This window comes from Amphiura filiformis, chromosome 4 (genome assembly GCF_039555335.1).
Source record: "Amphiura filiformis chromosome 4, Afil_fr2py, whole genome shotgun sequence".
Lineage (NCBI taxonomy): Eukaryota > Metazoa > Echinodermata > Ophiuroidea > Amphilepidida > Amphiuridae > Amphiura > Amphiura filiformis.
Window position 1 is genome coordinate 60,812,152 of NC_092631.1, and position 144,179 is coordinate 60,956,330.

The 144,179-nt window shown below is 35.8% G+C and overlaps 7 protein-coding genes across 7 annotated transcripts; 5 read left to right on the forward strand and 2 right to left on the reverse strand.

Annotated features, from left to right (window-relative positions):
• Positions 1 to 78: 78 nt before the first annotated feature.
• On the forward strand, positions 79 to 864 carry LOC140150302 (uncharacterized). The gene has a single exon (XM_072172310.1). The coding sequence runs from the start codon at positions 79 to 81 to the stop codon at positions 862 to 864; it is 786 nt and encodes a 261-aa protein (XP_072028411.1).
• A 22,921-nt stretch (positions 865 to 23,785) lies between these two features.
• LOC140149896 (uncharacterized) lies at positions 23,786 to 26,188 on the forward strand. Its single transcript, XM_072171914.1, has 2 exons — positions 23,786 to 24,099; positions 25,288 to 26,188. Exons 1-2 carry the CDS (start codon positions 23,847 to 23,849, stop codon positions 25,947 to 25,949), a joined length of 915 nt encoding a protein of 304 aa, XP_072028015.1. The 5' UTR covers positions 23,786 to 23,846; the 3' UTR covers positions 25,950 to 26,188.
• A 5,795-nt stretch (positions 26,189 to 31,983) lies between these two features.
• On the forward strand, positions 31,984 to 38,234 carry LOC140151161 (uncharacterized). The gene is made up of 3 exons (XM_072173381.1): positions 31,984 to 32,372; positions 34,563 to 35,700; positions 37,423 to 38,234. The coding sequence occupies exons 1-2, from the start codon at positions 32,120 to 32,122 to the stop codon at positions 35,222 to 35,224; spliced, it is 915 nt and encodes a 304-aa protein (XP_072029482.1). The 5' UTR covers positions 31,984 to 32,119; the 3' UTR covers positions 35,225 to 35,700; positions 37,423 to 38,234.
• Positions 38,235 to 39,372: 1,138 nt separating this feature from the next.
• Positions 39,373 to 44,286, reverse strand: LOC140151162 (uncharacterized). The gene is made up of 2 exons (XM_072173382.1): positions 44,118 to 44,286; positions 39,373 to 40,211 (listed from the first exon to the last, which is right to left on the reverse strand). Exons 1-2 carry the CDS (start codon positions 44,254 to 44,256, stop codon positions 39,412 to 39,414), a joined length of 939 nt encoding a protein of 312 aa, XP_072029483.1. The 5' UTR covers positions 44,257 to 44,286; the 3' UTR covers positions 39,373 to 39,411.
• Positions 44,287 to 48,158: 3,872 nt separating this feature from the next.
• Positions 48,159 to 51,072, forward strand: LOC140150303 (GTPase IMAP family member 4-like). Its single transcript, XM_072172311.1, has 2 exons — positions 48,159 to 48,198; positions 50,066 to 51,072. The coding sequence occupies exons 1-2, from the start codon at positions 48,159 to 48,161 to the stop codon at positions 51,070 to 51,072; spliced, it is 1,047 nt and encodes a 348-aa protein (XP_072028412.1).
• A 9,084-nt stretch (positions 51,073 to 60,156) lies between these two features.
• LOC140149897 (chitinase-3-like protein 1) lies at positions 60,157 to 104,434 on the reverse strand. Its single transcript, XM_072171915.1, has 9 exons — positions 104,347 to 104,434; positions 103,879 to 104,117; positions 103,250 to 103,441; positions 93,677 to 93,801; positions 81,572 to 81,695; positions 79,591 to 79,773; positions 77,846 to 77,965; positions 76,002 to 76,149; positions 60,157 to 61,229 (listed from the first exon to the last, which is right to left on the reverse strand). The coding sequence occupies exons 1-9, from the start codon at positions 104,396 to 104,398 to the stop codon at positions 60,952 to 60,954; spliced, it is 1,461 nt and encodes a 486-aa protein (XP_072028016.1). The 5' UTR covers positions 104,399 to 104,434; the 3' UTR covers positions 60,157 to 60,951.
• Positions 104,435 to 120,442: 16,008 nt separating this feature from the next.
• Positions 120,443 to 120,964, forward strand: LOC140150305 (kappa-type opioid receptor-like). The gene has a single exon (XM_072172312.1). It carries the CDS (start codon positions 120,443 to 120,445, stop codon positions 120,962 to 120,964), a length of 522 nt encoding a protein of 173 aa, XP_072028413.1.
• Positions 120,965 to 144,179: the final 23,215 nt, after the last annotated feature.

A 144,179-nucleotide genomic window follows, 5' to 3' on the forward strand; every position in this document is an offset into this window, starting at 1 on the left:
TCGTACATACACACAAAGGGAATTTGAAAATCGTTTATTTTTTATGTTGCTTTGCAGATACAGAAAAGTAGAGAATAGATGGCATCCAGAAAATGGTATAAGCTTGTATTAATCGGTCGCAAAGGTGATGGCAAAAGCGCTACCGGCAACACTGTTCTAGGCGAACCACTCTTTCAACCAAGTGTAAGTGCAAACTCATTAGTTTGCGTTGACAAAACTAGCGACCATCCTTTAACTAGCAGCAATGCAAAGGCAAAAACAAGCCAGCCTCCTTTAACAAGCAGCAATGCAAAGGTCACTGTGATCGATACACCCGGATTGTTTAACACCGATATTGATAAAAAGGATATCGAGTCAGAATTGTCTAAGATATTTGATTTCGAGTTTATAGCTAAAGATGGCGGTATAGACGCATTTTTGTTCGTTCTCCGCATTGGACGTTTTACGGCAGAGTTGCGTAACACCATAAAGTATTGCCAAGAATTATTCGGTACTGACGTCATGAAATACTCTATCTGCGTGTTTACTGGGCTTGATGATTTGGAATTTGATGGAGACAATTTCCAAGACTATATCGCTCAGCTACCGGAAGACATTGCCGCCATGTTACCCAAAATCAGACTTTCAATCAACAACAGGGCTAAAGATGATCTGGTCATGCAAGCCCAGAGGGCAGCTATATTACAAGCAGTCGATACACATCGTAACAGTACTAAGAAATACACATATCGAAAGCTGCCTCGTGAAAGTTCCATGAAATGTAAACCAGACACAAAAGATGTATTTGGCAAGCATTGTACTGAGATTACTCCGACTATTGCCGGGCCAGTTACGCTGTTGTCATACAAAAAACAAGAACTATAAAGACAGTACGCCATCTTGCAATGCAACCGTTCCTCTTGTTATTTAACAATAAATAATAAATAAATAAATTTTGGATTCATATAGCGCCTTTTTCCAAAGTATTCAAAGCGCTGTAATTTCGCTGCCACGGTGATTCATCATACTCAGATCGCATCAACTAGACCGTTTGCCTGACTCAAACTATCAGTACTTAGATTGCAACATCCACAGATTATCTGTTCAGCTCCCCAATTCCAAATTGGGTGAAGGAAATTTTGATTACCAACAAATAATTTTGAAAGCAGGATGAAACCGGGCTCCCGGAGAAAACCTACTAGAGCGAGCATGGATGGATCGGGATAAAGTCCTATACAGTCATATACTGCGCCAAAAAAGTAGTATCCTTACACTTGGAAGAAAAATCCAAATTTTATAACGAAAGAATAGTTCGTAAATTTATTTGTTCAATAGACGCACCATCCAATCTGGCACATTATGACACCCCACTGAATCCAATGTGACTTCAAGAAGCAAAGTTACAAGCATTTGATCCCGTTTTAGAAGTTTTAGAAGGTCCCATTTTAGAAGTGACAAACTTGCCTATTCAACAAAATAACTGACAAATAAAATGAGAGTTATGAAAAGTACAGAGAAGTAAAAACTGAAATAAAAACTGTTTTAAATAAAGCTTCATTGAAGAAACTGTGTTGTCTTTTGTTGTGCTTGTTTAACCTTTTTGCGTCTTGTATAGGCTTCGTCTATTCAATTGCTTGTAACTTTACTTCTGGAGGTCACATTGGATTCAATGTGGTGTCATAATGTGCAGGATTAGATAGTGCATGTACCCCAATATGGTTTTGTCTTGAAATTGCGAATATTTTTCCAAGTGTAAGGATACTTTATTGGCACAGGATATATTTTTCGGTACGAAAAGAAAGGCGGTACACTGATCGAACTTGGTGCGCAGTTCTTTACTGTCATACAATTCAAGTGCAGTAATTAAGAAAGTGAGTTATTGTTAGTGATTTGGTCTCCAACGGGAATAAACCCAGGATATTCTGCATCAGAATCTATACGCTGCCCTCTCTTTTCGTGTTTAAGGTGGTACTACACCACTTGATAAATTTGTGACTATTTTTTGCATTTTTCTCAGAACCTAATAACACACTGGTAACAAAAGTTAGGGGCAAGGAATCCAGTTACTACAGGCCCATTCCATGTCAACTCCAGGGATGTGCACCGCAGCACCTCTTCAATTTTTTTCTTTTTCTGTGTGGTGGTAGATATTAATGAGAAAGTAAAATCCTGAAAATTTGAGCTTCATACTCCATTTCGTTTTCCCGTGGCATCAAGCAGATTTGAATTCTACACCAAAAAGTACCCCAGGATACATACTTTTCACAGTTTTAAAGGGTTCCCTTTATACATTTATGGACCTCCAAACATCGTCTTTCGCGTTGCGACACATTTTTACGCTGACCCCCTAAATTTCAAATTGATGCCACGGGAAAACGAAATGGAGTATGAAGCTCAAATTTTCAGGATTTTACTTTCTCATCAATATCTACCACCACACAGAAAAAAAAAAAAATTGAAGAGGTGCTGCGGTGCACATCCCTGGAGTTGACATGGAATGGGCCTACACTGGAATTTCAGTGACTCAAGACAGGCGGTACGTTATTTATAAAAGAAAAGAGGTACCGCTAGAATGTACCTCATTTCTTAACATATATAATGAACCACCTGTCTTTGTTACCAGTGTGTAGTTATTTTTTTTTAAAATGCAAAATTAGTCACAATCAGGGGGTGTAGTACCACCTTAACCTGGGTAAATCATTCTGTATCAGAGCACTGCTCTCTCATGCCCAGGGACCACTTGAGGGTGTACGAACAGCAAAGCGTTACTCTGATCATATCGGAACTGACTGAGAGGTATGTGTCACTCACTGCAGCTGGCTGCCTCACAATATTCAAATACAGTAACGAACATATTGACCAAATTGGAATTTTTTTTACATTTTTGTAGCAAAAGCCTCCCGCCTGTACACTTAACACAATAAATAAAAATGGCATCAATATCCAGCTTTTGTTACCGTTATTAGTGTGTTTATTGACGTTATTCCTCGTATAAGTTTCATTGTTAACCTTGTTTTATGGAATTAAATAACAATATTTTGCACATGAAAGTGGCAATTATTTCGGACACAAAGTTAGCATCATCCTTTTCTTATACAAATTTGTGTCCGAAATAATTGCCCCTTTCATGTGCAAATAGTTTGTGATTATTTTGTCAAAAACTGAATATTTTAATTTTAATCTGATGTTCCCATATGATTTCTCGACTCGTTTACATTCCAAAAATATATAGCTGTGTATACTTTGGGCTTAAGCTTAAAAAAAAAGTCGGAAAAGGTCGATGTTCCCTTCCATTACCTGCCACACAGACAACCTATGGATACGGCCACTAAGCAAAACAAAGGTTCGTTGTCTGTGTGGCAGGTCACATGGGAACAAGTGAACACGGAACAAGGGTACACGCCACATGGGAACAGCCTATGGATACAGGGCCTTAGGTCCTGTATCCATAGGCTGTTCCCTTGTGGTGTGTGCCCTTGTGGCGTTGTGGCCTTGTGACCTGGCCTTGTACCAGATATAACACACACAAAAAAACCAGTATTTGCATTTTAACAAAGGTAGGGATTAATTCTGCATACCTAATACTATTATATTAGAAAAGAAGCGTTGATGAGAATGCTTATAGAGCAAACAACGAAAATTTGTAAGTGCAACATTTTTTTATTCAAAGCTAAATGATGAGCCCAACTACTAAAGATTAGCAGGATGCCGCCATGGCATTTCTTTTGCTCGCTGGTGCTCATCTCATGGTAATCTTTATTTTTGGGGTCCCATAACAGCAGATAACCCCTCACCTCCTCAATCAAATTAGATTCAGTCATATCTATCAGCACCAAAATACCATGTGTTCTCTTGTGGCGTCGGCAAAAGAATGAACAAGTTCATTATCTGTGCTGCAGGTCACACGGAACATGTGCCGTACACAAGGACACATGTGCAGTGGGTACAACCTATGTCTACGGCTACTAAGAAAAACAAAGGTTCATTGTCTGCGTGGCGCGTCACAAGGGGACACGGAACAAGGGCTCACGCCACATGGGAACAGCATATGGATACAGGGCCTTAGGCCCCGTATCCATAGGCTGTTCCCTTGTGGCGTGTGTCCTTGTTCCGTGTTCACTTGTTCCCATGTGACCTGCCACACAGACAACACACCTTTGTTTTGCTTGTGGCCGTATCCATAGGTTGTCTGTGTGGCAGGTCACATGGGAACAAGTGAACACGGAACAAGGGCACACGCCACAAGGGAACAGCCTATGGATATGGGGCCTTAGTGGGTAAGGTAGTTGGGTTTCTATCCTTTTACCTCATTAGTTTGGCTTAAAATGACCAGAAAACTTCCCCGACAGTTGTTACTAATAACATTTTATAATATTTGGCAAAGATAAACCAAATTAGAACTTGACCGAAATCGTATATTAAGGCTTTATTTGACTTGCAGAATTCTCATAAATTCATGTGTGCACTAGTGGTATTTCGATTCAGAAAATTAATTTCAATTCAATTCAGATTCAATTCTTATTTTATAAAATCATTTTGATGCAATTTCAATTCAATTTTTCTCAGATTTAAATCATTTTCAGTTGAAATGGCAGAATCAAAATACAATGTTGTATGCATTTTCGATTCAATGAATTGAATTGAAATGAACAAAAACACATTTCGATTCAATGCATTGAATTGAAATGAAAGAATAAAAACATTTCGATTCAATGCATTGAATTGAAATGAAAAAAACCCCACCATTTCGATTCATTTCATTGAATTGAAATGAAAAATAGCCAAAATCATTCCTATTCCAATGCATTGAAATAACACCAGTGTGCACAAGGAGTAGAGACGTCTCACTGCACTGTGTACACAATTAATAATATTGATGAACTATTGAACTAGACTTGTGACCAGGTTATGCGATATCAACTTTGTTGGATAGATAAAACGCGGGCAGTGTGTTCCAGCAAAAAATACCGGCTGATTTAATTTGGACATAAGTTGAGAAATAGGCATCAGGAAAAGGTGCGTGTAGCCCATCTTATTTTACATCTTTATTTGAATCTGGTGACTGGTTGCGACGAAATGAGCGATTACATAACTTATACGTCAATTCACTTCATTCCAAGTTTGAAAGAAAGATCACGGAACACAATAATACGACGTACACTAGTAGTTTTAAAACATTATTACGTAGCGTAAGTGGCGTAGCGTCATAGGGACACATGGCACGTGCCCCCCCCCAAATCGATTTGAAAATTGAGAAAATCCCATAGGAAAATTGCCGAAAAACGGCTTGTGTCCCCCAACCAGGCCCGGTGCACCCAATCATGGTCGGTGCCCCTCAATAGGATGACTCACGCTACGTCATTGCATGCCAATGGGCTTTTTAGTGAAATCATTTTCGTTTAGTTAGGTTTTGTTCAAATGTGAAAATACAGCGCAATATTGAAAATGAAAAATAAATAGTTTTCTTCGTTTAGAAAATGATAATATTTTGAACAACATAAGAATTCGAGCTGGCTAAAACGTCAAAGTTGTCTCACACATTAATGTTTTTGGAATATTTCCAAGAGATGGTAATGCAAAATGTTAAATATTTCAAAACTCCACCATATTAATCCATGATATCCAAAAATCAAACGTAAAGCTATAAGCATTTGATCATTGTCATTCTTGTCATTCTTGGCTCATATTGTTCTGAAATTAAAATATAACATTATGCATTGTATCAAATATTGTCACGAATAATGAATGCAAAACTTTAACAAAAAGTTAAAGCATTAACCATAATATTGCACAATATCAATAATTAGAAGCTACAAGCTCAGTACTTAATCATGACCTTTCTTGGTTGTTTGAAACGTTGACATCATGTTCAATTCCAGGAATCCATGTTATGTTTCTTATCAAAACACCGTCGGAATATAAAATAATTGTTAAGAGGATTAAATTTAATTAGATGCAATTAGGAAGGGATGAGCGAGTATGAAAATTAACCTGTTGATCAAAATTGGAATTAACTGCATTGATCCGAATCAAATAAAATGTTCGTACATGTAATATAAAATTAACTCTCAGAACTCTAGACAACCGATGGCTATTGCTGTACAATAATGTCATTTAATGAGGCAATACAAACGACAATACAAATTTGGTGTCGAAATGAGCAAAATTTTGAGTTACACCTTTCCGATTAAAAATAATAAAGCAATAATTTTTTTTTTCAGTAAATATCATAAGAAAACTATAATGCTTATACTGGATTTTTTTCCAAACCCTGTAATTTAGGCTTCTAGTGTAAGATTTTCGATTTACACAGGCTTCAACTGCGAGCATTTTTTGGGTCAACGTTTTTGCTTTTCAAAGTAACATAATTCGCTAACGAAAGATATTTACCAACTTTCTAAACTGCACCTCATATAAAGCTATATGTCATAGTTTTGTCAGAATTTCGGTTTTGATTGTACCATTTTTCATTTCCGACTACCAATTTTGTCAAAATCAACTCGCGAATGTACCCAAGGATGGATTATTTTGCAAGCTGCAATAGAAATATCGATTATTTCTGCTGGTTATATTAGAAATGAAGTACTGGTTGGACATTTTGGCAGTCCCAAATGAAAAAGGTGAAATTAAAACGGAAATTCTGACAAAACTATAATATATAGACCTACACGATGTGCCTTACAGAGGTGTGAAATATCTTTCTTTAGCAAACTATGTTAGTTTGAAACGCTAAAAAATGAATTCCGAAAAAGCTCGCGGGTGAAGTTAAGGTCTATAAAAATCAAAAATCTTACACTAAAAGACACGATTTCATGCCTAATTTTGAAAATTCAAGGAAAAAAATATTGCTTTATATTTGACCGAGAAAACTAATTTAATAGCAAAAAGGTATATCTCTGAATTGTGATGATTTCAACTTGTATCGATCGACTTTTATCGCCACTATGCATGACAATATAAGCTGGAGACTAAAGTTCTGAGTGTTAAATTGGTTTTGATGCGTATTTCGCGACTTATTATGTCCAAATGAATTCATTCGGTTATTTTTTGAGACACACTGTACACATTGTGGTCAGCTCGTAGCACAGAGCTTAGGGACGTATTACACTAAATCACTGCGCGAAAGGTGCAATGGTGATGAGTTCCGGTTAAACGTATATGGCTACATGAGACAATGTGGTGTCCTTAGGGACCATGTTCTTCGTGAGGTTGGCATGTTCTGATTTAAATGAAAGATGCTAACCTATTAATGACTAAAATAGATATGAAATTATACAAATCGATTTCACAAGAAAAGTAGGCCCTGTCCGAATTACTGCTAACGGAACAAGTTTTAATGCTAGTTTTAGCGTTGAAATAGCGGCGTCGCTTTTCAACATTTTTTAATAAAAAACTGAACCTGTAAAGTTCCCCAAAATTGAAGCTTAAATGAAATTTCAGTCCTTAATTAATACAGGAATGACGTTAAAGAGTGAAAAATATTGTCACGCCTGGTAGAAAACGCCGTTTAAAAAAGGTGATTTTTACGTGCTTTTCAATGGAGAAGTTATTTGGTGGTTTACGCCCTTAGCAGTGCAATGCGATTTCGGCAGCACACCACTCAATCCTTCCGCATTTAATTGGTGTAACCCTTCATAATTCCGGTAAACATAGGTGTGCAGTGCAAACAAGTGGGTGTTCCTTGTGAGCAAGATGATTAGCCATGATTCGTAAGTACAAAGCTGAAAACAACTGAAGGGTGGCGCAGTTCAGGTGCCCTTAGCGTTTGTCTCAACTTAAAAAAAATGATTTCATACTTTATACTTTAATTTCATACTTTATACTTCAGTCGAAACTTTCAAAATATTGTCACATGGGGTAAAAACAAACTTACTTTCTTGTGTTTCTACGCGTATTTCAATAGTAAGGACGTTTATTTAGTGGTATGCGCTCTTACCTGTAGACTTGAACCATGGAAGTACGCTTGAACCAGACCCAATCTCGCTCTGACTTTATTTACCTGTGACCAATGTCCGGTTACCTAATGACAGTACGAAGTCACATGCTCCGACTACTAGAATTGACATCGTATATGAGTGCGAAAATGGCCACTGTACAAGAGAATTCTGACATTCGTGTCATGTTATGGTCTGTTCCACGATCTGTGTCAACAAGTTTTCTTAAATGTATGACAAATGTTCCAAATTCTCAGACGTGGTATGAGCCTTATTGGATGGCATTTTCATTTTCAAATTATGGCAAACATCGCCATATGCTTGTTGGTATGATGCTAGATGCATGGGGAGATAAATTGGATGATCATGATACTGCTAGTTTTGCTTCTAGTACACCAGGTAAAGTAGTACACATTTTCCAAACAATGTGAGTTATCTTTTGGGGTCCGACAGACCGCTAGACCGACAAAAGAAAATTCCTATACTTAGAGGTGTGTCAGTCCGAAAATGAAAAAGATCGCGCCTGTCCGAAAATAGCCTGCGCGCTAGACCGCAAATGCAACAGTCCGGAATTTAATATCTGAAAATTAAATGCCGCTAGTCTGAATTTTATTTTGACTAACGCATCAATTTATTTTATTCTGAAAACCACGTCGCTAGTCCGAATCTGAAGAAGACTTAGGCAAGATCAGACACGCCACTTGTCCGAATATGAAATACACTGTGCTAGACATACTCTAGAAAATACTTCTTCAGTCCGACACTGCGCTAGTCCGATATTCAATATTCGGACTAGCGCTGTGGTTCAAAAATTCGGTCTAGTGCAATGCTTTTTAGACCTGAGCATATCTGATTAAATGTCAGCTTCAGGCGAGTATTTTTGCGGGTATTTTCTCTGGTATTTAGATGCAAATAGAGTGGTAATGTTTTATTTTTGATAAAGCCCTAAAATATTTAATCTACATGGGTGAGGTATTTCGGATCGCTTACTCTTTTCAAACTTCATTGTTCTTCAACCCGTGTCAATCTTTTGAGTTTTGATGATTGTTTAATGTTCTTTAGTGATAACGGAGTCAATAGTGAAACATGGTTCACCAAACCCTGCAAGGTAATATGTATGGCGGCAAATTGACTCTTATTCAATTGCCCTGGCCGAGGCTCGAGGTTATTATACTGATCAAAAACAAAGTGTTATCGTTTGATGTTTAAGACAAATAAATTATCACTGTTAACATTCAATAACATTTCTTTCTTATGTAGGAGGATACTGGGCTGCCAACAAATCTTATTCTTGGATTAAAAACCAACTAGAATGTCCACCATCCGACATGAAGAAATTTGTGTTCGCCAAAGATTTCATTGCGGGATTAGAGGGAATGTACGAATACATCCCAAACGGTTTCCGTCATACGTTTCTGATTCGTCACCCGTATAAAGTCTTCAAATCATGGGAAAGAATGTTAAATCGATCAGTCGAAGATGAATCGAAGCGGATGAAAATTTCTGAACTTCCAGAATTTTTACTGCCACCAGGGATGTTCTTCAAAGAACAGTACGATCTTTACCAATACGTGAAAGAGCATTATGAACCAAATCCCGTAATTATTGACACTGATGACTTATTGGCTGACCCCGGTCGTGTATTGAAAGCTTATTGTCAGGAAGTAGGTATACCTTATAGCGATGAATTACTTCAGTGGAAACCTGGACGAGATTGTATGGATCAACAATGGATGGTGGCAAAAGAAGTGATCGTTGCTCAAAATTTTGGCAATCCTCACGCGGAAACCTTTGCCAGTTCATGTTTTGGAAAACCTACAAAGGTTCCCAATCGAGATGAATTTTCAGATGATATTTGTCACTGCTCTGATGTATGCATGGAATATTATGAAGCAATGTATGCAAACAGGTTGCAAATCTAGAAAGGAAAGAGTAGGAGAATTTAGGAAAAAAGATTTATGATTTCTAATTGCTATTAGCAACAGGTGCATCAAATAGAGAATAGAGGAAGGAGGACATCTTTTTTAAAGAGTATCAAATAAGGAAGTCAACTTTTAATGAATTCTGTGGAGAAGGAAAATTTTATATAAATATATATAAATACACTGTTAACGGTTTCTTACGGGCTGGATTCTGGTGTACGTATTATATACACGAACGTTCGATATAATACGCCTGCCGTAAGGCGTACGTCGTAAAGGATATCGCCGGGGATTTCGGAACGCTCGTATTTATAAAGGAGATGTACATAATGATGTCATCACGTCAGGTTTTATGGTCAATTTGATAAAATGTAAAATATGTAAATATCAAACTTGATCTGCTGTTCAATGAGTTGGCTAATAACGAAATTTGAGATAGGAACTATTGGGTTCAGCTATTAATTTTTTTAATAATTCTGTTACCCCATAGCATTAAAAAACTAGTATTTTGATAATTAAAATAGCTGGATGCGGTATGCAGCTGACTGGGGTGGTTACGGGTCGTTAAAACCACTAGAACCACAAACCGCGAAATATGGATATCCAACTAGTTTGCCCCGCATGGCTACAAAGAACCGCTAACCGCGAAATATGGATATCCAACTAATTTGCCCCGCAGGGCTACAAAGCACCATTAACCGCGAAATATGGATATCCAACTAGTTCACCTCGCATGGCTACAAAGAACCACTTAGCGCGCAATATTTTTTTACCTCAAAAAAAAAGAATTAATATCTACCAAAAAACGTTTCAAAACGTAAAAAGCGGCCAAAGTTTAAAATATCTTTCCTGTGTGGCTTTTCACCCGTTTGTAAACTTGGTCCCCTTTATGAAAGTTTTTAAAGACCCATACGAAGTCATCTATAGGCTACTTGTTGGTTTTCTTAGTTGTCAATGTTTATTTTGTAGAGCAAATGAATTAATGTTCGTGCGTAATTGAAGTTTTTTTCCGTATAGACGTTATAATGTATTTTGTAGCAAATACTCACTTTGTTAAATTCTTCATCGTCATGTGCGATTCTGCGCCTTATGTACAGATGTAGGGCCTATATGTAGCAGGTTGACACACAGTCAATTTGCTAAGTATATATAATACTCTACTACTCTTTATGATCACGCAATATAATAAAACATAAACCTTGAAATGTTTTTGATAATACATACGGTAACCTACGTCATATTGCACCGCTTTCGAACAGTCTTAAACCTATAAGAGTACATTGTTGCATGTAAAAATTAGGACTCATTCTTCATGTTAATACTACTTTACTAAATGGGACCAAGTTTAAAAAAGGGTGAAAAGCCACACAGGAAAGATTTTTTATTCTTTGGCCGCTTTTTACGTTTTGAAACGTTTTTTGGTAGATATACCTTTCTACATCGGATGCTACAGTTTTTACACAAAAGCATTTATTGACATTTTAGAAATAGCCGAGTGGTATTTCTGAAAAGGTAATCAGGTCGGTTTTCCTAGCATGTGCATTAAGTTAGCGTTAATTTATTTTATTCTAGCAACACGGCCAGAAATTTGTCAGCATGTCGTGCTGAAAGTGTATTATGTTCATGGGGTCACAGGCATAATGTCAGAGGCAAGGAGGTTATATATAGAAAGGAGAGAAAATAGATTACGTAACGCCTATTGTTCCTTTGTGCCTATTTGAGTTTCCGAAACGCTGTTCATCGAGAGGTACCTTTTGTTCGAGACAATTAAAGGGCTTCCGCCATTAAATCGGTAACTGACCTGACAGCGTATTAACGTTATAATAGGCAGGCTACTGTCAATAAGTGATGAAATGAAAGTCACGTGAAAGCGCCTACACGAGCGAGAGGTACCCTTTGTTCTAATCCAACCCAAGGGTGTGCTTGAGTTGTCGCATGCACACAAAACAGAGGTTCGCCTACAATACAAACCTATTGGTTTGGGCCCTCATTTGATTATACTCAGTGAACACACTTTGCTCTACCATTTCGCCAAGGACAGTTCAGCAGCATGGGCAAAGTGTGCGCTCTGTGAGGCGGATATAAGATATTGTTTGCCAATAGGCCTACATAAGGATTTGAAGTAATTATGATATCGCTCCTACTGTAGTATTTTTACTAGACATTAGCCGCGGTCCACATCTTGTTTTCCAAAAACGTGGGGACGTGAAAAGAATATATAATTTTTTTAGGGCCTATAATGTACTAGTAGTTAATGTAAAAGATTTGTTTTTGAAGCAGCGCCCCCGGGCGATGCTTCCCTATTAATTTCACCGAAATGGCTTACATACGATTTTGATACACCATTGACAATGCACAGCGGCGAGCTTTTTAGCACGATCGGGTACCTTATGCAGCGTAGTCGCATGCCCACTCTCTATTTGTGATGGGTTTGTTTTACATGTCAGTAACTGACTAAGAAAGAGATTTCATGAGCTTACATGAGAGTGAAACCCCCATAATGCATTGCGAGTCAAGCATACTAGCGACTGAGCAACAGCTGTTACGTCATCATTTTCATGTTGGTCGTCAGTTGATATAAACAGTCTTATCTCTCACAACTCCCGTATTTTGCGTGTGAGTATAGGCCTAGATGTATATAGTGTTTATAGTTCACAGTATTCAGTGGAATAAACGAATTGGAGTCGACAATAATGCATGTTAGCGATTGAGCGCCAAATAAACTTGGTTCTGCATAAAATGTTGTCAAATAGGCCTATAGTACGAAACGAATGCCTTGGTTTAACGATTGGCAAAGCATTCAATCTTCGGATGATTGATGTATATGGTGCTCATGACGGGGCTCATGATTGTAGTTTGATGGAGACGATGGGGTCAAAAACTAGGTTGAAAATTTTATTTTATCGTGCCGTCAGTTCATGTCATGTCATGATTGTACTTTGAACGGGAGTAAAAAACTTTGATTAAAAAGTGTTATAAAATCAAGGAAAAGCAAGGTTATCGGAAATATTCAATTATTCTCATGATCATACACGATACAAAAAGCTACAAAATATACGTGGGGGAGTCCCCGGGGGGAGTCTCCCTGGTTGGAGGTATACGGGAATGTGCCACGGTTTTAAGGTACCTTTTCAGCGATTTTGGTATATGGGTGGGTTTTAAGTGCATTGGACCAATATTTAAATGATAAATCCTTGGCGCTGCTTAACCCTTTTAAAGGTTTTTTAGTTCTTTGCGGTGTGAAAGCACTTTGTCGTAGCTCAAATAATTGTGTTATTTCTGAATTTACCCATGGTTTGTTGTTGCTATGTATTTTAATAGTCTTCATTGGAAAGAATGACTCGACCGCATTGTCTAGATAGCCATAAAGTGCATCAGCCTTGTCCTGTGTGCCTTGGGCATTGGTGACATTATCCCAGGTTTGACTCTGAACCCAACTACCGAACTCTCTAATCTAATTTGAGAGTCTTTCATGGGACGAACCTTTTTAGTGACGGCTTTAGTTTTATCTTGGCGATACATCTTATTAGGCTTCCACACAATGCATGTGTGATCACTCTTACAGATGGGACTCACGTCAAGTGGGTTTTCTAAATAAGAACTGATGTTTGACATAATTAAATCTAAAATTCATAGTATTCATGGTTTATTTGATTACTGTATGATCATGATAGTCGTGTACATTAATATTAAAGAAGATCAACTATAAGATGAATTGTCAAATAAATATGCCGATGCCGGTATATGCTCCATTTCTTTCTTGTAAGTTGTATTTCTTTATTAGTATTTAGTCGTCCCTTTCTAGAATTTCTTATTTCTTTTGAAATCTATAACAGGATTCCGTAATTTCCGTTTATATAATATTGGTCTAGATAACGTCCACTTACAAGGGGTGTTTATTATTTGAGCAAATTAGACGTGAGGAGACGTTCCAGTTTCATATTCTCACCCTGACAAACCCACCGCCAAATGTAATGACTAACTCTTCGAGCGAGTAGGCCTAATAGGCCCTAATGATAAACTTGATTTCTCTGAAAATTAACGTGCCGTGATGAATGGGTGCTCGGATTCTTTTGTAAAAACGAAACATCGCACACTCACGACGTCCGTTTTACGTGTCACGTGTCATGGACTGATTAGCACCTCTCTCAGAAACCACGTTTATATCAAGTTCATATCAAATTATGATAATAAAATTATTGGGTTAAGAAATTAATTATCAATAAATAAAGAAATGAATGGAGAGTTGTCATAAATGGTACTAAATAAAGAAACAAAAATGCTAAATGAATACCTAACTGTAAATATGCATAAATCAATCGATCTATTAACATATCAATCAATCATTCAATCAGCCGCCAGTCAGTAGATCAATCAATAAAGCAAAGCAAATCATACTTGTAAGCCTATAATACTATATTAAATATAATTGCGGACCAAGCCAACCGATGCAGCTCGATACGCCCAATGTATGAATAAAAGCACCTAACAATAAAGTCGCCCAATTGAACAGCTGTAGGTGTCGATCGCACGACTTCATGAATATTGATTGGCAACATTTTCCAATATGTCAGCGCTCAAATCGGACACAATAGAACAATAGACCCTTCAGTGTGTTGGTCAGAGGTATAATTTAATTACTTGCGTATGCGTGCAGTGTACTTTGTAGTATACACATGTATAAAATATAGCACAGGGAAAAAAACAATTCGCCGCCAAACGCGGCGTTTTTTTTTTTTTTTTTTAATTTCATGCATTTATACACAGTTAGGTGGGGGAAGTTTTTTTTTTTTTTTTTAGTGTTGGTGGGGAAAGTTTTTTTTGCTCATGAATCTGAATTCGATTGACAGGATAATTGGTTATACATTTAGGAGTTTCACAGGATAATAATTAGATGTTAGGATAGAAGAGGGTGTGTTCCAATATCTGTGATGTTATGCCCTTAATTAAAAAGTCTGCTATCAAAAGCTATTTGCACACATGATAAACAATTAAATTAATTTGGATCTTTGATTAACTTCATATATTTGGGTATATAATAATATGATATAAATCAGGAAATATCCTATATACAGGGTGGTCCAAAAACAACTTTACCCAATTATAAAGGTTCATAACTGAAAATTGAAAAGTCTGCTTCAAATTATTGTCACATATTCGTAAAGAACATCTTTTTAAGAGTATTTGGTGAAAAAATTATTCAAAAATGTATTAAATTAAAAATGTGACGCTAGTTTTAAGTCAGAGGGTCAAAAATTAACTTTATCCACGCGAAGGACTACTGCCTGTCGCGTCGCATCACTTGCAATAGCGAATTCGATAGGGAATGAGAATCACAATCAACTAATTCAAACATAAACAATTTCTTTGTTAAGCTACGATATTTCGTCATGATAAGCAACTTTCAAAGATATAAAAACAATTCTCTTCAAATATGCGCAAAGCAATAACTGTAACCTGTAAACCATTTTTTGTCATTACGAAATGTTATCTACAACATATACAAGAAAGTTAGAAGTTATTACACTTATTGCGTTCGTGGTGTGTTCGGCAAATTGTTGCGTCAACAACTTCCTCTGGGGTTAGCTGGAAATTCCCTTTGAACCGCTGCATTATTTGCAGCTGAACGGCCAGTTCTTGGACGTCTGCTTCGGGTTTTGCATCTACTCATCACACTTCCGAATTTGTGAAAGTTGTTCGTACATGTATGTAGAGTTATGGTAGGTTTTAGCCGGGAAACAAATCCGAAATTGACGCTGCACTTCCAAAAAGCTTTCTGTTCTTAAGTATACCTCTGTCATAAAAGTTCTCTCTTGTGTTGTAAATTTGTCTTATCATGACACCTTTCAAACCTATTTAGAAATAAGCCACGCAGTCTAAAAATGTACGAAGGCCTATTTAAAAGCTCTTTTAAAATTCAAAAATTGCGCCAGGTGAAACCTTTGTAATTATGTAATTTTTATGCAAATTGTTGGTCACAGTAGTGAAGTTTGAGTACATGACATGTAAATGGGGATTAAAATCGAGTGTATTTCGTTCATGCATGTAAAACAATCATCACTTTTCAAAGCCAAGCCAAAAGACAATTACACGTATGCCTAACACATATGTATGCCTTACTCAGCAATCGGACACATCCAATTGAATTACGTGTGGACAAAGTGATTTTTGACCCTCGGACGTAAAACTAGCACCATTTTGTTAATTTAGCTTCTTTTGCTTTCATTTCTTCATCACATACTTTCAGAAAGATATACATTTAGAATATGTAACAATATCATGAATTGCTCTTCTACAATTCGAGCAACCACCCTCTGAAATTGGGTAAAGTTGTTTTTGGACCACACGTCCTGTATATCACTTAAGGCTGAGTTCACATAGAAGTATACGGTATACGGTATTCGCTATACGAAATACGCTCATTCGATCAGGCTGAGTTCATATAGGAGTATACTATGTGAACTCAGCCTGATCGAATGAGCGTATTTCGTATAACGAATAGCGAGCATGTCAGTTTACCCATTTTCTTCGTCTTATCAAATGCTTGTAACTTTACTTCTTGAGGTCACATTGCATTCAATGAGGTGTCATAATGTGCAGAATTAGATAGTGCATCTATTAAAAAATGAATTTACCCACATATGGTTTAGGTGTTTAAAATTTGGACGGTATACGCTGCAATAAAATCAAACACGCGCGATTCCCACTATACTATACTAAACGCAGGTATACGTCCTTTTCGAATAGCTCTTATGTGACCCGGTACTATGAAATTACCTTGCTCGATTTAAGCTATACGCGTCCACCTGCAAAACGTGCATCGTATACCCGAATAGTATACTTCTATGCGATCGTAGCCTTATGTGAACCGGTACTATGAAATTGCCTTGCTCGATTTAAGCTATACGCGTGAACCTGCAAAACGTGTACCGTATACCCGAATAGTATACTTCTATGTGAACGCAGCCTTAACCATGCTAACAAATACAATAGCTTTGGGTTTCAGTATGTGTAAGCCTATAATATTTTTGTTGTTTATACATAACTATTCTTGACATACTGTTTATTATTTTGTGTGTTTACATTTTCAAAACCAGATTGTTATGAATTATTCTATTGTCTAGATGCGAATGTTGTTTGCTTTTACAAATTTCATTTGTGCAATCACAACTATACTATAGGGCATAGTCAGTTTTGACGTAAGTAGTGTGAGAGAAGAATACAAAACAGGGTGTAACAAACTATATATTGGGTAAAATCACTAATGAATTAGCTTCCAAAATTCTTAAGGATGTAGAAGGGATCACATGTGGTACCAAATGATCACATTTGCTACCAAATGTTTGGAATTTATTTCATCTTATTTCAAATTTATGCAACGTAAAGACCATATGTGGAATCCAAATGACGTAAGAAATCCATTTAAATGATCAGAATTTTGAAACTTGAAAGTTACCGATTTTGAGAGAATAGCAACAAATGGAATTTGGCTCAAAATGTTCAAACAACCATATATTTACATTTTAAAAAGAAGTCCAGGCCCTAGCTAGAACCCGGCCTACACCGGATAGGGCAGAGATTTTGACACTTGATTTGGGTTATTGGACCTTTGAGGTTAAAGAATCACGGAGGTGCTTTTGCGAAAGCGGCTGCGAATTCGAGAGTTCCAAGATGGCCGCCGGCGGCCATTTTGAAAATTTTAAATTTTAGTTTTCACTCAATATTCATGTGTAATACATCATTCTATAGGTTTTTGCATACAAGGAATCAATTTCTGACATTATTTTTATGATTGAAGGTCAGTATAACATGTTTACATTCAAAATGGCCGCCGAATGGTTGCCAAAAGATGGGGTTTTCATTAAAATGCATTTAGAATTCAATATTTTAACTTATTTGATGTTAAAAATAACCATGGGATGCTGATATTATGGTGACAACAAAGCATAAGTCGTCTATGTCATTTCTATCATCTCCTGGATATGTTTAAAAATCAAAATGGCTGCCAAAATGGCCGCCAAAATAGTCTTTTTCATTAAAATGTGTTACAGGAGTATTATAAAGTACCAGATTTACAATGAAATGGTGCCAAACATTGTGTTCTTTTGTATTCAAAGTATCCCTCTGGTAAAGGGGTAACAATATGACATCGGCATCAATTAATATTATCTCATATGGGCATGTAAACATTCAAAATGGCCGCCAAAATGGCTGCAAAACATGATTTTTTCATTAAAATGGTATTTAAAACAGCATTTTAATAGATGTTGTGTTAAATATTTCCATGGAACGCTGATATAATGTTAAAGGGATATTTCTATCCCAATTTCTTCCTGCTCATGTGTTTTTACATTCATAAAAGAATCTTAAATCCTAAATTTCATGCAAATCGGACATTCCGTTGGCGAATTATGGACTATAACATACCGTATATTGCAATGGTCCATAGGATTGTGTGTTATACTTTCGTTGGCGACAGAATAAAATTCAAAATCGAACATGTTGGCCGGTTTCTCTGGAAAGGGAATATATTTGCAAGATTCCTCTTGCACATGATCATTATGCACCTAGTATATAAGGGGTCCCGTTGGTATGAGCATGCCGGCAGAATCATTTTACGACAAAATGTTAACCATATGCCATGAAGCTGAAAAAACGACATCTCCTGTAAAAAACTGGTATCTTGAAAGTTGGTGTAACAGTCATTTAAAAGAATATAATATACTCTTTTAAATGACTGTTACACCAACATCCAAAATATTATTTTGGTGGCCAAGTTGAATTTTAAACATGCCCAATTACCCATAAGTCCATGCTGTTTTCCTATTACTGCTATGCTATAATGATTATGTGGGAAAATACTCTCCTTTTATGGCACCATCCCTTGAAAACCAGATACCTAGTGTCGCTGTAACAGATTTTGATGAAAAATAATATTTTGGTGGCCATTTTGGGAGTCACTTTTATTTCTTTGAACTTACCCATGGGATAATTTTGAATGACATATTTTACGTTACCCTTCTGCCACAGAGATATTTTTGGATCTCGAAGAAAGCACTCATGTGGCACCATTTCCTTAAAAAATCAGATAAATTACATGTTGTTGAGACATAATATTATCAATTTAAAAACTACTTGCATGGTCATTTTGGAGAAAAAAAGAAAGGAAAGAAAGCACTATTGTTGCACATAATACATTATGTAAATTGTAAGTTGCTGGAAGGTATGGGTCTTGCTTAAAATGTCATATGGTTGAAAGCTTTCCATCCTGTTTCTGTTTTGCGGAATTTGATGGAAAACAAAAAATAGACTATGGGGCAGGTTGGCCCACTTGTGCTGGGGCAGGTTGCCCCCATTGTGTTTATGGGCAAGAGTATAATGCATACTTTCTCCATTTTCACCCATTTTGTGTCAAATGAAGCAAAATACAATTTACACACCAACACTAGTCAGTTCCATGGATAAAATTGTTCAAAGGCGGAGTATAGTACAAAAAAATCTATATTGTTGTCCTATTTGAGCACTTTTTGACTGGAAATAGCAATATTTCAATATCATATTTCTTTATAATTGGGAATTTGTACATAAAAAGTAATTCATCACTCAGAATAGTTAATAATGAACAAAAAAGTCAATTACAATTGTTATCCACAGCCTTTCAGTTTTTCGTTATGGGTTTTATAAGATGATTGGTTAACGTTATTTCCTTGATTTTAGCTATTTCCTCAAGAATGACCCATGATGGCGCAAAATGAATTTTATTTTTGATTATCTTGGAACTATGATAGGTGATATCTTACCGCAGTTGTAACTTTAGAATGTTTTATTGGAAAGAAATATGGCAATAACACACGGTTGTGCATAGAGGGCCAACCTGCCCCGTTTGGTGGGCCAACCTGCCCCGGCCTGGTTAATTTTCTTTTCGCCCTCTCCTACAACTACTATAACTTTTGTATAAGTCACAGAGCCATATTAATTTGTTAGCATTTACCTAGAGTAAACAGCTCTCAAGTATCAAATTGAGAGCCTCCTAACCCACAAACTGAGCTCTCCAGATAAGTGGGGAAAAAGGGGGCCAACCTGCCCCGGTCTCCCTTACTAGGTGCATAATTATCATGTGCAAAAGGAATCTTGCAAATTTATCTTATAAATTTATAATTTATATCTAGAGAAACGGGCCGAAATGTTCGATTTTGAATTTCATTCTGTCGACAACGAAAGTATCACACACAATCCTATGGACCATTGAAATATATGTTATAGCCCATAATTCGCCAACTGAATGTCCGATTTGCATGAAAATTTGGGTTTAGGTTTCTTTCATGAATGTAAAAACACATGAGCAGGAAGAAATTTGGATAGAAATACTCCTTTAACATTATATCAGCGTTCAATGAAAATATGTAACACAACATCTATTAAAATGCTGTTTTAAATATCATTTTAATGAAAAAATCATGTTTTTGCAGCCATTTTGGCGGCCATTTTGAATGTTTACATGCCCATGAGATCATATTAATTGATGCTGATGTCATATTGTTACCCCTTTACCAGAGAGATACTTTGAATACAAAAGAACACAATGTTTGGCACCATTTCATTGTAAATCTGGTACTTCGTAATACTCCTGTAACACATTTTAATGAAAAAAGACGATTTTGGCGGCCATTTTGGCAGCCATTTTGATTTTTAAACATATCCAGGAGATGATAGAAATGACATAGACAACTGACCATAATATCAGCAACCCATGGTTATTTTTAACATCAAATAAGTTAAAATATTGAATTCTAAGTGCATTTTAATGAAAACCCCATCTTTTGGCAACCATTTGGCGCCATTTTGAATGTAAACATGTTATACTGACCTTCAATCATAAAAATAATGTCAGAAATTGATTCCTTGTATGCAAAAACCTATAGAATGATGTATTACACATGAATATTGAGTGAAAACTAAAATTTGAAATTTTCAAAATGGCCGCCGGCGGCCATCTTGGATTTCTCGAATTCGCAGCCGCTTTCGCAAAAGCACCTCTGTGATTCGTTAACCTCAAAGGTCCAATAACCCAAATCAAGTGTCAAAATCTCTGCCCTATCCGGTGTAGGCCGGGTTCTAGCTAGGGCCAGGACTATGTTACTCATTGTAATTCATACTTTTGCCGGTACATCCGTTTTAAAGGGATTTTTATTACGCATACAAAAATGCATGGTCATAGATATGTAGATATCGCAATACTTTAGGTCAGCTTAAATCCATGTATATCTTGAACCGTATGTGTAGGGGTGTGTACAAACACGTATGTTACTTCTATGGTACAAGGTAGTAAAGGGTAAGCATGGTAACGGTAACTGTATGAAGGTACAACAACACCATTGAATCAAAATGGCTACGGATAAAGAAAATTCAGATATTATCCGCGTCATGTTATGGTCTGTTCCACGATCTGTCTCAACAAGTTTTCTCAAATGTATGACAAATGTTCCAAATTCTCAGACGTGGTATGAACCATATTGGATGGCATTTTGGTTTTCATATTATGGCAAACATCGCCCAGGAATGGTTAGTAGGCTGCAAGATGCATGGGAAGCTAAGGGAGATCATGGCCATGGTGATACAGCTAGTTTTGCTTCTGAAATATCAGGTGAAGTGCGCAATTCTGTATTGTTACATTAAGTATAGACAGTGTGAAAGAAAATGTAAAAGAAGTAAAGAAAGTGTGAAAGATATATTATAGAAAGAAAGTGTTAAGTAAAGAAAGTGTGAAGAAAGTGTGAAGTAAAGCGTGAAAGAAGTAAAGAAAGAAAGAAAGAAAGAAAGAAAGAAAAAAGGAAGGAAGAAAGAAAGAAAGGGGGAAAGAAACAAAGAAAGAGTGAAAGAAAGAAAGAAAGAAAGAAAGAAAGAAAAAGGAAGGAATAATGAAAGAAAAAGTGAAAAGAAAGAGTGAAAAAAGGAGAGAAAAAAAAAACGAAAGAAAGAAGAGACTTTATGAAGACATGATTTTGTCAAACTAATAAAAAATTTATTTATTTGACCAGTGGTGGCATGACGATTGCTAGGTATTTCATAAACAAGTTTTGACGGTTTGAGGTAGTTCATTTACATTATTGAGAGCACAGTGTGCTGCTGCGTAGACATACAAATGGGTGTTTTCCTGAAAAAATATTTTTTAACATACATCATATCGCCTTTGGCATCTTAACTCTTCATATGTGCAAGAACAAATTTTAGATTAATTTGCAAACATTCGTTCAAAATTCACAAATTATTGGAATATTTTATATGTTTGTTAAGGTCAGTCAGACAAATGGCATACCGTAAAACCTCGTCTACAAGCATATAGAGTGTTTTTGATGAAAGCTAAATTTATCCAGCTGCCCTCCATAAACAACATAAAATAACATTATGGAGTTTGAGCAAATAAAGTACCGATACAAGCGTATACAAACAAGTATTATTGTAAGACAAATCTATTGTATTGATATATTTACAGCTGTATTATATTAATTTAGCTTTCATCAAAATACTCTTTATGCCAGTAGACGAGGGTTTACTGTATATGGGTAAAAAATACCTATTTCAAACTAGCGGGCGAAACTCAAATATATGGTTTAAATGCGCTTAAGGCAAAGGACCGGATGATTATTATTGTCTCATTCTACTTCAGTGCCAATGAGGTTAAGAAAATGGCAGTTGTTCCAAATATACCTTACATAATATATTTACATTCAAAGTTTAGATGTCTCGTAGACAATCATTAAAATTGGGTATCGCTGTAGAATATGTCATAAAAACAGAACGGCAAATGCTAATTACTTCGTTTTTTCACACAAGGCCACTAATGGATATATCATGTGCTTTAAATCCTAAAAGCTCAATCTGGTTACAAAATAAAGATGGATTCCTTGCACTATTGCACTTTTGTACTCACCCTGTATATTGCTTGTAGAAAATAAACACCCTGTTTATGGACTGAACATCTAGTGTTTTAAGTTGAGCACTATAGACATTTAGTTCATGAAGAGTGTGTTTAATCTTTTGTAATGAATTTGTATGCAACTTTTTTTATGCAACTTGCCGACAACCTATGCACCTTTGCATCACTTAAGTTGCAGAAATCTTATCACATTCACATTGTGAGAACTTTACGCTACTGTGCGACAGGTTAAAAGATGGTCAGAGGATGATTTAAGCACTACCCAGCACTCCACTGGGGTCAACTTGCGGTTAGCACAGCTGTGTGAGTGAACATGGCACCACTGCTTGCCCACTGCACAGACGTGCATGGTTACATTTAAATTTGGACTGATATATTTACAATAAAAACACATTCAAAATGTTGGTCGATTTCACATTTTATGTTATCTACAAAAGGTGTGAATTATCCTTTGTGCATACATCAATTTTGTTCTGAAATCGACCAAGTAATAACGACACACACACAATTCTAAAACAACATCTTTTGCACAGAATTCAATGGGATTTGAAAAGTAAAGTGGCAGTTGAAACTCTCATGATAACACTTTTATAGTGCATGATGGGGCTTCCTTAAATCATCCTCTGAAAGATGGTAGGGACACGTGTGCATTTCATTCAACATTTAATAAAGAGGTTCTGTGTACTTTTCAAAAATGACAATTCAATTAAATGGAATGACAATTTAAATGAAACCTATTACCTTTATAAGTAAATCAAAAGGAATTTTATATTATTATTACATTTTACAGATATTAATTTGTGCAATTGTAGGCACCTGTGCGCATTTTATTCATTTTTGCATAGTTTGTATTCGTTTTTGCATATCAATACCATCAATACCATAAACATTTATGATCCTAGTGTGTACTTTCATGGAGCTGTAGGTAATTAAAAATTTAGTGAAATACATTAGTGAACCATTAGTGTACATCTGTGTACAAACACGTGTGATACTTCTATGGTACAAGGTAGTAAAGGGTAAGCATGGTAAATGTATGAACTTGACCAGGTACAACAACACCATTGAATCAAAATGGCCACGGCTCAAGAAAACTCAGATATTATCCGCGTCATGTTATGGTCTGTTCCACGATCTGTCTCAACAAGTTTTCTCAAATGTATGACAAATGTTCCAAATTCTCAGACGTGGTATGAACCATATTGGATGGCATTTTGGTTTTCAAATTATGGCAAACATCGCCCAGGAATGGTTAGTAGGCTGCAAGATGCATGGAAAGCTAAGGGAGATCATGGTGATACAGCTAGTTTTGCTTCTGAAATATCAGGTGAAGTGCGCAATTCTCTATTGTTACATTAAGTATAGACAGTGTGAAAGAAAATATAAAAGAAGTAAAGAAAGTGTGAAAGATATATATAGAAAGAAAGTGTTAAGTAAAGAAAGTGAAGAAAGTGTGAAGTAAAGCGTAAAAGAAGGAAAGAAAAGAAAAAAGAAAGAAAGAAAGAAAGAAAGAAAGAAAGAAAGAAAGAAAGAAAGAAAGAAAGAAAGAAAGAAAGAAAGAAAGAAAAAAAGAAAGAAAAAAAAAAAAGGAATAAAGAAAGAAAGGGGGGAAAGAAACAAAGAAAGAGAAAGAAAGAAAGAAAGAAAAAAGGAAGGAATAAAGAAAGAAAGAGTGGAAAGAAACAAATTAAGAAAGAGTGAAAAAAGGAGAGAAAAAACGAAAGAAAGAAGAGACTTTATGGAGACATTTATTTGACCAGTGGTGGCATGACGATTGAATTGGAGTTTAAATGCTAGGTATTTCGTAAACAAGTTTTGACGGCTTGAGGTAGTTGTATTTCATTTACATTTGAGAGCACCGTGTGGGGGTGCGTAGACATACAAATGGGTGTTTCCCGACAAAATATTTTAACATACATCTTATCGCTTTTTGTATCTTAACTCTTCATATGTGCAAGAATTAATTTTAGATTAATTTGCAAACATTCGTTCAAAATTCACAAATTATTATAATATTTTATAAGTTTGTTAAGGTCAGTCAGACAAATGGCATACCGTAAAACCTCGTCTACAAGCATATAGAGTGTTTTTGATGAAAGCTAAATTTATCCAGCTGCCCTCCATAAACAACATAAAATAACATTATGGAGTTTGAGCAAATAAAGTACCGATACAAGCGTATACAAACAAGCATTATTGTAAGCATTATTAATCTATTGTATTGATATATTTACAGCTGGTGGAAATATATTATCGATTTTACCTAATCAGATATTTGTTAGAAGTTAATTATTATAGGAAATATAATGGAAAATGATTTAAGATTATACAACGAAGACATGTTGAATCGAATATACTGAACATCCACTAAAAAGGAAGTAGCAGGGCTTCCTTCTTATATACATAGGCAGTGTCTTTCAACCCACATCACTGTTTTGATTTTTGAAAGTGGCAGTTTTACACGATACGCTGATCAAATTATCACCGATAATATTATGTTTCATTTTATACCTAGGAGGCTACTTCGCTGGCGACAAATCTTATTCTTGGATTAAAGATCAACTAGAGTGTATACCACCCGACAACAAGAACATTGTGTTCTGCAAAGATATCAGTGCGGGATTAGAAGGAATGCATGAATACATACCAGACAGTTTCCGTCATTCGTTTCTGATTCGTCACCCGTTTAAAGTATTCGAATCATGGGAGAGAGTGACCAATCATGGAATCGAAGATGAATTGAAGCGAATGAAAATTTCTGAGCAGCCAGACTTTATTCTGCCATCAGGGCTCTTCTTCAAAGAACAGTACGAGCTTTACCAACACGTGAAAGAGCATTATGAACCAAATCCCGTAATAATTGACACAGATGACTTATTAGCTGACCCTGGTCGTTTATTGAAAGCTTATTGTCAGGCAGTAGGTATACCTTATAGCGATGAATTACTTCATTGGAAACCTGGCAGAGAATGCCTGGATCAACAATGGATGGTGGCAAAAGAACTGATCCTTACTCAAACTTTGGCCAATCCTCATGCGGAAACCTTTGCCAGTTCATGTTTTGGAAAATCTTCTAAAGTACCTAATCAAGGTGAACTTTCAGATGATGTTCGTCACTGCTCTGATGTGTGCATGGAATATTATGAAGCGATGTATGCAAACAGGTTGCAAATCTAGAATGGAAAAACAGTGGAAGAAAGATTTATGGTTTCTAACTTTTGTTAGCAACAGTTGCATCAAATAGAAAAGCATACTAACGAAGAAGAGGAAAGAGGTTTTTTTTAAAGGCAGAATACATGTGTAGCTAATTTGAGCGTACCACTCAATTATCTTTTGTGGTCTAAAACGGTGAACGAGTAAACTAATCAAAATTTAAAGTATAATTATCACTTCATAAAGCATTAAATACTATTTCGTATACGGTATTAGATTGAATTTTCTTTTTGTTCTTATTACTTTCTTTTTACCCTCTTCTTTTTTGTTCACCTTCGTCGTCTGCGCTATTTAACCGTAAATTTAAAATCTAAACCACACATTTAATAGTTCAAGAAAACCATAAATGGCAAAACAAAACGCGCGTTTTTGCAAAAAAAAAGGTAAGGAACACATTAGTCTCATCCGGCGCCGGTTCGATTCCCCTCCCTCCACAACCGTCTGCCAATCAAAACTTAAAGGCATAATGTCTGATTTGCTCCACAGCAACGCCCTCATTTTGTTTCGAATTTCTACTTTTTGCACCATTGTAATGGGCATTGGTGTACATAAATGCCCTGTGAAAGACTAAGCCTGAAGTGCTTTAATTACAGTAAAATTTAACATTTATAATAAAACCAGAGATCCCCGGTTTTATTCCCAGCTCACTGATCGAGTGCAGGATGAAGACCTCGCGTGTGTGTGTTACGGTGTGTATCATTGAATCATTGTTTCAGTCACTATAAACTGTATGCATATCGCTATTTGACGTCTTCTTTGTACATCTCATCATGCAGCTATGAGTAGCTCCGCCAATTATCATGATAATAGTACGATCGGCGAGATTATACACGCATTGTAGCCGCCGCCCGCCTTGACGTATAAACTGTGTGCATATCGCTATTCGTCTTACGCCTTGTTTGTTCGTCCTGGCTGTGTAAAACTACGCCAATATTCATGATAATATTACGAACGGCGAGTTGCTACACGCATTGCAGGCGCTGTAATGAAGTAACAATTTTCTTCGTTTTACCTCATTTGTTTGGTTCGAATGTAATCAGTAGCTATCAGTGAAAACTAACATTTAAATAGGAATCTATTATTTATGCAAATCACACATTTTTCCTTTAAAACGCCGCACACTGGGCCAGGTCAAAGAACGGAGCGCTTTACAAAAGAATATATACAGGTACATGAACCATAAACTAAAACAAACAATACAAAGCATAATATATGTCACGACAATTGGACAAAACCCTACTTTAGTGACTATCAATGTTCGAATTTATGCGATTTGGAAAGATAATGAACCTAAGAATATTTTCTGAAAATATTTCACCATTGGTTTGTTCTTAAACATGTTAAACATGGTGATATTTTTCATTATTAATCTGATTCTTATTTGGAAAATCATGATCTGGGGGTAAAATTCTATAATTTTATTTTGACAATTCCGATTCATCTCTGCTTTCACAGCTATTTGAGAAACTGTTTGTAGAATATAACAACGGGATTTGAAGAATATGAAAACCTTCAGGGAATTAAATATATTAGCTTAAACGTCCTCGAAACTAAGGAACATTTTTAACAAATTTGATCTCGAAAGATTAGATTCCCGTCGATTCCCGCCTTACAATTTTTACAGGCACCTGCAGAAAAGATTATTCTTTAGCTGCAGCTTTATGCAGTCTTCTGCAGTGGAGTCAGTTTTATGAGGCCCTGTGCCAGTAAAAATGGTCACAAAATCGTAAATTCAGGTGAAAAGATATGTACCGCGCTGCAGCGTGTACAAACATCTGTACCGAGTTCTATTAGGGAACAACCCAAAAGTTCGATGAAGCCCTATAAACGAAAGTCCTTTGGTTAGGGAGGGGGGGGGGGTTCAAAAAGCCCGATTACGAATTTAATATCAAATCTGTGAATTTTGTATTTATAATTTTAAAATTAATTCACATATTTAATATATATTAAATTCGCAGATTTAAAATTTATTTCGCGAATGTTATATTCAATTTGAAATTTAATTTCATATTTAATTCTTAAATTTAATATTTAATTCGCAGATTTAATATCTAATGCACAGATTTAATATTCGTAGATATTAATGTTATATTTGCATTTGAATTCGTAGATTTAATATTTAATTCGCAAATTGAATATTTAATTCGCAAATATTAAATTTGCAGATGTAATTTTTAATTCGCAGATTTAATATCAAATCTGCGAATTGAATATTAAATTCAAGAATTAAAAATAAAATTTGGGAATTAAAAATAAAATTTGGGAATTGAATATCAAATCTGCGAATTGAATATAAAATTCGCGAATTTATGATACATTTCGCGAATTTATGATACATTTCGCGAATTTAAATTCAAATCTGCGAAATCAATGATATCAGTGAATTATATATCATTTTAGATTTTAGATTAGATATTATAAATTCGTGAATTAAATATAAAATTCGCGAATTTAATATTAAATCTACGAATTTAGCATTTAATTCGTTACTTTATTAATATTAACTTTTTAATTTTTTGATAAATCTATAAAAAAATAATTATGTCACATATCAGCCACCGTACAGTATATATGATAGGAAATGAGGTACATCCTAACGGTACCTTATTTCTTATCATAAATAACGAACCGCTTGTCTTGGGTCACCGAAATTCCAGTGTAGTAATTGGATTCCTTGCCCCTATAATATACATAACTTTTGTTACCACTGTGTTATTAGTTTTTGAGAAAATGCAAAAATAGACGCAAATTTATCGAGGGGTGTAGTACCCCCTTAACCTATTTGTTTGAAACAATCATGTTTCAATAATTTACATAAACATATGTCTAAAATGGGCATATCATTGAAAGTTAATTTCGACCAATCAGAAAACCAATTCCTCGGGTCAAACAACCCCTAGGTGTAAAAAGCTGCAATGTTTTGTTGTAATCTTAAGGAATGGGATATTAACGTTTAGCGACCTTTTCACGTATTTTTTGTGGGAGCTGAGAGTACACCAGACATATCGAATTGCATTCTGAATACGAGGAATGTCCTTCTGATATCATCTAATTTTGATTTTTTGAAATTCGCGATATAATACAAATTTATTGATAAATATTAAAATTTGATATTTTTAAAAATTTTGATATTTAACAGTCCTCGAAGTAAACTTTATAAATCTAATGATATGTACTGAAAGTGTATGCAGCTGGGATGAAAAGCCGACGATCAATTGGAAATTTTGACCTTTCATATTGAAGATATACAAATTTTCCCCAAAAAATCTATATTCTTCGTATTCAGAATGCAATTCGATATTCCTGATGTGCTCTAATGTCCCACAAAAATACTGTCCAAACGTGCATACCCCACCCCTTAAATCTTTTAATTTGTTCCATCCTGGCCCACTGTGCGCCGTTTCATGTTGGCTATCATAATTATCTAATATGAAACAGATAGGTCATAGTCCATCTGAAGAGCCATAGTGTTAGGGCGGTTTTCGGACTTGTTTTTTCTTTCTAAACATATGATGATGATTAAGGCAGCCCCGAAAAGTTTAGTGTTAGTGTTAGGGCGGTTTTCGGACTTGTTTTTTTCTTTCTAAACATCCTCGTACGTATCATTCTTCCTTAAATTTTCTCGGTTTGTAATAAGGCGGTTCTCGAAAGCAATGGGACAGCGCTACGGCGATGCCTCAGATTCAGTATGACTCGGATGATGAATTGGATATAATATCATCACACTGCCGACGCAGCTTTTGACTATAATGATGATGCCTAGGATGATGATGACTCCGATATGATGCCTAGGATGATGATGACTCCGATAATGATGAATATGATGATGATGATGATGATGATGATGATTTCATCAAGGCAGCCCCGAAAAGTTTAGTGTTAGTGTTAGGGCGGTTTTCGGACTTGTTTTTTCTTTCTAAACATATGATGATGATTAAGGCAGCCCCGAAAAGTTTAGTGTTAGTGTTAGGGCGGTTTTCGGACTTTTTTTTTCTTTCTAAACATCCTCGTACGTTACATTCTTCCTTAAATTTTCTCGGTTTGTAATAAGGCGGTTCTCGGATGATGACTCCGATAATGATGATGATGATGATGATGATGATGATATGAATGCGGTTCTCGAAAGAAATGGCGCAGCGCGAGCCCGGAAAAGTTGAGTGTAACCGTATAGTTAAGGTGGTTGACGGATTTTTTTGCTTACAAACATCCTCGTACGTATCATTCTTCCTTAAATTTCCTTTCCACCAATTGCACAAAGCGGTTCTCGAAAGAAATGGCGCAGCGCGAGCTCGGAATTTTTGTTGCTTATAAACATCCTCCTACGTATCATTCTTCCTTAAATTTCCTTTCCACCAATTGCACAAATTGCACAAATAGCGCTTACTGGAAGCAATTCAGATATTGTCCTCATTGCTTTTATAAATTGCTGTTACGCTATTTGTACAAATTGCACACTTTCTTGCAACGGTAGGCAATTTGTGCAATTGGCTGACATAAATGGCACAAATTGCAACACCTGTGGCTATTTATGCAATTTGTAAAAATTGCTTACATACGTTGCTATTTGTGCTATTTGTACAAATTGCACACTTTTCTGCAACTGTAGGCTATTCGTGCAATTTACTGACATAAATTCCACAAATTGCAACACCTGTCGCTATTTATGCAATTTGTCCGACATAGATTGCATCAATTGCAACTATCTGTGGCTATTTATGCAATTTGTGAAAATTGCTTAAGCAACTGGCTATTTGTGCAATTTGTGCTATTTATACAAATTACACACTTTCTTGCAATTGAAGGCTATTTGTGCAATGACCAATCCTGCGCCTTTATGACAACAATCCACATCGTCAGATATTGCCTTGATTGAACATGTTGAAGACGCGGTTAACGTCGTGGGAAAGATTTTTGCCAATCAAAAACGGCTCGAAGGACGTTTTGTGAAGTTCCTCTTCAGAATCTAAAAGATTAGATATACCATAAAAACGAAGAAGTAATATCTAGAGGAGTCCTACAGAATTTTTCAGTTTTCATTTTCGATAAATTAAACAAATATGGTGTAGGCTATATAAAATTAAAATAATTACTTTATTTATTCTAAATCAGATCAATTAGGCCCTATGACGCGATATATAATGTACACGTAGTATTCAAATACTTCAAATACCGGGCTCAAATATACTTAGTACCTTTATACATAGGATGTTACAGTTTTTAGACAAAAAATATTTATTGGCATTTTAGAAATAGCCGAGTGTAAAAAGGTAATCAGGCCGGCTTTCCTAGCCTGTGCATTAAAGGGGCATTTCGTGATCCACAGCCTCGTCCCCCCACTTTCCCAAAAAAAGTTGAGATTTTTACACCACTGGCTACCTCTGGCTACATAATGTTTATGTACCAAATATTTCTTGCAGATTAATTCCTTTAGCAAAAATATCGCCAAATTTGAATTTCGTTCTGGTGCACCAGAACGAAATTGCAACCCATTGTCTATGGAGCAGTGTATTACACATTATCATGCATAACTCGCAAACGCAAAATCGGAATCAACTGAAATTTTGGAAATAAGCTTTTTATTGGATATTTAATTATAAATGTCATAAAAAGAGGATTCTAGGATCACGAAATCCTCCTTTAAGTTAGCGTTAATTTATTTTGTTTATTCTAGCAACACTGCTAGAAACTTGTCAGCGTGGTGTGCTGCGTGGAGCATGTGGAGTGCATTATGTTCATTAGGGCACAGGTATATAAATGTCAGAGGTTAATTACGTATGCGTGTAGTCACTAGTGTAGCTTAGTGTGTAGTATATGCTATAGCACATACCAGAGCCTGACAGTATGATTCACTGCCAGTGCCACGCAATTAAAGCGGCTGCTGTTGGTTTTTACGCATACAAAAATTCTGAAAGCGTCATATTATAGATATTATTAGACATCGCGTTTCTTCTATGAGAGCTTTATAGCGACTATGATACCGGAAGTTGACCTGGTAAGCTTATCCATTGTTTATCTGGAACCGTACGTGTACATATTTGTGTACAAGCACGCGTGTTGCTACCATGGTACAAGGTAAAGAGTAAGCATGGTAACTGTATGAACTTGACCGAATACAACAAAACCATTGCATCAAAATGGCCACGGCTCAAGAAAATTCAGATATTATCCGCATCATGTTATGGTCTGTTCCACGATCTGTGTCAACAAGTTTTCTCAAATGTATGACAAATGTTCCAAATTCTCAGACGTGGTATGAACCATATTGGATGGCATTTTTGTTTTCAAATCATGGTAAACATCGCCAAGGAGTAGTTGGTATGCTGCAAGATGCATGGGGAGCTAAGGGAGAGCATGGTGATACAGCTACTTTTGCTACTGAAATATCAGGTGAAGTGCGCAATTCTCTATTCTTACATTCCTAGATAATGTGAAAGAAAGTGCAAGAAAGAACGAAAAAAGAACGAAAGAACGAAAGAAAGAAAGAAAGAAAGAAAGAAAGAAAGAAAGAAAGAAAGAAAGAAAGAAAGAAAGAAAGAAAGAAAGAAAGAAAGAAAGAAAGAAAGAAAGAAAGAAAGAAAGAAAGAAAGAAAGAAAGAAAGAAAGAAAGAAAGAAAGAAAGAAAGAAAGAAAGAAAGAAAGAACTTTATGAAGACATGCTGTTGTCCAACTAATAAAAATTTCATTTATTTGACCAGTGGCGGCACGACGATTGAATTGGAGTTTCATAACTAGATATTTCATAATATAATATAATTTATACCGTATGTATAAACTAGATTTGTTGGGGAGACCAATAACATAACAAGCAAGATGGCGACTTACAGTAATGAGCATGAGCAGCACACTGTCAATCTGCAATCACAGTCTGCGGCTGCGAAGATATGCTGCTGCAAATGCACTGCTGCAGATGCAAATTGCTCAAGTATGCTAAAAATATATTGTCCTGTTTGTTTAAAAACAAACAGGACAATATATTTTTAGCATATCTGAGAGATCTGAAAGTGATTTATCGCTTCTTGCAACTTAACTCCTTTTAATTAATTGTAGATTAATTTACATACATTAGTCCAAAATTCCCAAATAATTGGAATATTCTATAAGTTTGTTTTGGTCAGTCAGACAAATGGCATACATGTGTAAACAATAGCCATTTCAAAATAGCGGGCGAAACTCAAATGATTTTGCGCTTTTTAAGGCAATGGGCCGAATGATTATTATCGCCTGATTAGCCTATATATAAATTGCCATAGGTTGGATCCATTATTAGGGCCATACTAAGTCCGAATATTCTAAGTAGAATATTCGTTCAACCAGTATTCGTAAATTCAACCTGTTTCAATGCATATTTTTCTTCCTACGAATGTGTGTTCACAGAAAATCAATTATATGTTATGTCGAATGTCTGGTGGAAATATATTATCGATTTTACGTCATCAGATATTTGTTAGAAATTTTAAAGCATTATTGGAAATAGAATGAGAAAAGATTTAAGATTCAACAACGAAGACATGTTGCATCGCATATAGATGATATACCATGTCATGCATGTACATCCTCTCAAAATAAGTAGCGGGCGGATAGTCTGTATACCTTTCTCGAGTCAGTAATTTAGATATTGCTTTTTATTCATCTCTAAATGTAATAATGAGAAAGAAATGAAATGATGCAAGGAATCCAGCGAGCATAACAGATTCCTGGACACATTAAGGGATCTGGAATGAGCGTTTCGACAGTATTTTTTGTGGGACATGGGAGCACATCAGACATATCGAATTGCATTCTGAATACGAAGAATGTCTTTCTGATATCAAATAATTTTCATTTTTGAAATTCACGATGTAATACAAATTTTATGACAAATTATTAAAATTTGATATTTTTCACATTTTCGATATATAACAGTCCTCGAAGTAAATTTTATAAATCTAATGACATATTTTAAAGTGTATGTAGCTGGGAGGAAAAGCCGACGATCAATTGAAAATTTTGACCTTTCATATTGAAGATATGGATTTTTTTCCCAAAAGACCTATTTTTTTGGTGTTTTGAGGAAAAAAATCTGTATCTTCAAAACGAAAGGTCAAAATTTTCAATTGATCGTCGGTTTTTCATCCCACCTACATACACTTTAAATATAAATCATCAGATTTATAAAGTTTACTTCGAGTACTGTTAAATATCAAAAATATCAATTTTTAATCATTTGCCATAAAATGTGTATTACATTGCGAATTTCAAAAATCAAAATTATTTGATATCAGAAGGACATTCTTCGTATTCAGAATGCAATTCGATATGTATGATGTGCTCTAATGTCCCAAAAGAAATACTGTCCAAACGTTCATACCCCACCCCTTAACAGTTTTTGAGAAAATCTCAAAATTTGATTTGACTTTACTGACTCGAGGACGGTATACGGACTATAGGTATATTTGTCCCAGCTAAATTGGATTGCCCGTGCTCACCGCCTTCATTATACTAGGCAGTGTTTTTCAACCCACATCACTGCTTTGATATTTTAATGTGGTAGTTTTAATCAAATTTTCACCGATTATATTGTATATACTTTCCTTCTAGGAGGCTACTTCGCTGGTGACAAATCTTATTCTTGGATTAAAAATCAACTAAAGTGTATACCACCCGACAACAAGAAGATTGTGTTCTGCAAAGATATCAGTGCGGGATTAGAAGGAATGTATGAATACATACCAGACAGTTTCCGTCATACGTTTCTGATTCGTCACCCGTTTAAAGTACTCGAATCATGGGAGAAAATGATCAATCGTGGAATCGAAGATGAATTGAAGCGAATGAAAATTTCTGAGCAGCCAGAATTTTTTCTGCCACAAGGGCTCTTCTTCAAAGAACAGTACGAGCTTTACCAACACGTGAAAGAGCATTATGAACCAAATCCCGTAATTATTGACACTGATGACTTATTGGCGGACCCCGGTCGTGTATTGAAAGCTTATTGTCAGGCAGTAGGTATACCTTACACCGATGACTTACTTCAGTGGAGACCTGGCAGAGAATGCATGGATCAACAATGGATGATAGCCAAGGAACAGATCATTGCTCAAAATCTTGGCAATACACACGCGGAAACTTTTAGGAGTACATGTTTTGGAAAACCTACGAAAGTACCTGACCGTGATGAACTTTCAGATGATGTTCGTCACTGCTCTGATGTATGCATTGAATATTATGAAGCAATGTATGCAAACAGGTTGCAAGTTTAGAAGGGATTTCTAAACTTGAGCTTGGCCGATTAACATGAGCTTGGCCGATTAACATAGTTAATGTAAACCAGCCTTGAATCTTAAAATGTTGGCCCATGTGATTTCCTAGACACGTGATATGTCAATCAGTAATCAGACTTACCAATTGGAGTCATTAGTGCATTTACTGCCCCACAGTCGTAGTCAATTGGGATTTCTTAACCTACTTATAAAATCAATTATTCATGCCTGGATCCAAATCATAAGTATTATATCTGATTAGTGCAGATTGATGCTTATTAATTGTCATTTGTATTCTCGATTATTTATCTTTGTTAATTAACATCTGTTTTTTAAGCATTTAAAATGCTGATATTTATCTGTTAGAATTCAATATTATTTGAATATAATTCTACTACGCAGAAGGGCGTCACACAGCCGAATTTCACACCACCCGATTTAGCTAGATTTCGGAGCTCTCTACACTTCAAAGTCACGTAAGTTTATATACCATACATTTATATATCAACTTGACGTAGGGAAACAAGTAAAATACAGAATAGACAATTGGGGGGGACAAAACAGCAAAAGTAGGCATAAGAAGTAGGCAAAGTTCGATAGCCAAAAATTACAAGTTCAAAGGCCCATAGAAGTGCTAAACCGGCAAACATAACTAGGATCAATGGGAATACAAAAGTGCACTAGAACAAGTGATGAAAATCACTGTGCATATAAACAAACACGATAAACCAAAGAATCAGTGTAGGCACAAAAATAGGCAAAGTTCGATGGCCAAAAATGGACAATTCCAGAGCCCACAAAAGTGTCAGAAAAACAGTACAAAGTACACTGGAAGTGAAAAAAAAATCACTGTGGAGATAGCAGACAAACAAAACCAAACAGACGAAAAAACTACGCTACATCGTAACATCCTATGACGTCATTCTGTTAATCTCATGACGTCATCAGTGAGAGATATCGGAAATAGACCAAAATATAAAAAAAATGAGAAAACCGTTTCTTAAGTCGATCATGCTTTTTATGATAAGCATAAATGCTTACCTATAGATGCTGTATTTATTGAGTTATCGTGTACCTAACCGAGAAAATGAACATTGAAATAAAAGCCGTTGAAGTTTAAAGTGGTCACATTTTGCACTTTGATCGAAGGTCACAGGAGAATGCGGCAGTTCTCGTTTTTCTACCTTACATTACGCAAACATCGGGTAAATCCACAGCCCCTTGAGAAGTTTGGGCGAAATCTATTCATATCTTGATGTTTAAATCGGGGGAAAGAACTTGAAAAAAAATCACATTTATCAGCTAAAACGGAGCCATTTGACCGCTAGGTTTTTGTGAAATCAGTGCTTCCGCGGTGCTTCCATAAGATGCGCCGCGCATGCAGATAAGCGTTGCGTATGCGTAGCATATCTGTGCGTTAACAAATTGCGAGACTACAAAACGCGATGCGTTGTTGCGCGCGTGTACCCCGATGGTTCAACAAAGATTTTATTTCCTTTTAAATTGCGGAAACGAGTGAAATAGTGAAATAAAATCCATAAAATAGAGCAGTTGGAGTTAACAAATCTGGATTTTCTTTCCTTGTATTTATAAAAAACATAACAAAGTAAATACATTTCAAAAAAGCTCAATTTCGCGAAAGAAACAATGTCTAGAGTACACAGCCACGTTAAGGGTTAAACTAGTTGTGGTTTAAAGCTTATAATCAGGTTTGACTTAAAGGTTTGAACAGCTATTGCTTAATCCTTTAAACAGTGCCAAGTTTAAAGTTTTTAAGCTTATGTTTAAATATTCTTTAATCAGCGAATTATAGTGTATGAATGGGCTATGAGGGGGAGTATGAATATCAAATGGAATGAACCCCGGGAATGAACATATAAGTCAGTTCCATTTAAATTTCATACACCCTCTAAGATAGATTCAACCTGAATCTTCAACTGAGGGATGGTGAGTTTCAAATGGAGCTGTCAATATGTTCATTCCATTTGAAATTCATACTCCCTTTGAAGATAGTTCCAAAATCTTCCACAGGGGTAGTGTGGATTTTAAATGGAATAGCCCAATTCTTGTACAAACTTCCTGGGTACAACTTAAAGCGTACCAGTAAAAAGGGAACATTTTATATGGCGTTCCTTGCATGTCAGACACGAAATTAACTCATTATTTTAATACCTTATGTTACTCATTTTTATATCCAGATGGTTACTGGGCTGCAGCCAAGTCTTATTCTTGGCTTAAAGATCAACTAGAAAACGTGCCACCGGACAATAAGAATATCACCTTTTGCAAAGATTTCGCTCTGGGATATTAGAGCGAATGTACGAATACATCTCAGGCGGTTTCGTCATACGTTTCTGATCCGTCATCACTATACAGTTTTCGAATCATGGAAGGGATTATAAATCGTGGAATAAAAAACGAACCGAAACTGATGAAAATAACTGAGCTGCCAGAATTTTACTGCCATCAGGGATGTTATTCAAGGAACAGTACGATCTTTTACCAACATGTGAAAGAACATTATGAACCAGACTCGGTGATTATTGACACAGATGACTTATTGGTGGACCCGGTCGTGTATTGAAAGCGTATCGTCATGAAGTAGGTATTCCTTATAGCGATGAATTACTTCAGTGGAAACAAGGCAGAGAATGTATGGACCAACAATGGATGATAGCCAAAGAACAAATTATACTTCAAAACATGGCAAATTTCCACATAGAAACTTTTGCAAGTACATGTTTAGGAAAACCTACACAATTACCTGAGCAAGATGACCTTTCAGATGATGTTCTTCACTGCTCTGATATGCATGGACTATTATGATGCAATGTATGCAAACAAATTGCAAGTTTAGAATGGAAATGGAGGAACAGAAACAGAACAGATGGACAAGAGCACGAAGTATTTTGAACTTTCCTTAAAAGGAATCGGATTGGAACGTTTGCACAGTATTTTAATGAGATCCAAGAGCACATCAGACACACAAAATCACATTCTGCATTTTGAACACGAGTAATGTTCTTCTGATATCAAATAATTTGCTTTTTTTTAACATTCTATATAATAAAATTTGTATGGCAAATTATTAAAAATTGACATTTTTGATATTTAACAGTCCTCGAAGTAAACTTTATCAATCTAATAATATGTACTTAATAGAATTAAATTTCTATTAAATCTGAATTTTGTGAGGATCGGTTTCATCACTTTGCTAAATTTTCTATTTCTTATGCATTATATAAAATGTTCCATTTCTTATGTATTGTATTACAAACCCAATAAACACAAAACGTTTTCGACATCATTCGCAAAAGGTTATAAAAGGTTGTCAGAAAACGTTTAAATGTCGGGTTATACAAAGGGTACATTAAGGGTATAAAAAGTTTTCATAACATTAAAAACATTTTTGATATCTACTGCTCAAAATGTTTTACAGAAAAGGTTTAAATATCGGGTATAAAAGGTTTGAACATTCCAAAAACATTTTTGAAAACTTCTAAACAGAATGTTATTTTGGGGTTGACGTTTTAAAAACGTTTTCATGACCTTTATATAAACCGACATTTAAATGTTACTAAAACGTTTGGAAAAAACATTTGAAGAACATTTCTGTGTTTGCTGGGTGCAAATATTTTAACATAATGTTATTTAAGTGTTGACAAAATATATATATTTTTTTGTTTGCAAAAATAGTTTACAATAACATTTTGAAAACATTAATATATTGTTGTAGTGTGTTATCATACAAAACGTTTTAATACGTTTAAATGACCACCCGACATTTTAATGTTATTAAAGCGTTTTAACCTAAACCAAAAGCCAGAATATAACTTATCAAAAACGTTTTTGTGTTTGCTGGGAAATTATGAAATTAATGAGGATTGTTTTCACCCTTTGTTATTGTTTCAAGTTCTTATGTTTTTTATCTAATTTTCTATTTCGTATGGATTGTATAAAAAAAATAGCAAATTTGTGAGGACCGTTTTTATAAGTTTGTTAAATTTTCAATTTCTTATGTATTCTATTAAATTTAATAATTTGTATTCTATTAAATTTTCCATTCCGTAATAACTGGATTCCTTACCCCTATAATATACATATACTATATATATATAAATATACATAACTTTTATAAATGCGGCATATGCCTTTTACTACCAAACTACGGTATACCACTAATCATGCTAAGCAATGACACAAATGTCTCGGGCACGTCTGAGTGGTTTGGATAGTATTTCGCCAATTGTGCCCTTGTGACTTGTCTCGCCATCACCGCCAATATTATCATTATCATCATCGTCATCATCATCCCCATAATCATCATTGTCACCACCATCATCACCATCTTCATGAAAATAATCTATGTTCGGTATCATGTCTGCTTTGAAGTAACGTTCCTTCTTTGGCCTATTCTTTGCCAGTGTATCAACCATAAATGTCAACTGCTCGATCTCAATTGCAAAAGCTTCTCGAGAATCTTGCTTGTCAAATGCCCATACAGCTTCCTTCCCAATTGGGATTCGCAACAAGCACCTGATGTCATCTGGAAGATTCCTGCTGTAAGTGATAACATCTTTGTTATATCGGCTGAGTAAACTCGAGTCACTAAAAGCAATTAGTGTATATTTCATCACATCTTCACCAAACATGCAGGTGAATCTGTTTATCAACTTTTTCACATTCGCCTCACTTGTCCCTGCACGAATATTCAGAATCACCATGTGAAGACCGCCAGTAACTCTTGAAAGTAGAGACTGAATAACACATTGCCTTGGAATGCTGTTGGATTCTGATTCAAGACCACCGACATCAACAAATAATACCAGCTGTCCGCGAACCTTCCCTAAATATGAAGCACACGGGTCGTCTTCCCGAGATGAGGATTTGTCTTCTGAAGTGAACTTTGGAAACGTCTCGACCAGCTTGTCCATGAAGTAGTCACTATCAGGACCAACAACAGCTACTCTTAGCTGCTGAATTACCTCTGTATTGAAATAATTATAATAATAATAATAATTATTATTATTATAAATAACTGTAACAAAATGTAACAAGGCTTTCGGGACTTTACGCTCTCATTGAAAATTGAGTTAAATTGAAATTCCCCTGGACAAGGAACTGCTAATTGTCTCGTTGTAACCCGTACGAGACTGGGGAGCTGATACTGGCCTCGATGGTCAATTGTGGAATGTCTATGGTTTGCACTCCTAAGCTGAAAAGTCCCCGAGCTTCTCTTAGGTATAGTGTAATAGTTTATGGAATGATATGTGGCCGTAGTGATCAGCGACAACCTGTAAGGTGTGCTGAGGCTTGTGGATTAACGTCTAGGCGTTGTGCCTTTGCGTAGCAAACTACAAATCACTTGCTTTTTGCTTTTTTCCCGCCATGCGGGTATAATACTGAATTGACACTCAATTTAGGTGTAATTTATCTTGGGTCGAATCTCTATCATGGAAAGTTTGCTATATCTTTATAAATATAATGATCAGCTATGTTCGATTGTTCTAGATTTGGGTTTTAGCGTTTTATATTTGAAAGAACTAATGTGTAATTGCAATATTTTGAAACAACAAACCAAAACTGGGTGCTATGACGTACGAGAATGGGCTACAAGTGTGCATTTTACCAAGTTAGCAATAGGGAATTGCTTCATTTTACACATGCATGAGTTTCTTGTGATAACCTTCAAAATGTGGTTATTTTCAGAAAAAAGGATGAGGTTGTTCAAGAGTTTAGGTAGATATGAAATGTGCTGAATAGGTTTTTTGTTTATGGATGAAATTTGCTGTAATCAACGAAATCTGGCGAATGGCTCATTTTCAGTCCAGATTGACACCCAACATATTCAAATTGGTTAAATTTTGACCAAAATAGGATATTTTCTTTTGAATTAATACTTGTCCAATTGTTTTCCACCTATCCCATTATGTTTCAATGAAATTTCTAGTAGGCAAAGTTCTCTAAATATATAGTCAGTATCCATCCAGGGTATCAACGATTTTTCAATGATGGAAATCCGTTCACAAATAAGGTTTTTAGGAACCATTTGACATTAAACATTTTGAACAATCATTGCTCTATGAAAAAGGATACAATTGCACTCCTGCTGATCCAGGCTACTGATAAGCTGTAACAAGTGTGACCACTAATCCAACAATAATAATGAGCATTAATCTGAGTGACCATTCCCTGATCTGACCAAACAAGGAAACAAGCTGGGTATAAACAGTGCAGGTGCCACTACTACCATCAATAATTGATGTTGGGAGTGACACTAGTCGTCAGGGGAGGGTAAATACCAGTAATTGGGGTAGATTGTAACTACCAGTAAACTATACATTGTGAATAAATATATCTTAAATAAAATACCATGTTTTTAATGGATTTTAACTGTAATTGACTAAATATTGGTAAATGGTAAAACACAGAAAAGGTAAAAGGACAGATTGTTATGGGGGTTATGGACATGATGAGTTAGTAAGCGGAAAATGTTGAATGTCAGGTCAAGGTCATCCAAGGTGAATTGAGTATAGATTGTCAGATTGTAGAAACCATCAAGGTTAACGTTACTGATAATAGATAGTTGGATTGTCATGAAACTTGGTTGATATAAAATCCCTTAAGCAGCAAACATTCTTAAAGGTTGTCTGAATATATAACTGTTGTATTGTTGTAAAACTCAGAGGATGTGATTTCAATTAAAGCCATTTGTTCAGGTATGAATTAAAATATGTAGACCTATTTAGCACACATTTTTCAATTCCGCTTTCAGCATGAAAATTTTGAGTATTTCCTAGTATGTCATTGGTGGTATTTACCAATAAATGCCAATATTTCGCACCCGGTTAGTTGTACCAAACATTCAAATTTACTAGCATTCAAAGTACTTGCAATGTAAAATTATGAAACATGATCTGCATCCATGGCGTTGTCTTTTTAAAGACATTTCTTGTTTAAGAGTAAAAGAGCTGAGTAAGTAAGTCTGAGTTAACACATTAAAAGTGCTAGGGGATTACATAAATTGCTTATCTCACACATTATAAATAAATGTGTTAAAGCTAAGGGCAGTTAAAGTATAGTTCGACGTGACGAGCAAATGAAATTATTTGAGTGGCAAGTTGTTTCTGAGAACGGAACACACAGCGCATCTGTTTAAGCTGCTGCCCTAAATCGTCCAACGTTCAGGTTGCCGACTGAGAAATATATCGAGGGCTTAGAGCAAGAACAGAACTAGCTATGTCCACAATTACATGTTACTCATTTCGGCAAAATATGGACGGGTAATTCTGCCATCTATAATATAATGTAAGTGACTTTGGGGGTATGAACATGGTCACTTGCGTCTAACTAACCATGCTAACTGTTTAAGTGACCATGCATATACCCAAAGTCATTTGCATTTTATTATGGAGGGCAGAATTAACCATCCATTTGTTGCCGAAATGAGTAACATGTAATTGTGGACATACCTAGTAAACACAAAAACGTTTTTAAAACGTTTTAAATAAGTTATATTTTGGCTTTTGGTTTAGGTAAAAACGTTTTAATAACTTTAATAACATTAAAATGTCGGGTTATATAAAGGTCATGAAAACGTTTTATAACGTTTTGTATGAAAACACACTACAACAATATTTTTAAAATGTTTTCGAAATGGTATTGTAAACTATTTTTGCAAACATTTTTTGCCAAATATTTTGTCAACACTTAAATAACATTATGTTAAAATATGTGCACCCAGCAAACACAGAAATGTTCTTAAAATGTTTTGTTCAAAATGTTTTAATAACATTTAAATGTCGGGTTATACAAAGGTCATGAAAATGTTTTTAAAACGTTATTGCAAATATTTTGGGCAAACATTTTTCTCAAAATATTTTTTCAACCCCAAAATAACATTCTGTTTAGAATGTTTGGTGTCAAGTTTTCAAAATGTGTTTGGAATGTTATTAAAACGTTTTTATACCCTTTACATAACCCGACATTTAAACATTTTCTGTAAAACATTTTGTGTGTGCTGGGCAGTAGATTATCAAAAAATGTTTTTCAATGTTATGAAAACGTTTTATACCCTTAATATACCCTTTATATAACCCGACATTTAAACGTTTTCTGACAACCTTTTATAACCTTTTGCGAATGATGTCGAAAACGTTTTGTGTTTGCTGGGTAGCTAGTTCTTGCTCTAAGCCCTCGATATGTGTTACAAAAGTCTCAGACTTTTCTCTTGTATCTGGGGAACCAAGCACGAATTTTCATCAGTACTAGAGCGCAACCCTTTCACAACGGCGTGGTAAGACATTGGCCCGACAGGAAGGGTGGACGTAGTCCATGGGCCCCGAGAGTTCAAGGGCCCCGAGCACAAAAGCGAAAATTAAATAAGGGCTGATAATGGAGAGCAGGACCAGATGTCCCATTGGGTCAGATGGGCTCGGGTCAAGGGCCCCCAAATTGTCCTATGCGTCTTTCTTTTAACCCTAATAACAGCATGTTTTTAGCCAATATAGGGCAACATTTTGAAATTTTCCCCGCTTTGCGCGCATTCAAAAGCAAAAATCATGTTGATCTGGGGCTAAAATAGTCTGAAATTTAATTTGTTCGCGTGCTTTGCGCGCAAATGTCCTCAACATCGAACAAAAAATGTTAGTCCCCCTCTATATTATACGTAAACCAAAACTTGACCACTGACTTGAATGCACATGCCTTCCTCGGCACGTGAGTTCGGGCCTCCAAATTTTGGCCTCGCCCATCAGGGCCCCCATAAGGTAAATCACGCCCTGGTTAAAAGGGTCCGTACTGCTCCTTGTCTATCATGTCTATGGTCCCTGATGATCTCGTTACGCCCCTGGACTGAATATTTAAGTGAGGCGTATAAAATGAAAACTATTACCTTCTTTCTTAGCATACCGCCTTGACGGAGTGCTTAGAGTGGGTAAATTGACTCCTTGTGCTGGTGAATGTTCAGGGGTTGTATAACTGTGTTGAGTTTGTTCATTTGACGGATCCTCGTGTACTTCTAAAGCCGACATTTCTTTAGGGGTTTGCTCCTCATCAAAAAGGCGCGGGTTGGCCGGCCGGGGGGGGGGGTGTCGGCTTCACGTGATTCCTTCCTATTATTGTCCTTTAATTGTGATGTTTCTGCAAGAAGACGTAATCTTGCTGCTGTTTTTCTTCGGTACTTGTCAAGACATATCTTTTGCTCTGGCCATAACTTTATCCATTGACAATTGTTGCAAATAATTGTCAAACGTGTCCACATCCAAACCAGCGAATACTATTATATGGTATGCTTTATGACTTTATTCCAAATATCTCTCCAAAATAGTTAACCGTATTATGCAGTTCTTGCGTAAATCATCCAGAATAAATGAATCACACCAGTGCTATTTCGAAGATTGTTGCAAGTTCTGTTTCAACATGATTACTTGGTACTTCTGTGTTGAATAATCCTGGAGTATAAACACTTATTTCTGTATATCCCAGAATGTCGTGAGTATAGTTTGTATTTCGATGCTAGAATGGATTTGTTAGTCGAACATGGCGTAAAACACGATCGAACAAATATCGACCTAATATTATTTACCATCACCGTTTCTTCCAGGCACAATCAATGTCTTTCCAACATCTTCCTGTGGCCTATTCATAATACCTTAAAGGGGGAGAATAAGGAAACAAAAATAAAATCTAGGCCAATATACGTGTCAGGTTTCTATTTTTATCGCTATAATTTAAAGCATATTGCTTTGTAACGCTGAGCTATTACATGTACCGTGGTGAATTTAATTAATTGTTTTTCCGGTTTGTAGAGTAAATAATTATCTAAATAAAGTAAAACACCATGATCTGATTTAAGTTATATTATTTTACCATAACTTCTTTAGTCTTACCTAGTACAGCAATAATGGCGAGAGAAACCATAACTTCTTTAGTCTTACCTAGTACAGCAATAATGGCGAGAGAATGTTGACAATGTAAAGTTTTTGAGCTCTTTTGCACGGCGACAAAGAGAAGGCGTTGATGTAATATTTAATAATACTTTATTTTGATTTGCCCATTTGACCTTTGGTCTATCATGTCTATGTAGTTTCAACGGCATATTTAAAGGTGCACCATAATTATACTCGTAGGTAGTATACTAATACGCTTTCTATATTCATCCAATGAGTTTCTATAACTGGCGTATATACTATAACCTTTCGCATTTACTGATTAGTTTCAGTTGCAGTTTTATCAGAAATCTATTCGTAGCCCGTAGGCATAAAAATAAAGAAAAAATATGGCGCTGTGATTTATAATGCGCTACTCATAGGCACAACACATAGACATGATCCACAAGCCTCAGCATACTTTACAGTGTAAAATACATTATTACAAAATTGCACATTAAAAGAATCATCATATATTACAGGGTGTCCCAATAAAAACAGAACCCTCATCGCGCCCTTTTTCCCTCCTATTTCTGAAAAGTTGATCAGATGTATTTTGGTATGTAAAGAAACCTTAAATTGTTAGCTTTAATAAAGATATAACCTGTTTAAGAAATGTACCAGTTTTTTAACTCTGTCTACGAGTGAGGTTTGGCTACATCAAAGATTAAAACGAAACACACGGTTAATGACATGGATAGATAATAGCATTAGGCTTTGGAACGCATTCACTATGAGCGAAGTTCACTAGCCTCCAACATCTTCGCAACCGTATTACTGCTGAATTCGCAAGTATACGGCGCAAAACGAGGGTACGCAATGCAATCGATGCAATGAGGACCAGGGCTGAAACCTGTATTCGTCAAGGAGGCAACCAGGTAGAGGGCAAAGCAGCACAGTAAATTCACCTCAGAAGAGCCAAGGACATACCAAACAGCCCTTTTCAGGCTACCCTTTATCTCATAAAAGAGAACATGAAATGCTGTAAATAAAAAAGAAAGCAAGAAACAACAAAGTAAGAAAGTAAGAACATAATAAAACAAAAAGGCATAAATAACCAAGAAAAGAATAAGCAAGAGAAGTCCCATCCCACATCCATTTTGCCGAAAAGTTAATGACACTTAACACAAACCATAGCCCATAGGCCCACCGGTAAAGCCCATTCCTTAAATAAAGTTCGTTATTTTATAAAGTTATCATTGAGGAATGCTTGATATTCATATTTGGTACGTGTACTCTTTTTCAATTTTTGAAGTAGCCAACCCTCCTCCGTGGACAGAGTGAAAAACGTTTTTTTTTTAAAAAGAGCATATCTTCAAAAGTTGTGAGCCGATTGAAATATTTCTTTTGGTTTATTAACGTTAACGAATAACGGTTTCTTTACATACCAAAATGTATTTGATTAAAGGAAGTGTCCGGTAATCACAACATTAAGCCTTATATGTTAGAAAAATAATTATCAAGCACGAATCACATGGTTTTATTTCAAACAAACTCATATTAATCATAAAACGAATAAAACAGCCATCTCTCAACACGCGATATTCAAAATTCCCGCGCCGAAATTGTCTAGAGCAGTGACGTCCACATAGTTCAATGAAGCCTGTCGACAAATGAGCACAAATAACCATGACGTCACTGCTCTAGAACATTTCGGCGCGGGAATTTTGAATATCGCGTGTTGAGAGACGGCTGTTTCTATTAGTTTTTATGGTTAATATGAGTTTGATTGAAATAAAACCATGTGATTCGTGCTTGATAATTATTTTTCTAACATATAAGACCTAATGTTGTGATTGCCGGACACTTCCTAAATAGGAAAAATAGAGGGCGCAATAAGGGTTCTGTATTTTTGGGACACCCTGTATTTTATGTGCCATTGCAATATGATCAAATATTTAAATACAGACTGTCCCAATCAAATTTATCATTACAAAGAGTAATGGCAACATGGTTTATTTTATATGTGATTTTTATTAAGGGAACAAACCAAAAGATCGATGACGTCCTATAAACGTAACTGGTTTCGTTTAGGGGGGAGGGGGTAAAAATACTCGATTACGTTTGTACAAAAACATCGGTCTGAAAAAATGTGTCATTATTATTATTATGTCAAAATTTTCAACATTTTATTATTACGTTTCTGGCAGGGAGGGAGGGGGTCGGCTGAGAAGCGAAACCAGTTACGTTTACAGGACGTCATCGATCTTTTGGTTTGTTCCCTAAGGGGGCTCAGACGTGATAGAATATATTGATAGAATTTTCAAATATTTGGTATTTTTATGTGTTTTGATAACAAATCTTAAATAAAACAATGGGGGGGTATCAATCAGATTTTAAACGAAATTAATTACAAATAAATACTTTTCCGAACATTTTACTTCAGACTTCTATGGAAAAAATATGCACAATATTCCTTAAACTCTTCATAGAAATGCAATGTAGTAACATAAAAAAACCGTATTCCTGACTACTTTTTGAAAAACAATATAAAAAAACTATGGTAATTTAACTAATTTAAAAATAGTTTCCCTTCCGCTGAGATGAGAATCGCGTGCATAATGACTTGGGAGGCGTGAAAATTTCGAGCAAAAAATGCGTGCTGCAGGAAAACACAAGACCCAGCAGGCGACATAGGACATCCGATCACATTGACAAAATAACACTAAATTCAGGAAAAGTGGATGTTGGGCCATGTACAGACCCTACACAATATATCCGGTCAAAGTCCGTTTTTAGCCATAACTTTGGTCGAGACCTAATACTACGATGTTAATGCACACTTTGTGCCAGAAGATTCTTTGAACTGTTTTATCGCATCACACAAACGTATTGTTGTCATAGTAATAATTCTTTTATGTGTTGGTTGTACCGATGTGATCAAAGTTTAACCCATATCTGTCTGAAATCAATTTGATAACGTGCACGTTCATGCAAAAATAAGTTGATTAGCTGTAAACATACTGTGAGCACGCTACTCTCTCCCACTCGGAAAGGTTTTTAAAATGGATCGGTCGCATTCGCCTTCTGAAACACTTGTTCCATGTAAGTAGCCTATTTATGTTAAAGTTATCATAATCCTAAATCGTCGACTGTATCCCATAGTGGTGTATAGCGGGGCACCGTGGACAAACGAGAAAATCGGGTTTTAAAAAATGCCAGTTTAAAAAAAATCGAGTTGTGTAAATTCATTATATTTTGTAATTGATGTGAAATTTCTGTAGTAAACTAGGCCTTACTAAATATATTTTATCTTTATATAACTTTCAAAAGAAATAAATACTGGTAAATTGAAAACAATAAGTACACAACTATACGGCACTATGGAAAACACGCAAAACGCAATACCCTTACGCCAACTTTACGCCAACTTGGTCGCCGTGTAATTCCTATGGCGTTAATTTTCATTGGCTTTTTCATGCTGATATTTCTTAGTTTGTTTACTATTAAAAATATGTATAAAAAGTGGCGAATGGTCGTTACGCCACTATGGAAAACGCACAATTTCACTTTGTAACGATACGCCAAATTTAATTAATGAATTATTAATTAATTAGCTAATTTTGACCGTTGAGACTTAACAAAATGAAAGAGAACGTCCTTAAAAACACATGTGCCAATTAAAAAATAAATAAATAAACGACCAAAAATCACTACACGCTCTATGGAATGCAGCCGACGAGATATAGTTATTGTTGTCTATTTGTCGTCACAATCCCTGTATTATACATCCTACAGAAATATGACAATTCAACTGTTTTGTTCTTTATGATAAAAGGAACCGTTTGAGTCATATTACAGCATGATAGAAGCAACTTACACTTTTGACATCATTATGACCTTTGACGTAAGCTGCTGACCATACAAAGGACTTAAGATTTTAGATACATTTGGGTATTTGAGTACATTTACCTAAACTTGTTTCCCGCTTTTAACCACAGTGTTTAGCAATTCTCTATAGGAGCAAGCTATGGAGTATTGCTAAGTTATTGCTCAATAATACCGTATGTTCACTACTACCGCTTCCCGGGTCACCGCCACCGCTACTGCGAACCGTAATAACTACATGTACATGGATTAGGGGTTGTACAACAATGATGGGCCTTGTATAGGAGGGGAAAGACAATTTTTGGCAGCTCGAAGGAAGGCATGTGAATTTTTATACAAATCTATAGGCAGGGGCGTAACCAGACCTGACCTTCCGGGGGGGGGGGCAAGATTGTAAAATTTCCCAATTTCTGAAAAAAATCGTAGTATTTATGTGTGAGCGGCTTGCCGCGAAGCATTAAACTGGTGGGGTCCAGGGGCCGCCTTAGGGCCCCTGGTGGGGTCCAGGGGCAAAGCTCCGGCGGGGGTCAAGGGGCGGAGCCCCCTGAAGCTCCTGGTTTTTGGCATATTAGAAGCTAAAAAATCAGTGTTTCAGAGAACAAATTTCACAATGAAAGTAGTAGAACCCTATAGATCTTCTTCCCTCTTCTCTTCCCCTTCCCCTTATCTCTTCTCCCTTCCTTTTTTTTTCTTCCTTCTTTTCTTCTTTTCCCTTTTTCTTCCCTCTTTTTCTCTTCTTTCCCCCCTTTTCCCCTTCCCACTTTTTTGCTCTTCTTCCCAGTTTTTGTGCCGGGGGCAGCTTGCCCCCCGGTCACCCCACTGGTTACGCCACTGTCTATAGGGCATCTTTTCAAAAGGACACCTACACCTAAAAATGCGTAGAAGTACGAACATTTTCAAATAATGCTAGATTTTCTGCTCGCTACGTTCGGATCATAGGATTTGAAGATTTGAAGATTGGGTCAAAAGATTGGGTCCTTCAATATTTGGCATGGACATGGACATAGACATGTTGTATTTTACTTCTGCACACCAATATGGTACTAATATTGCTTATGTATTTTATTCTCTCTTTAATATACAGTGAAATCAAAAAGAGGAACGAAAGTTGTGAAAAACTATCGGCTAGTTTTAATTGGTAAAACTGGAGAGGGTAAGAGTTCAACAGGCAACACAATTCTTGGGCGAAAAGCATTCGCGACGGCAGCCTATGCAGAAGCACTGACGCAGGAATGTACAACTGAAAAGTGTTTAATCGATGGGCGTCAACTTATGGTTGTAGATACTCCAGGTATCTTTGGCACCGGTGGTTCAGATAAGTCGACCAAAAAGGAAATTTTAAAATTTCTTGGGATCACTTCTCCCGGGCCACATGCTATTATTTACGTTGTATCAATGCAAGAACGATATACAGAAGAACATAAGAAAGCATACGAGCATGTAAAGGATATGTTAGGCAACCACTCCGATACACACACTATTGTAGTGTTTACCAATAGAGATAACCTGGAAGCAGATGGAAATACGATTGAAGATTACATGAATCACGTCCCTGTTCCCCTAGCCCGCCTCATTAGCAGTGTTGGTTGCCGATACGTAGCATTCAACAACAGAGCAAAAGGAAAGCGACGGGAAGAACAAGTTGAAGAGCTTATACAGAAGGTAGATGATCTCATTGAGGCCAACCGTGGCTTATGTTACACATCTCGTGTGTTCGAAACTACCGAGAAAGCCCTGGTCGCAAAAGTAAAATACGAAGTAGACCCTATCCTAATGCAAAGCAGCAAAGATGTTGCTAAGTTGCGAGAAGAAGTTGAAATAAAGCGAGGTCTTATTGAAACATTAAAGAAGAGTGCAAAGCTTGTGAAGCCTCAGATAGATAAAGAAACTTTAGAGTTCTTACAACTCAGAGTGGTAAATGATGGAAAGATCAACCAAATACAGGAAGAGTGTGACAACAAAGTTGAAGAAATAAGAGACAATTTACGCCATAGCATTGAAACGAATAAAGTGTCAGTCCAACAAGAGTGGTTCACTTCCGGGTTAAAGAGCATAGCTGGAGGGCGCCTGCAAGATATTATTGAAACATAGCATTGACATGACATAGGAAAGTTATTTTCTATACTTGCTGACGCGGTCGTCCTTATTATAGTGAGGCATGATATAGGCATAGATCATGCAGATTAGAAAATTAAGTGCAAAAGTATTGTACCGGAATCTGTACAGGCTGTAAAAAATTACAATCGAGTTATAAAAAGGAATTGCGTAAATGTTTTATACATTTAAATATTAAAGTGATGTATATTCTACTATAAGTATTTTAGTTGGTTCTTTTATCACTCGAGTTCAAAAGTTAAGCCCAGTTATTTAAATCGTGTGAAAAATGAGCTGGACCATAAACAGCAAAGACAAAAATCTTTGTATAATTCAAACATTTTGCTAGGCAAATCCAATGAAAAAGTAACTCACTACTTTAGCTTTCGCCCTCTGGGCTGACGGCTTGAACACAAGTGTCTTGGTCCACTGCTTTTCCCAGGAAACGGCTTGTTGACATTTACCGGAAGTATACGAAGTACACTTATACGACAGCCCGTCACCCATACTCATACTTACAGACAAACTTTTAATTTCTATTACTCTTTAACCCCTAATTTCCCTCATTCTTCAGGCTCTGCCCTCTATCGGGGGCTAATTTATAGTTTAAGCTTGTTTGCTATTGTTTTTGGAGCAATATTGTTTCTTTGTTAGCATGCAGCGCAACCTTGAACAATATTTTCTTTGAGCAATATTGTCTCGGAGCCACCCCCAGCCAGACCATACCTCATTTTGATTTTTAACATACCAATATTCTGTTTTTTAGTATATTCTATGTTGTCGCATATTACCTCAAATATTGATTTACTACGTTGAAAATACGTACTAAAGTGAATTTTAACCAACAGAGGGCGCCATTACTGTACTAAATTACATGATATTTTGACGACAACTGGGTACACCATGCCCATACGTATGCTGTAATACAGAGTATCCATCCCAGCACGGCATTTACCGTGCCCATACGACCCGTATGACCCATACGACCCGTGTATCGGGTGATGTACGGGGGCAGAAGGGAGACCATTTGCAATAAGGCCTTTAAAGTGTTCAAACATATTTCTAAGATTGCAGGTATTAACAGTGGCGATCGATTGTTCATTTATTATGTTACCTTGTTTGCTCGAACGGTAAGATTTAAGTAGTTTATGCATTTAGCAGACGATACTACATTTTTGCTAGTTTTGTGCGTGCAAAATGCTATATTAAGGTTACGTAATGTTTTACAACATCTGTCCTCATATTCGATACAGGTAGCAGCATTCAAAATGATTTTTTACTGAAAATAAGTATCGTGGGAAGATAATTCACAGTACATCTTTAAGGGAGTCTCCGGCAATTATAACATTATGCCTTATATGTTAGAAAAATAATTATCAAGCACATTACATATGTAAGTTGATATGTAAAATGGTAATAAGAGGTTCCTGATCGTTCTTGAAGGACAATGAGCAGTATATTTTGGATACTGGAGTCGTTCTTATAGAGCTGTTCGTTCAAGCATGAAATTATAGTGTCTTTCCAAATACCATATCAGAATGGAATAACCTCCCATCATCTGCTCTAGAGTCTTGTAGTATTCAACACTTCAAAACTGCCCTATGTCATGTAACTTAATGTTTAATCTGTATTCTCGTATAAGTATTTGTGTTTTAATCGTAGGCCATTTTTCTTCTCAATTAGATGTCGCTTTTGCGATATTATTGAGTATTTGTTTAGATTTGGATTAGATTTAGTACTTGAATAGTATAAATAATGTTGTAAAAAACACATCTGATTTATATGAAAATCAGGTTGTTATACACATCTGATTTATTGAAAGACAGAAGACTGATGCTTCCTCCATTCCGTCCACAGACGACTGATGATGACGATGATTAATATAAATCGTTAGTAACAGTAAACTAAATTATATAGGGCAAAAATGATATACTAAAATGGTATAAAAGCACTGTAGGCAGGGATAATGTATGAGTCGATGAGGTGATGAACATATTTGTGGTGCGATCAAGCAAAATCAGTCGGAACTCGGAAATATTGATTTTGAGATATAGCCAAACAAAGGATATATTTGCTTTTGTTTCCTCTAGTTTTGGAAACTCTGTAATTGCTCATATCTGTGGAACTGGTTGTTCAATTTCAATGGCGTTTTCTGCAAAATTCAGCTTTGTAAATGCTTTTTACTATCCTTTACGAAACTGAAAATTTATTATTGCCGAGTTCCGACTGATTTTGCTTGATCGCATCACATTATGTACTTCATAAATTTGCAAGAAAAAAGAAGAGAGGCATTGATGAAACTCATGTATTACGTAAACTTTAAGCAGCGACTTGCAACTAAATGTTACAATATTACCGTTTTGTTTGTTTGTTTGTTTGTTTGTTGGGAGTGTTTAACACAATTGATTAATAAGGACGCAGCTTGTGATCTCATCTGTGAATTGTATTATTATTCCATTATCATTGTTTAGTCATTTTAATTCAGTGAAAATGTTCTGAAGGATAATCAACCACAGCAAAGTATGATAGTGTTTTCAAATATTTCATTCGATTAAAAAAAGAAATAGCCACTTAAGTTTAAAATAAGGTTATCCGCATTCGTTGTCTTATTCTGTCTGGTTACTGATATGAACACATCGAAATCATAACATAAAAATTCACTAATAACACATTTCACGTAAAAGTATATGAGACGTTGCTTACGATCAACATTACAACGCATTTACAGGGATATTAGGAAAACAATTAACATACCTATATATTTATACTGCTGTAAAGCCCAATCGCCATTGTAACTTCCGATTTTTGAGAGCAGTTTTGGGACAATTTGACCTCTGAAATATCGGAAAAATTGCTGTAATTATTATCAAGTAATTTATTATTGTCATAACTTTATCATTAAATATATTTAAATAATTAATTTATTCAATAATAATGTTTTTTTGGTTTGTTTTCATTCTTGTAAAACATTTTAGATTATATTTTATTTCATAAAAAACAATTTTTCTGAATTTCCCAATAGGTCAGAGGGCAAAGTGTCCCAAAACTGCAAAAGCTGTCGCACAATGCATATCAAACCTCCAATGCCGATTTGGCGTTTACAAGGGTGTTTTGATAACAACTATTAACACACCAACATGTTCATATTTCATTCTTCTTCTTCTTCTTCTTCTTCTCCCTTTTCCTCTCCCTTTTCCTCCTCTTTTTCCTCTTCTTCTCAACAGTGCTTCTGTTTTTGCTTCTGTACCATTCTAATGTAACCTGTTTGCATACATTGCTTCATAATATTCCATGCACACATCAGAGCAGTGACGAACATCATCTGAAAGTTCACCTCGATTAGGTACTTTAGAAGGTTTTTCAAAACAAGTACTGGCAAAAGTTTCCATGTGATTATTGGCTAAATTTTGAGTCATGATCTGTTCTTTGGCCACCACCCACTGTTGATCCATACATTCTCTGCCTGGTTTCCACTGAAGTAAGTCATCGCTATAAGGTATACCTACTGCCTGGCAATAAGCTTTCAATACACGACCAGGGTCAGCTAATAAGTCATCTGTGTCAATAATCACAGGAGTTGGTTCATAACGCTCTTTCACATGTTGGTAAAGATCGTACTGTTCTTTGAAGAACAACCCTGATGGCACCAAATAGTCTGGAAGCTCAGATATTTTCATCCGCTTTGTTTCGTCTTCGACTGGACGATTGATCATTCTTTCCCATGAGTCGAAGACTTTATAAGGATGACGAATCAGAAACGTATGACGGAAACCCTCTGGGAGGTATTCGTATAGTCCGTCTATTGACCAACTTATTTCTTTGCAAAACACAATTTTCTTGTTGTACGGTTGTACGTTTTCTAGTTGATTTTTTAGCCAAAGATACGATTTGTCGGCAGCCAAGTAACCTCCTGGATAAAAACAAACATACAGACAAAGGTGAATTATAGTGTTTTACAGCACAAGATCCAAGAACACATTGAGATACTGCTGTGTGTCACCCTTATCAGTGCTTATCCCCAGAAGTTTAAATATGTAAGTTTCTCAATCTTAGAACCTGTGTCAGCTTTATACGCCTTCTTCCATATACTTGTATTATGGGACCATTTTAGGAAAGATTACAATTACCACCACTGGTGCCCAATGTATTGTATTGATCAAAATGAAAATACTGCAAGTTGGACAATGCTGATCAAGAGTGAAGGGCGACTGCAAGTAGGTACATGATATGCAGAAACATTGAAATCCACCCAAACAACATGAAATTATTCAATGTGGCTACATGTAATATCGATTAAAGAAATTATCCGAAAATCTAGGCCTAATCAAAATGTATTGTTGCACATTACCCCGGGCACATTCCTTGGGTACATTACACTTATATCAAATAAGAAGAAATGCCTTGAAGAAATTAAGAAATTAATGCTTAAAAACAGTGGAAAGAATTCCACAGATGGCGAATTGTTTTGCGCAATTAGTATTATGGCTTTACCTAAACAAGATATGGCAATTTATATAACACTTTATCAAAGTTATTGAAAATGGCAATTTGAGGTAAACGGTTCTCATTTTGAAACGAGCTCAATCAGTTGCAACGCCTGGTGGAATCTTAGATGTCACCCTATAATCAGTGGCGTATCTAGGGGTTGTGGCGCTCAGGGGTAAGGATACCTAATGGCGCCCCCATTTGTGACGCCCAGGGTGGCGCTCAGGGCACGTGCCTCCCTTGCCCCCCCCCCCCCGTCGCTACGACAATGCCCATGATATTTCTTCTCACCCACTTTACTCCGATACAAAAAATCCTGATGTCGCAACTGTGCTTAATATGTTTAAGAATATCGGGGAAACAAAACATAGAAGGCCTATAATACTGTACCTGCTATTTCAGAACCGAAAGTAGTCGTATCGGCCAACGTAGCTCCCCACGCATCTCGAAACAAACTAACAGTATCTTCGCGATGTTTGCCATAATTCGAAAATGAAAATGTCATCAAATAGGGTTCGTACCACATTTGAGATTTAGGAACATTGGTCATACATTTCAGAAAACTTGTTGAGGCAGATCGCGGAACAGACCATAACATGACACGGACAATATCCGAATTCTCTTGAACCGTGGCCATTTTCATTATTATTACACACGTAGAAGTCCTAGTAGGCAGTTGAGCAAAGGGCTCGACGGTACAGATTACCAGACAAGATAAAAATTACAGGGTCAATACCGATAAAAGGTAAACAGGAAAGGTCGTAAACAAAAATTTCAGCTTAAAGGATGTCTTCGGCAATCACAACATTAGCCCTTATAATAGAAAAATAATTATCAAGCACGAATCACATGGGTTTATTTAAAACAAGCTCATATTGGCCATAAAAACGGATAAAAGCAGCCGGCTTTCAACACGCGAAATTCAAAATTCCCGCGCCGAAAATGTCTAGTGCAATGACGTCATGGTTACTTGTGCTCAATTATTGTCAGCCTTCATTGTTTTACTGGGTCGTCATTACACTGGACATTTTCGGTGGCGGGGAAATTTGCATATCACGTGTTGAGATACGGCTGTATTAGTTCGTTTTTATGGTCAATATTAGTTTGTTTCAAACAAACCCACGTGATTTAATTTTTGATAAAGGCATAATGTTGTGGTTGTCGGAGACATCCTTTAAGTGCTATTGTATCGACAAGGCGCATTTCAGATACCTCGGGAAAATCTGCGTTATTGGAAATGACATATTTGCCGAATTTGACTTTTCACGCGGAATTTTCACCAATACCATGAATACTGAATTGTCGTATTTCTGCGGATAATAAGACATTACGCAGCTGTCATAATGTAATATAACAAGAAGAGTTTTTAATGGATCAGGTGTTTCAATGTTCATGATACCTACGTCTTGACTCAAAATATACACTTTTTAAAGAAGTATCACTATCATATTCAATTATGCCATGCAGATAAGGCCTTGATAACATGCTTACTAATACATGAACACTTAATATTTTAATAGGTCTATATTTTCACAAACCAAGGACTCGTGGAGATTAGAGAGATTTAAATGCACAAACTTGTCATAGGGCTCCAATTACGATAAACATGCAATACTGGGTAAATATGTATTAAAATTCTATGAAACATGGACATGATGGAGGTTACTGGTTTCTTATATCTTATAATTATGTTCAATAACAGGGACTAAGTTTTAGTCGGGAGTAAATCGGTTGTCTGGAAAGATCCAGTGTATTTTTCCTATGATGCTTAGCCTTATCACTCAGTAAACAATAATGTACTGACCTTACTCACCAATGTGCATGAAGGACTAGGTCCAATGTTGATTTTAGATTCCCCTTGATGACTGCTAGAGGTCACGAAAGGTCATAAAGGGATAAAAACATGTTTTTCATCATTTATTTACGCTATTTAGGGTAGGAAGTCATACCGTAAAGATTCGCCTAATGGCGCACTTGGGCTCCTTTGCCTTGAGGTAAATTTCATATGAAATTCCAACAAGAATTAATGTTCTGTGCACTTATTTGCTGGTGGTAATTTTAACACATTTTTACTTTTAGGTTGTGCCTAAAATTCCACTTTAGCGTCATTAAGCAAACCTTTACCGTATATGCTTAACCAAAATATCTCAATTTACTTATAGTCGAGAATAGAGACCATTGACGTCCCAGTATAAGCGTGAAGTTGCGTACTGTCTCTTTTAAGTAACAGACAGTGGTGTGTAGATTCAGAATCCGCCGGGAGCAAAAATGGCACCCTTGAGCAAATTGAGTTATTGAGGTCAAATGTCACACAAAGGGATAACATTTTAAAATGCTTAAATCAAAGTATAAAAGAGCAGAAATTTTTCTTTGGGTTGTAAGGAGTAAAAATAAAGAATATATACTTTGCCATATCTGCGGAGTATAGATTTTATGCTATGACCTCTGCAGTGTCAAGATTATATATGTGACATGTCATGTCAAAAGGAGACACTTTTGGGCAGGATATCAATTTTGAGGTTTTTACATATCTTAAATATAGAGGTATTTTGCTCCACAATGCCGTTTTCCCCAATGAAATCGGACATTCCTAAGCGAAGATATTGAGTTCATAAGTTATGGTATTATAAAATTGGAAATTGAGATATCAGCCTTTAAAAATATTATTGACAATGTTGAGAGTAGGAATTACCTTGAAAAATGTCTCAAAAATACAAGATGACAGTTATATTCCGCTCTGAAACTATCAGACAATATTTTCTATCATTTATAACATCGCAAATTCGCAACACTAACCCAAATTGTGAAAAAATCACCCCGGGCAGATTTTTGGCTATTTCTTCAATTACGATCCTGCCCAAAAGTGTCTCCTTTTGACATGAAGCTACATGACACGTCACATATATTGTGTAGGATATATAGGGCTATTGAACTTGGACCCTGATTCTAGAATAAGATGACTTTTCAGATTTAGCAAACTATAAATTTTGTGTTTTATTTTGTCAAGACGGATAATTTGAGATAATTTTCATTGCGATTGAAGCATTTTGAAAATTTTACTCATATACAATTTTGTTTTTACCCTTTGACCTACAGTAAGCCAAAAAATTAAGGTACCAGTTGTGTTCAGCCCTTTATATCCTATATAAAGAAAAATGTGTTAAAATTAAAACAAGCAGCCAATACCTGTACTCGTTAGCTCTGATTTAAGACCTCATTTGTTGAAATTGATTGAAAATTAAAGAAACGGTTGTCTACACCCAATATAAAGAAACTAAAGAAATTAAAAGTTGCACTTTTGTGTTCAAGTCAATGAAAGCACGACGCTAATTTTAACGTGTTAATCAATGGAAGCACGGCGACAATGCGTTCACGAACAAGAGAACCAGCGCGCTGGTTCTCTTGTTCGTGAACGCATTGTGTGCATATCAATAGGGCACGCAATGGAGCAAACTGCAACTTTTACATTGGCATCTTCCTTGGGTTTTTGGATCGTCATATCTTTATTTCTTGAACAATTTCAACAAATGAGGTCTTACATTCGAGCTAAAAGATCCAGCTATTGGCTGCTGGTTCCAATTATGACATATCTGTCTTTGTTTAGGATATACAAGGGGTGAACATAACTGGTACCTTAATTTTTGGCTTACTGTATTTTGATCTATATCGCATGTAATAATTGAGCATTCTAGAGACATATGACCAACAACTTTAATATTAAAGGGAAGCAACATAATTCAGCAAAATTGTTGAATATGAAAAACCATGACATTAATTATCTCCAAAAAAAATAAAAATATAATGACTGGTCAAGTGTAAGAGCTGGTACTCAGTACGGTGATAATTGATGCTAATTAATCAACAATATGCGCATGCGTAGTTGGGTTGATCGATACAACATGCTGAACAAAATGTATGATAACTGCAAAATATATCACGAAAATTATGTTCGAAATATTACAAAAGGCAATATAAATATAAATTGAATCATTTATATGAGTTTTAATAGATGATCTCAGCCCGAAATGAACAGATTATTTAAAATTTTTTTTTAAATATTATAAATTTCGTATTCAAACGATATCTATTCTCCATACTACTTGTTTTGGTATAAATATCGAGCTTTTTCAGTAGTGAGTTAGCCGGGGGTTGTACCACTAGTCATAAGGATTAAGAAAATCCAAAAAGGTCAAATGTCACGTTTTTGTGTGTATGGGGGTCAAAAACATCAAAATGCTCCGATTTTAACAAAAGAAGTGTCAAAATCCTCGCTTTGATACAACAATTCAAATAAAGATAGGATTGTACAATCTAGGATATTTCGTTACCTAGGTAACAGATCAAAATAGGTCAAGAACCATTGAGGCCTATTTTGACCTTGACCTTTTTTGACGTGTTTTCTCCACATTGGATTTGACCTTTGAATAACAAAAAGACGTTAGCAAAAATGCACAGAAATCTGTAACGAACCGAAGTATTTGCAGAGTTTTTATTATTTCATATTTTTATTTCATATGTTTATTTACTAATTTGTCATAAACGCTATTGGTTCTTAATTTTTTTTATTATGAACAACTATACGCTGGTTACATTTACTAAGAAATGAAATAAAAATTGAATAAAGGCCGTGGGCATTGTGGTTTACAATATCTAATGAAATTTTACCATTCTCGGTTGTTGCAGTGCAACAACCATGCTGCATGCAAAACTGCTACACGTTTTTAAAATTTGGAATAAATAGCACCATAAATTGTGAATATTTCTCCAAAGTGTACAAGGCTCTTTTTTATGTCAATCATATCTAGGCATTAACACACTATGGACCACAATAGCCTCATCCCATTGGCATAGTTCAACAACCTCAATTAAACAACCATAGTGTAAAATTTGACCTCAAGTTGCAGAGTATGAGTTTTTGTACCTAAATTTTCAGAAGTCATTCAATGAATGTACAAATGTATTGGGGTTAAAGAACTGTGCCCCTGATAGATGAGTATGTTGCGCATCCTAGTGACAGCTGAAATCTAGGAGATAGAGTTGACGAAACTTCGGCCAGACACACGAGACCTGGTGAAGTGGGTCGCCAGGACAGGCAAGTATAGCCAGCAATTGGGCTTATTACACTGATCGGAACCGATGTAGTCTCTTATTGTTGGTTATCTGCCCGCCTTTTACCAGATGAGAGGAATTTTAATTGCAGTTTACAAATTGCAAAATCCTTAAAGAGGTACTCAACAGTTTATCTTTTTGCTTGTTATTTTTCTTAATGTCCTTATTCTCTTTCATTAAAACTGAAGATTTAACTATATATTTTCGAAATTTTACTGCTTTATGATTTTATTGTGTTTTGTTGTTTGTTTGTTAAGGATAAAACAATAGTCGTAATAAAATCTACGGGCATTTAACATTATCTGGCCAGTCACACCCGCAGAAGTCGATGTTGAAATATAATCCAGGTGTGCAAGTATTATGATACTTATTTCCGCTCCAGCATTCATACCACATGTTGCAGCTTTTAGGGTCTTCATAGCATCCATTTGGTCTACCAGTACAGGAGAAATCACCTGAGGGCTGAGTGGTGACAGGTGGCGGTTGAGTTGGTTGGGTAGCTGCTGTTGTCTGAGGGGGTGTTGGTGGTGAGCCTCCTGTTGGTGGCGGGCTTCCGTTGTCTGTAGAGAGAAGAAAGATCTTTGTTTATTTATTATAAGTTTATATTATGTTATTATAAGTTTTTATACTTATCCCATGTGAACAGAAAATCCTTGCCCTTTTCAATCTATATAACCGTTCCATCATGGACTGGCAAACAGTTTGTGACAATAAAAGCGGCCTCTTAAATTGTGTGTTAAAGACTGCTTGACCTTCTTTTTGGCCTGTAAAATATTGCTTTCCGCAAACATTGTGACTTGATATCCCTTGCTCACCTGCCAACTAGTACTTGTCCCCCTTGACCTGCTATTAATTGCTTGCCCACAAACAGATTGTAACAAAAAAGGTTATTACAATTTAGAAAATAGTATTGGGCAAACATATCACTTATCGATTGTATTGGTGTGGACTTTATCGTCAAGGTAATTTCTTAACCTACTACAAAAGAGTTGTTTAAATAAATCGGTGAACAACAAGAGAAAATATGGTCAATAAATGGTGTGAAGACACGAAAGTGACCCAAGCTGTTTTACGACTACTTTACACTTAAGTATAGTCGTAAAACAGCTTGGGTCACTTTCGTGTCTTTTTGTAGCAAAAGTGACTGAATTGAGTTGAATCATAAACCATCTGGTCAGTGCTCCTAAGATGGGTAACTTTAAACACTGGGGTATTGGAAGTGGTATTTTATTTTATAAATTTGAAAGAAATATCATTTAAATGATTACTTATGTCAATTATGTGAATTCTTTGACGCGACGATATGAGGGTTTATTTTACGCTGTACAAACTTGATTTGTGCGATTAACATGGCAAAAATAGCTAAAAAAGGGAGATTATTTAAATAGGTCATAGCATTTGAACCTGAAGTAGGAAAGAAGCCGTTTATCTGTAAGCCAACATTACCAATTCCAATGCATATAACATTTACTCCATGACCCCTTTTATTTATTTGTTTTTCTGAAAATCAAAAATGCAATAATTGCATAATCTTGAAAGACAATTTTACGTGCCACATTTGTTCAAAAGGGGCCCAATTTATTTTCTGGACGATTTGGTTACTTGTAATTGGGCATAGCGTGTCAGCCCGAACTAGCAACACATCCGCTGACACATTTGCACCGTTCAATTGTGCTAATTTCCTAAATAAGATCTAGTGGACCCATTCTTTAGACAAATAAGAAGGAGTTAGAAACTGCACATACGATACCGGTGGGAAAACAAAATACTTAGTGAGAAAACAGATGAGCTAAATGTCCAAGGTACTCTCTTTGTCAAAGATTGATCACCATTTTACAAAAAGGGAACTGATGTGGACGATACCGTAATATTTTACAATCCTTAATTGATAAGTAGCGCGAAAAGGAAGGGTGATTCATCTGGTGCCGATCGAACAAAAGGAATCACAAAACATGGCGACCACCATGTTACACAAAAGTGAACTGATGTATAATTGAAGACCGAATTAAAAAGACTAGTTTGCGTATGACGTCCTGTCAACTAGACCAGAAATGCCGTACTGCGCAGGTCAGCAACCAATCACGTCGCGCCTTTGCCCTGACGTCAGACGCAAAGCAGTATTTTTAATTCAGTTTTCAGTTATAGACGATACCATGATATGTTACAATCTGAGACAGAATTAAATAGACCCTGATTAGTAGCGCGTAAAAGGAAGGTTGATTCATCTGGTGCCGATCGGGAAAAAAGGAATCACAAAACATGGCGAAAAAGTCCCCCTTAAAACGTCCACTCCCTCTGGCGTAAATATTGAACGGTTCCTTGTGTCTCGCATTATTTTCTTGTTGAGTTCTTATTTTAAAGATCGCTGCCCGGAGAGCTACGCACGATATGTTAAAGATTCCAGTTAAACGCCCTCATTCCTTAGCAGCCTATATGTTTGCAAACATCAAGTGGCTATGTATGGCGTAATTAAGCAAGACTGATTACGCCAAGTATTATCAAAATCATGTGTATCTGTTTTAATTATTTTTTCACACAGCCAGAATCCTTAAAGAAACCCCAACGTAGTCCCTACGTTGTATGCAATACGTACCACATGGGACGTTTGCCGGATCATCGCAATACCCATTCGGATTGTAATATAACCCTTCGGGACATGTAATATGGTTTGTCTGTCCTTCCCAACAGTTGTAATATTTGGTGCAATCCCACGGATCGGGGTACAGACCGTTCGGCATGTTATCACATTTGAAGGCATTCGGGTCTGGGGTGGTTCGAGGCGGATAGGTTGGTGGTACATATTGCTCTAGTAAATACGAAAAAATAAGTTAATAATACCTTAACCATGGTAATAATAAAGAATACATGTGAATATATTCTTTAAGACTCGTAAATATTGTCATAATGAAACATGGATGTTCTTGGTATGGTGATTCTTTATTGGAAACTTGAATCTATGATATTCTTGCATTTTCCCGCATTTTCCTTTGTGACTCGTTACCACGAAAGGTACTTTATGTCGGCTGCTACATGTGACTCTTTCCCCCCATTGTTGGAATAAAAATTGCACACACTCATGACAATCTGAAGTGGCGGTCATTTCAAATCATCCCCAAGTCAACGAGATCAAAGAATGTCCTCTCATTGTTAGTGGGTGGCTAATGCACACCTACAAAAATACAATACAATGCTTTTACCAGTTCAAACTGGGATTATCCACAGTAAAAAAAGACTGGAGCTGTATGACAAACATTTCTATAGACCATAGGTACAAGCCTATTATCCTCTTCAACAATATGATTAATGATTGGTTTAGAATATGCTTGGCACTAGAAAATGATACATATGTAGCACCCGACTTTTACAAAAAGTGTTGTTGTTTCAGCCCTCTTTACAACATAACTCAAGAACCACAGGATCTACAAAAATATATCTGTGATATTTGAATTCTTCGAAACGCTCGCTATGAAATGATCAATGCATTTTTGCCCAAACTCACTACCATTCGCAAGATGCTGTGAACAACTAAATCGCAACAGTTTAAAATAGTTGCTAACCTTAACTACCTATAATTGGGGATATTGATCGACAGCGTCCTTGAAGCAATCACATCGTTCATTTCCTGCGTAATGATATCTTTAAAACATACTTATTTATATATGAAAATAATAATGTTCACATAATATTATATGCGATATCATTGAATGGAAAATGTTGTTTGTTCCAGCCCCAGGGTGACATTGAACCATATTGGGTGTTCATAAAGAGATAATCACAATTTTTATTACGTAGCCCCAAGTTAAATTGGTTTTCATATGAATTTATTGCAACATTTTCATTGCGATTTTTTTTTATCGTTTGGAATTATATGCAACATTTATTGTCAAAAAACTGAAGCCCCAGTTCCTTTAAAGCAAAAAAAATGAGGTACATGCAGGAAGTTACACAAGTTGATTTCCAAAATTGCATTTCCCCCGTTCGTTATATATGTATTGGACCCTCATTGAGTAAGCCTGGGGTGAAATGCGTCAACATTGTGGGTGCTTCGATAAAAATATTGGAAAATGGTATTGAAACTTTTAATGAAACTACAATACTAAACAAATCCTTATGAAATTGACTAGCTTTAAACGTTTTTGGTTTTGGTAACATTAAATGTCGGGTTATATAAAGGTCATGAAACGTTTTTAAAACGTTTTGTATGAAAACACATTAGAACAATATTTTAAAATGTTGTCAAAATGTTGCTATAAAATGGTTTTTGCAAATATTTTTGCCAAATACTTTGTCAACACTTGAATAACATTATGTTCGAATATTTTTCAGTAAGTTTTTAAATAAAACGTTTTATACCATTTATATAACCCGTTTTCTAGCAACCTTTTCTAACCATTTGCGAATAATATCTAAAACGTTTTTGTGTTTGCTGGGAGGTTGCATTACACAACATTACGAGGGGATATCAGAAAGTTTTAAATCACCCAGAAGTGAAGGCGCTATATCAATGGAATTTTGTCAGCGTAATCACTGGTCTTTATGTAAATTATGGTGTAAAATTTGTCAAGTATATTTACCCGGTTACCACGCATAACCTGCAAGATGGGAAAAATTGAGGCACGCTTTTGAAGGGTTACACTGTTACAGTGCCCAGAAAATGAAATGCAAGCTATATATGGTGGTGATTTTCAAATGGCACTTGTAGGGTTTTGGAAAAAGAATTTCCAAACTGGGCACATGTCCCTCACAGATAAGCCACCGTGGCTCAGCCACGAAGTGCACGATGTGGCCACAGTGAAAAATAGTCTCATCGATTACCGAGGCAGGTATTAACATTAAGCGCCACTGTAAAAAAAAGTAAACATACTTATTAGACCATTTTTGCACCATATTACACAAACATTTATTGACATAACTCCTTCACTTCTTGGTGATTTCTAAAACGTTTTGATACCCCCTCCGCTCGTAGTATAGTATTCGCCGTAGAAGTAGTGATGTAACAGGATAAATGACCAAAACGGTAGGTGAAAACAATTTTTGAATGCATTGCCCCAGTGGCGTAACGACGGGGGGCGGGACAAGATGCCCCGGGCGCTACCACTAGGGGCGCCAAATCGGTTTGACTGAAAAAAATAATGGACCTACCATTTGCCAATAAATAACAATAAATAAAACCCCGACATTAACAAATGATTCAACTTCAAACTCTCTTCTAAACTGTACAGAAAACATAACAAATTGATTTGTTATTTTATGTTATTTCTGTGCGGTGCGCTTGGGCTGTTAACCTTTTTTTTGCTTGTCAGTTTTTCGACACACAAATTTGGTAGGGGCCAACCTTTTGGCAAAAATATGGCGAGAAAAAAAATGTCGGGGGTTTTGAGTTCTTGCCCCGGGCTCTACCAACCCTAGGTACGCCACTGTATCGCCCCATGCCATAGGTAGGCTGCACTCATCACCTGTCATGTCTGTGTATGTGTGCAATCATAAAGATTGAACACAATGCCGCTCTTTTCATAAACACTAATCGTACAGGTGCGAGTGAAACGTACATGGACTCTGAATAATGTGAAATTTCAATAGAATTACGATCCATTCTTTGATAATCAATGCAGAGTTACAGCGTACGTCTAGTGCAGGGCAATACATTCAACAATTATTTTCACCTATCGCTATGGTGAATAATCCTGTTACATCACTAATTCTACAGCGAATTCAGTTTCACGTTATCACTTATTAACAATAGAGAGCTTGCGTTTTCCAAACGTACGCATCATGCGCCCTATCATCTATTAAAAATCCCGTCACATGAGAGTGATTTTGAATAGATGCACGGGCGTATGATACGTACGTTTGGAAATCGCAAGCTCTCTATTATGTTGATTGGCTCATGCTATTTAGGGCTTTTTGGGTCACATCAAGGGTGATTTTTGAAAAGGCAGTTGGTCTTATTCTGCGTGTTTACACTGAGCACTCTGTATTTTTACCCGGTATTACCTGGTTACCACAATCCGATTCAGCACGTTTCTACTGATGCTTAAAATAGGGGTTGAGGTGTGTACCTGAAGTATTGAAAATATTTTCCTGACCCCAAGCTGCTTTTGAGGTCACAATGTGATACATAAAATATACATAAAATAAGTTCAACACCCAGCAACCGTTAACTGGTGCGTTTCCACTGGCAGAACTCTAAACTAAACCGCATTACCCGCCAACCGTTCCCCAGTAGAAACACGCAGATTGATTACAATGGTTATGGTAAGATTGTTGGTGTTGTCGGGGATTTTGGTGGGAAAATGATGAACAAATATACCTGTGAATGTTGCTTTAATATGGCCCAATATTAATTCGAATTAATCAAATTGTAACCCATCAAACACAAAATGTTCTTCAAACGTTTTAAACACGTCATATTTTGGGGTTTGGATTTGGTAAAAATATTTTACCAACATTAAATGCCGGGTTTTAATGTCATGAAAACGTTTTTAAACATTTTATATGAAAACACACTAAAGCAAGATTTTCTAACCTTTTGCGAAAAATGTCGGGAAAAGTTTTTATGTTTGCTGGTTAAACTTCATGCCCTATAAATCACGAATGTCTCATGAGGATATAAATCTGCTGACGATTATAAAGGAGTGAGCTTCTAGAGTGTATTGCATCGTGGCGTCCAAATAAAAAGCCTATTTTTAGAGTAATAAGACGTGTATTTTACATTCTACTTGACATGCTTTATAATCCTATCAAGCTTGTAAATTGAGAGTCTTAAGTGACTTGAAAAAAAAAACCGAACAGGACTTGAGTCATGATTTTTTTTTTTCTCTTAATTTAGTTTGCCGAGCTTCATAGTGTCTTGTTTATTTCCAATCCTCACATATTTTTTAGTGAATTTTGGTCTTAAATTGATCTTTTAAATGCGTATTTGTGCTGGAATGCGAGCGAATACGCCCTATCATCTATTCAAAATCCCGTTACATGAGAGTGATATTGAATAGATGCATGGGCGTATGATACTGTAACGGGATTTCCCCTCTATAAATAGCGTGTTTTTCCATTATTTTGCAAGCCAAATAATCACGTGTTTTGCGGCTACATCAAGGTATTGTTTGTACCACACTTAAGTTGTTTTTGTAAGTTTTCCATTGTATTCAGCGCGTACTGGTAACGTTGTAAGCTGTTGTACAGGAAGCGGCATCGCCTTTGTGAAGATTTAGCAATCGCGGACGCTGATTGGATGAAAGTCAGCTGATCCAAACTTTGGCGTGGATCTTGAGGTGCGCGATTTGAGAAACTTGTCAGACGAGATTAGACCAGGGGACTGATGCAGGACGACCAAGACCGATCCGTTATAAAGAAAGTTGAAACAAGACCGATCCGTGATGTGAGACTGACGACGACGTGGGCAGACCGTGTTACGTGATGGATAGGCGAGTAGAAAGCGACGAGAGAAGGCAATTTCGACAAATGGACAGATAATATTACTTAGGAGTAAGACGAGAGTTTGGAAGAGATAGAGATTACCGTGACTATATTTTCGTGTGGAATTGGAAAAGACCGAGCAAAATTGACAGCAGCGAATGGACGATACAAATTTACCAAGTTGACGAGTTGTAATTGTGACGACATTTTACTTCGTAGTATGCTGAGAAATGGGGAAAGATTCGCATTATTTGAGTGGATATTATCGCCTGGATTGGAGTTATATCTTCAATGGAGTTTTGGCAGCTCATGACGCACGCAATGGACAGGATATTTTCAAGCCGTGATTTAGCGTAGACGTCATTTTCTTGCATCGCAATGGACATTTCGCAATTAAAAAGCTGGCCAGCAAAATGTCGGATTTTAATTACTTCAAAAGTGCACTTTCGCGACAACGACAGACAAGCAAGATCGACAGGCGACGACATGGGACATTGTGTGTATATTTTTAATGTGAGTTTATGATTTTGATGATATGCATATTTAAATGTAAACAAACAATTTGTGCTTCTTGAGGGGATGACTGAAACAAAATGTTTGCCAAATTGGGATGTGTTTGTTTTGAGCAATGTTTTGGGCTGTATTTGTTTTGGACATTGTTTTGAGAGTCAAAATATCTGAAATTGGGTCAGAGTTCAAGTTCAGGTCATTGTTTGGCAGGGATTGGGACAAAACCTTGTGGAAAGTAAATTGGGTTAAAATACTATGTTTTTGCAAAACAAGCAGCACATATGATTGGAAATTGTCATGACATTTTGTGTACAGAAAGTCAAACTTTGTGTAAATAAATATTTGAAGCTATTTTATCATGTTGAGCATTTGAGCACGATTGTGAGCATGGTTCAGATATTGTGCACTTTGCGTAAAAGTAGGCCAGGTTAAAATAATGTGTGACTTTAAATAACATGTAGTTGCATAATTTACCAGATTTGTGCATGCTGATTGCGTAATCATATTTTTGGTTTAGGCTAAATGCTCTGTGTATATTAAAGTATGTAGTGCACCATTTGATTCAAGATTTGCATAATCTATCAGTATTATATATTGGATATGTGATAGTGTCATATTTTAGGCCTTCCCTTACCTTAAATGGTTGTGGTGGAGACTCTTGTGCTTCTGGGTCTCTCTTGCTTTAATTAGTTGGAAAGTGCAGTAAAATTGTCAACTTCAGGTCTTCTTGCTTTCACTAGCCGCTAGTTACCTTTAAGCCCAGTAAAGCACCCCTTAATATCCAATTGTATTTCTGTGTGCATTTTGTGAATGAAAGTCCTTGGTTTATGTAAAATGTTCAATTTGTGAAATGTATAGTAAGCTGTTTTTATCAAGATGTGTATTTCTAAACAAAGTATGGCAAGCCATTGTTGACAAAATTAGCACTGAAATTGATGATTGCTGTGTGATAAAAATAGATCATTTTAATGTAATAAGCGACGCAGTTATTGTTGAAACCTTGTATCTGTGTGTGTTGAAATCTGTCAAGTTGATTTGCGGGATTTGTGTACCAACTCAAAAATGTGTGTCGATGAGTAAACAGGTTGTATTTTATTTAAGACACGCAGAAAACAGAAGAAACCCGAAGTAGAGATACTAGTAACACTGACGGGTGGCTACGGCGTATTACTGCTATACCGGAAGTTTCACTGACTTCTATTTAAGGTTATGCAGACTCCTCGTGCACTTTGAAGTCTGTGGTGGCCAGGCGGCGGATGACATGATCGCGCCGGCAACTCGTGAAACCGCCCGGCCGTATGGCATTTTCCAATATAGTCGGTTAGTTTTGTGGGGTTCATTATCGAACCCCAACGGTTTTCTTGTATTTATATTATTTATCAACATAGGCCTATTTGTTTGTGATATTTCAAGCGTTTTAAAATTTCAAAATAATCCCATTCAATTACACGGTTGACGATGAAAATTTACTGAATTTAGGGAATGCATGTCATACACCACCTGGTGGTGGCCATAATGTGTCATTGTATAAAAAGCTTGTTTTTGTGTATGAAAAGTGGAAATCTGCGCAGTGGTGCAGAATGTGTTGATGTGGCTCCCAGCATCAGCCCCCGAAGGTTGTGCGCAACATAGATTTCCATGAGGACATTCGTATTTAAATGTGTGTTCAGTGTGTAGGCGTAATATGGTTTCAAAAATAATGCTTGCAGTGTGCATTCATAATGTCATTTTGTGAAATAATTGTAAATGTAATATTAATGTTGGCAATTGCGCTTTTGTGGTTTATGCATTTAGAAGTTGCAGATTAGGCGAGTTGTGAGAGAGCTTTAGTGAGAGTTTAGGGACGCGAAGGTTTGAGGCGCTCAAATTGCGAGTTAACATTTGTGAACAATGTTAGAGTTGTGTATTGTTCAGGATTGTGTGAGATTAAAATAGTTGGAGAATTGGCGAGTTCATGGTAAAAAGGTGCTCAGGTGATACCAGTAGAAAGAAATAGTGTACAGTTGTAATGGACAAATTGGATTCAGGAGTGAGGTAAAAATCAATTGTAAGGTTTGGCATTTGAAATAGTTTGTGCATGAAATTAATAGTGCAGTGACCTTTTTTTATGTATTTACATGTGTCAGGTGCTTTGATGAATCCTAAAAAAAAGGTACCATGTATTACTTGTCATTGTATAGGATGCTTTGATGAACCATATAAAAAGTATTCTTTGTTTATGTAAATTGTGAAACTTTATGTAAAATGATGTAATGTGCTAAAACACAACATAAGGTATGGCAGGCCATTTGCGTCATAATAAAGTATGGCAGGTCATGTGCATCATAACACAGCAGATAAAACACACTGTTGCTAATTGTTTAATTAAACAGTTGTGCATTGTAAAATCAAATCATTCCTTTCAGCCAGGTATGGTAAGCCATTTGTGACATAAACTGTTATTCATATAGTAGATTAAGATGTATTTTGTAGAGTAAAAACTTTAATAAAACTTGTTAACAAATTAATAATATTCATTGTTGTGTTTTTAAGCCTGACCAGGATTCCTTCGACGGATACCTCGGTGTGTTCTGCCACACCAACTTACCCTGATGGTGGCAATATTTTCGTTCGCATAAATCTGCGTTTTTAGAAACCAGTCTTCGCTACTTTATATTTTCCCCTAAAAGGAGGGGTGGCGCTGCTCCAAAAATTGTGGCAAATCCGCTCGGCCATTCAATAAAAAGGGTCAGCCAGCCCCACCCCCGTTCCTTTTACAATACGCACGTTTGAAAATCGCAAGCTTTCTATCATGTTGTTTTGCTCACGCTATTTAGGGCTTTTTGGGTCACATCAAGGGTGATTTCGGAGCGCTCGATAAATACCACAAATACCACTAGGCAATTTTGGTTATAATGAAGTTCGGTTAATTTTGGTCTTAAATTGATCTTTTAAATGCATATTTATGCTGGAATGCGCGCGAATACGCCCTATCATTATTTATTTATCTATTCAAAATCACTCGCATGTGACGGGATTTTGAATAGATAAATAAATAATGGATACCTAATGGCGCACCCCAATTCGTGAAACAATTACGCGCGGAGCGCGGAAGTAATCCCACAAATCCCACTAAGCAGTTTTGGTTATAATGAAGTTTAGTGAATTTTGGTCTTAAATTGATCTTTTAAATGAGTATCTGTGCGCAAAAGTTTTGACTTTCATCGCTTGGAGAGGCGCAGAATCGATGCTGAATTGGTCAATTTGGCGCCCCCAATGTGGCGTCCAGGGCTCCTTCCCCCAGTTATGTCTCAAAACGCGATATTCAAAATTCCCGGGAGCCGAAATTGTCTGGTACAATAACGTTCCAGTAATACAATTAAGGCTGGCGACAGTTGAGCACAAATAACCATGACGTCAATGCCCTAGACAATTTCGGCCCGACTGTTTTTATTCGTTTTGATGGTCAATATGAGTTTCTTTTAAATAAAACAATGTGATTCGTGCTTGATAATTATTTTTTTCTAACATAAGGTATAATGTCGTGATTGCCGGAGACATTCTTTAAAATCAACAGATCCCTGTCAGATATTACTAATATTATTTCAGCATTGTGGTTACATAAAGAATAGCAAAATTAAAATTTGACGGAAATCATACATTATGGCTTGTTATTACTAGTATTAGGACAGAGATTGCTGTATGGTGTTTTGGTTAGATTCCCGGGGATTTTTTTCTCCTTTCTCTATCTCTCTCTCTCTCTTTCCGTCTCTCTCGCCCTCTCTCTTGAAATTTATACGCAGGGTGGAAATGTCATGAAATTTCAGTATGTCATGAGCAAAATCTTGCCTAGCGACGTGTTGGATTTATCATTGCTGCCACTTGAGAATAACATCGATTAATTATCATTAACATTATTTACATTATGACATTGATGCATTAATCATTTATGAATATTGGATGTGATTTACCAAGATTACCAAAAAAGGAAGTATTGTTTGACAGCACGCTACAAAGTGGAAAGTAAAATGTCGTTGACACTATTAGTTACCTCCTGTTTGTTCACGAAATACGTGGAAATATCTACGGAATACGGCACTAAATCGTATATTTTCCCGTATTTTGTGAGAAAAAACAGGGAGTAATGATTTTACCCTTTAGTGAAGAACATGAATTCTATTCAATTCTATTTTATTTTCCGACGTGTTTGTATTAGGAATTTAGTCAGATATAAAAACTATACCAATTTAACACAAACAGTTATGCAGCCATGCCTCGAGTGAAGTTTGCGCGTGGCTTAGGATATCGCGTGTTATGTGTCGCACATGCTCGCGTGTTAGGATTTCGCAGATAATACGGAAAATATTTCCTGCCGGTGTTGTGCCATAAATATTAGTTAGGACTACATATACGCAGGTAATGCAGATTTTTATCTACAAGACCAATGAGAAAGTAATATTTGTGTGTGAGATTTTAGGCTTGAACTGAAAATGCGTATTAGGCATATACGTGTACCAGCATTGTCTAATGCATGCGAGAGATAAAGGTTTACACTGAGAATTGACTCAAGGTCAGAATCACCGTTTACACGAATGCACAACAATAATACACTGTTTGCTTAAGTTGACAAAATCTAAGCAAACTATGATTGATACATGAACAATAAATGCACATACAATATAATCACACTTTTAAATAATAACTACTTAAAGCGGCAGTTTTCTTCTTGTTGATTATAATGTTGTTCTGTTGCAATGTTCTGGATCTCTGATGTATATCCTTGTTCACCTGTCCTTCAAAAAGCACTGTTCAGCTAAGTCAATTGTACACTTGCATTTGTATAATCTCTTGCGTATAAAATCTTCGCACAGAAATGCTTTTCCCAAATACTCAACTCATTGCACAGATGACACTTTCTTCAGCTAGGATGCTTCTTCCACAAATCACTCTCTTTCTCCAGGAAACAGGCTTCTTTCTGACATATGTGTTGTTTTATAAACCTGACTAGCTAGTTTCCTTGGGGAGGAGAAGCACTTCCATGTGCTCACAATATCTTTCGTTGCTGCATTAAAATAGCACATTATTGGCTGTGCAAACTGGTTCAATTGTACCTCTTTTGAAGTACGACGACCAACACATATTATATAGAGTCTACAAACTTTATTCATATTCTGTAAAGAGCAAACTAAATTGCTTTCACCTTTTATACTCACAAAAAAACCCAACAAGCTATTAATAGATCATTCTGTCACATTCACTTATTTTAGCAATGGGGTTTTTCCAAAATAACATTAGGCAAAGCACGGGACATCCTGTCATAGTGGGGATTTTGCAAGATTTTCAATAACACTGATTGAGTTTGTTTACTGTAACCAAAGGGTAAACTGGTATTTTTGTTAGCCAAATCCAAATAGAAATTACTCACGAATCGGAGCTTTCGCCATCTTGGCTGATGGCTTGATCACAGATGAACTGGTCCACTGCTTTTCCCGCGAGACTTGGTTGCTAAGGACGCATCCTCGTTACCCGGAAGTGATGTTGATTTTAGCAGTGGGTCATATACATGATCTAGAAAGTGTGCACCTTCGTCACGATTGAGTGAGTTTTTGCCTTTCTTCTGATTTGGATGGCCTCCCTGACTCTCCTCGTGAACGCATTAGAGTCTCTGTCGAGTAATTTGGCCCCTCCCAGTCGATGACATGGTTATCTTGCGCTATGTGGTCGGTTATTGCCGATTTGTGCTGCTCTGTGGTGGATAGCTTTCTGTTGGCTCTTGTAAAGTTCTTAGTCGCAATCTTGTCGGCGTCTTTCTGGTGTTCTTTCTTTCTTACCCCAAACGGCCTTCCAGTCTCTCCTATATAGGATTTGTTGCAACCTTTGCATGGAATGTCATACACGACTTCGCTGGTTTGGTCAATGGAGGCCATCCAAATCAGAAGGAGGTGCAAAAACTCACTCAATCGTGACGAAGGTGCACACTTTCTAGATCATGTATATGACCCACTGCTAAAATCAACATCTCTTCCGGGTAACGAGGATGCGTCCTTAGCAACCAAGTCTCGCGGGAAAAGCAGTGGACCAGTTCATCTGTGATCAAGCCATCAGCCAAGATGGCGAAAGCTCAGATTCGTGAGTAATTTCTATGGATTTGGCTAACAAAAATACTAGTTTATGATTTCAACAATCCTACCAAATGAATCTCTTTACTGTAACCAAAGGGGTTTTAACCTAAAACATGTCATAACAGACAAACTCTTGAATAATTATTTCCAAGGGTTTCCTTCTTGTTTCATATCTCTTATGACATAGCTTTAAATTATAAACAAAAATTAAATTATTAAATTAAATTAATGTACTCAGGGCACATAACATCATTTTTTCAAGCAAAAAGAAAACAAAAAGAAAACAAAATACCTAATGCATGATATTGTATTAGTTGAACGAATCTCACAGTTGACAAAGATCTGATGAAATCAAATATGAATGCTGTTTCAGCATCAAATATAACAGAAAGAAAGAAAAACCCCAACCTATTGACCCATTCATGTATTTAAGCAATTTATTGATAAGGTCTGCTGTATTTTAAACAACAAACGTATAATACCTTTTAAAAACAACTAGTGGTTTAAAGGGTTAAACATGCAGTTATTTAAAGCATTAAGCTGAATTTATACTCGATCGCTTTTGCAGAAAAACGATTCTCACGCTTGCCCAGTGTTTACTTACATTTCCAGAGCGTCAAGGCGATCAGTAGATTCAAATCGCTGAGGCAAAAACGACGTTGCTTTTGCAAGTTGAAGAAATCTCAACTTCCCAGCGATATCGATTGACACGTGAATGCGTCAACCAATCATATACAACCAACTGGATCTATTATTTTGCTAATTAATTTACCTTTCTCGATTATTAACTTTAGGTGATAAATCAATTCAATATTTATTGACAGCAACTGATGTTTAAAAAATTTATTTTGTGGCATTTAGAATATTTTAATTGTCGTCTGCAATCGCCATCGCCGTGATAATTTAAATGCAAAAGCGACAAGCGATACATCGCAAAATTCGGCGATTGCCCATCGCTTTCCCAAAGTGTTTCATCGCAATCGCTCGGCGATCGAGTATAAATTCAACTTTAAAGCATTTATTGGTTGTTAAATGTTGAAGTATTGTATAAGGTTGTATACAGTGGCAAAGTTCAAGGCTTTAAGAGAAGACCTCGTAACTCGTGTGTTTAAGATTGGTTAAGAATATTTATATCGAGAAAATAAGAGTGTAGGGATAAGGACTGGGATCACGATTAACAACTTCTACCCCCCCCCCTGATAACAAACCGATGCACCAAAGGTCTTCTCAGATGAACCCAGGAATTTGACAAACAAGGGAACGCATCACCGTGTATCTCTAAAACGTAAAATTAGTAACACTTACCACCATGCAATCCACGTTTTAACTCCGTCATGATACTCCATGCTCCTGTTCCGGGGAAAGCATTGGTGCAGTAATATCCTTTGAAGTCATCAAGATCTAGTGCCCACACCATAGCACCGCCAAGATTATTTGCCAATATGTACTCTGCCTTCATTCGGAATAAAAATAATTAATATTGGTAGTTATTAACATAGAGACAAACAATATATTAATAAAAACAAATGGAAATAAAGGCTTTTTTTATTGCCTGTATCATAATCTGATTCGTCTATATCTCTCTTTTCGGCCACCATGCAACTCGTCACAGAGGCGTACTGATATAAATGAGGGCGTGTTTGGGGCAAGTTTACTCCTGACTCAAAATACCAGGACAAAATTGACCAAAAGTTGTAATGTGCATTTCCCTTTGTTCCGTGTTTTAAAAATACTCAATTGTTCTCATTATGGCCCATTTTAGTATTACAATTGCAATATGTTTTGTTCACTACAGTTACATGTGTAGCACTATATAAAAGACATTGTATTAGCGGGTCAGTGGGACGATTTGAACATTTGCCCGCCCATGACTCGGTGGCCACGGTATGCCTCTGATCCCTCGGTATAGGGCTTAAAAATTAAGTTGATTTGCCCTTTAATCGACCGATCCAAAAATCCTTTTCCTTTTTTACTTCTTTTTGTAAGCGTCATATTATTTTGGTTTATGATATTCAAAATATGTGTTTTTTATGTTTAACTGTGGTATAAACGCATAAATTCGTCAATTACTCAAAATACTCGATTTATGCATTTGTTTCGTTAATTTCGGCAGCGTAAACATATAGATACCGGCAGCTGTGTACATGTGTGTATTCCGTGGCCAGCGTCTTTGGAAACCAGCAAATGCTGGCAACGGTCGGTGTCTAATTCTGAATTTATACTACATCGCTGAGCCAATGAAGTAGCGCGCTTTTGTTGCGGTGCGAAAAGTTCGCCAACTCATAATAGTCATTGGTCAAATACCAATCGCTTGTCTGGACGATTTAGTTAATTGAGCATCGCGTTTGACACCAAACTAATTTAGTAAAGAAACCAAGTGAATTTTTTCTGATCCACTGCATATAATACTGTTGCTGTGATTTCTTTTATTTTTGTTGTTGTAAAAAGCGAAATTACAATATTGTATAATTTGGTACATAAGTTACATAACCATGATAACCCGGGTCCATAAATGACAAACGCTTGGGTCCATGGAAAATCCATGGTCCATACCTATGCAAAATGTACAAGCCAGGCTAGCATATATGGTCGTATATCTGTTCAAATAGTTTTGAAATATACAGGACGCATTTGACCGATGAGAAATCTCAAGGCGTTTCTCCCGACATCGTACTGCGCAATGACATTGAAAGAATATTGGAGAGCTGTGAGATATGGTTCCTTAGAAGAATGATGAAGATCCCGTGGACTGATAAAGTGCCTAATGACAATGTCCTAAGTAGAGCAAATGTAAACAGGAAGCTGTTACGTGAAATCAGAGTTAAGCAGTATTCTCCGAAAGGATGGTTTCGAGAACCTAGTATTGACAGGAAGTATAGAAGGCACACGGAGCAGAGGCAGGAAGAGAGTGATGTGGTTATCAAATCTGAAAGACTGGCAAAAAGAAAGGGGAGCTGAACACAAGGCGACAAGGCTTCTGGAGATGGCCTATAACAGAGAACTTTGGCATGACATGATCGCCAACGTCCTAGGATATGGCACCTAGAGAGAGAGAGAATGTCAGAATAGTGTGATGTGAATATTGATTGAAAATACTCGCGTGGGGTCACATAATAACACAAAGCCATGTGCGATAAGATTCTGCTTACTTTAAGTGTAATACTGTCTGGATTCTCATATCCAACCCACTCAGTGGCAGAATAAGCATGAGGAACTTTACGATGCCCGTCCCAACGTTCTGTGAAACCATTGTCTATTCGATCACATATCTGCGAAAAAACACACACAAAAAATGGAGTTGGCTCTGATATGTGGATAGTCAACCTGTCGCCTTTGCAGCGCCAAATTGATCTGAATAATTATCTTCCATAATATTGATGGAAATGGAATTATGGGAAAGGAAACTCAGTCATATCCAGGTTTAATCGTGGAAAAATAGTATGCTTGGTATACAATCTATTTGACCTGAATTTGAATTTTGATCAAAGCTCAATAAAATGTTGAAAAAAAAGTAGCTACTTCCGACTTGAACACTTATACGATTTCCTTTTTAGGCATAAAATTGAAACTCAGAGTAACGACTACCTATTCTGGAAGGTCTGTTCTTTGAATTTGTATACGCTCTCCCTTTTGGGATTGAGCACTTTATTCAATTTCGACCAACTTCGAGAAATTTGCACCAAAATGGTCAAAAAATGCTGAATTTTCAAAAAAATCATAAAAAATCCTGATTTTCGCCCAAATTTCAAATATTTTTGGTGAAGTTGGTCAAAATTCAAAAAAATAAAAAAACGGCTCCTAGATATTTTTATCTAGTTTTTAAAAATTAATTTAAAAAAATATTTGGCCCAAGAACCGTTTTTTTGGGATTTTGGGCCAAAATGAGCATTTTGGCCCAAATTTGACCTCACAGATGAACTTATCAAGTCTTTGCCATTCTAAATATGTATACTTTTATATATTTTAAACCAACAATGTAGCAATTATGAGACCCGAAAGTTTCCATAATTCCAGGGTTCAGACCAATCTTAAAAGGCTGGCTAGTCATTAAACAATGAAACTTTATTTACAATTATTGAAACTATATAATGATTAAAATTATTTTTTTAGCATAAAAATATGACAAATGGCAAATAAAGTAACAAATTGATATTCGTCAAAATACATTGCCGTCATCGTATAATAATATGTACTGCATAGCTAAGAATTACATTATCGTAGGTACCTTGTGGCTGTTTTATCGCTTATATAAACTCAGCAAAAAAGTTTGAAAACTTTCAAAAACGGCTGTATATCTGACATTTTTAAAAATTTATCTCCATATTGTTTCACACCAGTGAAAACATTTTTGTTTCCTATCCTGTCAAAAATGACACCTCGCGTCAGACTTTGAACAACAACAACAACAACAACAACAACAACAACAACATCAACAAAAACAATAACAACAAAAATACCAACAACAACGATACAAAAGACATTGGAACAAAAGAAAAGGGCTAGACGTTTATTTATTTTTCCAGCGCGTTTTAAAGGAGTATTTCGTGATCCTAGCATCCTCTTTTTATGACATTTTTCAGTACATATCCACGAAAAAAGCCTATTCCCAACATTTCAGTTGATTCCGATTTTGCGTTTGCGAGTTATGCATGATTATGTGTATTACACTGCTCCATAGACAATGCGTTGTAATTTCGTTCTGGTGCACCAGAACGAAATTCAAATTTCACGATATCTTTGCAAAACGAATTAATCTGCAAGAAATATTTTGAACATAAACATTATGTAGCCAGAGGTTTCCAGTGATATAAAAATCTCAACTTTTTTTGAGAAAAGTGGGGGGATGAGGCTGTGGATCACGAAATGCCCCTTTAATGTAAGAGTGTAATATTACCTCATATTGAGACCAAATTCCACCTTGCTTTGTGAAATCACCAGGTGACGCCCCACCACTAGATGGTGCTCCAGGCATGTTATCAGCGCCTGATAACCTAAAGCTACGACCATATGTAGCGCACCCAACGACGACTTTTTCTTTTGGACAACCTCGTCTAATGTAGTCCTTTGTCACGTAATCCTGCGAACAGATACATATGGCATTAAGTGATCAATAATAAACGTCAATTTAAGATATATGGATTACCGTAGATATTAGACTTTCATATCCATGTCAATTATTTTAGAATGACATTTTGAGTTTAGATATTGCTTGTCCTTCAAACTAATAATAGGCATACTCGATTTGAAATCTCATTTTCAGATTCAAATAAACAAGAATAAATAGAGTATGTCTTTATCAACCTTTTTCCTTTTTTAGTATTAGTAGCAAGGCTACATGCTTGTAATTCAGGACTGTACAATAACTATTGAATTATAGGATAGGGTGAAGCAATTGGTGTAAGACTCAGGGGTGTGTGTGCAAGCGGTTTTGGCAGATCAAGGGGAGAACCGATTTTGACACAGATTCTGGTGCATCTTTTTGATGTTACGCCTTAAAATTAGGAAATCGTTCAAATATTTTGGCAGATAATTCACCTACAGGCTATTACACAGTCCGTTACGACCACTTGAAAAGTACTTTTCAATATAGAGGAATAACTATTTTGATAACTGTTGTCTATACCTGTTTAATCTTCTGGCTATAGTGGTTTATTACAATTAGAAGCAATAATTAGTGAAACATATATTGGTGAAACTAAAGCACTCTTATATGGGTTCAATGCCGTTGAATGAGATGACGGGCTTGTAATTTTCAGATTAATTACATTAACGGTAAATTCACCTACCCCTTGGGATGCACGCTCTCCACGCATTACATGCCCCCACTACCCCATTCTTACAAAACACTGCATACCCCATATACCCATGAGGCGCACCAACCAGTTTATCCATATGTAATCCCAGCTTACAATCCCCTCCAGAAAGTAGATTGCATAATAAACATCCACAGAGATCAGGCAAAAGTCAATGACCAGGATGTGCAGTCATTAACTCTCCTCCGGTGTGGGGGATATAGTGCCAAAGGTCAACCGGGTAACGTGAGTAATTTACACGTGAGCAAAACACACCTTCGCACAAGCAAAAGAAGTCCCAGTAAAACCGGAACACAATATGCTCGTCGCCGACCCCCTAAATTTTAATGCTTCTGCCTCCACTGACTAATACCAGGCCAGACCAACCCAGGGTAAAATCATATCGCCCCATTTTATCGTTCTATCAAGTGTCATGGCGGACGATGACAATAAACACAGCCTCTCACTTTCATGAATTATTAATGTATTGTGGGAAAGAATTTCGGTCAAATTGACTTCCGGAGAACAAATCCAGGATCCCCGGATACCATGTATAGAGCTAAAGTCAATTGGCAAGAAATTGCATATCGCGTTGTACTTTTATACTTTTTCATCATGTCAATCATTTTACTACGACAATATGGCAAACTAATAAGAGTGCTCGAGTTTCAACAAAATGCTAGAAACAACATCAGGCATCTCATTTAAAGTCTTAATGTACGATTTCCATCCAATTTTGATTTTGTTATTCTTTATTCAAAATGTTGAAATAATATTAGTAATAACTGACGGGAAGGTTTGCTGTCCATTTTAGGTTGAAATCACAAGGTAAAGTTAAAGAAACCCCACTCGTTATTTTGGCCATTTATCATGCAGTTCTATGGGAGGACATTATCATAATTTTTAAATTATGCCGAACTTTGCTCTGTTGACCTACAGAGACAACAAATTTAGCCATTTCCATTTAGGTGGAAGTTGGGACATGTGTAAACATTACAAATATTATATCAGGTTTGAAAAAAATTAACCAATTTCATATTATAAGATCGTACATTATGGCTTTAAACGAGGAAAAGCACTTACCACAACATGAGCAACTAAGTTACCCGTATCTTCTGGCGCAGAATAAAGGTTTGTATGATGCCCCACAAAAGGATCCCAAGAACCAGCCATGTCATAGGTCATGATATTAAAGAAATCCAGTTCTCTGTCAAATAAATGTAAAGTTTACATTATGAGGAGTTCTATAATGTTGTATACCTTTGAAGTTATGTTACCTCGTAGTCCATTATTTGCAATTCGTATTCTATTCAAATGTTTTTAATATGTTTCAAAATATGTTGCAAAATGTCAAAATTTAATAAAAAATACCGGGAATTTTTGCAAAAATAAATAACGAAAAGCGTTATACTTTTAATAGTGCGCTACGCACTGATAGGCATAACCACACAATCGCAGCACACTCTGCAAGACACCAAATAAAACATCTAGCAACAATTTGTAGCTAAGGAGCGCACCCCTATGCCACAATAAACCATCGCAGCCGGGATCAGCTCACCAAGTTTTCGTACGGGTAACCATGCAACTGAGACAAACAAGCAGGTAGTTCGTTGCCAAGGGGAAATATAAATTTCAATTATTCACGAGAACAAAGAGAGAATGCACCGGGGCTTGAACTCGAATTAGCATTTACTGTCCCTTTTTAATTTTGAGCCGAACAACCGAGGTAAAGCAAAGAAAATTGGAATTTACTACCAGCGCCGATGTCGCCAATGCGTATCACTCTATCGGTTATGTTACCGCACGGCCCTTTGATGTGTGTGTAGGGTGTGTGGGGTGTGTGTGTGTGGGGGGTGCGTGTGCGTGTGTGAAAGTCCTGCACGCCATTTACGTACCGTGTTATGAACATCGCGTACGCGTTCGACTAATATTTCCATCGTAATAACTAATCGACGGTTCCTGCGTTTTATTCAAAATCTCGGATTTTGACAAAAAACTACAGCACCTAAAGTCTTGATTTTAGAGGGTACGTTAGTTTAATAAAGTACATTATTACAATCGTGTAAAAAACAGAATTTTGAAAAACATTGAGGGTGTCCTCCTCAGCAAATGTTACAATATGGTTTTAACTGCTAAAACGTTTTACCAAAGTGTTTTTGTCAAGGTTTTTAAATACTGTTATTTAAAAATAACAGTATGCCTTGTTTTGCAGCAACTTATGAAGATGTTTTAAATGCTACATGGTTATTAGTGGGCGGGTTAGTGGTGTAAGTTTTTCTTTTTATGCATAGGCCTATTATATACTGCGCCAATAAAGTATCCTTACACTTGGAAAAATAATCACAATTTCCAAACTGAACAATATTGTGGTAAATTTGTTTTTTTAATAGATGCACTGTCTGATCCCGCACATTATGATACCACATTGAATCCAATGTGACTTCAAGAAGCAAAGTTACACACATTTGATTAGACGAGGGTCCCGTTTTAAAAGTGACATACAGGCCTATTCAAAACTCCACAGACTAGACGTCTGGTTTGAGAGTGGTGAATGGCTAATTTGTGCGTTTGGCTTTAATTTAAAACAAAAGGAACAAAAGAAAACTGAAACAAAAGAACTAACAAATAAAATGAAAATTATGAAAAGTACAGAGAAGTAAAATTAAATTAAAACTGCTTGAAATAACGTTTCATTGAAGAAACAGTGTTGTCTCTTTGTTGTGCTTGTTGGAATCATTTTTGCGCCATGTATAGGCCTGTTTGTCAATTTTAAAATTGGACCTTCGTCTATTCAATTGCTTATAACTTTACTTCTTGAGGTCACATTGGATTCAATGTGGTGTCATAATGTGCAGGATTACCCCAATACTGTTCAGTTTTGAAATTGTGATTTAAGTGTAAGGATACTTTATTGGCGCAGTATATGGTCAATTCCAGCGAAAGCGGGACGAAATTCTCCCTATCTTAACTTTCCACTTTAAAATGTCATTAATAAAGGAAATCACGTTATTGATGGAGCATATCATGTAACGTCCAATGTGCACTCTTTGTGCATATAGGCCTTTACTAGCAAGTCATACCAGGGGACAAGTTATGATGGCTTAAATGAATTGGCGTTACCCACGAATCCAAGGATAAAGCACCATATATTTCATTGAATATCCTTCAATCAAAATGAAATTATTACCGTTAGAAAGACGTTTGCATGATCTCTCATCATACGTAAAACGATTGAATTCCACCAAAGTTTGTGGACTCTAGAGGCCATTAAGTCAATTTGGCTAATAATTTTGTTACCCGCGTATCAAAAATAAAATGATCGTTCTGAAAATGTTAAGTGAATATGCCATAAATGACTATATCATGAAACGAAGTTTCGTTCTATAATTCTGAGGTCCAAGTGATTATTTTATGCAAATACGTTTTACCCATAAAATTCCATAAAATCAAATTTGACGTTACCCACGTATCAACTGTTACCCACGAGTCCAGCAAATATAATTGCCATAACTTAAATTAACATTTAATGACTTTGGACACTGAATTAAGTTTGACAAGCGCTTAAAATTGAAAATCGTAAAAATACGTTCAAAGCTTTAAAAAAGAATCTACGACGGTTTAAACTTTTGTTACCCACGAATCCCGAATAGATGCTAACCTTGAAAAACAAGGAGATTGTTTATTTTAAGTTTAAATCAGCACATATTCAAGCCATGTGTATGCTATATTTTTTACAGTACTTGCAGTTTATGCACCTAAGAAACGCAAACCCCAAACGGTACTATAGTACTTATAGCTTTACCCACGAATTCGGCGTTACCCACGAATCCAAGGATTTACTCGTAAATTATATGTTTCTTATGTATCTTAACATTTTGAAAACATGCGAAATAGGTTCCAAAACAGTCCTGTTTAATAGCGTCCTCTTGAAGGTATACTGAAGCTGTATCATGAAGTTTTGATTGATTATCCTAAATTACCATTTTTGGGTAAATGCAATTGGTTTGAGAAACGGGAATCATTGAAACACAATAGAGGAATAACCGCATGATGGTTTCCAACCTTCTGTAATATTTTCTATTTTGCCGCTTACCAATACATACCTTCAAATATGTGTTACCCACGAACATTTTGGTTACCCACGAATCCCTACTTAAATTATAGTTAACAATGTATTGATAGTGTTTTAGTACATAGGAACTGTCAAACACGATTTAATAGAATATTGCTGCATGAAAATATGGAATGATTTTACTAAAATAATAACATAAAACTGTTTGCTCTGTCTATTTGAATTTGGCAACTTCATTATTCTCAAAATTTTTATACCAAAAATGCCATAATGATCCATTCTAAATATTCCATGTAGTTTGTATTTTGATTAAAATTCATTTTAGTGTCATTGCAGCCTGAATTATTGACATACGGAAAAGTATTTTTTTTAATTAATAGGAATTCCTGTTTTCCAGACGCTGTTACCAACGAATCCATCCGAGATCCTCATCCTGCGACGAGATAAAAAATCTAACTTTATATTTATATGAAGCATTTATTCTAATCTTTCGAAATAATACAGTAATGTTAAATGACAGCCACTTTGGAAAGAGTTCGAAGAATTGACACAATCTTAACTGTACACCTGGTTCTTTCTTAAAATTTGTAATAACCAAAATATTTCTTTGTAGATATATGTAATAAAATTCTATTTTACGTTCAAAGTCTTCACCGATTTCTAGTGTATATGAGTCACACATAAAATATTGAAAGATATTAAAGAAAGTGAAATTTTATGGCGTACAACAGGTGAAAAAGGCTTGAATTCGTGGGTAACATGCATATGCGCATTTAACACTTTATTTGGTCTAGCAAGAAAAGTCATTTTTCAATCCGATGGCACTTCCACCTGATGATTCACTAGATATGATCATCTCATTTGATAAGTCTAGAATTGAAAAGGAAAACATTTTCAAAATGGCCCCCAGAGAGAATTTTGTCCCGCTTTGGCTGGAATTGACCATATATGTAGAGTATCAATACATTAAGTTTCATGGATTTACAAATTCACAGTATAAACAAGATGTCCAAGGTTTCATTTGCACTGCTATCTCTGAGTAGATGGTGTACATATTTACTCGTATTGTTTGCTTCCGGGGAAGCTGGTCAGGAAACTTAACGAGTAAGTCCTTTTGATTTATTGTTTGCACACATAGTAGACCCTTTATGTCGCATGAAAGAAAAGTTGCTTAACCCTAGAACTACTGAGCCATATTTTGTAACATGGACTACGAAGGGGGGGGGGGGGGGTGTTGCAACCCCCCTAATTCTCATTTATAAACGTCATTTACCGTTTAATTTGGTACTAATTTAAGGTATAGCTATAGGTCTTTTCCAACCAGTGATACTAAAATAAGTACAAACATTCCCCACATAATATCGCTATAATGTCATAATGTGAGCGCCCTGTTGAAAAATGGGAAATTGTGGCTATGTACAAAAGGCAAAATTGACTTTTGGTTAAAACTTCAATAAACTTGAGATTTCGCTCCTAAATAATAATAATAATAATAATAATAATAATAATAATAATAATAATAATAATAATAATAATAATAATAATAATAATAATAATAATAATAATAATAATAATGGGGGTTCTTAGTAGGCGCGCAATCTTCAAAAGAATAAAGGAAAATACTATTTCAAACTAACAAACAAAAAGACAATATCTCTTGAAATAATTTTACAAGAGGGAAATAAAAATCGTTTTTATTTATCGATTTTACTGTAGAAAAATATGATGGGCCTCATCATTGGACGTTTTGAATATCGCGTGTTGAGAGACGGCTGTATTAATTTCAAATACAACTACCTGATTCGTGCTTCATAATTAATTTTCTAACATATAAGGCATAATGTTGTGATTACCGGAGACACCATTTAAATGTCTAGTTATAAGTGGACAAACTTTCCCAGGCAGGCAAAATCATTCAGTTGACCTGCTACCAAAAGGACTTCACGGGAAGATGACCAACATTTGCCATTTTGATGCTGAAATAGGCTTAAATAGAGAGTAAGTTGGAAAATATCAGGAAGTCCGTCAGGCAGGCTCATTTGGAAAATAGCACGCCCGACGAGCGCCATTTGATAAACTGATCTACTTAATTCGGAATGAAATAAAAAGGAAATACAAAAAGTTAAATAACGTAGACACTCTAATTTGCAACATGTTGAAACTGGTATTATAGCCAACATCCATTTTGAATAATATTTGCCATGGATTAGGCAATACGTGTCCTGGGAGCATTCTACTCAAAGTTAAACGTAAATACTCTTCTAGGCGTGCTCCAGTTTTTGATATCGTATATACTTAAGCGCCCTAGTTCTATAACCAATCCGGTGGCAGAGAGAGGTTAGATGGTTTTGCGAGATAAAGTTTTTTTGCTTTGGTGATTATTACTCTTTGGGTGCTACAAAAATATGATTCAGTGGTGGTGGAAAATGGTCACCATTTTGGGCATATTAGAAATATTCAAGATATCATGGAAATCTAGGATCACTGAAACGTGTCAGTTCATAATCCATATGCATATATTATATAGTAAGCCAAAGTACTAATAATGCGCTATAATCATGATAATTAGTATTTGTTTTGATACCTTTTGTCACTAAAAAATCATTTGAATGCTATTTACGTGGCGGCCACCTTGAATATTTCAGATTTCCCAAGGGTGACGATTTTACACCCCTCAGAATCTTATTCTGCACCACTCAAAGACCAATAATCAGCAAAAAAGCTTTAACTGCCAAAAACGCTATAAAATAAAAAAATAAATGTTGGTATTTATACAGCGCCTTTCACATGTGAACATGTACCAAAGCGCTTTACATTTATTCCGCCGTCGTTAGAATATGTCAGGTGCCATACAATGCCCAAGGCATGCTCATACCTTTGGGCGGCGCTCAATGGACAGTATTCATAACAGCTCCCCATTTCACACCTGGGTGGAGAGGAGTAATCGAGATAAAGTGCCTTACTCAAAGGCACAACACGATGGCGTCGCCGGGGCTCGAACCCGCAACCTTCCGATTATGAGTCGTAGCCCGTTCCGCTCGGCCACCGTGCTATGATTATTTGTCTTTTACCTTTTGTCACTAAGAAACCGTTTGAATGATATTTTAGACTTACGTGGCGGCCATCTTACGATGACGCTTTTACACCCTGATAATTTTTATTATACACCATTCAAAGATCAATAATCACAAAAAAAGAACCGAACAACATAGACTGTTTCTATTTTGGAAAAATCGCGTTCCAATCGGCAAGTCCGACATGTAATAAAAACCCAGTTTTTTCGAACGTGCCTATTTGTGTGTGGAGGATGTCGTCCCAAATGTTTTGGATGGGCAACAGTAGTTCGTGGAACATCGTTTATCACCATTGCCTTTTCGTTACGTTAAACAGCTGTCAAACTGTTTTGCTAAGATACTATCCAGCAAACACCAAAATGTTTTTAAAACATGATCATGTGTTTTTGTTTTAGTTAAATCAATTCGATAATATTTAAATGCCGGGTTATATAAAAGTCATGAAAACGCTTTTTTAAAACATGAAATTGTAAAATATTGTCAACACTTTTTGTACTTTTAAAAGTCTATTATATTAGGAACAATTAAGTTTTGAAAAACATGTGTTTTGAATGTTATTAAACCGTTTTATACCCTTCATATACCCTTTAATCCGACATTTAACGTTTTCTGTAATATATTTATTTTGCTGGGTAGTATTTTTATTTGGCTTTAAACGTAAACAGGGTACTATGTACATTTATATGTTAAAGGGGTTTATTTATTGTTGTTCGAACAGTATACTCCATGCCGGGTGAACAATACTCATTATTAAATAGTCCTCAAAATTCAAATATCAATAAACTGGACTGAATGCTCAGCGCAAAAGTTACAATCAGTCGTATTTGCATATCAATACCGAGGAATGTGGATTCGATCAGGTAAGATGATAATCTATTTTCACCTTCTCTGGTTCGATACACCCAAGGAGAAAGAATGGATGCTTCCTATCCCTTTAGATATATTTGTCTCACCATAGCGCCACCTTCAGCTTATTGCAATTGTGTTTGGGTGTAGTCTCGGGTCAGACTGTATGCGGCTATCACGAACATACTAGGAACAACGAGCTTTATAACCGACACAAACTGACTGTATAGGAGACTAGTTTGGATGCGAACGGCACTATGACATTCCACCGCACAAAGTCGCAACACGTAAACCGTATGGCGTTAGCAGTGAACGCATGTTCGCAATCTCTCTATTATCCCATAGACGGCCGTTGAAATGAACTTGTCACGACGGGAATGCCTGGGATTTTACTTTACACGCACTTGAAAGGCAGGTTCAAACCATCATGCAGTTATTGTTAACTACATTGTATGCACACAACACAGGGGCACTCACAACAGGCAATTGACCCCTACTGGTAGCGATGTGTTGTAGATATAGGAGATGAACTAGTTAGCGTCATATATGAAAAAGTATAAAAGCTATGATTTGAGTACTTGCTTTATGTTTCAAGTACTTATTCTTTTCAAAATATCTGAATTTTCAACCCGGTACAAGCTTTAATAACGGAGGACCATACATTTTTATGAGAAAGAAATATACCATCTATATCCAAACTCACGTGTTATTACAATGCACATTTTGCTTCACCGGGCTGCCCTGGCTTGGTCGCATTTGCAAGAGGGGTGTCACGAAACCGTAATAGATACAAATTTAGTACTTTCTGTTAATCAAGTATGGTTTATTCTCTACATGCCAATCTTTAAATCATTAGCATAGTCCTTATAATAACGGGGGACCGCCTTGATGAGTAAATGATAGCAAACCAGTGAAAAATACCCCAAAACTCAGTCAGTGGAGCTCCGCCCGTACATGTCAATAGCGTCATTACAGGTTGGATTAGTCGACCGTAGCGGACAATTCGATCCCTCATTGGATTAATATTATCACGTGGTAATAAATTTGCATTGGACAATCGATTACTATACTGGTTTAGTACTGCATATCTCGGTTTAATCTGCACTAAGCGGGTTTATGGCTGGAAAGGTCACGGTGAATTTGCCGTGGACATAACTGCACTATGCGAGGCTTTATTTGACATGAAAATTCTGTGGTGCCATTCGGACCCAAAATAAAATTTAGAAAAATTGTCATTGTGCAAAAGGTTGAAGCTTTTGAAATACTGTGTGTGAATCCGGCCCCAATATCCCACCAGATTTTGCCCACTAGGCACTCTATATTATTTTATTGAGGAAAAGGTGGTGAAATGCTTTTAGTTTAAACTTAAAGCTCGCATGCAGGACTGTTTAATGATTTTCGTGCATATGGCGTTGCCTGAGGTGTTGTCATCTATATAGTAGGCTGTCTGGTTGTACATTTGATATTTTCCGTTGCTATCCATTAGTATAGTCAAAACACTTGTAAATAGAAGGAAAGAGGATTTGCATTTTCTTACTCGAAGTATACAATTCTTTATCGTTTGCGGTTTTTAGTTCAATTAGAAAAATGAAAATGGTCAATAAATTATAATTCCACCCTTGGGAAACAATCTGATGTGTATAACCGTGAAAACTTTAACAAAGAAAAATTTTCACTTTTGAAGCTATTACATTTAATAGTAATGCGGAACTTTATGAATAACCGGCATGCGTGGAGTCATAGCACGTGTTTTGTTAATTCATTTATTTTCTACACCTTCATATTTCTATCAAAATAAAAGACCGTTGCCTCAAAAACAATACAAATATTGTAAAACAATAATAAAACAATCAAATACATGAAACCCATAACATTTTCAATGAAATTATACAGCAAATGGTTGCGGCTTTGTATACAGTATTTCAAAACAAAGACTCCAAAGAGAACACGTAGACCAGTTTCGATATGCTCGTATTGACAACCATAACGCTAGTGAATCGATGGCTATTGTTATACGAGGCACACTCAGACGTTTAATGAGGCAATACAACGATCGAATTGGGTGTTGAAATGAGAAAAAGTTTGAGTTACACATTTTCACTGTAATATTCATTTTCTCGGCCAAATGAAAAGCAGTAAATGTCAGGAAAAACTGTAATTTTTGGTACTGTATATTTTTTTAAATCCCGGTGTCAACTTTATGTATGAAATGTAGGCTTCTAGTGTAAGATGTTCGATTTTCAAAGGCGTCAACTTGCCCCATGAGCTTTTTTGAGGTCAAAGTTTTAGTTTTCAATGTAACATAATTCGCTAATGAAAGATATTTCCCAACTTTATAAAGCACATGATTATATATCATAGTTTTGTCAGCATTTTCGTTTTGATGCACCATTTTTCAATTCCGACTACCAATTTTGTTAAAACCAACTGGCGAACATACCCATGGATGGATGATTTTGCAAGCCACTATAGAAATATCGATTATTTTTGCTGGTTATATTAGAAATGAAGTACTGATTTGTTAATTAAAAAAAGGCCTATAAAATCAAAAATCTTACAGTAAAAGAAACAATTTCATGCCGAATTTTAACCAGGATTTTTTTAAAAAGGTATATCCAAGTGCAATGTTTTTATCCGACATTATTTATTTAATCAGCGTGATCCAATTTTGTTCCATTGCTGTGTGATAAATGGGGTATAATAAATTAATAAGGCCAAAAAACATGTTTATTTCCTGTAGCAGGTCAAAAAAGTCAAATGCGAAATGCATTTTTTTTAAATCCATATCTTCAAATGACAAAAATTCCTTTTTTTCTGCAAATTGGAATGGGAATTTACAGTGGGTCTCTCCGACACACACACAAAAATCATATTCACGAATATTTATGATCCCCGTTCAACCTGCAGATTAAATAAGGGTATTTCAAGGAATGTGTGATGTTTTCTCCAGTAGTTTTTCACTACGCTCGTTTATTGTATAATGTGTAAACGTTTACTCCAGTAGTGTTTTATATAATTTTTTTTGTGATTTTTCCGCTTTTTTGTTTTTGTTTCCTTTGAAAAGTGAAAAAGAAATTCTAATGCAAAAAAATGTGCGCGCTACAGGAAACAAACTTGTTTTCTGTTGGCCTAATATAATTAGTCTGCGCACATAAAGTATCCGAACACTTAATAAGTAAAGTAGTCGAGATGGAGAATGTTATTCTGCGTCCTTTGATACCTTAATCGGTACGATGCGATTTTATTCCACTATAGACGAATCCAACGAGCCAAGTGATGGTCAGAATTCAATCGGCCATTACTGGGTCCCGTCTGCACCAAACTGGTGTTGTTACTGCCCAATTGGGGGGGGGGGGGGGTGGGTTAAATCCGCTTAAAAATCGATGTTGAATTGTATTGTGTTGTAAACTTTCATCATTCGTTTGTCTACGTGTAACACGGGTGATGGAATGCAGTTTAATATCCCCGCAAAGGCCACGTCATTTCACATTTTAGGTGGAATAGAACTAAGGGAGGGACCCAGTAATGGCTGCCATTGAGGTGTAGGAATGCGTGAAAATGAATTCGTATGTAAGCTATACGTATTTGAATGACAAATGGTCGAGTATCAAAAGTTATCCTCCATCAATGTGATTTCTGCCACCTTTTGTTACGGGTTCAACAAAGCCTGTCGGGTGAACGCTCACTCCGCTATGTTCAATATCTGTGTGCTTCGAGAGAAAAGTCAATGCAAATATTTGTCACATTTAAAAAGCTCTCTTTTTTATTCAAATTGCTATAAGTTATGAAAATAAAGTCGTATTGTGTTTGGATACGTTTTTTGCGCCGTAAATTAAAGGTGACAAGGTTAATTTGGGCACCTATGTATTTTGTATGATGATAATGATATTGCTAAATACCTTGGCATAATTATTATAACCAACCGCCATCAAACTCTAAGCGTCCTAAAGGCTATAGTGTGATATAGTTGTCCCATGTCTTCCAATCGTTTTTCTGTTATAATTTTTCGGCACCGTTTCCCGACGTGACAACTATAAATACCGTAGCGTTTTTCCGCAGCAAAAACGTCAAGAAGAAGAAACGCCAAACAGAGCTAACAATGTGAGCAAGGTGAGCGTAAAAATTGCAGTTGAGATTCGAAAATCGCGGCGTGCTGCGGGCCGAGAACGCAACAACAGTCGCAGGAGAAAAACGCCGGTAACCTGCATACCATTGCTGGTTGTTACTTTATAAAAGAATTAAATGAAAAAATACATGATATATTCCTATTCGTATAAATTATTTATTCTGTTATAGACAGCCACCAGTCATCCATTTATCAATACACTAAATTATCGTACACTAAATTGGTCGGGCGGCGACACGGCGCCACGGCGCGCCGCGGCGGTAACAACATGTACACATTTTGAATTCGAAAAAAATTGGTTTACACGTGATTTTAAAATAAAAGCCAACAAATCCAAGCATGTGGAATGCTTTAATATTTTCCTAGAAACGAAATCCAGTGAATTTATTTTGTTGTTCAAGTTTCATTATTGATAACCGACTATTATGAAGTGGCTTTCAGCCTCGTACGTCAATGACGCGTGCCTACCGTCGTCTGAAAGTGGTACATATTACCTCATACGAAGAATGATTTGAGTGGTTTGGACACGCACACTCATAGAAATGACTTGTTCGCCTTGTTGGCGCAATTCAAAGGGAGTAAGTTTGGACAACTCAAAAATAGTGTAAAAGATAATTTCTGTAGTACGTGTCACCATGCTCTCAAATACACTTGATGGCTATTCAACACCACGGTGATGAGTCGCAGTGTTCCTCTCTTAGCGCGAAGCGAAGTATTTCAGGCATATATTCGTTCCCTTTGACTAGAGTCAAATAGATTCAAATAAATTGGCTAGATTCTAATCAACTGTAACTAGTAAACTATTCATTTTCTGACAAGTGACCTCTTCATTTTTGAATAGAATTTGGGATCATTTATTTGAATAGAATTGTCTATTCATTTTGAATAGATTCTCTTAAGTGCCCGGCGTACATGAATAGATTCTATTCATTTTTGAATAGGTATTTTTTAGAGTATACTGAGCAATGCCAACGAACAATTTCTATGAGTGCACCTAGGGTTCAAATACCATTGTTTTTATCATATTTTTTATTATGGTGTTTTATTATCATATATATATATGAACTTACTTTGACACAGCTCCAACATCATAAGCATAATTGAGGGTCCCTTCTCCGGCCGGGGTAGCGGCTGTGATCAATAATGGAGGGCGCCCTGTGCTTGTCCCTTCGGCATTATACGCCACACGTAATTCCTTGAAAGAAAAGTTGCACATAAAATGTATGACTATTGCGTTCAATTAGCAGCTTAAATACCATGTTTTAATCTTTTTTATCGGTAACTGTTTTGGTTAATAAAATCATTATAAAGAAATATGTTTTTAAAGCAACAACACATTTCTTATTCATGTCATTACTTCTTTTGCACGTCACCCTATATGTTTGCTTGACAGCAGTTAAAATGGGGCTCAAATCATTCTTGAAACTGAGCTGTCGGTACTGATGCTATATTTTTTGGAAATAGAGACGGAGTATGATGGGAAATCTGAAATAATCCTGACCGACAGCGATCGTGGTCGACAAAATCTTACCCCGCAGGGCATTAATATGACTTGGAAAAACGTAAGTGAAACATTACCCCCTCTATTGTTTGAAAATCGTTAGTAATTCTTATAGTTCAAATATACTCCTTTTTTCGTCAAACGCCAAGAGTTTCTAGAATGCTGTTAAAATAAGAAAAAGTTTAATGCTAATTTATTGCACATTCTAGGGAAGCGTGGTTACCTTTTTGAAATAACCGAGTGAGAGGGTTTTCAATAAAATATTTTTTGTGTCAAAACTGAAGCATCCTCTGTATAAAAGAAAATATGAATATTAACTGCACATCATATATAACGATTCGTGATACCCAATTGTGGCCATTTGATGTTGTTTAAGAGACAGAGAATTTTATTTCAATTTTATGTACGCCAAAAATTACATTAGACCCCGCCAAAGATTACTGTTTCGTTTTTATGGTAATCTAATCTTTTATTTCCTGAAATAAAATTTGAGGTCTAATGTGGATTTTTTATATAAATGATAAAATACGACCTGTATACAAGAAAAATGGTAGGCTCCATATACTGACCCACATGTATTATACGACTACGACTAGCGCACGTGCAGCCCGGCGACTCAAAATCGATATAACTTATTGTGCATGTATACTATTAATAGAGGCTCATTTATTGTCTGATTTCTGTATGTAGAACACGCAGTTATCAACAATTGAGCGCTATTAATCCACATTAATGTTTTAAGCAAATAAAATTCCAAAATATGGTACGTTTTCTGTCTTTGCTTGTCACGTGGTAAGCCTAAGTTGCGCTGTTCAAAACAGTTTCAAGATGGATACCAACAAGTCAGGTGGCCGAGAGGTCTAAGGCGCTAGGCTCATTTAGAATTCACGATAGGGGTGCGGCGTGAGTTCGAGCCCCACCTCTGCCGAACTAAATTTCCCTTAAAAAAATCATATTATGTTAGGGAAATGTGGCTGGGAGAATTTATGTATGACGAAGAGTGGTGTAGTTCAAATCGATAGTCGTCATTGTGTGCGGCGCAAACCACACTTGATATTCTTAATCGTGGTGCGATTGAGCGATCAATTCGTCGATCGCAACACATAGTTTTGTATGATGATTCTCACTTTTTCACGACATACCATTTAGACACAAACTCACCAGAAAAGTATTTAACATTGAATTTATTATGCAAAGAACCAAAAGAGATGTATGCATCTGTCGGGAACTAACCTTTTGTTTTTTCAAAACAAATTCACAAATTAAAAAAACTCAGAGGCAATTTTCATAGTTAAAGCCATGTTGTAAAATTTATATAAGAAATATATTTGCATTTCTGTTCTACAAAACCTTGTCAGTCTCGGAAATGTCCCCCTTTTTAATTTTGTGGTTACACATGAGGCAAAACAAGTGAAATCGCTATATAATTCTAGCGCCTATGCGTTTCGCGGCCAAAGTCGGTCTTGTTGATGTGTTATGACCATCCCATAAGCCACGTGTACGTACAGTGTTATGAACATCGCGTATGCCTAGTCCGACGAGTAGGACCTTTTTTTTCTAAGTTACCAGACTGTACTCATTTTTCACTATGATCACTATCTCACATGGTGCAAGAAAGACGAATCGCGAAAGTCCAGTGACCGCGCCGCCCCAAAAATAACAAGGAATAAATATAACGCCGGGAGGCGCGGTTAGTGTATTTTTGTGGTTAATCTTTCTTGAGCGATCAGAGTTAGAGTATAGTTGGTAACTAAGAAAAAAAAACAGGTCCTACTCGTCGGACTACGTATGCCTTTGATTGTATCGTATGAATAAAACGACAGAACACGTCTTTTATTAAAAATGGCGTCCTTTCTCAGCAAATGTTACACTATGGCTTTAATGATCATAGATAAATAAGGAATACAGTTAGAAATAAGCATAATAAATTTGCAATTCGCCCTACAAGTGACGTAAATAATCGGATTACCTACCATAGCAATAGAGGAAAACGATTTGAATAGATCGACCTTCACCTCAAGCAGATTGCACTCATCACCTGTATATGTCTGTAATTACACTTGAATACAATACCACTCTTTTCAAAGATACTTATCTTACAGGTGCGAGCATAATAGAATCCTTGGTGCGAGTGATCAGCATTTCTTTGACATCTGTGGCTCAAAGCATAGGTACCGCGTGAACGTTGTAGTGCAGGGCGATCTATTCAAATTGTTTTCCTCTATCGCTATGGTAGTTAATCCTATTATTACGTCACTTCTACGGCGGATACTTTTCATATATTAAGGGCTGGGGTATGAACGTTTGGACAGTATTTATTTTGGCACATTAGAGCACATCAGACATATCGAATTGCATTCTGAATACGAAGAATGTCATTCTGATATCAAATAATTTTGGTTTTTGAAATTCGCAATTTAATACACATTTTATGGCAAATCATTAAAAATTGATATTTTTGATATTTAACAGTACTCGAAGTAAACTTTATAAATCTGATGATTTATACTTAACGTGTATGTAGGTGGGATGAAATGCCGACGATCAATTGAAAATTTTGACCTTTCGTATTGAAGATATGGATTTTTTTTCCCAAAACACCAAAAAACATCAATATTATTTTATCTTCAATATGAAAGGTCAAAATTTTCAATTGACCGTCGGCTTTTCCTCCCTGCTACATACACTTTAAGAATATATCATTAGATTTATATAATTTACTTCGAGGGCTGTTATATATCAAAAATTTGAAAACATCAAATTTTTATAATTTGTCATAAAATTTGAATTATATTGTGATTTTCAAAAAATGAAAATTATTTGATATCAGAAAGACATGCTTCGTATTCAGAATGCAATTCGATAGGTCTGAGGTGCTCTCATGTCCCACAAAAAATACTGTCGAAACGCAATAAACGCTCATTTTAGATCCCTTAAGACACGTACCTACATTTATTGATCGTGCTAATTACAATAGGAATCTGGTGACATATTGCGTGGTGGCACACCAGAGAATAACCCCGTTCAATTGATCCAAAACTTCACTACAATAACAGCTGGGACACCTTTATGGCAATTACATTACACTTAATGTTATGCTCAATGGCGATGTCGGCAAAAGTGACAACTGATATATGACCACAAATAAGGAGCTGAAAGTGTGTTAATGCATTACTTTAAAATGCACGATTCCGTATGAAACGTGATGCCACTGTCTGTGCAGATCAATTTAATATGTCTGCCAAGAAATATTATTCAGATGTTCATTAAAAGTAGGTCGTCCTGATTTCCTCTTATAATTTTAGTCATTTACGAAGCAAAAATGACAGAAGTGGGGGAAAAACAACAAATATGAAAGAGTCAAGTGCGTTGGCCTCTTTTTTGCCTCCAATATTTTACTCTATAATTGCTCCACCGTTATGAAACTTAAAGGATGACTCCGGCAAAAATAATTATCAAGCCCGACCCACATAGTTTTGTTTAAAACAAACTCATATTGACCATACAAATGAATAAAAAAGCCGGCTCTCAACACGCGATATTCAAAATTCCCGCACAGAAATTAACCAGTGCAATGACGTCATGGTTATTTGTGCTCAATTGTTTTCAGCTTTCATTGTATTACTGGGACGTAATTGCACTCGACATTTTCAGCGCCCCATAGCGCTGTTTAAGTCCACGGCAAATTCACCGTGATCTTTCCAGCCATAAACCCGCTTAGTGAATATTAAACCGAGATATACAGTACTAAACCATTATAGTAATCGATTGTCCAATGCAAATTTATTACCACGTGATAATATTAATCCAATGAACGATCGAATTGTCCGCTACGGTCGACTAATTTGGGGTATTTTTCACTGGTTTGCTGTCATTTACTCATCACGGCGGTCCCCCGTTATTATAAGGACTATGCTAATAATTTAAAGATTGACATGTAGAGAATAAACCATACTTGATTGACAGAAAGTACTGAATTTGTACCTATTACGGTTTCGTGACACCCCTCTTCCAAATACGACCAAGCCAGGGCGGCCCAGTGAAGCAAAATGTGCATTGGAATAACACTGGAGTTTGGATAGATGGTAGGATTTCTTTCTCATACAAATGTATGGTCCCCCGTTGAAAATTCAGATATTTTGAAAAGAATATGTAATTGAAACATAGAGCAAGTACTAAAATCATAGCTTTTATACTTTTTTGATATATAATGCTAACTAGTTCATCTCCTATATCTACAACACAACGCTACCAGTAGGGGTCAATGGCCTATTGTGAGTGCCCCTGTGTTGTGTGCATACATGTAGGCAACAATAACTGCATGATGCGGGGAATTTTGAATATCACGTATTGAGCGACGGCTGTTTTAATTCGTTTTTATGGTCAATATGAGTTTGTTTAAAATAAAACCATGTGGTTCGTGCATGATAATTATAAAATTTTCTAACATATAAGGCATGATGTCATGATTGCCGTAGACATCCTTTAAAGGTACGTGGATATTGCGTGGATATGGCTGTTTTGTATTTATCATTGATACCATTGATAGTGTCAGTCAATCATTTAAAACGATAACTCATATCTTTGCATTTCCTTCAAATGATATAAAATTTAGTTATATTGACGTTATCGTTTACCTCATCAGCTATGCAGTTGCCTGAAACGTTGCGTAATATCACATGTGTATTTTGTAACTCAACAATCACGTGTAAAGCCGAGTATTGCTTTCCTGTGTCTAAAAGAATGATATGGTTGTATAAGTATAACCAGTATGATCCGCAACTTCGTACGTTCTTGAAATTGGGCGGGTGAGCGTACACGGTTGTTTGATGGCATGTAGAACTAAATTCATTTTTAAGCAAATTCGAACACTGATGGCGCTGTTTATCTTAAACCTTGTTTGCATCTTTGCAAGAAATAGACACTTGTATAATGACATTAAAATATCAGAAAAACGAGTAAATATTGTATCATGAAATGAAAGGAATAACTCATATTATTGGTCTAAACTAAACTTTTAGAATATATGTAACTACTCTCAATTTACACACAAATAAAAACTACCACAAAAAGGCAAACAAAAATAATAAATAAATAAATAAATAAATAAATACATAAATAAATAAATAAATAAATCAAAAATAAATAAATAAATAAATAAATAAATAAATAAATAAATAAATAAATAAATAAATAAATAAATAAATAAATAAAAATAATGAAAATCTATGTTAAGAATAGCTAACAAATGTATGTGTATATCAATAGGATAGCTGTTGGTATTGTCCAGGCCTAGAATTGAAAATCATAAAATGTTTTGTTAGAAAAATTACTAAATGATCACATCAAACAACCGCGCGTAATTGATTACAGATTCTCGTTGTATTCAGGGTGTAAAACATGATGTCATATACGACCTTCGAAAATACATGTATGCAAGTGAAAAATCACCGGGAAAATCACCTCATCTTTGTATAGTTTCCCCTCAAAATTTGGCACATTAAACATTATATCCGTATAATTTCATACGTTTTTTTCATAATCGTACCAAGAATTCTCTTCCATGAAGTAGGGGCGTAGCCAGCTTTCTTGGTCGTGGGCATGGTGGGTGGGGGAAGGGGTGCAAAATAAAATTTCGGGGCACAGGCAACAGATAATAGCAGTTGCATCAAATATATATATACCGGTTTTTGTTTTTAGACAGACTGCATGTACATGACTTCGAGCTTCCAAAAAAGGCTTTACTAAGATAATAATGCGCGAGTAATGCCCATAAATTGTGTAATTACACTAAAAAGGGCTTTATTGTGACCTTTGGTGGAAAGGGGCTCCTTGCCCTTTTTCTTTTACTTTGGTTTTTCTCTTTCATATTTTGCAAGAGGAGCACTTTTTTCTTTCATTTTTTTGGCCAACCTGCCCCCTCCTCCCGCTGGCTACGCTACTGGCATAAAGTCGTTTGAAATTTGGTTCTTCGGACAAAATGATACCATAGGTCTGCCGTCGAGTATCCGCCTTAAGCGCGGCATTCTAATCACATTCGATGGCTGTCTAATTAAATTTCTGTCTTGAACTGTAAGTAAAGTCCTAGATAAACTAATATCTCGTATAATCTGGCTCCCTCTACATTTCGACGGGTTTCCTTCACGAACGTATTTTCGTCGTGTGCCAGACTGATTCAATATTTTGCTACGTTCTTTTTATGCGATAACCATTGCGTATGTGCGCGCCACGTCGAGCGTAACTACTTCTTATGATTATCGACCCGTGATAACAAACCCACTAAAGCTGGGAGAGTTATCAAATGTGATAAATTTGCATTGCAACACATTTGACAGGCAGGACGGAACCGACGACCTCGCCATTAATCGTGGCACATTTCAATGAACGGAAATGTTAAGGGTAGACGCTGTATTATTGGCCGAAGCAGCAAAAAATTTTCATTATCTAAATCAATTTATTATTGAAAAATAACACTTTGATGTTTTACAAAAGTTCATTCTACAAATTTTTGAAAAGTTGCTTGATTTATTGTTGTTAATGAGTTATGTACGTTTACAAAAGTGTTGTGGTTTCAGCTACAACATAACTCAAGAGCCATATGACCTACACAAGTATATCTGTGATATTTGAATTCTTCTACACACTATAAAATCGCTATAAATCAATGCAATTTTTGCCAAAGCTCACTACCATTCGCAAGATCCTGTGAACTACCAAATCGCAACAGGTAACTATTTGTTTGCATGGCATCTGAAAAGACTGCATTAAAATCGCTGAAATTGATCAAGTTATATAGCCAAAAAGTACTTTTTAGGATGTGATGCTTCAAAATGGTATATTTTCTCTCATTATATGACATTTTTGTTGTACAGTTTCACCTGATATTAGTGGCATTTAACTGTGAGAGTTCTTAAGGGCTGGGGTATGAACGTTTGGACAGTATTTATTTTGGGACATTAGAGCACATCAGACATATCGAATTGCATTATGAATACGAAGAATGTCATTCTGATATCAAATAATTTTGAATTTTGAAATTCGCAATTTAATACACATTTTATGGCAAATCATTAAAATTGATATTTTTGATATTTAACAGTACTTGAAGTAAACTTTATAAATCTGATGATTTATACTTAAAGTGTATGTAGGTGGGTTGAAAAGCCGACGATCAATTGAAAATCTTGACCTTTTGTATTGAAGATATGGATTTTTTTTCCAAAACACCAAAAAAAATTAGGTCTTTTTTGAAAAAAATCCATATCTTCAATATGAAAGGTCAAAATTTTCAATTGACCGTCGGCTTTTCCTCCCTGCTACATACACTTTAAGAATATATCATTACATTTATATAATTTACTTCGAGGACTGTTATATATCAAAAATTCGAAAAATATCAAATTTTTATAATTTGTCATAAAATTTGTATTATATTGTGATTTTCAAAAATGAAAATTATTTGATATCAGAAAGACATGCTTCGTATTCAGAATACAATTCGATAGGTCTGAGGTGCTCTCATGTGCCACAAAAAATACTATCGAAACGCAATAAACGCTCATTTTAGATCCCTTAATATGAGAAATTCCACCCGAAATTAGCCATTTCCCCATTGAAACCCGTGCAATATATAATTAGTGGTATTTAACCATAAACGTTTTATTTTCAAGTCGCACATTATGACAAAATCACTATTTCCTGTCGTAATGTTAAATTGGTCAAAATGGTATTAAAGGTTCGAAATAGTATACATATCTTAGTGTATGATATTGTCAGCCACAAGTATTTGTACAGTAGTATAATGAAAGACAGAGATAAAAAAAACCTAGATCGCGTCTGACGTCAGGGCAAAGGCGCGCCGTGATTGGTTGGCGACCTGCGCAGTACGGCATTTCTGATTAGTTCACAGAATTTCAGACGCAAACTAGTCTTTTTTTTTTTATCTCTGTCTTTCATTATAACCTCTCCAGTATATTATCTATGTTTTAGAAGAGTCCACCCACTTCTACTAACTAAGTTGAATGACCCGATGGTCCAGTGCAACACGCCATTGGGGACTTTTAAGTTTTTATGTGACAGTTAATTAATATATATTGTATTTATACCTGTGTTTTGTATTGTGATTGAGTCTCAGGAATAAAGAATAAAAAACCCGCACCTGCCGATTCAGTCTATGACAATATAAATGTTTAATACCCAACTGCCACCAAATTGCCTCACAAGGGATGTATAATTATATTTACAGTACTGATCAAAGGTCTTCAACTTCTCTTGTGGTGTGACACGCGAGGTAAAATTAACACTCATCGACACACGTGGCTTTTTCCTACCACGCCAACAACTGAAAAAAATGGGCCTCTCGTATTTGCAATGCATATTGTAACATTTTCATAAGCAATAGATTAGTATTAATTTTCCATAAAATGGTAGCATTTACAGTAACTGCCAGATATGTCCCCTTTTAATTTTGAGCCGAACAACTAAGGTAAAGCAAAGAAAATTGGAATTTGCTACCAGCGCCGATGTCGCCTGTCGGTTGTGATACGGCACGGTCCTTTTATGTGTGACTGTCGCGTCCCGCACGCCATGTATGTACACGTACTGTGTTATGAACATCGTGCATATGTTAGTATTTCCATCGTATTATGCGCATTATGACAAAACTACAACACTTAAAGTCTTGTTCTTTTGCAAGGTATGATAGTTTAATAAAACAGAATTTTGAAAAGTATTGAGGGCGTCCTCCTCAGCAAATGTTACATTATGGCTTTAAGACAGGCGATCGGGAGCAAAGGCGGGGCACTTTTACAGGCGTGTATAATTGGCACGTAAGACAATTATAATATAATTGTTCGCGTGTTCCACGCAAAACCTCATAAATATTTCACAAGCCTAATTTTTAAATGCACGGTAATAACAAAAGAAATGCTTTGTAGTGATTTGCATGTTGGCGGCGGATTCTTATGATATAGTTTTGTTTATAAAACTGTTATGTAGAAATGTTAATATTTTGTATATAAGGATAATAATGGAAATTTATTAAATTATTGACGTTGTTTTAAAGTAAAATTTTTACGGAACAGTTCCTGCAACTTCTAGTAACAGTGTACGTATGTGTACTGTTAATGCATCTAATCCTCACCTGTACAAGTAATGTAAACTTATCCTTGTATACACCGGAAGGATATTCCCAATCAAGGTCGAGACCATCGAAATTACGGTCTCGCAAGAAGCCAATGGAATGACTGATGAAATCTGCTCGAGTTTCTTTGGTTTCAACCATCGTTATGAATGGCCCAGAGCCCATGTTCCATCCTCCTACAGCCAGAGAAACCTAGTGAAATTTAAAATATGCATGGGAATATTGTATTACTTTTCCAGCTTCCGTTTGGCTATTCTGTAGAGTTTCGTTTCTTTGACGGCTAGAATGGGAACCCTTCTACAATGTCATGTCGTATTCGGTGACAAAGCTCATTGTAACAACTCCATAAGAGAAATCATAAAATATTCAAGGTCGACGGATTTTGTGTCAATTTCCTTATATTATTGTTTAATGAATCTAAATGCACCGGAGAAATTTGGCGAAACATAGACATCAAATAGAGTCAAATCGCTGAGAAATAAAATGCAAGTACTAAATTATTATATTTAAATATTTGTCTATAAATGTTAAGCAATTTGCATTTTTAACTTGATAAAATAGGTAATGATAGAAACATAAAGACTTAAATAGTTCAATATGGTTTTACAGAAACAACTTTTTAAGCATACCTTAAGATCTGGGTTCTTTGCTTTCAAATTGTTTACTCGAGTATACATTCCTGGTGTACCATCTGTAAAGTCATCGTCATTGTATTCAAATGGTGTCAGATGGTTATTCTTCAGATCCGCAAATGCATACATGATATGGGTACACATGAATGGATCAATATCCTCTGGGAAAAATTTCATTGGGTCAGGTCTGTACTGAGCCCAGTTGGTGTAGTAACATGACAGAATCGGAGTTGCAGCTGATGAGGTAAGGAAAGAAAGGAAAACAATAGATAGACGATACATTGTTATGCGAATCATTGCGACAATCTTCACAGGTGAGCAGGTTCGCATTAAGGCATATTCATGAACTGTATGATTGACCTATTGCTATGATTGTCAATCCTGTTACATCATCACTACTACGGCGAATTGATATTCACGAGGCAGTAATAATAACAGAAATATCGAGAGCATTTTAAAGCTTACCCTCAGCCAGGCCGCCGAGTAGTACCACACACAATGCCAAAGCAAACAACATGGTCAATATTGTCTCTGCGAATGTAACATAGATAAAACAAAAGAAATTTCAGAAACAAGAACGTAAACTTAAAAATGTCATAAATCATAAAACACGTCGGCATTGTCACAAACAACTGTGGTTGCCTTAGACATGTTATATTGCAATCTGAACTCTATTATTCAAAACAAATGTTTCTTATTTTGGCAAAAATGTAAAACCACAGTAGAAGTCTATACAGTTCTGGAAACACCCCATATATCAACACTCTGAAATATTAAACCAACATTTACGACGACAATTGGTCTCTCCGTTGAATAACAAAAATGAAATGAAATAACATCTTTAAAGAAAGTGATACACATAATATTCCAACAGACATGCTAACATTGCTCTTTTAAAAAATACCTGTTGCAGACTGTTGTGAACGCAATTAACGCTGTAAGTAGACTAAGACAAATTGATACAAGTAATTACATTTTATGATGGAAATTTAGAAAAGAAAACATCTGGCGATAAGATTACAATTGAAAAGATATGTCAATCATGATAAATTAATATGATTGGCGGGTTGGTTTTGTATTCTTTCAATTAAGACACACACAGCATCTATAAGTATTGCAACATCCAAAATATTTTGGGTAAAAACTGAATTGAATACTACGGAATGGAGACTGATCTTGGTATCTTTGGTATTGCTGGTAATAAGCAGTTTATCCGGTTGGACAGGTACAATAAAAATGTTAACGGGAGACAGTTACACAGAAGTGATGCTTTTCTATAGGCATTGGAAGTAACATCTGACAAGTTTGCCATCGAATAGAAATTCTAAAACCTCCTTGCTGAAGCTGATGATCGGATCGTGGGGTTTTACGCTGGGAGAGCATTCCACACGCGAGCTGTTAGATGGTACAAAAAGTCTTTGATGTCTGATATGTTTGATAGTGGTATCTTTACTGCAAGGTTAAGGTATCTTACGGACCACGAGTCTAGGATGTGGCCACTTATGCCACCCAAATAGAACTAAATAAGTCGGAAGAAAACCACTACCCCTTCTCTCGCCATGGCTTCTTCTGACATGTCCAAACAACAAGGAAGAATGCATTAAACAACACGGAAGAAGCTCGCGTTATCTGCTTTGACATCCGCCGAGCATTTGTACGTAGTCTCCTGCCCAAGCCCTCTGTTAGCTTCACTGGCCTGGAATGACTAATTAACCGACTACCTAATTAACAGGTCACTGATGATTCTCTTAAATGGCAAAATGTTGGTATACCCCAGGGTTTGTTTTCCACATTAATCAATGATATTTTGCAAACCCGCCTAACCAGTTCATTCTACAGGGTGTCCCATAAAAAACAGAACCCTCGTTGCGCCCTCCTTTTCTCCTATTTCTAAAAAGTTAATCAAATATATTTTGGTACGTATAAAACTTGTGTTCGTTAGCTTTAGTAAACCGAAAGAAATATTTCAATCGGCTCACAACTGGTGAAGATATGCTCTTTTAAAGAAATGTACCCGTTTTCACTCTGTCCACGGATGAGGTGTGGCTACTTCAAATATTAAAAAGGAGTGCACGTACCATGCATGAATATCAGGCATTCCTCAATGATAAGTTTATAAAATAACGGACTTTATTTAGGGAATGGACTTTACCGGTGGGCCTATGGGCTATGAATTGTGTTAAGTGTCATTAAATTGTCGACAAAATGGATGTGGGATGGGAGTTCTCTTGTTATACTTGCAATTAAACTTATTTTTTCTTCTTTCATATGATACATAAATTTGGTATTGTAGTATTGTATTGGATTGTAGCTCTAAACGTATACGTCACTATGTGAAACGGAATATTTGGGGATTTCGGCTTAGTTCGCACGTACGTCACTATTTGAAACGGAGCTTATCGGAGTTTTATTGCCTTATGCTTTTCTTAATTATCTCAATGCACGCCACAATGTGTTTTTTCAGCAACGTTTGTATCTTGAAATAGATAGTACGGGCATGGTAAATATTCAAGACTGCGATACAATTCTTTTTATCCCGGTTGTTGATCTAGGAGGTTACCGAGCCTGTAACACATATGAAACATCCAATAACAGAGGATTAGACTAGTGAGTGATCGATGATATCTGAAGAAAACAAATCATACTATTACGCTATCGTCTTACGTCCCTTGTGTATGTGACATTTCATGACAAAATGTTATTGTGTTATCATTCTGATCTTCGTGTTATACTAAAATAATATCTTTCATTTCATTTGGGCTTATTTGATTAGCACACAACGATTATTGTAACCTACGGAGTTCTGCTTGGTTACCATTTTTTTTAAATATCGATGTAAAAAGCCATTAGTTTTCCGCAATACAGAAAACAATCGAAATTCATGGAATTGGAGGTAGAAAACGGAAAACAGGATTTCATGTCAGGGAATCAGGTGACCTGTGATACCACAACATCCGTTTCACAGGTCAATGAACTGTTACCGCCAGATGATCAGTAGGGCTGATGATGCGTTCAGGATTGGACGTGAAAATTTCCCACTCAAAAATAGTAAGTCCAGTAGACTAGATTATAGTTCAAATATTAATAATTGTTATATAATCTTCACAAATGTAAAGGATTTAGTTTAATTCGAAAAAAAAAATGAAAAAAGCGAGTAAAATACAAATATAAAATGTGTGTCTGTTGTTATTTTCAATAAAATAAACGTGTAAAAAGTGCGGTAAAGGTTGTAATATATCTTAAAGGGCATATCTATTGCAAAAATAAGTTTAACTCCATTCGATCAAAATAATTATCACATTACAAGTTAACACTCGTTGCAATTGTTTTATTTGTATTTCTCCTGAAAAGGACAAATTGTGTTGGTAAAATGCTGGCTAGTACGGCCCTTTTCTGCGTTCGAAGCGAAATTGATTTCCAATGCAACAGACTGATGACGACATTATATAAATAGTAGTCTCCAACGCAGCCAGTTTGTTTACGTGTAACCAAAGTGGCTGCGGAGGAGACTATATGTTTTCAAACACGGAGAACTCTTTGGATGTTCATTGATGTATGTAAAGCGTGACCTTCAACACGAAAAATTTGGAAGGCCACAAACGATTAGTTCCCGATAGATGCACACAGTTCTGTGGACCATGGAAATTTGCAAAATACAATATTAAAAATCTTTTTCTAGCACGTTTGTGTAAATGGCATGTCATGCTCAAATTCTGATCATACGGTGAAATTGATCTAAAATCTAAACTTCTTGTATCGGACAAAATATGTCCGATACAACACGGAAAGCCACAAGAAAACGGAATGTCAAAAGTATAAAACGGAAAACTTATGGCTCTACACTATGTGCTAACTCACATATCACTACAGAACGTCATGCATTAGAGAGTGGGGAATTATAAATTTAGCTTAAATGAGAGTGTAAAGCCAATGCATTTGAATCCCAAAAAAATTCGCATTTTTATAATTTAAAGAAACTTTTTACAAAAATATTTTTGAGAAAAAAAAAAAAAAGACACATTGAGCCAAACGCGATTGCAATAAGGTTACAGAACTCTCCACTGTGTCTAGGGACGTTATGTACTACTTTTAACGCGGCTTGTTTCATAGAAGTGATGTATAAATATAATTCAAGGCCACAGAAGATTCACAAATATGTTATTCTGGGGAAAAAAGCACGCACATCCACACATTACAAAAAAAAACCCTCTATTGCATTTTCGCATTCCCTATGATAACCTAATTTTTAACTTTATTGCAAGTTTAAAATAATACAGGGGCGGATCCAGGATGGGGGGGGGGGGGGGTGGGAGGTTGAGCTGCGGCGGAGGCGCAGAGGCTAGAATTGGTTGAAACTGAGCCGATTTGGCATGCTGCTTTCGAATTTAACTTAATTGCTGTGTATTGGAAAAATGTAGGGGAAAGGAGGGTGCGCCGGATTTTCTCCTATTTGGATCTGTCACTGACAAGACCCTTTATGGTCGGGATATAATTTAAGTTATAACGATAATGTTTGTTTTTGCATTATCAAAATAGTGACTCTCACTTACAAATAAAGTCACGTTGACCTAAACCACTAACAGTATATGTTGTAGTTCAACAGAGCAAAGTTCGACATAAAGTCATAGATTCATGAAATTATGACTCTATGTCCTCCCATAAATGGCCAAAAATAACCAGTGGGATTTCTTTCACTTTATCTTGTTATTTCAGCTTAAAATGGACAAGAACCCTTCCTGACAGTTATTACTAATATTATTTCAACATTTTGAATGAAAAATAACAAAATTAAAATTAGACGGAAATCGTACATTAAGGCTAAAAGTGATGTTTAAAAAAAATCCAATTCCGGTCTCATAATATGTTGTGCTCCCTTTCAAAAACCTGCATCCGCCGTATATTACATTGATTATATCCAAAGGAAACAAGTTAATAATTAAAATGTTTATTCTATGCATATGGTGCGTATGCCATTCGTATATGAAAGCTTAACTTTGATTGAAGTTTGGAATACGGCGAATGTAGTATGTGTAGAGTAAAGCACAACATACACGAGGCAATTTCCCAAGCAATTGTCTGTTGTAGACTACCTCAGAGCATCTTGCAACAAGATTGCGCCGTGTAATTTGGATTTGCAAGGTGACATTGATACCCCGAGCAACATGCAAAAAGTAGAGACATGCTCTACTTTCAAGGTTGTTGCATGTAATCTAACCTCCTCCAGCCAATCAGCTGAAGGAACACCGGCTGATCACTACATTCATTTGGGAAATGTAGGGACCTACTTGATTCACCATCCGCAACATTATAATGTGTGCACATGCTACATACACTTGTAAGCCTATGTCTTTGCTGTTGCTGTTTAGCCTAGTCAAATAAATAAATAAATAAATAAATAAATAAATAAATAAATAAATAAATAAATAAATAAATAAATAAATAAATAAATAAATGTCGGTGATTTAACGTGCGCTACACTTAAGTACGAGCACACTTCAACAATTCTTCCGCTGCCATTAGGATATATCAGAATCATTTCCGCTTCCACAAGTCAAGGTATTCTTAGCTGATTTAGATTATGATTACCCCCAGCAGCTCCCCATTTTACACCTGGGTGGAGTGAAGCAATTGGGAATTAAGCCGTCTTGCATACTGGCCACGGTGGGGCTCGAACCCACAACCTTTCGATTATTAAGCTCACACCCTAACCATTGGACCACCGTGCTTCCCAAATAAATCCATTTAAAATATGGCCATGTCATGATGTACAAAGGCACACCTATAGCACAGAAATTTCTAGATATGTATGAGGACAACGAAGTTCTGTGGAACCTGGCTCAACGGCAACATGCCCTTTTGATCTTAGTTTTCCTACTTCACCTTTTCTTTATGGAAAATTGTATAGTTATACAGGAGATAATGACAATCTTTTACTGTCTCTATAACATAGGAGCCATTTTGATATGATTATGAAAATCATTAACCACTAACTATGTTTTGAGTATATCCCCAAACCTATGACCCTGGTTAAGGAATTGCAAGGTCCCATATTGCTTCGTGTATTTTGACCAATTGTTAAGCTTCATGGTCAGTGAGCACATATGTCACCCACAAAATATGGGCCTAGCATATTGAAATTGCCTCGGGTATGTTCAGCATAAAAGTGGGCAGCTCTGCTTGAGAGATTCATGCGTTATTTTATTGGTAGACGAGGTATTGTAGGTCGAAGCAGCCATTTTCATTATCTAAATCAATATAATTATTATTGAAAAATATCACTTTGATGTTTGCAAAAGTTCATTCTACAAATCATATACTTTGAAAACACGCTTGATTTAGTGTTGTCAATGAGTTATGTACGTTTTCGAAAGTGTTGTTATTTCAGCCCGCTGTACAACATAACTCAAGAACCACAGGACCTACAAAAGAATATCTGTAATATTTGAATTCTTCTAAACACTCGCTATGAAATGATCAATGCAATTTTTGCCAAAACTACCATTCTCAAGATGGTGGTGAGAACTACCAAATCGCAACCGTTTAAAATATTTGCTAACCTTATGTCGCAGCTAATAGATTTGTGAGTTTCATCTGTTTAAATATGTAATAGTCGAGACAAATTGCCGTATGGGTGTGAAGGTGCGCACTATTGTACAACCAGGGATGTGTAGATTTATCTATGCCCGTGCAACGGGGCATAGATATTGTATTTGTTGCGTTTAGTCTTCTCCTCCTTCTCCTAATCAAGACCACTTCTTTGCTCTCCTCTAGCTCAAGAACTAAAGTAGCATCGGGGCCCATACTTGGTATAATGATGGCCCATGACCACTATATATGCCTTTAGGTAGCCTCGACGCCAAAGGTCAAAGGTCATGGGCTAAAGGGGGGGGGGGGAAATATGTGTAAAATTTCAAACAGCTCTAGCTCATGAACTACAGCACCCACAGGGTTCATACTTATATTCTGTGATAGCCTCGACCCCAGAGGTCAAAGGTCATGAGCTACAGGGAGTAATATGTATAAAATTTAGCTAATTAGCATAAAAATACTCAAATCTTGTCCAAAGTGTATCGTCATTGGTACCAAAATGTGGCAAATTTCATGAGCAACAACGTACAGGCAATTTATGTTTTCATTGGACGCTTCAGTTTTGAGTTATATGCAAATTAGCTAATTAGCATGCAAATGCTCAAATGTTGTCCAAAGTGTATCGTCATTGGTACCAAAATGTGGCAAATTTCGTACAGGCGATTTATTGTTTCATTGGACGCTTCAGTTTTGAGTTATATTCAAATTAGTGAATCACCATAAAAATGCTCAAATTCTGTCCAAAGTGTATCGTCAATGGTACTAAAATGTGGCAAATTTCATGAGCAACAACATGTAGGCGATTTATTTTTTCATTGGACGCTTCTGTTTTGAGTTATATGCAAATTAGCTAATTAGCATAAAAATGCTCAAATGTTGTCTAAAGTGTATCGTCCTTGATACCAAAATGTGGCAAATGTCATGAGCAACAACATACCTGAGCTTTTGTTTTCATTGTACGCTTCTGTTGTAAGTTATATGCAAATTAGCTAATTAGCATAGAAATTTTCAAAATCTTGCCCAAAGTGTATCGACATTGGGTAGGGTGTTATGCTGCGTTAAGGGCATGCCATGGTGGATCAGGGTTGTCATGGTGGTTTAAGAAGTATCAGGGTAGGTTTAGGTGGTGAAGGGGTGCTTAAGTTGACTAATGGGTGTCATGGTGGGTTAAGGTGGGTTAAAGTTTGTTATGGTGGAAAACACGGGCATAGATATTCGTGTTTGCTCAAACACAGCTGTGCCATCTAGTCTACGATTGTACCCTTGAGCATGTAATCAGGAAAGAGGTTTATAGTGGAGGAGAGATGTCATTGACGACACAGTATGACCGTATGGTTGCGCACTATTATAATGCAATGTTTGTTGCTTCAAGTAATAGAGGAGGATCACGGTTGTTTGATTTATATAGAATTGGCTTCATTATTAACTAAATGCAAACTATAGATGGCGCTATTTATCCTAAATCATATTTCTTTATTTGCAAGGGGTGGGTGATTAATACTGCCATTAAAACAGCTGGAATAGGTGAAACAAGCAACAAGGAAATTTTATTAACATATTTTATCAAACAATAAAAGGAATTATTTGTATCAAAAGCTTGAAAGAGTAATTTCCAGTTACTAAATAGCGCCCCCAATTTTGTCATTAATAGATATATTTTATATCCGAAAAAGCTTTAAAAATGCTATAAAAGTGAATAATTTTGTAAAGGAGAGGAAATTAAAGTTGAGAATGACTCAAAAGCATCTGTACATCATGCAGTTATTGTTAACTACATGTATGCACACAACACAGGGGCACTCACAATAGGCAATTGAACCCTACTGGTAGCGCTGTGTTGTAGATATATGAGTTAAACTAGTTAGCGTCATATATGAAAAAGTATAAAAGCTATGATTTTAGTACTTTTTCTATGTTTCAATTACTTAGTCTTTTCAAAATATCTGAATTTTCAACCCGGTACAAGCTTTAATAACGGGGAACATACATTTGAATGAGAAAGAAATATACCATCTATATCCAAACTCCCGTGTTATTCCAATGCACATTTTGCTTCACCGGGCCGCCCTGGCTTGGTCGCATTTGCAACAGGGGTGTCACTAAACCATAATAGGTACAAATGTAGTACTTTATGTTAATCAAGTATGGTTTATTCTCTACATGTCAATCTTTATATTATTATCATAGTCCTTATAATAACGGTGGACCGCCTTGATGAGTAAATGATAGCAAACCAGTGAAAAATACCCCAAAACTCAGTCAGTGGAGCTCCGCCGTGCATGTCAATAGCGTCATTATCGATTGGATTAGTCGACCGTAGCGGACAATTCGGTCGCGCATTGGATTAATATTATCACGTGGTAATAAATTTGCATTGGACAATCGATTATTATAATGGTTTAGTACTGCATATCTCGGTTTAATCTTCACTAAGCGGGCTTATGGCTGGAAAGGTCACGGTGAATTTGCCGTGGACATAAGTGCACTATGATACATTAGCATGATATCACATTTAGCTGTTTAAGCCTAAAATTTGGTTGTACATGATGTTTCGTTTGAAAAACTAATAAATGATCCCATCAAACAACCGTGGGATATGTAGGTTTAGATTTCACAGGGAGCCACGAGGACATCCTTGAGCAAATTGAGTTATAAAATATCAAAAGTTCTTCCTCAGACTACTCTATAGGATATATAGGGATATAGGGTTGTTGAACTTGGACCAATGATTCGAGAATAATATGACTTCTCAGATATAGCAAATTCTACATTTGTTGTAATTTTTAATAATTATAAAGACATTTAATTTAATACTAGTGTTATTCAATTTGGAGCATCCTTGAGATACAAGACCACTGACGTTTTTATTTCTTGGGACCAGAGAAACATTATGTGATATTTTATAACTTTTTAGAATTTCAAATGTGTAATCCCCTTGTGTCTCCTTTGACCTCTATTGAAACTCAAGGGTGCCCTCGTGGCTCTCTATGGAATCTAAAACTACATACTCTATTTACCATGTTTACATACTATCTACATACTCTAATAAACAATTACAGTACGCAACTTCTCAGTCATACTGTGTTGCCAATGATCTCTATCCCGGACTATAAATCTTTTCCTGATTACATGAAGTTGAAAATTTTGCAGCGGCAACGGAACCAGATTATCAGCTATGAGTGTCCGATTTCTAACCACATTTTTACATACAGTAAATCATATACACACAAGGATATTGTTCATTTAAGTAATGAAATTATGCACGCAGCTTCAAAAATTGTATTGACTTTTTTCTATATTTTCTAGATAATTAGAATAACCTGTATAGAGATGTTCATAAAATTTAAATGTTTCTTTTGATATAATATCATCATCTTTAGGTATATATTCCATTGCATTTTTAATATTTGTAAGCTATATATTTTTAATGCTATTTTTATGAAATTTTTCAGTAGATATCCACGAAAAAGCTTATTCCCAAAAATTCCGATTTTGCGTTTGCGAGTTATGCATAATTATGTGTATTACACTGCTCCATAGGCCACTGTTGTAATGTCGTTCTGGTATACCAAAATTTCGTTCTGGTATATCAGAACGAAATTCAAATTCGACGATATTTTTGCTAAACTAATTAATCTGCAAGAAATTTTTGGTACATAAACATTATGTAGCCAGAGGTTTCCAGTGGTATAAAAATCTCAACATTTTTTTTGAGAAAAGTGGGGGATGAGGCTGTGGATCACGAAATGTCCTTTTAAGTAGACAAATTAGCTATTGTATTTGAATGTGTTTCAACTTTGTCAATACCGCTGTTTTCTTCGTTTTTTAGCGAATTGTTCATTTAAAAAATAGTTAAATGACAATTTGAATGACTTATTCTTCACTTTTAGGCAATTTATAAACAATTTTAATTTTTAACACTTACGCCGGGGTTACTGAATGGGCCAATACCTTGAAATACTTTATGAGTTAATAAACTTAACGGAATTTTTTACTAGATGACAATAATCCGTGAGCGGTTGAACACTCTGTGAAAATCTATAATCTAACCCAGATTTGCACAGATTTTTCAAGCAGTCACAGATTTTTTACGGAAACCTGTCTTCTAGTGTTTCTCAGTCCTAATTGCAGACCTCATATATGTATTCTTAAGATGCTCAAGGAGAGATAAAGCATCGCTTGAAAATTTCCGAAGCTAGGAACACTTTGTAAGTTGTGTGTAACTTTTTCAAAATGGTTATTATGGTATGTAAAGCAGTTTGACACTTTGTATGATCAATACTCTGCAATTACCGTTGTAAACAACTCAATTGCCCATTGAGTGAACGAACAGTTCTGGAATTGTCAATTGGCACTTAAACTACTTTGATTTCCCCTAAGCCATCCAATTCGTCGTACAATAGGCTACATATAAGGACTAAATGGCATGTTTTAAACCACAACTTTTCACATCGGGTGTTTCATTTTATGGCTTTCCGTGAGAAATGTGATCAAATATCTACGGGAGCAAAAAACCAAATCTAGTTTGATATACAGCCCAACGATATTTATAATGCATTTGGTGAGCCATGTTTTACATAACACATGTAAACGTGCATGTATAATACATGTGGGGAGCCTTTCAGATCCATTATCTGCAAATTCCTCAGGGCATATATATAAGAAGTCTATGTTTTCCTTAATTAGAAAATATCATTGTGATGTTTTAAATAACTTTTTAAATTTGCATGTTGAAAGGGGTTCATAGATTTTCTTGAATATGAAGAAATATGATTTTTTGTGCGTGTGTTGGAAAGACCCACTTACACAATTTCCATTCCAAAACAAAACAATACAAAAAAAAAAAAAAAAAAAAAAATACAAAAAAACAACAAAAAACAAAAAACAAACAAACCAGCATTTCGCATTTGACGTTTTAGACCTGCTACAGGAAACAAACATGTTTTTTGCCTTAATGGATCGGATATTAAAAATTGATATTTTTGACATTGAACAGTTGAACAGTTCTTGAAGTAAACTTTATAAATCTAATGATATGTACTTAGGGTGTATTTAGCTGTCATTCGTATTGAAGATATTATACATTTTTTCCCAAAAGACCTAAATAAAAAAAAAAAAGTAGCGTGCTTCGAGAATTGTCAAATATCAAAAATATCAAAATACCAATTTTTAATAATTTGCCATCAAATTTGAATTAAAAAAACATTCAAATTATTTAATATCATCAGGATATTCTCCGTATTCAGAATGCTATTGAGCATGTGAAAAATAGCATGTATGAAAGAACCATCCAAGTCCATGATTTGAGTCTTGTAACACATTGATTGAAATCCAGTATGTATAAAAGTTCGCTTGTAACACATTCATTGCTGGCGAGTTACTTAAATGGGTTCAATAAAAGAAAGTGTGTGGTTTATATTATATCATGGCAGAATGCTTATCAACATTATACATACCTGTGTGCTTTATTTTGTATTATCTTACTATTGGTAATCTCATTCCAACATTGTTGTCTTTGTATATGATTAAAAAAAACACCCAAGTCTAGCATTTAAGATGAACCCCACGAAGTCCCTGAAATGCTAATCGTCATACCTAATACAATTTAACCCACTCATTTGCACGTAAAACTTACCATATTGACCAGGTAAATCTAACTGAAGGAATTAAAATGATACACAGGTTTTTTTCTCAAAATCACTTCCCATGGACTTGGGTGGGTTTTGAATTCATGTATTCAATTATTTGGTGTCGCATAATACCTCAAAATACATACTAAAGTAAATTTTGACAAACAGAGTGCTCTATCACTGCACTAAAATACTATGCACTTATGTGCTCAATAATACCACTTAAAGCCATATTATAACATTTGCTGAGGAGAACGCCCTCAACATTTTTTTAAATTCTGGTTTTTATACGATTGTAATATACTTTAGTCAATAAAGATACTTACTTACAATAAATCAAGACTTTAGATTTTGAATAAAACGATGGAACCGGCGTTTTATTATTACGATGGAAATATTAGTCGAACACGTATGTACAGTACGTACACGGCGTGCAGGATACACATACATCCCGAGGATCGTACCGTATTACAACCGCGGGAGTAACATGCATGGGTGCTACTAGTAAATTCCAATTTTCTATGCTTTACCTCGCTTGTTCGGCTCAAAATTAAAAGGGGACATATCTGACAGTAAAAGCTAACATTTTATGGAAAATAAATACTAATCTATTTTTACAGAAATGTTATAATATGGCTTTAAAGACTGTTGTACAGTGGTTAATATTAGCACTGTTGTGAAGTAACTGGGTTGTTGGATCAGCCAAGGAGATTAAAATAATGGTTACGCCTCGTTATTCCGAAGAATCGTTTTGCCGAAGGTTTATTATTCCGAAGAACTGCTCCGAATTTAGAACACGACCTGTTACTCCGAAACTCGGAGTAATGACCCTTCGGAGCAACTAGCTTTCGGAGAATTAAGTCTTTAGAATAAAAAATCTTGTAGTAAATTCGGTGTAACGACCCTTCGGAGTCATAATATATTTGTTCGGGAACGGGGGGGGTGTGTTGGGAGGGTAGAGAACAGAGCGCTGGGGTGTGTGTACAGTCAACCAGATTTACATCAGATATTATTTTATTAAATGAGATTAAATTATCGTTACATTTGTTGACATTTTCTGGAACCTCTGTATATTCAAGACTTTTTGTGCGGATGGGGGGAGTAAATAAATGTATTTCTTTGGTGATAGAATAATAATAAAAATGGATATTATAGTGTTTAAAAGTTTTTCCAAAATAAGCACATTAAAGTGTTTGGATATGTTTGAACATTGATGAACCACAAACAATGACAAAGTATTAACGTCCCAGACAAGATGAGTCGATAATTTGAAAAAGTGAGAAAGAGGTGGCTGATATTTACGCGGTCTTGTTTGTAAAAAAGGTTAAAAGCTATTTACTTTCTAAATGTTGTTCGGGTCTTTTTCATGTTTCGCTCTAGATGTTTGAGAGGTTTTAGAAGCATTCTTTATAAACAAGAGCGTTTCTAGACGAAAAGCTTCCCAAACAAAGTGTCAAGTAGTAGAGCTACTCAATGTATTGTGTGAGAGGAATGTGAGATATCTTATTTGCATATATTATATGCAATCACGCACATCCACTCATTTTCCCTGAGCCTGTTTATAGTGAGCCAGATTATCCGGTATTTAGGGTATAAGTACATCTTATACGGTATTGGTCGCCACTATAAACAGACCAATAGCGCTATTTGCCGCACATATTATACGGAACTGATATCCTTCGATATCGATGGATATTGCAGTACATTCATTCCGTATACGGCCACTATAAACAGACAGGGATTAACAATACCGTTATTCAAGGAAGTGGAGCAGGGTAATACAACTCTCCGAGCTCAAATTTGTCACTGCAATAACACATCACCTAAAAATATAGTACGGTACTGTAGCAATAATGTTTTAAAAAATGGCCGGTATCGTTTCGACGGCAAACTATTTGAAACTGGCTCCATATTTGTGTCTCCCACATTGCATTGCGGTGACCTCGAACACGCTGAGTGCAATCACCTCGGATTCAGAATAGCGCTATTGATTGCCACTATAAACAGCCGAGATAACGGATAAGTCACATTCTATCCTAATCCCATATCCGTATAAGGATACCGTATAAATACCGTACACCACTATAAACACGCTCCCTTTGAAAGCCAACGTCCAGTCTGCCATGTCCCACCGCTCCCCAACCCGACATGCTCGTTGAAATCTTCAAAAAACAAAAAATAAAATTTAAAAAAATAAAAAATAAAAAAAAACCAACAAAAAAAAACCAAAAACAAAAACAAAACACAAACAAACTACAACAACAACAACAACGAAAGAAAAGAAAACTGGTACATATTTTGCAATTGCAAAATGAAGTCCTTGAAATCCTTAGTTCTTGTCTGTTGTTCAGAAAGTATCTTTTTTTCATTTTATTTCATTTCACATTTATAAACATTTATCAAATTTTAAGTTTTTCATAACATAACTATATCACAGAATGATATAAAATTACAGTTACTAGATAGAACTAATACAACTAGGATCAAATACTCTTAAAAAGTATGCAACAATAATTTGAAATGTCGTTCGTTGTATGTGAGGCGAGGCAAACTGTTGTGTCTATATAACTGTGTATATAATTGGCAGCTCCGCAGGTGTTCGGCTAGTTCCATGACGTCCACTCCGTCATCTACATCTATTCAACATATCGTTACTTCTTCTGTAGACTTATGATAGGTTTTCGGCGGGATTCTCACATTCTGGAAACGAATTCGAAATTCACGCAGCACTTCCAAAAAGTTCCATGTTGTAAAGTATTCTTCTGCCAAAAAGTCCTCTCTTGTGTTATAAATGGTCTCATCTTGACACCTTGAAATCTTGTCTAGAAATCCAAGCAGTCACAAAATGCAAACATGTCAAGTTCAAAAATCTCACCAGGTGAAGTCAATGTAATTGTGTAATTTGTTTCATTAATTTTAGTAGTATTAGTGTTAAGAGTGAGGATTAAGATATTAGAGATGGAATTCATTCATGCATGTAAAATGTTGAATGACAAACCGAGTGTGTTTTACCAATTATGTACATGCCTAACGCGGATAAATCCCTTTGAATTACGCTTATTTTTCTTTCATTTGTTTACCCCATATTTTTAGGAAGGTACATATATTTAGAATATTTAAAAATGTTGGGAATAGCTGCTCTAAAGTCGGAGAAATTAACCTTTTAAATTAGGTAAAGTTCTTTTTGGACCACTCCGTATTGCTCTTTTTAAATAGAATTGAAAATAGAAAACATTGTATACACTTCAGATATGGGAATTAAGGCAAGAAACCACCACTGCTTGTTTATCAAGTTAGCAAAGTAGAGCATTGGATTATTTTTGGATGCGGGATGACTTGAAACGCAGCTGGGCAAATTTATGCGAATTGCGAAGGGTACGACGACGAGCTCTTTGTCTGGATGGAGGAAGAAGTTCTTTTATGCGGTCTTAGTCGGCAAACCCTTCGGCTAACCTTCAACCTTTTATCAGACAGCCTCTCAAGCTCGCAAGCTTGCGCAGCCTCAGCATATAAGGTGAATCTCTGATCTTAGACGATCCTGCATGCACGCCTTGATTGGTTGTTAATGAGGAATGCCAGGCAATATCTGTATTTTAAAGAAAAGGACGCAAATAACCTTTGTACAAAGTCCTTTAGACCGGGATATATAATTTAATCGCAAATTAAAATGTATTTTGAATCCTGTGCATAAAAATTGTGACATGACTGCATTAAAGACACACGAACTATACATTTTAATCAATAAAACAACAGCAAGGTTTACACAATCGGAGACGACTGATTCGTTGATAAATGTGCTCTCGTGTGTCCTAATGTACGTTTTCTATATTATGTATATTTCCATATCTTTAAACAATACTGTGGGTACCAGGTACTTCTTAACAATCAGATTCCTATCGCGTATATGCCAAGCGTTTTAAGTGCTCTATTCAAAGTAATGGCACATAGACATGATGATATAATAAATAAATTACGTAAATTAAACATGTAACTATTGATGGAGGTGAGACTGGATGTGTAGGCGGGCTCGTGTTGATCTACACATGCTCTGACGGTATGAACAGAAACAAGTAACACACTACGAGAATAATGCAAGCAACCATTCACAAGTCAGGTTTTAGGCGGAGAAGAAATTGAAATTTCAAAAGTGTTCCTGCAGATGTTAAAACATTACTTGCAATGTAAGGTAATAGTGCACCCATTTCTGAGGATTTTTATCTTTAAAGTATAATATGTATGTGGAACAGTTCGTGTAACATATTATACTCTGCACGCAACGTTTCAAACGTCGATACCTGTGGATTCACTACTTATTATTTCGTGAAGTCTAGACGCGCATCACAATGAATTACCAACAGGTTTGTGATGGAGACGCTATGCTGGCCAATTCTACTGACGATGAACTATTTCCCGATAATTACACATCAGAATTCACGCAATATCTGAACAACAGCTATGACGAATATTACTCTTCCTATCCTGGAGGATACCTTTCAATGACGACTGACATGAAATGGTTACCTCATACCCTGTTCACGATGGTATTTGTCCTAGGCATCCCTGCCAATGCTCTCGTGATCTTTGTGCTTCTCCGTAACGGGGCTCTTCGCATTACCACCAACATGTATCTTTTCAACTTGGCGGTTACTGACTTCTTATTTCTAGTACTTCAGGTTCCCGCCAAAATCGGAGTATATATGATTACACCTGGTGACATGTCGTGGAAACTTGGGCTAGGAATGTGCAAGTTCAGCATATACGTGGTCTATGTTAATATGGCTGTTAGTATCATTACACTAACGGCATTGGCGGTGAACAGGTACTGTGCCGTTATGCATCCAATAAGCTCCAGAACACAACGGTAAGCTTGATAATCACTATTGTCTAACTGGTAAACAAACATGGGAGGAGAGAGAGAGAAAAAGAGAGAGAGAGAGTGAGAGAGAGAGAGAGAGGGAACGAGAGAGAGAACGAGAGAGCGGGGAGAGAGGGAGAGAGGGAGTAGGAGAGAGAGAGTAGAAGGGGAGAGAAGGAATGAGATAGAGCGAGAGAGGGGAGAGAGGAAGGGTGGGAGATAGAGAGAGAAAGATGGATAAATTATAGTTCAATTCATTTGAATTGCTATTACCATGCGCAATTATTGTTATTTTTATTGAGCTAAAATGGTCAAAAATGCAATTCGAGAATTACAAACATTGTGCGAGTTACGTAGGACTGATTAATTTCCCTTGGAGACAGATGCATTTATTTCGCTCTTATTTCCAACAAGTCTAGTGCCGATGTTAGTATATAGGCTAATTGTTTTCTTTTTCGGGCATTAATCAGGTTAAAACCTGCGCTGTATAAGGTTGATTATTGTCTAATGTTTATACTTGCCACTGTGAGGCTTTTGCATTAGACAGATTAACATCTCATTTTTCTCCACCAAGTAATACGCAGTTGCTAACCATCACCATGAACACTAAAAGAGTAAATTCTCAACTATAGACAATCGTTAAGGGATCTAGAATGAGCGTTTATTGCGTTTCGACAGTATTTTTTGTGGGACATGAGAGCACCTCAGACCTATCGAATTGCATTCTGAATACGAAGCATGTCTTTCTGATATCAAATAATTTTCATTTTTGAAAATCACAATATAATACAAATTTTATGACAAATTATAAAAATTTGATATTTTTCAAATTTTTGATATATAACAGTCCTAGAAGTAAATTATATAAATCTAATGATATATTCTTAAAGTGTATGTAGCAGGAGGAAAAAGCCGACGGTCAATTGAAAATTTTGACCTTTCATATTGAAGATATGGATTTTTCCCCAAAAAGACCTTATTTTTGTTTGGTGTTTTGGGAAAAAATCCATATCTTCAATACGAAAGGTCAAAATTTTCAATTGATCGTCGGCTTTTATCCCACCTACATACACTTTAAGTATAAATCACCAGATTTATAAAGTTTACTTCAAGTACTGTTAAATATCAAAAATATCAATTTTAATGATTTGCCATAAAATGTGTATTAAATTGCGAATTTCAAAAATCAAAATTATTTGATATCAGAATGACATTCTTCGTATTCAGAATGCAATTCGATATGTCTGATGTGCTCTAATGTCCCAAAATAAATACTGTCCAAACGTTCATACCCCAGCCCTTAATCCGTGAAGCAAACGTTTACTTAAAGTCCCATTCAGTGATCACAGCCAAAGTGTAAATATATAATTCTCTATAAATTGCTTAAAAGTGAAGGATAAGTTATTGAAATAGTGAAATAAAAAAGGGCCATGACGTAATAGGTATTTTTGAAATAAACATTTTTGGCAAAAAACGAAGAAAACAGCAGTATTGATGAAGTTGAAGCACCATTCAAATACATGTAGCTAATTTATATACTGTCAGTTTACAGATGTATGCTTTGTTATGTAAAAAATACACGGCTTTCGGCCGAACCACTAGGCTATGTTGGCACATCTATGATAATGATAAAGGTACCAAAATCAGAATTGTGATGATTTTTATGTCTGGATGAGCAAATCACTGAATGGACCTTTAATATAGTATTGTCGATATATTTTGTAAAAGGCTGAAAAAATGCTAATCATTTCATACTCATCTTTGGTTAATTTGTAATTTGTAATTAGTAATATGTAAATGAAAATTCAATGTTATCGCTGCTTTTGAAAAATAATTGAAAATGTTGAATAAACTTTCTTGTAACTCGTGTGCTACTAGTTAACCACTTGAGATATGATGAAGACAAACATCACGATTAGTCTTTAACATTTTTATAATGTAGAAACACTTCAATTTGTATAATTTTCTGCATGAAATAGTTGGTTGACTGTGCTATGTCATTTTCCTGTATGTGAGATATCATCAAGATAATATAATCAATTTTTCCAATGCCGTCATCCCAGGTGCTGACTGACAGGTAATAAGTCCTACAAAATTGGATTGTACGAGTTCTGCATTTAAAGTCATTTTGATTTTGTAACATTTCCATTAAAATAGATTTGTTTTCTTTTCCACAAAATGGTCCTTTTTATTTTCAGATATGTCCCCTTTTAATTTTGGGGAAATAACTGAGGTAAATCAAAGTTTACAATGCTGTCACTCAGTCGATCGTGGCCGAGTTCGGTCCCGTTGATGTATCGACGGGACACGTCGTTTTATTAAAAATATTGAATTGTAATTGTGTGCTCAGGTGTATCGAGGTGGAAACTGTGCATAGATGGTTTTTAAGAGAATCGTTTTTGTAGTCAAACCTTTCCATATGGTTCTGCAGTTTAAATTGAACTGCAGAGGCTGTTATGGGTTATAATTTATTCTACCATTTCATCTGCCACATCCTGGCGAAGCCATATTTAATTTATGTATGTCTATATAGTGTTACGAGTCTTTAATGACTCAAGGCCCAAAACAGCTTTAACCCCAATTCACTTCAGAATGTACAACAAAACACACTGTTTGAATAAGTTAACAATATCGGAATCTTTAATCAAAAGTAAGTCATGATTTATAATGATCTGATACATAAACATAAATGCATGCACTTTATAATCATGAAATACAATTGATTGGAACTTCGCTTCTCAGAAAAAAATAAAAGAGATCATGACAACAATGTTATATGCAGTGGAATAAGTAACATCTTGTCTAACAGAAAAAAAAAACTTTACTTGGTTTCTTTACTAGTTCGGGCTCAAGCGCTATACTCAATTAACTAAATCATCAAGAAAATGAGTTGGACCACTTTTGACATTTTCGCGCATGATAACAAGCTTGCATTGCATGAAATCGACTTTCATGATTAGCAATTGCATTTTTGCTTTTCAGAAATAAATAAAAAGGATCACGGCGTAAGTGTGATATGCAGTAGAATGAGTAATATCTTGGCTAACTGAAAAACTTGATGTATTTCCTAGTTCAGGTTCAAACACTATGCCCGATTTTACTTAATTGCCGGAGTTGGGCCACTTTTTTTAAAACCAATTTCGCACATCAAGTTTGTACCGCGTAAAATGAACTCTCATGAATATCGTCAGAGATATCGATCAGAACAAACGCAAAGGTTTTCATGTTTTTCTTTCACTTTCACATTACGTTTGGGTTTAGGAAAGAACCTTCTGTTAAATAGAGTTAAATCATGCATGACTCAATTACAAATCTCTACATCCCTTTCTTCTTGTCTATTGATATTTTGAATAGTGTTTATCTTTCCCTAATAGATAGCGCCCTGATCGATTCTTCCTGCATATCAATATGCTTCATTTACATTACATTACAGAGATCGGACACTAATCCCTACCATAACAAACCATGTATAGACTCTACATGCAAATACAGGTGATATAACAGGTCTATATTACAGGATTAGATTAGTAAACTATGATCTATTTGCAAGTATTATATTGATTGAGCAGGAAAGATTTGATACTCTTTTTTTGTATAGTAGTCTAGTTGCCGGCGTGCGTTATTTCTTTCTGCAACCATAATGGGCCGCAATGCGATAACACATAGTACATACATGTAATTAATAGGCCTATGAGGCTAGATATAACACGAGTTTATTACCATTATTATTTCCTCTTACTTAATAAAATAAAAAGAAATCGATAGAATTAAAATTCTAGAACGGTTTACCTGGGGTTCGAACCCACAACCTTTGTATCCATAGTCTAATGCCTACACGACTGTGCTATGATTCGTTGTGCCAGAAAGGTGTTTGTTTATGATACTTATTGATTACGGAATAAACTGCATACACACAATATACTATTACTAGTACAGTATAATAAATACGAATATAATCCTAACCCTAACCCTAATCCCTTACCCTAACCCTAACCCTAACCCTAACCCTAACCCTAACCCTAAACCCTAAACCCTAACCCTAACCCTAACCCTAACCCTAACCCTAACCCCTAACCCTAACCATAAGACCCTAACCCTAAGACCCTAACCCTGACAATAATGAACCTTGCCTCGGACTATGCGGTTAGTGATATATTGCGGCCCATTTTGGTTGCAGAAAGAAATTACGCTGCCGGCGTCAGGTATAGATAGAATTTTTTTTTTATGATGATGACATGTATGATGCAAACTCATAGGTGTTGTGCGTTTGGCAAGTTGGGAAATGACCCCATAGGATTATAAAATTGCTCAAATACCTCTTTCAAATATATCAAATTATTTATAAACAAAAATAAATAAATAAATAAATAAATAAACGAAAAAAATAGAACAAAGTGCAGCGTAACATTAAAATCATAAATATCACCATTGCTGGCAGGAGGACTCGAACCAACGATATTGACATTAGCAGTCTGATGCTCTACCATTGAGCCATGACAGCATCTATTGATGAGGGTCGAGTTTTTAGCTTATACAGTGTTTGTCTGTGATAATACCGCCTCGTGAAAGAAATAAATATAAAATCTCAATTTTAATTTAAATTTATTTGATAATTTTTTTTTTTTTTTTTTCTTTAGAGCAGGGACAAATATTTCCCCTTTCATCCAATTTGACCGCTAAATAAGAATCTATATACTTCTTTTATTACTCATTTAATTCCGCGATTAAGCTATATCAAAGATTAATGTCAAGCATCGTACAACAGATATTTAGTTAGCTTAGTAGTCTTGCACAGTGCTTTTTAACCGCGAGGTACCGAGATCGATTCCCACCGCTGCCTGCAATTTTTTTTTAAAGACTGGGAAATAATAACTTTTTTTCTCTTTTCCATTGAGCACACGCATCGGTGCCAATGCTTTTATTTTGTTTTGTATAAATTATGAACATTCGCCGCTGACATTCGTACTGCAGAAGCGGAGTTATAACTTGTTAAACTTTGCTCCTTCCGTAAAAGGGTACATTATTTTGGCACTACATTATTTCTTTTTTCCACATTACTGGTATTAAATATCAAATGGTCATAATTGGCGGTCACTTCAAATCATCCCAACTGAACGAGGTTCAGGAATGTCCTCTCTTGAACAGGATTTAGCCAAAGCAAACAAAGACTTATACATACATAAGTATAAGCTTATTATCCTCTTCAATAATAGGATTAAAGATTGGTGCTTGACTGGAATTACGTGCTAGTGTCATTGGTTATTGTTAAAAGGTAATAAAGTGTGTAATTGCAATATCTCCTCTGAATAGGAAAGACTCTCTACATCGAACCATGGATGCTGATGGTTCGCAATACTGTTATTAGCTGTTATTTAGGGGAAGGTATCTTCCAACCCCAAATGACTTAATTGACATAAGTAAATACTTTTATTTATTTCAAATTCATAAATTAAATTACCAAATCACCCATCTTAAGAGCACCGACCAGATGGTTCATGATTCAACTCAATTCAGTCACTTTTGCTACACAAAGACACGAAAGTGCCCGAAGTTGTTTTAGGACTACTTTACAAAAGAGGCCATATCTTCAGTTATCGACCACCGATTTTATTGAAACAAAGCTTACGTAGTAGTTTAAGATATTACCTTGACAAAAAAGTAAAATTCAATACGTGACATGTTTGCCTAATACTATTTTTATAATATTTTTCTTACAACCTGTAAATGTTACTTAACCAGCGACCTTCTTCTTATTGTACTTATGTTGTTATTGATGTATATCTGATTCACTTGTCCTGCGAAGATCACTGTTCAGCGAAGGCCACGGAAGATCTTTATATCCTTTGCATAAAATCCTCGCACATATGACATCTCCAAAATGGTGCTCGTGTCACCTTTCACACAATTTTTAATGGGAAACATGCCTGCCTCGCACGCAGTCCGCCTGTTTCCACTTACATTAACAGATGTGTTATTCCATAAACCAGACTTCAGCAAGTCGACAGAAGAATATATTCCTTTTTTTGGAGGTACGCCGTTATTACTGGATAATAGTACATTGACTACATAAGAATTGAAAATTGTGACCTTTTGTATTGAAGATATGGATTTTTTTCCAAAACACCAAAAAAATTAGGTCTTTTTGGAAAAAAAAAATCCATATCTTCAATATGAAAGGTCAAAATTTTCAATTGATCGTCGGCTTTTCCCCAGCTACATACACTTTAAGAATATGTCATTAGATTTATAAAATTTACTTCGAGGACTGTTATATATCAAAATGTGAAAAATATCAAATCTTAACAATTTGTCATAAAATTTGTATTATATCGTGAATTTCAAAAATGAAAATTATTTGATACCAGAAAGACATTCTTCGTATTCAGAATGCAATTCGATATGTCTGATGTGCTCTCATGTCCCACAAAAAATACTGTCGAAACGCTCAAAACGCTCATTCCAGATCCCTTAAGCAGCCAAATTGTTCACACAAATCGTGTTCGCACGGTTGGACAAGTGACTTATTACCGGTAATAAGTGGTTTATTATAGTGACTTATAGGTATTAAGTGACTTATGTCCGACCGCGTCTTTTATAACATAAGATCGTTGACCACGGCTTCATATGACTATTTAACTTTAATAGATCCCTGTTTTGAATATTGTTTGAAAGTATGTTTTCTTTATGGAGCAACGTACATCAATAAGTATTTGCTGTAGAAGTGACGTAAGGCTACTGTAGCAATAGATGAATACAATGTTTGACAATATCGCCCTGCACTACAACGTGCACGCGGTACAATCTATGATTGCAGACATACACAGTTGATGAGTGCAACCTGCTTGTAGTGCAGGCGATATAGTTAAAAACTGTATTCATCTATTGCTATGGCAGTGAATCTGATTATGACGTCACTTCAACAGATAATTAGATGGATTTTCAAGTGTTCCTCTGTTGGCTAAACGTACTATATTCGTAACTCAAGGACATTGGGCGCTGACTGGGAGGTCAACACTGAAATGAGGTTTTCTTGCGAGGTCAAACAGATGTGGCAAATGTTTTCCTTGAACAGTTCTACAGACGTGTTTGATTAAATTCAATTTACGTAGTAAAAACTTGATATGAGTGAAAATTGTGAAAGTGTCCCATATCGTTTTCTATATGATTTAAGTAAAGTGATATAATGAAAGAAGCCATTAAAATGCTTCTGGTAGCTTTTGGTTTGCTTATTTTAATGTATGTATTTGCTATATTTACGCCATTGGAGTATTTTTGTACAGGTGTTTTTACAAATCGAGTAGCTCATAAACTACATTCTATACATATATATGATGTAGTTAAGAAGAGATCCCAAACCACCAAAATCAATTTACATATATAGCTGGTATTGACTTAGGATAAAGGATTTGAAATTGAGGATTTCAGTTGTAGCACAGATAGACATATCAAGCCATCTAAGGTGAATATTAAGTTTCAGCGTATGTCAGTTCTTCTTTGTCGTGCCAGGTCAGAGAATGTAAGCAATGAAAATCAACAATTCACATATCGATGTGTTTGCTTTTGAAGTTGAATGGTAAAGTTCATGATGCAGTGATCAGAAGCCAGATAACGTAGGATATTGCTTACATGTAAGGTCAGGAAAACATGAAATCAAACCTTGAAAAGATTTTAAAAATGCAATGCGGAATGCGTTTCCCCCTGTTTTCCCCTTCTCAAACTCAAACTAAACCAGTGATTTTTTTATGTTTGTTATGTTATGAAGCAATTCAAAGTATCCAAATTGAACAAGTAGAGTCGGATATGTAATAAAATCCATTTTGAGGGCTACAATCAAACATTCAATTGGCAGGGGAAATCAAGCAAATATTGCCTCACAACACCTCTGGTAACGCCCTTTACTCCCAATTTTCGGTCACTCGTGGGAAAGCCTCTGGACGAGAAAATCCACAACTGGCGTGGGGGCAGCTCCATCTACCGAACACAAATTGTCCCGAATTGCCCTGTGCATCTTCTTTTTTAGACCGTTAAACACCTTAATTTGGGGGCAAAAATAATGTAATGTTGCACATGACCACAACATATCACCTTTGTTTGTGCTAAAATAGTGTAAAATGGAAAGGTTTTGCGCAATTCGTGCGCAATTGTCCCAGTAAACAGGCAAAAAATTATGACCATCAGGAACATTTTCATGAGGGGCGATGGATCGCCGCTCATCGCCGCTGATATGCAACCGGGGACACCAATAAAAAAAAGTTAGTGCGCACCTGTATGGCATGCATGGTAACGGGGGCAGCTTGATAATCCCTCTGGTTCAATATCGGGACTTTTTTATCATCAAAATTTACAATACTTATGGCCAAAATAGTGTGAAAAAGGCTTAAAGAGAAGTTTTCCTCAACATGCTCAAGGAAACCTGTAAAGACCAAATAAATTGATTTTTTTTCATTTGCTAGGTGCTTACAAGGTAAAGGTATAGAGGTAAATACTTTCAACGCTAAACTAAACACATAGACATTTAATGATGAGCACATCAAATCATTTGGGTATTAATGTATATACAGGGTGAATAAAAAAGTGCAATAGGTCAACGAATCAATATTCACGTAAGAACCAAGTTGAACTTTCCCATTATCGAAACTTTTTATAAATGCCACACTCAATATTTGTTGGTGAAAAAAGAAAGTGAACCCTTTAACTTTTATGAGTCATTTTACGGCGATAACCATTTTAACTCTTTGTCCACGAGACACCAGATCTGAAACGGGCTTTAACTTAAATCAAGGTTGATTTTTGCGTTCTTTCAATTTGAAAAACCCACCCATAAATTTGTATGTTTCTTTTATAGAGAATGAACATTTTTAATGTAAGGGTAAATATGAAAATAACAACAAATAAAAGTAATGTTTCCTCTACGTATACAAGACATCTCAACACTAGAGACAATAGAACTTAGTGTGCTCCATTCTACTTCAGTGCCAATGAAGAAAATGGCAGTTGTTCCAAATCTACCTTACAAAGAGTGTGCTGACATTCAAAATCCCGTGGAAAAGCATTAAAATCGAGTATCGCTGTAAAATGTGTCATAACAATAGAACGGTAAGTGCTAATTACTTCGTGGGTTTTTTTCACACAAGGCCACAAATGAATATATCATGTGTTTTAAATGTTAAAAGTTCAATCTGGTTATAAAATAAAGATGGATTCGTTGCACTATTGCACTTTTTTTTACTCACCCTGTATATTGCTTGTAGAAAATAAACACCCTGTTTATGAACTGAACATCTTAGTGTTTTAAGTTGAGCACTATAGACCAACGCTCTGCAGGGTTTATTGTTCTATTGTTTCCGATTAGATTTTATTTATTTATTTATTTATTTTTTAAATTTATTATGCTTCATCACTGGCTCATATAAAATTACAAAGAAAAAAATATTATATATAAATATTGCACATACACATACTAATCAAGATAAAGTAAATAGATTAAAATGCCAGCGAAAAGAATGGGACAAACAGGTGCAAAGTCACCTCTAGGACCATCCCACCTTTCGATTTTTGAAAACAATTTATGGGAAAAAGAAAACCAACAGCCCCGTCCCAAATTATATAAGCCTGCAATTCGAGCATCTACAGTAGGAACTCCAAGAGCATGTATTCAAAGAACATAAATTTTGAGTAAAATGAGAATTCAAAAATCCAACCACCCCGGATTTGAAGGAAGAAAAGGAACCGGTTGTCCTTGTAGACAAAGGCAGCTGATTCCAAAGCTGCACAATGCGATTAAAATAAAGTCATGTGCGCTTCTGTTTTGCAACGTTGAATTTTAAGTTTAAATGGATCGGAAGATAATCTAGTGGTGGGATGGTCCTGCCCATTCCCTTGGCTGAATTTAACATAATTATTGATATTAATATCATAGTGACCCTCCCTACATCTGTAAAAAAACAAGAGATCACTTTGTCTCTCCTGAGAGTAAGGGGAAGTAAGTCCAAATTGGTAAGCCTCTGCTTATAATCCTGATCAGGATAATGTAAAATGAATTTGGTAGCTCGTCTTTGAACACCTTCCAACATCTGGATGTTGTGTTTGGATGTACCGCTCCAAAGACAGCTACCATACTCAAGATCACTCCTGATCAGGGAACTATAAAGAGTTCTGGTAACTTTTACTGGGGCATTGAACCGTACTGTACGCATGATCATGCCCATCTTACGATTGCATTTTTGACAACTCTATTAATATTGGTATCCCAGACAAGTTTAGCTGATATGTCGACACCCAAATCTTTGATGGTATCAATTTTACTGAGAGTTGTGTAAGATAAGCTTCAAACCAATTAAGTAGACCAGAATGAAAACAAAAAGACCGGAGTTTGTATTAGAGACGCTGACATATTGGAAGAATTATTAGGTTCCTAAATATTTCGATCCTGCCTGACAGAACCTTTATCAAACCTTTATCTAGACTTGCTCAAACCCCTCAGGCTTTCTATAGACTGATGCATTTTTGTATTAATTGTTAATTTATATCCATTGGTATAAAGACCTATAAACCATGGCCACACAACATACATAGAACCAGCGGGCTGCAACGTTCATTGTTCTATTGTGTCTGATTAGAGTGCTGACATATTGGAAAATGTTGCCAATCAATATTCATGAGAGTGTACATTCAACGTCATGTTTTCGAAATTGGGTGACTTGTGTTTGGCAGGTGTGAAATACATCTGACTGGGCGTTTTAATTACGTAACGAATAAAGGTATTGACATCATCGAATGGCTGCCTAATGCTGTTATGTGTTTAGTTTCTATTGTTACCTGTATTGTCAGGTCAGGTGGGTGATAAAGAAGTGTACATCGACAGATAAAGCCGCCTCTATAGACTTCAGACCCGCATAAGTACACATTGGGATACGCGAAAACACTTTACACATGACTGCCCTTACACATGACTGTTGCGTAGTCACTTATTGATACTCGCCTATTGTGTATAGCGTTAATTTGCTGTCGGATCAGTGACCGATTTAATGGCGGAACCCCTTTGTTCGAAACAATGGTACCACTTTTATGATTAGCCTGTCGGAAAATCAAATCGGCATCAAAGGAACAAAGCATTACGTAATCTATTGCCACTCTATGTTTATAAAAGTTGTTTTATGCAATTTGCCGACAACTTTTAAAAATGCACTTTTGAATCACTTAAGTTGCAGAAAATCTTATCACATTTTGAGAACTTTACGCTACTGTGCGACAGGTTAAGAGATGATAGGGACACGTGAGCATTTCATTCAACATTTACTAAAGAGGTTCTGTGTACTTTTATGGAGTTATCAAAAATGACAATTCAATTAAATAGAATGACATTTTAAATGAAACCTACCCTTCTAAGTAAATCAAAAGGATTTTTTTATTATTATTATTACATTTTACAGATATTAATTTCGTGCCATTGTAGGCACCTGTGTGCATTTTATGCATTTTTGCAGAGTTTGTATTCGTTTTTGCATATCAATACCATCAGTACCATACACTTAATGACATTAGTGATCATAGTGTGTACTTTCATGGAGCTGTAGGTAATTAAAAATAATGACAGGTCAATTAAATGAATTAGTGAAATACATTAGTGAACCAGACATGTATCAATTTTCAACTTTAAGTGCATATCATTTGATTGATAAACTTTACTTCGAAGACTGTTAAATGTCAAAGCATATGTGAATAAACTACTTTGAATTGAATTGAATTGAATTGAATTGAAGTATATTAGATAAATCACTAAATGAAATTAAGAATACTATTATCTTTCACGTTTGTTTTGAAAAGCTTGATCGTTTTTATAGTCTTTTTACATTTCTCAAGTGAATTCCACTTATTGGGCCCGCTGTTTTAAGGTTTTATGATCGAAATTCGTTTTCGTTTTAGGAACCTGATCATCTTTATTATTTCTCGTGTGGTACTTGTGCAGAGTACTCTACATGACAAGATAATTTTGAAAGGCTGCTGGACGTTAATTGTTAAAATACTTATTCATAAAAGTACTTATTAGTTCAAGACCATAAGCATCATAAACATATACTTTATAATTATAGTTCTTAAAGAGAGGAGCTGAATGACTAAGGAGGTTATTACTATTTGATACAATGGTTCAAAGTGCCCTTTTTTGTAGCTTTGATCTTTTTCTTAGTATGTTATACAAGTGCTGCCCCATGCTATAATACGGTAATTAACATAAGGAAGTATCATTGTACAATATAATAAATATAGAATATGCTCAGGTTCTCGACAATTGTTACTCCAAGAGATTTTGTATTATTTTTTTTATTCATTTACAAACTTGTATTATCCAATACAATGTTAACACTATCATTACAAATACATTTTTCATGACTTGTGACCATGGTAACGAGTAGTTTGTAATTTGTCTTGATTGCAGACAGCTTATTTGCTTTGAACCACGTGAGGACCGGAGAGAACATCACACATATTGAATTGCATTTTTAAAACGAAGAATGTCCTTCTGATGTCAAATGATTTAAATTTTTTGAAATTCGCGATATATATAGCACACAATTTTTGAAATTTAACACTCCTCGAAGTAAATTGAATATGTAATGATGTGTACTTTATGTGTATGTAGTTTAGATAAAAAGCCGACGATACATTTTGACCTTTCTTATTGAAGATTATAGATTTGTTTTACCAAAAACCTGAAAAAAACCTGTGAACCAATTTAGTACATTTCTCCTAAGCCCATGATACTCTAACTTGAATAACAAAATGATGTGATCAATTGTCTCGAATGTTTTTACAAATCTAAAATATTCCTAGCTGCTCTAGTTTCAATATTTTCAACTAAAGTACTGATTTTTTAATATTGAATTTATTAATGTAATTCATGCATCCATTGAACACTAGTCTTTCAAATATCTTTGAAAAACATGAAGAACAGGTCGATAGAATACGTCATGATTTCTATTGCAATCTTCCATTTATCACGGAATTTGCCAGTAGTATGGTTTAGTTTTAAAATTCTGATACGTTTTTGGCGCAGTATAGTTATACTGCCTGCAGCTTGATCCCGTTATACACGTAAATTAAATGAGGGATGGGTCTAATGCACCGGAAATTTGACCTTGCAAGTATGCATTTGTAATTTTGTTTCCTATTGTTTTGGAAACACTTTTACTGCTCATATCTTTTGAGCTAGTTGTTCAAATTCAATGGACATTGCTGCAAAATGTAACCTTGCAAATGCTGTTTACTCTCCTATAACATGTATAAGAAACTGAAAATTGAACCTGTACGACTTTAGACAGATTTTGCTCGATCACACCACACCTTTCATATTGAAGATTATAGATTTGTTTTTCCAAAAACTTTAAAAAAAGGTTTTTTAGGTAAATAATATGTGAACCAATTTAAGACATTTCTCCTAAACCCATAATACTCTAACTTGAATAACGAAATGCTTTGATCAATTGTCTCGAATGTTTTCTGCAAATCTAATATATTCCTAGCTGCTCTAGTTTCATTTTGTTCAATTGAAGTACTGATTTGATCAACTAATTCTAAAATTTCCAAATAGACAATGATTAGACCAAAAGCCAAATTCTTTTTCATTTAAAATATTGTATATAAAGGGTTCACAAAAAATAACTCCCCCTAAAATTACAAAACATTTTTTTGCATAACTTGACATACATTTCGTGGATTTGAAAAATTTAAAAACCTGTGAATAAAGGAATTGTTTTTCTACCCTTCCAATGTTCTTTCGTCTGAAAATCTTTTGTTTTGGCCAAAAATAATCACGTTTTCTAAAAATGATGCTTTCAGAAAAAGTTGCACTTTTCAACATCCTCATTTATGTTAAAATTAGCTTCAACAAATCATTATTTTGCACTACGTGATGTTTGCATGGGTGACTAAGAGTTCAGAGACAAAAGGTGAAGGAAAAAAACCCAATTAAATCAATCGTAACATTGATACCGAGAAAGTTTTGTACATTACATGTATGGGATGTTGAAAAGCGCAACTTTTTTTAAAGCATCATTTTTGAAAAATGTGATTATTTTTGACCAAAACAAAAAGATTTTGAGAAGGATAACTTTGGTAGGGTAGCAACAAGATGCCTCTATTCACAGGTTTTTAAATTTTTCAAATCAACAAAATGAATGTTAAGTTATGCAAAGAAATGTTTTGTAACTCCTAAATTGATTTTACCATTTTCGAAACACCGGCTAAATAAAATCTTCTAGAAAAACCCCGTACTGTCAATTAGTCAATGTTTTATACTGCAAGATGATTGCATGTGTGACTGGGTAATCGTATACATAAAAATTAAAGAAAACAAAAACACCATTAAATAAATCAAAACATTGATATCGAGAATGTTTTTGTACTTTAAATGTATAGGATGTGGAAAAGTGCATCTTTTTCTGAAAGCATCATTTTTGGAAAATGTGATTATTTTTGGCCAAAACAAAAAGATTTTTTAAGGAAAGAACTTTGGGAGGGTAGGAAAATGATTCCTTTATTCACAGGTTTTTAGAGTTTTCAAATCAACAAAATGTATGTCAAGTTATGCAAAGAAATGTCTTGTAATTTTAAGGGGGGAGTTATTTTTTGTGAACCCTTTATTAATGTAATTCAAGCATCTGTTGAACACTAGTCTTTCAAATATCTTTGAAAAACATGAAGAACAGGTCGATAGTTGGAGAACACGTCATGATTTCTTTTCTTATAGCTAGGGATTACTTTTTGCAATTTTCATTTCATCACGGAATTTGCCAGTAGTATGGTTTAGTTTTAAAATTCTGATACGTTTTTGGCGCAGTATAGTTATACTGCCTGCAGCTTGATGCCGTTATACATGTAAATTAAATGAGGGATGGATCTAATGCACCGGAAATTTGACCTTGCAAGTATGCATTTGTAATTTTGTTTCCTATTGTTTTGGAAACACTTTTACTGCTCATATCTTTTGAGCTGGTTGTTCAAATTCAATGGACATTGCTTCAAAATGTAACCTTGCAAATGCTGTTTACTCTCCTATAACATGTATAAGAAACTGAAAATTGAACCTGTACAACTTTAGACAGATTTTGCTCGATCACACCACACCTTTCATATTGATAATTAAAGATTTGTTTTTCCAAAAACTTTAAAAAAAGTTTTTTTGTGTAAATAATATGTGAACCAATTTAAGACATTTCTCCTAAACCCATAATACTCTAACTTGAATAACGAAATGCTTTGATCAATTGTCTCGAATGTTTTCTGCAAATCTAATATATTCCTAGCTGCTCTAGTTTCATTATTTTCAACTGAAGTACTGATCTTATCAACTAATTCTAAAATTGCCAAATAGACAATAATTAGACCAAAAGCCAAACTCTTTTTCATTTAAAATATTGTATTATATTAATGTAATTCAAGCATCTGTTGAACACTAGTCTTTCAAATATATTTGATAAACATGAAGAACAGGTCGATAGTTGGAGAACACGTCATGATTTCTTTTCCTATTAGTTAGGGGAAAAAGTTCACTTTGGTGACCACTCTCTGGCTAGTAAGGTTTGACGATTGATTCGACTTCTATGGACCATTTAGAAAAAAAAATAGCCACCATGTCCCTCGCGAAAATCCCGGCATTTTTCGCTCGAGGCCAAAATCCAAAATGGCCGCCACCACCATTTTGAAAATTTAAGTTTTGAACCAGAGCACCTATAATCATGCACAAAGACACTTTTTTCGGATATGTCGAGTACAAGGATTCCGATTCTGACATTAGTTTGACATTACGGCATCATTTTCACCCAGAAATCCAAGATGGTGGCCGGCACCATCTTGAAAAATTTAGTTTTGAACAAGAGGACCTTAAATCGTGTACAAAGACACTTTTTTGGATAAGTCGACCACAAGGATTTCAAATTTGACATGACTTTGACATTACGAACTCATATTTACCCAGAAATCCAAGATGGTGGCCGCTGGCGCCATCTTGAAAAAAATAAGTTTTGAACCAGATTACCTAAAATCGTGTAGAAAGACACTTTTTCCGGTAAGTCGACCCCAAGAAATCCGAATCTGACATTAATTTGACGTTACAAAATAATTTTTGCCCAGAAATCCAAGATGGCCCCCATTTGGTAGAGCGTAAATGTGATTTTTGAATGAGAGCAGAAGCATAAGTGTGTCATTTCCGCCTTATCTGGGGTTCATGTCTCTTATATGGGGCTTCAACTGCCTTATCTTGGGTTTACATCCCTTATCTATGGATAAGGCGCCTTATATGTGGTTTAGACGGCCTTATCATGGGTTTACGTTCCTTACCAGTGGCAAACATGCCTTAACCTTAGCATATCGCAGTCTAAACCCAGATAAGGCATATAAACCCAGATAAGGCATATAAACCCCAGATAATGCGCCGTAACCCCAGATAAGCGACGTAGACCCCAGATAAAGCAGTCTAAACCCCAAATAAGGCGCCTTAACCCTAAATAAGGAACTTAAATCCCAGAAAAGACATTTAAACCCCACATAAGGTGCCTTAACTCTAGATAAGGGTTGTTAACCCCAGATAAGGGTCGTAAACCTCAGAAAAGGCATCTAAGCCCAAGATAAGGCGCCTTAACCCCAGATAAGAGACGTAAACTCAGATATGGCAGTTTAAACCCCAGATAAGGCGCCGTCTGGGTTTTACTTCTCTTATATTAGGTTTATGTTCCTTATTTATGGTTAAGGCGCCTTATTTGGGGTTGGGACTGGTTTATCTGAGGTGTACGTCCCTTATCTGGGGTTACGGCGCCTTATCGAGGGTTTAAACTGTCATATCTGAGTTTACGTCTCTTATCTGGGGTGAAGGCGCCTTATCTTGGGTTTAGATGTCTTATCTGAGGTTTCCGACCCTTATCTGGGGTTAACGACCCGTATCTAGAGTTTGGGCACCTTTTGTGGGGTTTAGATGCCTTATCTTAGGTTTATGTTCCTCATTTAGGGTTAAAGCGCCTTGTTTGGGGGTTGGACTGCTTTATCGGCGGTCTACGTCCCTTATCTGGGGTTACGGCGCATTATCTGGGGTTCAGATGCCTTATCTGAGTTTAGACTGCGATGTGCTAAGGTTAAGGCATCTTAGCCACAGGTAAGGAACGTAAACCCAGGATAAGGCCGTCTAAACCACAGACTTTTTCCCCTAACTATATAGATAGAGATTACTTTTGCAATCTTCCATTCATCACGGAATTTGCCAGTACTATGGTTTAGTTTTAAAATTCGTATTTGTTTTCCAAATGTTCGGATACTATTTTTTGGCGCAGTATAGTTGTACTGCCTGTAACTTGAAGCCGTTATACATGTTATACATGTAAAATATATGAGGGATGGATCTAACGGCACCGGATATTTGATACAAGTATACATACATTTGTTATTCTCTGCAACCTAAAAACAAATGCTAATATGTGATGTGATCAGGCATAATTAATCTTAATCTAAAAACAAGTATTTATTTTTGTTTCCTATTGTTTTGGAAACACTTTTACTGCTCATATCTTTTGAGCTGGTTGTCCAAATACAATAAATGTAACTTGGCAAATGCTGTTTACTCTCCTCTAAGAAACTGAACATTGAATATGTCCGACTTCAGACAGATTTTGCTCGATCACACCACAAATATTTGAAGAAACAAACACGTACATTCACAATTGGCTAACATTATTTGAAGTTCTGAGCTATATTTATGCCGCTGGACCTGTATCACACAGAAAAACCCCAATGTTGCCGGAATGAAAAAACAAACAAAACGGCCTATATTTCCTTTCTTTCTATCTTTGAAGCTTAATTATCAAATAAGGCAATTGAAAATACAAAGGGCGTTTTCAGTTTCTGATCAGCTCCGCAGGTGTTAATAAGGCTTTTTGTAAAGCAATATCAAGCTGTTTTAAAACAAATAAACATAATTTGAATAACAGACTTTAATGCACGCGTTTGACATTGTAAGGGTCAGGCAGATGTAGAATAATCATTTCCTACAATAAGCTATTATAAGCATCGTCTTACCAGAGGGTTGGTCTTACGTAAGACGCTAAATGCAGCCATTTCAAGGGTCATGCAGATGTATAATAATCATTTCCTTTATCTATCTCCACGAAATGTGATACATGTAAGTATTATTCAATATTGGTGTACATTACAATTGGCAATTCGTCCAAATGCATTTCGTCCATTTTTTACAACTGCTTTTGGTCAATTCAATGTCGACTACAGTCTAATTTTCATTTGGCCCAATTGCCTTTTGATCCAGTAGCCATATGGTACCGTTGGTTGATCCAAGTCCCACAAACCAATTCGTTCAAGTTCAAAATGGTCCAATTGATCATATGGTACAAATAAAACTTGGTCCATTATTGACATTTCATTCAAAAGCCATTTGGTGAAATTACCATTTGGTGAAATTTCCATTTTATCCATTTGCAATTTCATCCAATAAGTAATAATCATGCTGATCAAACGCCCAGGTCAAGCGATGCTCGCCACGATTGAGTAAGATAATAATAAATAAATTACACATTCCCTGAACATGAAACGTTACATTTCCAAAAAATTGTAGTGCATTATTATAATCATTATAGGTTTAGATTGAGGAAAAATCATTTTGACATGAGAAAGAATGAACAGTTTACCAACCCAAAGTGTTACAATTAAACATGACAACATATAAATACAAATCCCGACCGGCACACAACCCAACTTTGAAAAAAAAGGCAAGGGAATGTGCGGCATGGGAATCGAACCCACGACCTTCCGATCTCTAGACGGACGCCGTATCTATTAAGCTACCAGCTCCCACGGTAAACGGCGGTTAAAACTGGGTCTAATGTTGGCAGAAAAAGACAAGACAAAAAATGCAAGACATGAAAAGGCTATGAAACTTGGCTTAGCTCGTGCCCGGAGCTCGGATGCCGGGGGGGGGGGGTGGCACAAGCCGTTTTCGGCAATTTTCACAAGGATTGTATAAATCTTAAAATTGCTTGGGGGCACTTCGTCAAGCTACGCCCTGGAAAATGTGTTGATTTTGAATTTATATCCTTGATATCTTTGATGAAATCAATGCTGCTATTCCCCTGATTACAATGTAAGGGTAGGCAACAACAACAATATCAAAAAGCAATTATTTGTAAATCGAATTTGGGATGAAAATCAACAAGACAGACTTAGCAGGCCTACAAATTTCTGAATTTATAAAGTGAAAAACAATCAATCACGATTCACTGCACTCAGCGAATCAATCAAATAAAACTAAAAAGAAAGGAGCAAGAAAGAATAAAGAAATAGTGAAAAGAGAAAGAAAGAGAGAGAAAGAAAATGAACGAAAAGAAAGAAAGAAAGAAATGAAAAAAAAAAGAAATGAAAAAAGAAAGGGAGAAAGAAAAGAGGAAAGAAAGGAAGTAAAAATGAGAAAAGAGAAAAAAGAAAATTCAGCCACACGGAGACTCGAACCCACAAAAATAGTTCATATTAGATTCCCAGTCCAACGCTCTATCCACTCGGCCATAGATCAACTTACGCTATTGACTGTTCTCAAAGCGGATGATATAACTATAACATGATAGCAATTACATGATTACAATCGCGTCCGCATTATGGCTCTTAGAATAAACACGCATGTCGGCGCTGAAATTTTGAACGAACTGATGGAGGAAAACCTCGTTTTTGCAAAACTAGCTTCAATTTGGAGTGAAAATCAAATGGAATAGCAATTGGCAGAATGTTGAGAAATAATGTAGGTATTCAGATGTCTAAATTAACGTCTCGTAATCAAGATATCGATAATTACACAAACCAGCTTTTTCTCAAGCAATTTCTCCAAAATTTTCCCCCAAAACGGGCTTTTAAAATTTAATCGGTACTGTATTTGGTTCTTCCCCATGGCAACATTATTTCTTTGATCGATTTGTAATACAATACGAAAAAGAAGAAAACAATCGCTCGGTGTGGATTTATACGGAGCGCACATTTGAAAAAAACCTCATGGAACGTGTTTTTGATCTTGTGAACATGGTGGGTAAAAATGCTTTAAACGAAGGATTTTCAAATTTATTCTAATAATTTGTATAAAACACACACAAAAATGTTAAGCTACATCCAATGCACCAACATTTCACTCGCTGCGATATTTGATTACTGAGAAAACTCTGTTTTAGAGAACAACTTTATACGTCTTTTATACGTTTTTTATACGTCTCTTTGTGTAACCTTAATGGCTGCTATAGCTGGGTCCCCGTCGGCTCCATCTTACCTAAAATGTGAAATGATGCGGCCTTGGAGGGTATTTTAAACTGTATTCTATCACCCGTGTTGCACGTAGATAAAAGAATGATGACAGTTTACAACACAAAAGAATCTAACATCGAATTTTAAGGGGCTTTAATCCACCCAATTGGGCAGTCACAACACCAGTTTGGTGCTGCGGGGACCCACTAATGGCCGACCAAATCCTGACCATGACTTGGCTCGTTGGATTCGTCTATAATATAAGTTAAGTAGGTAATGGGGATACGCATCCTGCACAAGAACAAATAAACACAATGGGGAAAGATTGCTCGCTACGAGAGGAAACTGAATATATTAAATAAGAAAGAATTACCTACTTTACTTATATTTCTTGAAATCATGAAGCATTCCACAGTGGACTCATTTTAATTGGTTAGCAGATGTCGATATCACGTTCATATAAATAATACACACTATTATTCCTTCTTACAAACATGTCAGTATCAATATTCCCATGTGTTTATATACCTTTCAATAATCTATCCATTTGTTGTTATCATCCTATCTGCATATCATGCAACGTCGTCTGACTTTCATGTCAAAAAGAAGATAAAAATATGATAACAAAGAAAAAAAGAAATTCGAAATTACTTGGATCGTTGATAGGAAGTTGATACACTATAGACATGATAGATTTGAGATGCGAAACTGAATGTTAACGACATTTATGTGAATATACATGAAAAGAAAAACATATTTAAACTTTCTATGACATTGAATACTCAATATCATGTTAATATAAATAGGGAGATTGAAGTTCGAAGATTGTAATGTCGGGGGCAAGATGACCACATTTCATACTCAGATATTTTGAGTTGATATTTTTTCAAATTATGTTTTATGGGACCTTACATTCAAAGGTTAAGATTGAGGAAATATTATTTTGACATGCCACATTGATCATTAACATTTAGTGCCTAATAATTGAAATCGCATTAATACATCATTGAGGTTATTGCTATATCGTATAATGAAGAGTAGGCTACTTGTTTATGTAGTAAAAGAATGAGATTCAGGATGCATACAAAATAATCCAAACTAAACTTGATCACAGACCACACCTATTTGGAAAGATCTTTTGCATTGTCCAATTTGGAGCAGTTTATGGTGTGATTGAAAGATTTTGGTTTTTTGGCCCTTGTTTACCCTAAAATTAATTTTGTAAACATTTACATGTTTCCAGATTCCATGTCAGAGAATCAGAAATAGCAAACACATTGCAACTATATAAATTCTTACCTCCGACTTATTCTATCCAATAGTACGTATACTGATAGTCTAGACAGTTTATTGATTTTAAAGAAGAAAATGATACCTATCACATTAACCTAATATTCCTGACCGACAGTTCAATATAACAAAGATCAGGGACTGTGATCACTTTAGTGGCTGACTTCTATACAGCTGAGACTATAATAATATAGCTACACAGGGTTTGCCAAAACAAACAAAAAAGCACAAATTTATACATTTACCTTTTATTACATATTTCCAAAAATATTTGACCAATCAAATTCTTATTTTTCAGAAAAATAATTTATATCCAGATGCTAAGTATGTTAAACGAACAATTATATACCTTGTATCAAAGTAGCGTTATACTGTGACAACATTTGAAAATGTCACTAGTTCAATACGCAAATGTGACTGCCCCATTTTAGTTTAAACGATATTTTGTCCGATAAACATTTTGTTTAATAACCAATAAGTCTAAAACCATTAAGTCTAACCCCCATTTAGTCTAATACCCATTTGGTCTATAGCTGATAAGTCTAATAGCCATTTTGTCTAATACCTATTTTGTCAACAGACCATTAGTCATTTAGGCTTCTAACCAATTGGCCTACTAACCGATTGGTCTTATTACACATGTGAGGCTACAGAGGCGCAATAACGCTATTACACATGCTGTGCAATCGCAGTGTTAAGGGTAGATGCGGTATTGTTGGTCGAAGCAGCCCCCCAAATCGATTTTTATTGTCTAAATCAATATATTATTGAAAAGTACCACTTTCATGTTTTGCAAAAGTTCATTCAACAAATCATATACTTTGAAAACTTGCTTAATTTATTGTTGTTAATGAGTTATGTAGGTTTTACAAAAGTGTTGTTGTTTCAGCCCTCTTTACAACATAACTCAAGAACCACAGGACCTATAAAAGCATTTCTGTGATATTTGAATTCTTCTACACGCTCGCAAGGAAATGAGCAATGCAATTTTTGCCGAAACTCACTACCATTCGCAAGATGTTGTGAAATACCAAATCGCAACACTTTAAAATAGCGTATTACCTTAAAGGAGGGCGCCTCTGCTCTGGGCCGGGGTTTCATAACGTATAACCATGATAACAGGCCTATACATGTACATGTGGCTCCATATGCAAAACAGGAAAACCAAAATACACCTCATTCAAGATATGCATGAAATAAATGTCAACTTTTCTGCATCGACATTGCAATCGTGGGCTAATTTGCACATCATAGTAAATGAAAAACGCCTCATCTTCTGGATTTCGTGGCACAAAATTATGTCTGGGAAAATTGCCCCATATTAAATACTGAGCACATTTCTTGAAGATACTTTCTTGCTTCTACCTAGCTCAGTTTTGAGCATAGGGAGAGTCATATTGGCTGCAGTTTGATACCAAATTAGTGTAGAAAGAAATCCGAATGATTGGAAGAAGAGTGCTGAAAAGAGATTACGCGGTGTGATAATACCGTATATCTTAAAGCCATTATTGTAATATTGTTTCATGGACTTTCATAAACTAAGATACCCTTCAACTTCTAAGCTTATTATGCTGTATTTTCGACAAACTCTGAGATCATAACATACTGTCGTTTTAGTCGTTTTTATCGAAATCTAAGTCAACTTCTAAGCTTATTATGCT

What these genes read in the sequence shown, in the direction of transcription:
- LOC140150303 (XM_072172311.1), top strand. Translation starts at nt 48,159, where the DNA reads ATGGATCGGTCGCATTCGCCTTCTGAAACACTTGTTCCAT. An exon ending in TTCTGAAACACTTGTTCCAT is followed by an intron (nt 48,199 to 50,065) that starts GTAAGTAGCCTA and finishes TTTAATATACAG; the next exon opens with TGAAATCAAAAAGAGGAACG.
- LOC140151161 (XM_072173381.1), top strand. Translation starts at nt 32,120, where the DNA reads ATGGCCACGGCTCAAGAAAATTCAGATATTATCCGCATCATGTTATGG. An exon ending in TTTTGCTACTGAAATATCAG is followed by an intron (nt 32,373 to 34,562) that starts GTGAAGTGCGCA and finishes CTTTCCTTCTAG; the next exon opens with GAGGCTACTTCGCTGGTGAC.
- LOC140149896 (XM_072171914.1), top strand. Translation starts at nt 23,847, where the DNA reads ATGGCCACGGCTCAAGAAAACTCAGATATTATCCGCGTCATGTTATGG. An exon ending in TTTTGCTTCTGAAATATCAG is followed by an intron (nt 24,100 to 25,287) that starts GTGAAGTGCGCA and finishes TTTTATACCTAG; the next exon opens with GAGGCTACTTCGCTGGCGAC.
- LOC140150302 (XM_072172310.1), top strand. Translation starts at nt 79, where the DNA reads ATGGCATCCAGAAAATGGTATAAGCTTGTATTAATCGGTCGCAAAGGT.
- LOC140151162 (XM_072173382.1), bottom strand. Translation starts at nt 44,256, where the DNA reads ATGTCGGCTTTAGAAGTACACGAGGATCCGTCAAATGAACAAACTCAA. An exon ending in GCGGTATGCTAAGAAAGAAG is followed by an intron (nt 40,212 to 44,117) that starts GTAATAGTTTTC and finishes ATTTCAATACAG; the next exon opens with AGGTAATTCAGCAGCTAAGA.
- LOC140149897 (XM_072171915.1), bottom strand. Translation starts at nt 104,398, where the DNA reads ATGTTGTTTGCTTTGGCATTGTGTGTGGTACTACTCGGCGGCCTGGCT. An exon ending in GATGTTGGAGCTGTGTCAAA is followed by an intron (nt 81,696 to 93,676) that starts GTAAGTTCATAT and finishes TTTATTTGACAG; the next exon opens with AGAACTGGATTTCTTTAATA. An exon ending in ACTTAGTTGCTCATGTTGTG is followed by an intron (nt 79,774 to 81,571) that starts GTAAGTGCTTTT and finishes ATCTGTTCGCAG; the next exon opens with GATTACGTGACAAAGGACTA.
- LOC140150305 (XM_072172312.1), top strand. Translation starts at nt 120,443, where the DNA reads ATGAATTACCAACAGGTTTGTGATGGAGACGCTATGCTGGCCAATTCT.